A 144,179-nucleotide genomic window follows, 5' to 3' on the forward strand; every position below is an offset into this window, starting at 1 on the left:
AATGCCGTCTCACCCATCCAATGAGTTGCAAAGAGCAAAATTGCACTGATATTTTGCTTTAATATATGTTTCTTCATCACACATGGTCTCATTTAGAGTTTTAGTGGAGTGGTACAACCTCTGTAAATCAGTGATGGTGCCTCGACCCATAACATCTTGGCAGCCTAGTTAGAGTAGGGTGAAGCACTGTGATTATATTGGTGAAGCCTCTAATACTCTGCCAATGTAAGCCTTTGCCATGGAGATCCATCTGCCGAAGGGCTCTGAGGCCACAATGATGGCCGTCTTGTCCTATTGCAGGTGAAGCGTCCGCCAATCAGTTTCCATGGCTGCTTTTGCCATGCTTTATGGGTTTATTTTCTCAATTAAAAAAAAATTGCTGAGCAAATCCTTTGAATGTGGCTTCCTCCTTGGAAGTCTTCAGTACATTGTATGGAGCCGCTGCATTGGAAATGTGTAGAAGCTTCTCCAGGCAGGAAGGGACCTACATACAGGGCAGGCAACCAACTTAAGCTCCCTGGCAAGCATCTCCCTTCGTTCCTCTCTGGGTAAAGCATGATTGTGTGTCCAACAATAAGACTACAGTTGCAGTGGTTAGATATCTTGTCAGCTTTAGATTCAAAGGTGAGGTAATTGTTAGACATTGCCTGTGGGTTTCAGTCCTTATTGGCCTTTCCCTGACCGTACCCTCGGGTATCTGGTCAAGTGAGCAGGAGTTGGCTCTTAGTGTCCAGCCTGCTCACCAGGATCCACACTTATGACCTGTTTGCGCTTATCCGTTGATGCTCATTCAACGGAAAGTGATGAATATAATTAGATTATCCAAGTGCAGTCCTTTCCAGTGCCACTTCAGTGAGGATCATGAGCTGAGAACCATCTGCAAATAGGTGAAAATGCAAAGTAAGTCTCTCGATCAGCAAGGCTAGGAAAAAGTATGATGAGTAGAAATCCCTTTGGCACACCACGTCAGCAATGAAAATGATAAGAAAATAAAAATCCAACTTTTACTAGCTGTGAATGTTCTAGGAGATAAGACTCCTTCCATTTGAGTTGTAGGAGCTGGTAGGTCGAATCACTCAGTGATCAAGGAGTGCAGTAGTGTCAGATCTTGGATCAAAGGTGACCAACAAACCAAGGAATAGCATTACTGCCAGTCATCTCTCCACTTCCTTCTGTTTCTCAAGCTTGTAAATTATAGAATCCAGACTCTAATCCACCTCTCAGTTTTTGAGTTCTGCAATGTTTGGTTGTATGTACCCGATTGTCATACATGACCAATCATTAAGCGATAGCGTATTGGAGGAGGTCAATGGAACCCTCTTCCTTTGGCTTTTTTGCACCTTTTTGCACAGTGTGTGTAAGGATAAACTTAATGCTGCTCTCTTGAGCACTGTGTCAGTGCCACTTGCTCAAGTTAGATGTTGATGACATTGTAGTCGGTTGAATATTACAGATTGTATTTCTTTAAAGAACCATGTAACACACAGACCCATATTGTGTTTTATGCATGGGTGTGCGCAATGTTCCCTAGCAAATATATGTGGAACTTCTGCAAAATTATGCGTAATTACAAAAGAGCGTGATCTAGCATTTAGCACTATTTTCTTGGGGCAAAATGCACCCTTGCAAATAACATGGACCAAAGGATGCATTTAGATCTAAGAAAATACCACTAAATGCAGAAGAACACGAACGGCAGCAGTCAGCAGCTGCTTGCCCTCTCTTAGTTTGTTATTCCTGTGTCCTTGATATAGGATGTTTGCCCCAAATTACACGAATGGCCATGATCGTGTAAATGTGGTAATTCCGTATCACAAGAGTAATGCAGAACTATGAAATGGCGTCATTAAAATTTTGCACAATCCTAGTTTAAAATATGAGGTTTAAAGTCAATAGTTACGTCAGCATCTATTGTGTTTTGAAAGTTGTTCCAGGTTTTTACTGTTATTTCAGTGTGGTACCGTCTGTAATTTAACTAGTTGTTTATTGTTACTTGCTGGTTAGACTTGACACTTTGCATATTTTTTCTGCAAAAAGTACAAAAATATCCCAAAGATTCCGAAATGTATTGCTTCCCCTAGGAGGAATTTGGTCTGTGGTGGACAATATAATTCCGATTTAATATCGTTGGTGGAACTCACTTTGTGGTTTTTGTTAGCGACCTTTATGCCTTTTGCATTTCATTATTAGTCTGGTTTACTATTTGCTTTTATGCATTGGATGCAATTATTCCACTCGATGCACTGTCCTCGGTTTTTCATGTGTTCCCTCTTTTCTCAAATCCCTTTTGTGAGTTGCCAGCTCAGGTGCACGCATACATGATTGTGATTTCTTCGGAAGTCGGAGTTCTTGAAATGATACCCAGCAGAGAGTCGCCGCACAAGTGCAAGTGACAGAAACTATGAATGATTCTAAGGTATTAGGGGCAAATTCTCTCCCCAGTTTCTCAAAACCTGCGCAGAACTGGAAAAGACTTTTGACATTCATTTCAGACACCTTATTTATGAAGGCCTTGCGCCGCCGGTGCGTCACTTTTTCCCATTTTAAAAGTGGCGCATCGGCGGCGCAAGGCCTTCATAAATAAGGCCCCCGGATGCGTTCGGATAGGCAGGCACATTGATGGTGTAAAATTCCCATACAACGTGAAAAAAAAATCTTTCCTCCGAAGTTGAAAATATGATTTGCGAGATCCTGGAGTCTTTGCTACTGACCAGGATGTGCTGTGATTGAGCAACAGGGAGGAGCCCGCTCCGATCTCCTGCGATGTCTGTCTTCGGGTGATGCTGGTAAACTCCCCTCCCAAAACTCAAACAGGCCAGCGGAGCCCGGCCTCCCTCCAGCAGCCTGAGAGCATCCTCTGTTTACCTGCCCAGGTAAGCTGGTTAGCTGCAAGACACTCCCCTGGACAGGGCGAGGGCAGGAATTTGGGGCAGAGCCAAGGGCTTCTTCTATAAAACCTTCCTGTCAGCCCCAAGAGAATCGTAACTCCCCAGACATCTCCAGTTTGGTACCAGCTACCAAACTCCAAGAAGGATGGGCTCAGGCAGGGGGGTCCCGCTGCCGGCATGGATCTTTATAGTGGCAGCCACCTGCTTCCAGCAATACGGTAAGAGCCTCTCTCTCCAGCCCAGTCCACTGTGGACCTTTATCTGGAGCCCTGAGCTGTGCTTCAGTTACAACGGATTGTTAGTCTACTTTTTAGAGCTTAAAGTTTCTAGAATGTCTGTATGTGGAGTGCGGAGTGCAGACAACCCTGCAAACTCACGTACGGAGCGAAGTTCACCGCCCAGGCCTTGGAAGATGTATATATGAATCTATACACTTAAGGTTCTAAACGTGTTTGTGATTTATTGATATATATTTATGTAAACATGTAAGTATGGGGAGAGGATGTGGCCTTACAGCTAGAGTGGTCGACCTGGAGGCTATGGAACTGTGTTTGAGTCTCCGCAGGGACGCTGAATATCCTGTGATTCTGGGCAAATCACCCAGGGCCATATGTATCAAGCCAAAATGCGTTCGCAAACGCCAAAATTCGCAGAATTTCAGCGTTTGCGAACGCATTTTCGGTAAATGGTATGTATCACACAAATCTGCATGCAAAATAAGGAATCGCAAAATTTGCGATTCCTATTTTTGCATTTGCATTTAAGGAATCGCAAATTTTGCGATTCCTTAAATGCAATGTATGGAGCCCAAAAAATTAGCAAAATGCCCTTAAGGAATCGCAAATTACCACCAACTTCTAGTTGGTGGTAAGTTGCGATATCTTTGAAAAATGCACATTTCAGCATTTTTCAAAGTGCCATGTAAGGCACATACATGAGGGCATGTATGTGCGCCACATGTGCACCCATGCATTTTTTCAGGGGTGCAACAGGGTGTCCTTTAGACACCCCTGCACCCTTGAAATTATTCTCAATTTGCGATTTTCTAATTGCGAATCGCAAAATTGAGAATACCTTCCAATTCATTCCTATGGGCCTCCTGGCCCATAGAAATGAATGGGAAAGTATTCCGTAATTGCGATTAGCAATTTGCAAATCGCAATTAAGGAATACTAAGAATTCGCTAAAAAAATGCGAATTTGTACATACATACCAATTTGCGATTCTGAAATAGCGATTTCTTAAAAATCGCAATTTCAGAATCGCAAATCGCTACTTTCATACATATGGCCCATAATCTCTTCATGCCTCGCAAACAATTAATGTGTACAAAAGGTGCCCACTTCAAGCAAACCCACATCAGGAGACATGAGATCATAATATCTACCGTCCTTTTGTTACCACTTGAGAAAGTGCTGACTTCTAGCTCCAGATGCAATAAGCAGGTTTCAGTGCCCCGTCACCAGTGCTTTCCTGGACGGTCCCTCTAGGAGGGCAGTCAGCTCTTGGAGGTCATGGACCGCGATTGCTGTGCATGGCTTAGAATGGCTTACTCAGAACACCATGGTTTTTCATGGGAGTCGGTCTTGGGTCACACATGCCAAACGCAGGATAAACTTGGCCCTAGGGGCAGAGAGTGAAGTATCTGGTGTACTAGCAGACTCTGTTTGTGACAGATACCTATGTGTGAGGTTAGCTTGGACTGCGACTGTCTGGTTTCAGCCAGATTTATATATGTGAGAGAAGAGTGTACTACTGTTTCCTGGTTTTTATCAGTTTTGTATGTGTGAGGAAAGCTTGCATTGCTCCTGTCTGGATTGTACATGTATGACGGAAGCGTGCACTCATGCTGTCTAGTTTGTATGCAGCAGATTAATACGTAAGAGTGAAGCTTGAGCTGGTGCTTTCTGGCTTGTACTAGATCTGTAAGTGTGAAAGAAGCTTGCACAGCTTTCCGGGTTTGTACCAGGTCTCCACAGCCGAGTGAAGCTTTTTTTCCCATGCCCTCAATGTTTTTTGATGAGGATGTCCTTAGCGGTCACACATACTAATGGGCAAAAAACCCTGTTAAGCAACCAGACAAAGAGAAAACCTCTGAAGAGATACCCCTCTACTTTGCTTTTCTGTTCCCTGTCTGACTGCACCAGAAGGTCGCATGGCGGCTGCTCGTGGTCTTTCTCTACTTTGGATGAGGAAGAATTGCGTCAATTGACCGGATGCCGATTCTAAAATATATTCCCAAAAAAAGAAATAAATTGAAATTGATCTTTGTTTCTTCTGGGAACAGCTTGCTTTGCCCAAAGGTTGAACAGCAAAGGATATTTGGTGGGAGTCACAATTCACACAACAGGCGCTGCACAATTGCAACCTAAGACAAGCAGCCTACTCCAAGAGGGAGGACACTACATAATCACAACTCGGGGTGTTTGAAGTTTCCATAACTGCTTTTGCATAATTTTGCATAGTTTTGCAAAAATTCTGCTTATATGCATGGAATGCAAATCTATCATTTAGTACTATATTTTAGCATAAAATGTGTCTTTGCATCAATTTTTGACATGAGAATGCATTTCACACTAACAAAAGTAGAGCAAAAAAAGCACAAGCTGCTTGTTCTCTTTTTCTTCCTGTGCATTTGCAGAAAAATGCATCTTTGCAGTAAATTTTAACTGTGAACAATAAGTAATTAAGCAAAATGTGCAATGGTGTAAGCTTGTAAATTTTGCATAACAAATCTAAGGGGAACATTCTGTAATTATGCAAAATACACTAGCCTACTTGAAAGTTTGCCCGGATCTACTTATAACAGTGTTCATTTTTCTTCCACACAATTCAAAGGGAATTGTCTCTAGTCTCTAAACCCAAGAAGAAGAATGAAAATCTATAATCTGCCTATTACATATGAATCGAGGCAGTAGGTTCATTAACTCCCTGAACTATCCACCAAAATGTGGTTGTGTTGCTGCTAACTAACATGTTATTCGTTGTAGCAAGTACATTAACCACAAAGTCGTCCTATTAGTGGTGAGCGTATAGAAAAAATCACAGGGGGGGAAAATCTGAAAGTGGCAACACTGGCTTTCAGTGTCCTACCACAGGCAGGGCGAGCCGGGCACCCCTAGTCTCTGGGGCATGCAGTTCGGTGCCCCAACCTTGGTAAACTGGGTTTCCCCAACAGGACTACCTAAAGTCAGGGCTTTAAGTGGGATGCAAAAACCAAACCAAGAGTTGGGGGGGTACTCACAAAGGGGTATTGCCTATGTAATTAAGGGCATGGTTTTAAAACAAGTAAGCTGAAAATCAGTGCTTAGCACAGTCTGCCCTCTTACTGGTATTTTTCTGCTTTTGTCATCGCATCCAGATATATAATACAAGTAACAAGCCAGGACTATTGGCTTTGTCAATTGTTCTTAGTTGCATAAGAGAAATAAGCATCAACAATGGCTTTATTGTATAGCAAATCGAAAAGGTGTCAGTTCTGAAATGATGAGACAGTGAAAAAAACTACAACGAGTTTCTTTGAGGTTACATCAAAGGCGGTGAAGGATGGCACTGTTGCAGAGTAAATTAATGTTTTTCTTTCTGAGGGTGAGGGCAAAAATGGAGAGCCTAATAGGGACCCATCTGATGCTTTTAAGGTTTTGCCTGCATAGCGCTTGCCCTGTGCTTGTGAAAGCGTTTGTATTCATTATATCTTAAAAGGAGGCTTTTATCACTTCTCATCACCGAATAACTGCTTTTATTCGCTTTTGTGCGGAACTTGTTTTTTAACTACCCCTGGCTGCATGTATTTATGATACTTCTACTAAAGCTGTTCACACAGTTTAAGCCCCATTCACTGTCAAGATAAGATCTCTTCCTGCTTGTTCTTTATTACTTAGCTGTGTAGAGCCCATGCTTTTAGCCTTAGAACATTTGTGTTTTTTCCTATTCATGCCTCAGTCCCTTTTTTTGCACTTTGTAGGCATTATCAGTTTGATTTTTTTAAACTTAATCTATTTGGTCATTATGATCCAATTCTAAATGTTGTAATAAACATTGTGTGTTAAAAATAAAGTTAATATACAAGAGCTTTGCTATATTTTACTACTAAACAGGCAGCCACAAGTGCTGTTACCTTGCAGTAACAAGGTCATGATTAGAATGGTGCAGAAGGTGCAGTAGCACTGGGCCCAAAGGTTGTCAGAACTCTTCTAAACACATAGTTTTACTATATTTGACTACTAAACAGGCATTCACAATGGCAGGCACCTTGCAACTGAAAGGGGATTGATTTAAATGGTGAAGCAGGTGCAGGTCCACTAAACACCAAATATTGCTATATTTTACTACTAAACAGGCAGTCACAAGTGCAGTTATCTTGCAGTCAATGGGGTCATTATTTGAATGGTGAAGCAGGCGCAGTGGCGCCAGGTCCAAAAGTTGTCAGAACGCCTCTAAACACTAAGTATTGCTATATTTAACTACTAAATAGGCAATCTAAAATGCAGTTTCTTTCCAGCACTAGGGTCATGATTTCAATGGTGCAGCAGGTGCAGTGACACAGAGGCCCAAAGCTCTAGGAACCCCTCTAAACACCTAATATTGCTATATTTTGCTACTAAACAGGCAGTCACAAGTGCTGGTATCTTGCAGTCAACAGGGTCATGATTTGAATGGTGCAGCAGGTGCAGTGGCGCCAGGTCAAAAAGTTGTCAGAACTCCTCTAAACACATAATGTTGCTATTACATCAATGAATTCTATTATTTCATTTTTCAATATCTTGCTATTACTTACTTGCACTATACCACAAAAAACAGCACAATAGGTTGCTGTTTTGTACATAAACAAGCCATAACACTTTAACAGACTTTCTGTAACTTATATTGTGCAACAACTCAGCAAGCGACGACTTACAACAAATAAATGGTTATTATTAATCACATAGGCGAAACCTGATGCCTTTACCAATGCTTGTTAGAACTTCTGATGCTGAGCACCTGCAGGACCCGGCCCACTTAAAGCCCTGCCTAGAGTCTTTTACAGGCATTCCAGTAAACCCGCAGACTGCTCTCCAAGCTCCATGCTGGCCAGGTACAGAGAAAGGCTTTCCAGCCCTTCTGTACTACCCAGGGGGCTCCGGCCTGGCACTGCCGGCACTTTCACCTGAACCGGTGCCAGCCCTTAATGATTTAAAGGAAGAGGAAGTTTGTGCGGAACAAAAGAATTGGCTTTCACTGCCTGAACGTCGCATATTTCAAGAAAGGTGCAGCACGATGAATGTGCAAATAGAAGTGCGCTAAAGAGGGGTGCTGAGATGGGAAACTCCATCTTGGCTGCCCCACCCCATACCTCCAGTCATATGAAAACGTTTTAAGCAAATGTGTGCATAAGTGTGAGAGCACATATATAGAGAGCCTTTGCAGATGCCCAAATGTGAATCCCCCTCTCAAGATTCACTCCTAGAGTCACCACTACACTCTAGTAGGGAAGAGACATGTTAGTTACAAAGGGCCTGAGGCCGGGTCTCCCCGCTGTGCTCGAGGGTAGCATTGCAGAATCAGGGCTTATGCAAGGATACATGTTAACCAGAGCTTGGCGTACAGCCATGGTCACTCTGCTGTGGCTTGTGCAGTGAAAGGGACACGGCACGCAGAGTGCATGGTCCAATGGTGTTTCGAATCTCCCTCTCACACAAGCGCACGTACACTGCCCCAGACCCCGTTACATTCACACACCGCTCCACACTCGCTCTTTGACATTGTGAGGTGCACCAGGCCTCCTCAAGACTCACGCATCTTGTCAAGGCCCTCTTGGATCTACACACACCCGTCTGTGGGCGTCTGGATTCCCGCACCTACACTGATCATCAGTTAGACCTGCTAGTCTATTCTCTGGAAGCCTCTTCCTGCTGCAGTGCAGTAAATCCACCGTAAAGTGTTTGCATGTAATCTAATTAAAATCCATTATGAACCGCGGCCATGAACTTAATCATTTAAAGAAACTGAAATTCCTGGAAAGAACATCGGTTTGGAAATTGTATTGCTTGCCGTTATGATTTCGGGGGATCCACCAGGCGCGCAGAGAAGAACCACAGCAAACACGCAGCTGAAAAAAGCACACCTAAGGAGTCTCCCTCCCTGCCTGACCTTTCATTTCTTGGGGAAATAACACATTTTTCCTGCAGGGTGAGTCTGCTAAAAAAGGAAAGAGGTTTTGTAACTAGGATAGGGGGTGGTTATATACTTAGGCCACACAGTTTGTCACCCCTGGTACCAATTCTGAGGGCATCACTCTTTGACCCTCTGTAGCAGGGTTAGCCAGAGCCTGGGGCCCGGGTTATACTCATAACTTTATGCAGCAGGGTGTGGTAAGTCACTAAAGAGTGTCATGACCCCTTAGAGGCCTCCACTCTGGGCAGGAAGTTTGAGAGGGCTGTCAAACTCTACCTGAAGTTCCCGTTTACCACCTACCCTGGCTTTAGGTGTTACCCCGAAACCAAAACCGGTCCTAGGATGCTTGTTTCCGGTCCAGGGAAGACCTGGTTTGGCAGTTCGGGCTGGACTGTTCCCATGAGGAACAGGGTCAAGACTGATTTGCATGTAGCTGGGTCTGAACTGGGGTGGTAAGTGAGCTAAAGAATGATGAGGGTTTCAACCCAGATCTGTGACTGGTGGTGAGTGTCTGAAAAGTTTCAAGGCTGGGTCTAGTCCACCATTTCCTTGTGTTTACCCAGGCGTTGGAACTAGTCAACGGTTTGTTCATTGCTCTTGATTTAACTGTGGGGGGTGGTGTAGGGCACACACATGAGTCGAAATGGACCACACTGGGGTATCGAAGAGTAACTAGTATCAGAATGCAAGAACTCTTTGCTTGTTTATTTAATGTGTAACAAGATTAACGTCGGGCGCGAGGTCGCATTGCTTTACGCTTTCTTCCTGTGCTTGTTTGCAGCCCACGCACAGACGGAAGAGGGCGTCCTGCAGGCAGATGACCCGGAAGAAGTCTCCTACTATGGCCAACAGAATGAAGAAGGTATGTGTGATTCTCCTCGCTCTTCCTTGCCCCCACTGCCCCCCCCCCCCACAGATGTCGGATATCCGTGTCATCCCTGCAGACACGCACTGCCGCCCGCGTGCCTGCTTCTAGCAGGACAGGTATCAAGCAGGGCTTTACTCTTACCTGAGCTTTTAATTCCAGCCCATCATCAACAAAGACACAGGCTACGCGATTTGTTTGCTCATTGTCAGTGAAAAACACACATTTTAAACACGCTGAGGATGGGCATTTTGCCCATATTTTGTTTTGAATTATTGTTTGTAAGCTCGACTAGCTCTGGAAGGGCATAATCCAGGCGCGTGTGGTTTACAGTGAGTGGGAATGGCACCTGGAAGTTTCCTCCATGTCTCTCTGAGTGGAAAACATTTATTTTATCTTTTTTTTAAAATTTTATATACAATAGTACACAGGGACTCATGGTGCTGCTTTCGAGCACTTAATATGTGGCACATAGTTCTGTAATGAGTTCCAGGCACTTTAATGCATTTGACATATGTATGAGAAAGCCATTAGTGCATGGCTTCTTAAAGACAGCCCTTCCTTCCTGTTTCATCACTCCACCACAGAAGTGCAAGAGCTCATTATTCTTGCCTATTTGAAGAATCCCACCTGGAAAGTAATAATTTATTAAAAAAATTAAAAAACGAAAACTATAGTTAGATGCTCAATAAGTTCGTTTTAGAAAAAAAATGGATGCATTCTGTGACGCTCCAAAGAAACTTTTCAGCCCAATTGCATTTTGATGAAAGGATAAAAATGCACCAGTTATGTTACAACTGGTGTTGTGGCCGAGCCACGGGCATGTGGGGGGCAGAAATCCTGTCTGCGGAGATATGTTTACTTGTAAGAAGCTATGAAGTCTGCACGAATCGTCCCCAGAACGTAAATGGAATTGGTCCTAGTTAAAGTTACAAAGATGTATAATTCATTGTTGATGTGTTCGTGTATGTGAGTGCATGTGTGTGTGCATGAACATGGAGGTGTTACTGGGCGTAAAAGGGCAAAGCTTAGTTCGCCAAAGCAGTTTAGGTATCACAACATGTTGGTGATGAGCTTTCAGCGCAGAGCCATTGCTGGAAGTGCTGAAGTGCCAAGGCTGACAAAAAGTCCTATGGACACTTGGTCTCAGAAACCATGGAGTCCCAGATGTGTAGAACACCATACACCCTGAACGCCAACAGCTCCGACATTGGCCTTCCTTACGAGAACAACAATTGCCCACCGCGGAAAATATGCCACTCACACACCTGCAAGGCCCACCTGTTTTCTGCATTAATATCATCATTTTGTTGACTAGGTTTCATTTCACTTTCTTCCACCATATCTGGGTGTACTTCATCTGTAGCTTTCTTTCTTTGCTGCCTCTAATACTATTGATATGTTTATCTTTTTTCAGTAGTATCATCTGGAGGAATTCCTCGTGGTGCTCTGAGGCAGATACCAAAGCGTAAGTACTGGGTGATGGTCACATTGGAACATCCCAGATGTCCTCAGAATGAAATACTGGCGGGGTGAGGACATTGAGAGGACAGCAGTCAGACCCAGACTTCATCTCTTATAACCATAGGGATGAGATGGAAAGAGAGTTTGTGTGTGTGTGAGAGAGAAAGAGATAGAGAAGAAGAAATAGAAAAGATACACAAATTGCAAGCTCTGTAGGTGGACATTGCTAGTTCTACATTACTTTAGCTGAGGGGTCCCAGACCAAGGGGAGCAAAGAGTGTGATGCAGCATCTATGCATGCCTGCTAAAAATACGAACAGAGAAAACAAAACATGGGAGTGAAGGGTCAACAGCAGTCTGATGGCTAGACATTTAGAGATATAATAGATAGACAACTAAACTATGACTTGAGACACAGGAAGAGACAAGCATACAAGGTAGTAAATAATGTATCTTTCTTCAGGAGACAGACTGACAGAGGCATAGCTGAACAGATATGCAGACTGAGAGGTCGCAATCCTTCATCATTGGTAGATTTGTTATGATCAGAAATTGCTGATTGCAAATAAGCGCGTGCATGTTATCCTACAATGATTTCAGCTGCTCTCTGTACTTTGGGCCCTAACTGGAGTTGGTTTCCTGTTACTTCTGTGCCTAGAACTGTGACGCATTGCATCGAGGGGTCTATCCACTGTGGTGCTAGCCTAAGCATCTTGTAAGCATGTTACACAATTCATAGCAACTGGTTTGGAAACGTTGTGGCATGTTTCTAAGCAGAGATGTGTAGATAGTTGTTGAGACAGACAAACAGAACGCCACCACCTGTTCTTAAGATGCTATTCACTGTGCCATACCTGCCTAATGCTCTGCTTTGCAATCACAGCTCTTATTGAGGCACACAATGACCAGATATGCAGCACATGGGGCAACTCGCACTTCAAGACCTTCGATGGTGACGTCTTCCACTTTCCGGGGACCTGCAACTACGTCTTGGTCTCAAACTGCAAGAGCACATATGAGAGCTTCAATATTCAGATCCGGCGTGAGGTGGTCAACAACATACCCACTATCACCCGCATCACGTTGGTGCTGGAAGGCGTGGTCATCCAGTTGAAGAATGGAAGCGTGAAAGTCAACGACGAAGAGTACGTTTGAGTTTCCAGTGGTACTAGCGGGGGGGAAGAAATGAGGTGTTCTTGTAGGGAGCCATTTTGTTACCTAATTTACATTGCAATGGGGGTGAGGAAAGTTTCTATCCTAGTGCCAGAATTGGGTGAACATCTTAAGTGGTATGTTTATTATTCGAGTCCATAGCTAATCGGCGGCAAACAACATATTTAGTTGTGCTTTATTACTAAATTAACATGTGTCTCCTTCTTATCCCTTCCTTGATTTGAGACCTGTCCACACTAGGGTTAATGTCAGCAGGCCCCACTCGGCATAGGAAGCTCTGAGAGAGTAAAAGAGACATTCACTGTTGAACGTGGAAGGAAGAAAATAATACTGTGTGACATATTAATCTTCTAAATAAAAAAAAAAGTCCGATTGTCTATTGTCCTTAAATGCACACTCTCTATGACTCCCTCAGCACATTGACACTGAGATGTTGGTTTGTATAAAGAAACTCGGCTAACTGCCCACTTTCTCAGTAATGCCACTTTCATGGCTACCAGGCTGTAGACTTTTTCACACCCAAAGTATGACTTTCATAAACATAAGAGTATGAAGACCAGCCTCTGTTGTCCTTTTTTTCAGTCTCACCTGCTGCTTTTTGTCCCCTCGTGGACTCCGCCCTCTGTATACAAGTTTTTCCTTGGTGCCATGTTGATGGGATACTTTGAGGCCACAAGCATAGAAGTTAGTTTGTCATTCCCGTTCTCGGTTATTTCTGTAGCTTCTCCGCGTGGTCTCTACGCTGCCTTCAATCCCTACATAGATAGAGAAGAAGGCATTATTTTGCAATGGAATCATGCAACCATGTCATCTGAGGCACACTCTGCTAGTTCAGACGCCGCTGTACACATAGAACAACTAAAGGATAGGAGAGGAGGGGATAACATTTATTAGAGCACGCTAATACCCAAAGGTGCCAAAGCGCTATAGCAGGACAGATGAGTCCGCAAGAGCAGTGCAGCTCAGAATCAAGGATTCTAAGATGAAAAGAGCCAAGTTTTCAGATGTTTTCAAAAGGAGGTTAGAACACACTTTATGTTATAAAAAAAACTTTTAATTCACATGAGAAAAGAAAGGGGGCCTCTCTGGCACTGAGAGGTTTTTGCACTGACTGGAGGTTTCCCACAAAGATCGCCTGTTGGGGTGCAGAAGGTGTTTCCTGTGCAGTCTCGTATTCAGTACACATTTGGGATTGGGATGCTCGGCACGCACGCCTACATTTTTGATGCTCGTTTTCCCACAACAATTATAATACAACTAGCCCGTTACCACATTGGTGAGTGGTAGAATAGAAATAGCAGGTCATGATGAATAGAACTGTCTCTGCTGGTAACGTGTGCTCAGGAGAATGGTTCTCACTCGCTCAACAGATAGTCATAAGGTGATCCCAAGATCTGCCGCTCCAGGGCTGCGCGGAGATGGATGGACTTTTGTCAACATTGCCTATCCTTCTATGACTCTCTGTTTTGAACTAGAAAGCCTTGCAGAGTTTTATGGTATTCAGAAACTGTTCTGAACCATTTGTCCTAAACTCAGGATTGTTTCAATGAGCTTTTGTTATGCTCAGATGAACTATAAGTGTTTGAAAACTCACCGCAGTCATCAAAAAACATTGTTACGACCATAATACTGTCTCCAGGTTTAACTTCCGTTTCAGTCCATCCTCCAAAGGTGCACCGTCTCACAAACCTCACACTGCTCCAAACCTTTACCTGAAGGTATGCCTAGCCCGGTATCACTCATCCTTCACCAAAACCTTCATGGTGTATTTATCTAACTGTCAGTAGGAGACCGTCTCCATGCTCTAGCGAAGGCATGCCCTGGAGAACAGCAGACCACCGCGACTCAAGAGTGTGTGGCCACTCCTAACTCCAAGCTTACACTCAGGTCTGTCTGTAAGGCTGGCCTGGTCCGTGGTGCCCATCAGCCTTGTAGGATCATTGTCTGTTTCTTCTTGCATTGTCTGTTATGAAGCTTTGGCTTCCATTCATCTGCACTGCCGAAATCATTCATGCTAAATCTCCTTTACTCCTTCCCTCCGCAGGACGGAGTTGCCATACAGCCATGCAGGGATCCAGATGGATCTAAACGGCATTTACTTGCGTGTGTCTTATAAGGAAGGAATGGACTTCACGTGGAACGAAGAAGATGCCATCATGGTAATGCATCACTTTCAAGGAAATCCTTTGAACACTGGCCTCTATACTGTAGGGCAGAATGAGATCAACCCTAACACTAGCACAAATGTAAAAAAAAAAGCGGTGACTCCATGAGGAAGTGCTACGAGGCGGTAAGGGAGGGGCATGGTGGGGGTGTAGTAAACTCTGGAATGCTGCCAAACGGAGTTGTGTATACAAATAAATAAATAAAACAAATTATATTGCATGCTGCATCGCCAATTTGGCATTACAGCGTGCACTGTAATTTGTCATTCCTGGGGGTGGGGGGGTGGGGGAGTGCAACAAAATTGCCTGGGTTGCTTTGGGTTCTCTATCCAGCCCTGCTCAAAAGGCATGACTTCAGGCTCTGCACTGTGTAAAACCTTCTCCTGCATTTGATTTAATAAACTATAATGTTGTTTATGCATAATAGGCATTCAGTGCACATAACAACTGACTTGCCTCCTAGTTCTCTATTGGCATTATTTTCAGGGTGGGGAAAAAAATGAATCTTTCTGAATTTTTGTTTGAAAACTATCACTTAAAAAGAAAATACTTCTCAATGCACTGATATAATCTGATGTATTAAAGTGAAACGGGTCTGCATATTAATGAAATACACTTTTTATTGTTGAAGAGACCTTATCAAAAGTTTACACTTTTGCTGCAAGTCTTCTTTAAAATGAAGGTGTTCCTATAGTTAAGCAGGGCAGGACAAACTAGTTACTTCCTTTCTTTCACTTCAATTGACACTTAAATTAAAGCTTGACTGTTTATTTATTGTAGTGCTGAGTTGACCAGTGGGCCACATTTAGAAGTATGGAGGGTCCATGTGAAGCCCCCGGGCAGTACTTTGAGTATCACTAATCTAATGCACTGTTGAAAAGACCACTCATGAAGCAGGAAAACCCCATGTAGCCATTTCGCAGTAAATTTGTTTAGAACTAGGAGAGCTGTCTAGTGCTCCTGTTGGGGTCGATGAATGTTGCTTGCTCTTCCAAAGCATGATCACAAATGTGGCCCATGTGGCCCCTGTTCGGCCATCATAGTGTTGGCCTTAGCATTTCATGTATGGTGAAATAGAACAATGAAAGATTGATAGAAAACTACAGAGGAAGGATCAGCCAAACAGAAGACATGTACTGTGGATCCTTTCATGGTGCCTCCACTCCCACCAGTAAAAGACAATGCAAGTTTCAGCCTGTGAATGACCTCCATCAAACTATAAATAAATTAGCATGGATCATCTTCATCGAATGCTCTTTCCTCAAAGTTTCATATTTTACCATCGAGCATTGAGGTGGATCATGCAGCAGCTCAAGTCCTCGGTCATTGCAGCCCAATGTTTCTAACCAGGAATACACATCTTTTTTTCTGATAAACAACACACAAGATGATCCTACAACTTTCTCTCTTCTTTGTAGGTGGAGCTAAGTGAAAACTATGCCAACACAACCTGTGGGCTCTGCGGAAACTTCAACGACATTCCAAAGGACGAGTTCCTTGTAAATGGTAAGGATAAGAACCAGTTTCCTTTCTTCCAGTCCTGGTGGGAAAATCAAGTGCTTGGTCCTTTGAGGAAGTTCACAGAATGTGTTTATACTGGCACGATTTGTACTACTAGTATTCAAAACAGGATGGTGCTGGAATCTAGATTATCTAGATTAGATTTCACTAATCTGCAATCTTCCTTGTCAATAAATAGGATCAGCCTGGACTAAATTTCGAAGCTCTGGCTAATGATCAAAGCATAAATATTATCAAGGGACAGTTTTGTAACTTTATGCCATGGAGAACATCTCCGGCATCAAACAACATAAACTTCGGCCTTAACGACAAAGTGTATGTTAGGATGCTTGCTCTCTGTGTTTACATGTGGTTGCTGTAAGACCAATCACATGATTTTGTAGTATCACAGGGCAACAAAATGCGCCTGCGTGGGTATTATGGCGGGATTGATAAATGTGTTACTGCAATGGACACGTAACCTTTTCCCACATTTCTTTTTTCAGGATTCGAGATGACCCCCCAACAGTATGGGAACTTTCACAAGCTGAACGACCCCACAGAGGAGTGTGAAGATATGATTGTTGAGCCTCTCAACAACTGCACCGGTTACGTAAGTGTGAAGCATTGCTCCCAAAGAAATTTTTTTCTAGCATCTTTGCAGCACAAGTGAAAAACTCACATGTATGCCTAGCTGTAATGTTCTTGTCTCAGATGCAGATCTAGACGTGCTTTAAAATCATCCATGGGTCAACCATGTATAGCTTGCACCGATGCACAAGTTGTTCATGGCAATTACCAATAACGATAACCGTGAATTCTGGCTGAAGTGCATTTAAGAGCCCTTGGAAACTTAACCCCTGAAGTTTCCTTACAAATCACCGTTGTACTGAGTTTTTCATGACTAAGAGCCTGATTTAGATCTTAGCGGATGGGTTACTCTGTCACAATGGTGACTTAGGATATAATGGCATTCATATTTCCAAGCCTGCAGACTAAAGAGTTCATCGTTCCCACAGTCATGCTTGGATAGGGGCTCGGCACATGCGGGATCTTTGCGTAGAATGCATTTTGCCTCATGGTGCTACTTACATGTTCCAATCCGGAGGCCAATGAGCAGCATGCCTGCTGCTTTCACATTCTGCCTTACTTGGAAGTACAGTAAAAGACCTGCAGTTTATGAGTGTGTTCCAGATGAATGAGGATGTGTCAATGGTGTCCATGCTGTTTCACAGTTTCTACTCCATTTTGCCTCAGGAGGTCGAGTATTGTGAATCTATCCTGACTTCCAGTGCCTTCGCTGACTGCAACCCTGCCATCCATGTCCAACCATACATTGAGGCTTGTGCGCAGGACCTGTGCCGCTGCAATAACGAGACGCAGTCCTTCTGCCTATGCAACACCTTCACCGAGTATTCCCGGCAGTGCACCCATTCTGGCAGCAAGCCTAAGAACTGGAGGAAACCAGATCTATGCCGTAAGTGTTCACTGGCCGAGGTATTTCTGAATCTGTAACCTCATGCTTTAATCGAAAGGCTTGCCTATCCCCCTAAGAGCACCCGGAGCCGTGGCTTGCTCTTGCTTGCTCAGGCTCTCTGACCTCCTGAGATGAAACACTGTTTCAACAGCCCTGGGTCTATATAGCACCAAAAGGCTCTCACATAAGGCGCATTATGGTTGCATTAGTGGATATTTCCTTTGTGGGAGGACTGACGTGGAAGACACTGCTAAGAGTAAAAAGTTCAGGTTAGGAGTGCAATATTTCTCTGCATACAAGACTCCTCCTGGGCCAGTGGATGGTTGTACATGAGTGTCCCTCAGAGAAGTAGGTGGCTCTCCTGGATGGGCCTTGCTGTTAGCGAGCAGGCAGTAGGCATGCAATTGTCCAGGCAGCTTAGGAGCAGTGCCTGGCCTCTGTCTACCCAGATAATGTTTTGGAGAGCAATGAAGCAATGTAATGTAGAATGACTTAGATGATTATGCCTGGTATAGCGAACCTTTTCTAAATTGGATTGAGATGTACACATAGTCTAGTAGCACATCTAAGACTGCTGAGCTGAGTCAGAGACAGGCGTGATGCATACAATAGCGTCCTGTAAGAGGCCACTAGGGCCTGATCATATTCGTCTCTAGAAGTGTTTTGTTGTTTGGTCATTAGCAAAAACTGGGCCATAGATGAAATTGGTGGGGCCACTTGCAAAGTACTAACTTAAAGAGTGTGTGAACACACACACACACACACGCATCCTGATTTCCATAGTTGACCACCTGGTTTGATGCACATTTACGTACACATACATATATATATGTGGCCCTGTGGAAGGCAAGCGTCAAAATGCGTCGACTGTCCCTCTAATGTTTGTACTAATGGTGACACAATAAAGGTTTGGAAAGTCTAGCCCTGCAGTGCTGCTTGTTCTCTACTGCATAGAGAGGAAGCGGGAGAATAATTACACACATACATATATATATATATATATGTATATATTTAAATATGCATATATATGTGCATGTTTGCTGAAAATGTTTAAATCTGACATTGCATATAGTGTATAGTAAGTATATAGTTTGTATAGGTGTGGTATATCTAGACATAGAGAAGCACAGGTGCACAAAGTCATATTTAATCATTTAAAGTAAACGTGGGCTAGTTTGGCAAATTGCATGTTGGACAAATTGTGTGTGGAAAAGTATAGTAGCTGCTTTTTATTGCATCAGTGATGGGGCCCAAGCACCCCAGACCAAATGGATCTGGGTACAGACCCTAACTACTTTCTATATTCATCCCTTGCACCTCACAGGTGCCACTGGAGTCGATTTGCTTTGATATTTTCCAGGGACCCTAAGTTGGATTTACTCATGCTGATATGGATATTGAGCATACTCAGCAAGGGAAACATCCTTTACAACGAAACATTCACAACGCGGTACCCTTACCACGCAGGTTTTACAACGCAAGTCGTTACAACGACTTGCGCTGGAGGGCGCTGTAGGATAGGGAATAGTTTAATTTACTATCGAACACCTTCCCTACTATCCACGGGGACTGGAGTTGGAATAGTAAATTAAACTATTCACTATCCAGCACCCCCAACGCAAGTCGTTGTAACGACTTACGTTGTAAAACCTGCGTGGTAACAGTACGCGTTGTGAAAGCACGCGTTGTACCGTCATACATCCAATCAGCACATATACATGCAATAAAGTATTTAGTATTCCAGTCCAAGCAACTGTGTGGTTGTTCTGTTGGTACGATGGTTTATATGTTCCACAGCAACAGAGTAGCAAAACTGTCTTTCTTCTCCCATGAGATGACCAGAAAAGAGCAGCGCACATACCTGGCATGTAGCACTGCGGGATTCCATGATCTCAGACACCAAGCAGTCTTTCTAATTCGAACCCCAAACTTAACAACTCCAAGATGTTCCAAATTAGATGGGCCACTGTGCCTTGCACTGTGATGCCTATTGTGACTCCTCAAGGTCAGCAGTGGTTAACAAGGGCTCTGCCAGGATAGCATTTCAGCCCTCGCAAGGAAGGACCAGCAGGTTTATTTTCATGGGGTTGGAGGACACCGACATACCAGTGTTTTAAGTGTTGTGTGGTACAGTTGCATTAATGAATCCCGTTGGGTGACAGGAGCTTGACTGCAGAGCCAGCACCTTGGAGCAGGGGAGGGTGTAAGCCTCGCGCAGTTGGCTCGGTCCTCGTGAATAAAAGCCAAGAGTTAACATCTCGTTGTGGTTCTCTTCCCAGCAATCACGTGCCCCTTCAACATGGACTATGAGGAGTGCAGCTTGCCCTGCGTGGACACGTGCAGCAACAACGAGCAGTCCGCGCTCTGCGATGACCACTGCTCCAACGGCTGTTTCTGCCCACCAGGTAGGAGATGCCCCACGGAAGTGTGGGGATGCGGAGATGCGCGACACCAGGCTTTGCCCCGCCCCCTCGCCCATATGCTGCTGTAGTGCTCTGGATGAGCTGAAGTTCTTGGGTTCAGGACACCTGGTCGTGTGTACTTCAGTGAAGCGACCCCGGGGCTGCGGCTTCCACTCTGCGTGTTCCTTTTTCAGCTTCTGAGACATGGCTTCCTCTTCATCGCTCTGTACTGTGTATATATGTTCATGCACGCGCGCGCGCACACACACTTTTAGCTTTCATTTTGGGCCTTTAGTAGGCCCGTAGACTTAAAAAGACGGGGCACGGTTTGTCATGATAGGAATCCGCTTGGCGCCGCCACATACTCCTCTGTAAGGTCCATCATGTCTTATCTTTTGTCTGCGATCAGGATATGTGTATGATGACATCACCAGCTCCGGCTGCATGAAGCAGGAGGACTGCCCTTGCAACTTCAATGGCAAGACATATGCCCTGGGCTCCAATTACACGACGGCCTGCCAGAGATGGTAAATAACCTGCCTTTCCTTTCTCTTGCGTGATGCTGGAGGATAACCACTAAGCCGGCCTCGCAGGCCCTGGTTTTAAAATGGAAAGAGCAGTGGGTTTCCGGCTAAGCCTTGTTTTCTACTACATGTTTTCCTTCCACTGGTTCTGGCTGCCACGCCTTTCTGATCAAGCTTCCTTGTTTCTCACTGTCACTCTTTTGCACTTACAAAGCCTCTTATCTCATCTGCTGGCCTCTTTGATTTTCGACTCTCTATCACATTCTCTAATACAATGGTGGTCAACCCTGGGAGTCCATTTTATGCGGTAACACCCAAAGTTCCTTCACAGTCTCTTTCTCTGCTTCTCACACCCTTCTTCTCACCCTCCCATCTCATCTGCTTAATCACACTTCCCTTCTTTCGTTTAAGGGAAGTTGCACAGGCTCTACTTGTGACCCCTGCTTACTTTTTCACCAAACAACACAAGATGTGTGAAGGAGGCTGCCTGTTTGTGATTAGGACATTTGTGTCTTTTTGCCATGTCAGGTCCACTGGTTTGCAATTTTGTTCTTTTGGAAAAGCCACACAAGGTTTGAGATCAAGTCGAAAATGCTGGAGATGAGAGAGCGTAAAATAAAAAACTCTTTGAGTCTTGTATTATTACATGAATGATATTAATTGTGGAAAACATGCTCTTGGGCATGTGAGAAAGGAAAGGTGAAATCTCTGCGAACCACGTGAATAATCTGGAGAAAAAAAAATCTATTTGCACCAAAAAGCATTTTTACACCATTACCTTATGGCATTTGATATTTGAAGTGTACCTTCCATCACTGAGGCACCCATCTACATTTGTTACTTTTCCTCTTTTTATGAAAAGCAGTTTCTCACTGTCGACTTTAGTATTCCAAGTACAAATTAATCCAAAGTGTATTGCTTTATATTGCCATTGCATTTATATAACATTGGCGCACTTCATGTTGGTTGATTTCAAAAGAGAGGTTACCCCACTGTCACCAGGGATCAGGGCACAAAGGACAAAAAGTCAAAGAGAAATCCCTGGGGAGTGTTAGTTAGCCCGTGGTATCTATACCCGTACGGTTCCTCCACAGCACCTGGGTTACCGGTTGCTATAGATCACCGTTAGAAGGGAAAAGGTTTATATAATGATTCCCACAAAGAAAAATAGTTGTTAACAATCTAGATTTTTATTAAAATAAAGCAATAGTTTTCAATAAAAAATACACACATTTAAAATTTCAAAGGAACTTTCCCTGAAAAATAAAAGTTAATCAGCAAAATATCAGTGAACAATATAAAACTATACAGTATATAAGTACATTCATATTATATTGCACATCATAGACACAAAGATTTTGTTACTCAAGACAACACATGTAAATACAAAAAAAAGAAAAAAGACCCCTTTAAAACGGTGGCACTTTGATGTTTTTACCACTATTGATTTCTAGATCCACTAGCTAAAAATGACATGTACATTATAACACACATGCAACAGTAATCCATGTACATCCAGTGTGTTTGAGCTAGAAATGGATTCTTCTATATAGAAGTGCGTCGACGCGTTTCGGTGCTTTGCACTTGGTAATGTGGCACCTTCCTCAGGACTTCTTAGTAGGGGTTTTCCGTACAGGAAAGACTTCACTTTCCCTGTATAAGGGGCAAAATAATATCGTGTCAGAACCTTTTTTCCTTGGGTACATATTCACTATAGTCATTATCTCTTATGTCTTACTGACACTCATGATATTTTCATAGTTCCTAACCCCGATAACCGGTTCTCTGAGCATCTCCAATTTTACTCTAGATACGAGTGCTATCTGCAGTTGCCCTTGAAGTTGGGAGCTCGTCAATTCATTAGTATAACAGTGATGTACAATTGACAGTTCCATTAATCTTATTTTGCCTCTAGAAAATCTATGTAACATTTCGTGTCCTTCAAACATTGTTCATATGTGGAAATCATTATTTGAAGGGACTCTGGAATAGAGAGTTGGGAGTAACAGATGTATACATATAATAAACAGTACCAACAATCTCACCTAAACATAGGCGAAAGGATTTCACTCAGTTTCTTAAAAGGTGGGTATTGGGCGCCAATTGCGTCATTCCTGGACAATCACTATGAGGTCACTGGCTGTTTTCGCCTGAAGAAAGATATATGCATGGCAGATATTTAAACGTGGGCTTAATGGTTGTTCTACCCTTTAGGTTATAAGTTTATGCTCACTCATTACCTCTATGTTTTCTTTAAGGCTTCTAGTGGTGATATTCCTTAGTCTTCCGATTAGTCTGGTCTTTTTCTTACGTTCAGTTTATTTTAAAACACGATATCTAATTGGAAAGAAGTTGTATGTTTCTATTCCTTTCTATTGCAAGTATTTTTAACAACTTTGTGTGGTTAGTTTGCATTCGTTCTTACCTGCAACGCTATTAAAACTCGCTTCAAACGGGCATATATTAGGGGCCTCGCCGGAACTGGATATGTTCTGGTGGGGTCAAAAAAGAGCATACAATTGGTGGTTTGACCAAGTCTCTACCACTAGATTCGTTATTTATTTATTTAAACCTTTCAAGGTTCTAGACCGTAGTTTTATGTAATAGCGGGGTTTGCTGCTTGTACCTTTTAGTACATACCCTCCTTTAGCTTATGTGGGTTGGTGCTCAGAGATTATTCTGAGGCGCATCTGAGCCATGGACATCTTCAACTAGCCCCGGTGCACCCTTATCTTTGTCACCCGGGAGGAAAGGCACCCCTCCTACTTACATTTTGCCATAGTTAAAATAAATTCTCTTAACACCCTTGGTCTGCTGCCTGTAAACGTACTATTTTTGCTAAGATTAGATGGGTGCTATGCCTCTCAATTTAGTATCTAGGAGGCGCCCTTTGCACGCGCTGCTGGAATCCCTTCTACCCCCTTAACAATCAAAGTTCTTCCGGGTCCCTAGTTCTTACCTTTGAGATCGTGGCGCCGCGCTTCTGCCTCGTTTGGTTCTGCACTCTGGCGTGTGTGTTACGCGCACGGCTATTTATACTCAGCTGATGTCGGTAAATGGCTTGCAGCTGATTGTTTTGATCGTAGAGGGGGCGTGGTCTATGTGTGCGGATTCGCCATCTTAGAGTGGTGAATATTATCGCTCCGTACCTGATGTATTGAGTGTTTTATATCTCTACATTCATGGAATTGATGTACTGAATTCCTATATTTTGGTCTGCATCTTATTTTAATATATCGAATTCAGGACTCTCTTTGTTTTGACGAGATTTTGTATGTATTTCCCTTTCCGGACTCTCGTTTTTATTGTACTGGGTTACGCTGTCCTTATTTTAATTACTGCTATCCTAGGTGATATATTTAAAGCGATTTATATTGAGTACTTTAACTATTTGTTTATTTACTTGTTTGTTTATTTAAGCCGGGCGTTCACTCTTCTACAGATGGCACTTGTCATTGTCCCTAATTGGATGTTGACCAGTGATGTGGTGAATACGTGGTACACAATATTCATTGGCCATGCCGGGGGATTTGTTATTGTGGCATACCGCGTGATGGTTTATTCTCATCGCCACTGGATTACTCCAGTTGCCAGATGCATATTGGAGGCTCACTAAGGTGTCTCACGCAGAGTTTTATCTTTATATATATTTCTGGGACACTGTATTTTGGGTTGTTTGGTCGCAGCCGGGGTTACTGCAATTGCCTAGTGACTAGTGGCAGGTAGCCAGACTATCTACGCGATGTTTTTCTTAATCTGTGCCCTGTCTTTGCTGTTCTATTAGTCTAGTTTCATCTCGGTCTTATGTGGAAGAGATCTCATTATTCACTTCAGATAAGGGCTTCCCATTCTTCCCTCGAATTGAGGCCTTTTTTAATGGTATTAAACTTTATCATGTACCACTGTTCTTGCTGTTTACGTCTAGTGGTACTATCACCTAGCCTGGTTAGTTCCTTTATCCGTTCTATAATGATCCACCTGAGATCTTTTTCATTGTGGCCTTTTTCTTTCCAGTGCATTACAAGGGGGGCATTTTCTTTATTATTTCTGATCGCAGATTTGTGTTCACCGATCCTTACTCTTACCTCCCTGCCTGTTTCCCCAATATAGGCTTGTTCACATGGGCACAGGATCATGTATATTGCGTTTTTTGTTCGGCAGTTGTTTAATGTGGTTATATCATGAGTTGCGCCGTTGTGTTCCACTTTCTTTGTAATTACACAGTGGTCACACACGCTGCACTTGCCACATTTGTTGTTTCCCACTGCTCTGGTGCCGGTGAGCGTTGTCTGATTTTCTACCACATCATCCCTGTACGTATGTACTAGGTTAGATCGTAGGTTTTTGTTTTTTCTATACGCAAACAACGGACGTTCTAAGACACTAGTGTCAGGTCCGTTGTTGAGAATCTTCCAGTTGTGATTGATTATATTTTTTACTTGGTTGGTTATAGAGGAATGTTGACTGACCATCACTATTTTGTCTTGTACGTTCTTTTTCTCTTTTTTGGTTAGTAGACTTTCCCTGTTATAGTAGCGAGCCCGCTTAAAAGAATGTTCAACTAGTTTCCTGGGATATCCACGTTCCCTGAACTTCTTTTTCATATCTCCAGCGTGCTTATGAAAGTCTGCCAGATCTGTACAATTTCTTCTCAGGCGAAGAAATTCGCCAAACGGTATTGAGTCTTTTTGACTCTTGGGGTGGTAACTACGGTAGTGTAAGATGGTGTTACGGTCTGATTCCTTTTTATAGAGCTCTACTTTAAGTTGTTTGTCCTCACTTTTAATGCAAATATCCAGGAAATTTACCTTTGTTTTACTGTATACGGCTGTAAATCTGAGGTTTGGATCTCCCAAATTCAGCCATGCCAGGAATTCTTCTAGTGACTCTGTATTACCCAGCCAGATAAAAAATATGTCATCAATGAAGCGAGCCCAGTTTCGGATATTCTCAAAAAATGGGCTCACTTCATTGTGTATATGCTTGTTTTCAAACAAGCTGACATATATGCAGGCTAAGCTCGGCGCGCAGGTAGCGCCCATACTGGTCCCTTTCTTCTGAATATACAAGTCTTTCTTAAAGAGGAAGATGTTGTTGAGGAGTACCATGGAAACACATTCAACAATAAATTGTTTGTTTCCTCCTATGATTTCCGTATCTTCTAAAAGACTGCTAACTGCTGTAATTATGTCTTGTTGGGGTATATTAGTATATAGTGACTCTACATCGAGAGTCACCATATATTCATTTTCTTCATCGAATTGAGTCCCTTCAATCTTGGATATCATATCCGCAGTGTCGCGGATGTAAGACTTCTGTTTTTCAACTAGAGGTTTTAAGAATCTGTCCACATACTGACTCAGTGGTTCCAGTAGCGAGTCTATTGAAGCTACTATTGGTCTTAGCGGTGGATCGTTAAGACTCTTGTGGACTTTTGGTAGTCCATACATAGCGGGGGTTTTTGGATTAGGATTGTTTAAAAATTTCCATTCGTCCTCAGTGATACCACCTTCTTCTAAAGTGGTTTGGAGCAGAGTTTCCACATCTTTTTTAAGTTTGTATAATCTCGATTGATGGACCCTGTTGTAGTGTTCTTCGTTTGCTAGAAGGCACCCTACTCTGCGTTCATAGTCGCTAGTGTCGAACACCACGACTCCTCCCCCCTTGTCCGCAGGCTTTATTGTGATACTCGTGTCAGCGGACAAGGAGTTGATGGCTTCCCTTTGTTCCTTGTTAACATTTTGCTCTTGGTAATGTTTCTTTTCCAGTAAAATGCCTACCTCTAGTTTTACCATGGATTCGAAGATTTCAAGATTTTTATCCACCATACCTAGGCTGGGGGTGAATGTTGACTTAGCTCGCAAACCCGAGTCAGTTGGTGTCTCTCTAATAGGTCTATTTTCAAAGAATCTGCGTAATCTAATTTTCCGAAAGAACGCTCTGAGGTCCTTCTCTAATTGGAACCTATTTATACCTGCCGTTGGGACAAAGTTAAAACCCATACCCAACACCTGTTTTTCTATATTGGTGAGGGTTCTCTGGGATAGATTAATTATGGGTGTTATTTCTATCTCCAGTATATTTTGTTCCTGGTCCGCTTGTATTCCTGAGGGGCCGGGTTCTGTTGGTAGTCTTGCTCCTGTTCTCTCTGAACAGGTCTCTTGGAGTATTGTCCCCTCCCTCTGCCACGGAAGTTCCCCCGACCTCTCTGTGGGCGTTGGTCTAAAAAAGGAGTTTCATAATCTCTATTGGGACCTGCATATTCCTCATCTTCTCTGCAGTGTTCCTCCTCCTCTAGACTGCTCTCAGATGTACCTGAAAAGTGTACGTGTCTAGGTCTTCTGGGTTGGAATCTAGTTTGGAATCTGGGTTTGGTGTTTTCATTCCTGAAATTATCAGGTTTTTCAATGTAATAGTCTTTCTGTAGAAAGGGATAGACTACTTCTTGGCTAAATTTAGCAATGTCTTTCCTCAATTTTTGCGTTTTACGGTTGGTTAAGTATTCGCAATATCCTCTCATATCCTTATTTATTTCCTCAAGTCTCTTCTTAACATCCTCGACTACATTGTTCTCCAAGAGTGCTTTTTCTAATTCCTCCATTTCTTTTATTTCTATTAGGACAGTGGCCTGTGCGGTTTCGATGATGAGTAGCATGAGATCTCTGCTACATCGGTTACAAATAAATGTCCATGTTTCCAGAAATTTTTGATTATCTACAAACAGGCCGGGTTCATTCCGGATTTGCAACCCTATTGGTATTTTACCTGCTCTAACATACTGAGTCATAAAGTCAGCATGTAACTCAGTTCTGATGATTTTCTTTTTTAGGTTAATAAGCTGGTTCCACTTTTCCCCCCCATTAGGAATAACTGTGATGTTATTACCGCCTCTATTGGAGCTTAATATTTTATTTAATTGTTCTTCACTAAAGCCGAAGGTCCTTAGTGTATCCATTTTATGATTGGATAGAGACTATTGGGTTTTATTTGGATAGGAAAAACTGAAATAGTCACCATGAAAAACCTAAACTCTCCAGCACAAGGCCGTACTTAGCAGATTTCAAAAGAGAGGTTACCCCACTGTCACCAGGGATCAGGGCACAAAGGACAAAAAGTCAAAGAGAAATCCCTGGGGAGTGTTAGTTAGCCCGTGGTATCTATACCCGTACGGTTCCTCCACAGCACCTGGGTTACCGGTTGCTATAGATCACCGTTAGAAGGGAAAAGGTTTATATAATGATTCCCACAAAGAAAAATATTTGTTAACAATCTAGATTTTTATTAAAATAAAGCAATAGTTTTCAATAAAAAATACACACATTTAAAATTTCAAAGGAACTTTCCCTGAAAAATAAAAGTTAATCAGCAAAATATCAGTGAACAATATAAAACTATACAGTATATAAGTACATTCATATTATATTGCACATCATAGACACAAAGATTTTGTTACTCAAGACAACACATGTAAATACAAAAAAAAGAAAAAAGACCCCTTTAAAACGGTGGCACTTTGATGTTTTTACCACTATTGATTTCTAGATCCACTAGCTAAAAATGACATGTACATTATAACACACATGCAACAGTAATCCATGTACATCCAGTGTGTTTGAGCTAGAAATGGATTCTTCTATATAGAAGTGCGTCGACGCGTTTCGGTGCTTTGCACTTGGTAATGTGGCACCTTCCTCAGGACTTCTTAGTAGGGGTTTTCCGTACAGGAAAGACTTCACTTTCCCTGTATAAGGGGCAAAATAATATCGTGTCAGAACCTTTTTTCCTTGGGTACATATTCATGTGTTCTATAGTCATTATCTCTTATGTCTTACTGACACTCATGATATTTTCATAGTTCCTAACCCCGATAACCGGTTCTCTGAGCATCTCCAATTTTACTCTAGATACGAGTGCTATCTGCAGTTGCCCTTGAAGTTGGGAGCTCGTCAATTCATTAGTATAACAGTGATGTACAATTGACAGTTCCATTAATCTTATTTTGCCTCTAGAAAATCTATGTAACATTTCGTGTCCTTCAAACATTGTTCATATGTGGAAATCATTATTTGAAGGGACTCTGGAATAGAGAGTTGGGCCGCACATTGCTCCTGACCCCAACGTTGGTGGTCAATCCAGTGGTGATTGGTTATAGTTGATTAGTGGGATGATTAATCTTGCATTCTCAAGGAAACCATTGCATGCATTTACTCCAGTTTCTTTCTTGTAGATTAACACCTTCCATGCTGGTGACGGAACCACTCCGTCACCAGCCTCAGACGCGCTGTGCTGGTGATGGAGTGGTTTTGTTACGGCCCGGCAGCCGTGCCTGCGCGGCGATGATTTCGCGCCTGCGCGGCGCGTTCTATTGAGCGGGCGGGGCCGTGACGGATCCACTCCGTCACAAGCACAGCGCGCCCGAGGCTCGTGACGGAGCGGTTCCATCACGAGCAAGGGAGCGCCGCGCAGCCCCCCTCCCCCTAGCGCTGCTGCGGAATTACCGCCGCAGCCAAGGGGTTAAGTTAGTAGGAGTTCAGCGTGATCATTACTAGGGGGGTATGTGAGTTCAAACAGATGGTTGGCGGGATTAGTAGAGTAGCCAGAGCAGGTTAGATCTTGGTAGGTTGCAGAGTTTGACCTTCAAAGAAAGACGTGGGGGCACATGCAATAAAGTTAGGAATTGCGAGTCCTTAACAGCGATTATTAAGGAGTCGCAATTACATATGGATGTAGGTTTTGCAGTAAAGATTGTGATTCCTACAAATTCCTTAATAGCGAATCACAATTTGCGATTCGCTATTAAGGAATGGCTTACCATTCATTCCTATGGGCCTAAAGGCCCTTAGGAATGAATGGGATTGCATTCGCAATTTGGGAGTACCAAAGAGGTACTCGCAAATTTCGCATGCAATTTCAAGGGTGCAGGGGACCAAAAGACCACCCTTATAAACCCCCCAAAACGGGTAAGTATGCAAATGTGGTGTACAGCACCACAATGCACTTTGAAAAATGCATTTATTTGCATTTTTCAAAGTAGTTGCAAATTACCATCAACTTGCAATTTGTGAATGCATGATGCATCGCGTTTAGGGAATTGCAATTTGCGATTTCCTTATTTGCGAATTGCACAAAATGTACATGCATCTGAAAAGGCCATTTTACGATCGCAAACGGACGACTATTGCGATTCGCACTGTTTGCGATTGCAAAATGGTTTGATGCATGTGCCCCCAAGTCTTTGAGCTGAGATGTGGGCAATCTGCATTTCATGGTCCATTACGCATATTTTTTAATGGAAGGTGTCAAGGTGGGCTCGGTTTGCATAGCAGCAAATGAAAGTGTGCAAGTTAGACAAAAAAGTATCCAGGTTGTGGTGTTCAGAGCCACATCAGGCGTTCTGATTTTTAAATCTACTCTTTCTGCGCAGCACCTGTGGTGGAGGGACGTGGGCATGTGAGAAACTACCTTGCGTTGGGACGTGCTCAGTTGACGGAGGCTCTCACATCAGCACCTTTGACGAGACACTTTACAACTTCCATGGCGACTGTGGCTACGTGCTGGCCAAGGTAATTCACAAAGACAATTCTGATAATGCTGCTGAATGTGAGGGATGAATGGTGATCTCCTTGCATTCTAAAGCATCAAGAGCATTTGCATTATATTGTTCATTTCCATGATCCTGTTCACATATACCTGTATTTTCAGGCTTCCTACCACTATAATCTGTTCATACTAGTGACCCAGTAAGGTAAACATTTCAAACCTCACTGTACTATAAAAAACCCTCTAGACCATAGGTCCTGGCATCATCAATCCACCAGGCCATCGATGCTTCCTCCGATAAGTTTCCCAAGCCTTCAATATTAATGATATAAACCTTTACATACTGTGGTTCCTACTGATATAAACCTTTCAAGCCTTTACTACCCCTGTTATGAACTCGTACATGCCATGAGCGCTGTAAAGATAGGTATCTCGAGACCCATCTCCTGATGATATACTGTTATAGCAGTTCCAGGCCAAGAGCTGAGTGGCTATGGACCTGCCACCCTATTAGCCCACGTGCTCTGGTCCCAGGGACTCCACTGCTTTCAATCTATCTGTCCAGTTGCAACCACTGGAAGTCATTAATGCCACTGGTTGTCATTTTTTCCTAGGATTGCGTTGGTAACTCCTTCAGTGTCATGGCAGAGATGCGCATGTGTGGCAGGACGGAGAGCGAGACCTGCATGAAAAGTGTCTCGATCAGCCTCAATGGTGGAGAAAAGGTATGTGGCTACATCTTACTGGCAAAGGTCAAAAGTGTGGAAGGAGAGATGAGAGATGCAGAGATATGAGCATAATGTTTATGAGATGCTAGGTGCAAACACATTGGTTACTAATTGAAGGACACATCATGCTCTTCAGAAAGCAACATAGACGTCACTAATGATTTCCTTAACCTCGTGAGCGCTCATGACGAGGTCAGCTCCTCATGAGCCACGGCGCTCCGGTGCTCATGACGAGCTGAGCTCGTCATGACCGCGCCCGTTACTTGGAACGCTCGCACGCTGGGCTGATTCCCCTGCTGTGCTGAACGTTCCATTGGAACGGGCGCGGTCATGACGAGCTCAGCTACAGCGGGCCATGTGAAGTCCTCCGGTGCTCAGCTCGTCATGAGCACCGGAGCGCCGTGGCTCATGATGAGCTGACCTCGTCATGAGCATGGGGGCACTGTATGCGCCCCCCTGCCCACCAGCACAGCGGGGGAATCCGGCCAGCGGCGAAGGGGTTAAATGCTATGAGGAGAGATCCCTACCTCTTTTTCAGAAAACTAAAGGTCCAGTGGCCACGCATTATAGTGGGAAGTAAATGTTAAGGTGGGCATCCAGAATTTGTGCGATTTGAATGGTCATGGCAGAACTCAAAAGAACTATTAATGTTATCAATAGATTCCAAGTACCCAATGGGTGATACAACTTAGATAACATTTCCATCTATGCAGTAGCTTGACACTTGGTAGTTTTGTTGCCCATTCATGCCATTACTTCAGCGACACTCACACCGCTGCATTGGTGGGGAAAGAACCCCATATATGAACATTGGAGTGTGATCATGGGGGTAAAGCTGGGACAGAGGGGGCGGAACGGTCCAAGAAATTCAATAAACGGTGTTAATAAATGTCAAGTGAATAAATGAGGTGGATTTAGGATGACGCAGAATAGATCCCTGTGATAAACATACAACTGTCATACCTATATTTTTTACATGTCTTGTACCTTCTGCCTTTCCTCCAAACGTTTAGAGAAGTTCTCACTCTTGAAATGCAATCCACCATCCACGCCTTATTGCATGTAACATCAAGAGTTTTAGACAGTAATGAGATGTTTTGAAACTCCCCATACAATATCTCCTTTCTTGTGACACAACAGTGTGTTTGGTTGAGCAGTTGACCTTCCGTTTGGGAAATGAGTCAAGTTTAGACGTGCCACACCCTTTCCGGAGGGAGATCTGGCTGTCAGAGCCTATCTGGGACGGGGAGGTTGACTTTCTGCTTGAATAAAAAACCAGGGTGCTCTAATTTAGTGTTGGCATTCAGCTTATGAGACCGTGTTTGACAGCTTAACCAAATCCCCCCAAATAAATCTACTCCTAGTTTTTACAGCGGGCCATGTGAAGTCCCTGTGTCTTCAACTAGAGCAAATGGTGCTTTGGTGTTGTGTCGATCAGTCCAGTGAAGGTGAATGACTGGCCTGATTTGTGTTCTGCTCTTGCACTCCGCAGACTTTCTTCATCAGGCCAGACTGCACTGTGCTCATGAACATGGTCCATGCAGAGCTTCCCATTGTTTCAGGTGAGTTTTTAGTTCAGACCTATCTCTGGATTGCTGGCTGCCTCTTGGCTTTCTTTGTTTTCTCGCCTTGCATGCAAGGTGTGAAGGCTGTGTTCCATCGTTCCTGATCAGTCACATTCTGTGCCCTCAGATGGTGTTACCGTGTTCAAGCCCTCTTCCTCCTATATGATTATGGAGACAAATTTTGGCCTCCAGGTGGAGATCGAAGTGAAGCACTTTTTGCAAGTTCGGATCAGGCTCCAGCCACACTTCGAGGGGAAGACCTGTGGTAAGTCTCCCTCTGCTCTTGATATGAAGCTCCTTCACCCATCTACTGACCGCTTCTCAACAGCGTTGTGACTGCACTTCAATTTTGTCTTGCTTTCTCAAAAAGGTCTCTGCGGAAACTTCAACAAAGATCAAGCCGATGATTTCAAAACCTTGAGCGGAGTGGTGGAGGGCACTGGCGCTTCTTTTGGTAACAACTGGAAGACACAAAGTGACTGTCCCAATGTGAAAAACATCCACGAGGATCCGTGTGCCTCCAGTGTACAGAACGGTATGTGTACTCTTGAAAAATGGTATCTTCAAAGGAGGAAGGCTGGAGCCCTCTGTGCGGCGATTACCTGGCACCTTCTAGGCTCAAAAATGTTAACATGTGCTGACTACAGAGTGGACCCATGGGGTTCTGGGGTGGAAAGCTGAACTCTGCTAGCATATGCCTTTCCTTGAAGGCTTCCTCCTCATTGTCACCAGAGTCTCTGACTCATGTCAGTTAGCTACACGTGACTTTGTGACTTTTTGCCCTTCCTCACTCCGTGTGGCGGGAAACATCCTTTACGACGCAACTTTTACCACGCAGTGCCTTTACAACGCAGGTTTTTCAACGTAAGTCATTACAACGAATTGCGCTGGGGGCGCTCTAGGATAGGTAATAGTTTAATTTACTATCCAACACCTTCCCTACTATCCACGGGGACTGGAGTTGGAAGAGTAAAATAAACTATTCACTATCCAGCACCCCCCAACGCAAGTTGTTGTAACGACTTGCGTTGAAAAACCTGCGTTGTAAAAGCATGCGTGGTAAAAGCATGCATTGTAACAACGTAAATCCCGGTGTGGCAGGTTGTGTTGGCATTGCCCACGAATGCCAAGTGTGAGGGAATACTGTTTTTTATCCATGTTAACAGTTGAAGGTAAACATGGAGTGGTTTTCAATCGCTGGCATTATGTGTGTAACATGTCACCTCTTCGGCTGTGCTGGTTACCCGTTGACTTCCATTGAACCTCCCCATCTTCACACACAGTGTCAATGACCGTCAGCCATATGCACCTGGACTGACGTGGCTTGGTAGTGACGATTGCATGAAATCCGCACCTCTGGGGCATAACCTCTTCTTTTTCTTCTTTCTATGTGCAGCCGAGTATGCTGAGCACCACTGCCAGATGCTGTCAGACCCATTGGGACCTTTCGAACCCTGCCACGCTTTCCTGGCTCCAGCGCCTTTCGAGAGGGTGAGTTGATGTAGCATGGTGAGTCAAACCAAGGTTGGCATTCTCATCTGGTGTGCAATGGTTGAGAGTCATTTCTTCCCATCTTACAATTTGTTGGGATCTTAAACCCTAGCTTTTCAGGCCCATAGAGTAGCCATGTCTTGCCAGCCTCCACTGCCCTGCTTTCCTCTGTTAGCGCCAGCATACTTAGTTGATGCCACACAACTTCTCGCTTAACACATCACTTCTATTCATGCAAAGGGCATTTTTGAGCAAGGGAGTTATTTTGTCATACATATTTCATGCTTACAAATATGAGTACACGCCCTACCCAAGGCGAAATATGCATTTGAGTACTAGTTGGCACTGCTGATTCATGCCCCTTCTAAACACAATTAGCAGCAAACAAGAAAACGAATGAGGGAGGTTTTTATAGAAAACTTTAGGGATTCTGCCTTAAACCGTGGGCTCTCTCCACAGAAGGTTAACTGCAAGCTTGCCCACATAAGGCATGCGAGTTTAGCGCACACTAGAACGCAGGTAAGGCCGATGGAGGAGGTAAAAACGTCACTATCACAGCTTGTGTCACGAGTCTCATCCCTGTGTTGTGCCCATAAAGCTTTTAAATCATTCAAAATTACAATTATTGTCACATTACAGGCTATCGCACAAGAGTTTTATAGCAATGTTTTGAGTATATAGTCTTGTTTTCTGATAATGCATGTCCATAATTATCAGCTATCAAAAGACCTGAGGCGCAAAAGAACGAAGAAGTAGTAAATTATGGTGAAAAATAAGCAGCCGTGGCCCATGCAGGTAAGAGCGGTGGGGCCGGGCGATGTGGTATTTCGATGGACGATGAAGAGGGAAAATTAAATAAAGAATTAATTTTCCCTCGACATCGTCTGTCGAAATCCCCGTCCCACCCCAACCCAATCCCCCCCAACCTGGCTCCACCGATCTTCCCTGCACACAGGGCCCTACTGGCCATAGCGGGCACCAGGCAATCCCCCGGTGCCCCGCACGGGTGGGGACCGGTTTTAGGTCCCTGGGGGCCGTTTTTATTACAGGGCCATTTTTGCAGCATAGCCGCGGCTGAAAATAAGGTGGGGCTTAAACACGCTGATGGGAGGCCTGTGTTTAATTCTAACTGGGCAACTGCGTTTCTTTCTTTCCAGAACTGCATGTTCGACACTTGCAACTGCGAGAAGACTGAGGACTGCATGTGCGCAGCCATCTCGTCCTACGTGCGCGCCTGTGCAGCCAAGGGGATCTTCCTGGAAGGGTGGAGGAGCGAGATATGTGGTGAGTGAGGGAGACCAGAAACTAAACAAAACTTCCTGCTACTGTTCGAGTCCTAGATTGGGTGCACGCCACCTCACTAGTAGCATATATATATATATGTATATATATATACATACACACACACACACACACGCATATACACACACACACATATATATATATATATATATACACACACATATATATATACACACACATATATATATATATATATAGACACACATATATATATATATATATTTACATATATATCTATATACATACACACATACATACATTCACCAGTGGCCATGATGAATTAGCCAGATACTTAAAGATACATGCTCGCCATTGTGGTTGCCACAGCACTCTGACTCGTCCTTGACATGCGCTGGTTTAACTCCCATGAGGCACAGGGTCAAGACTGATTTGCATATGGCCAGGTCTAAAATGGGGTGGCATGGTGAGCAAAAGAATGATGGATTTAACCCAGATCTCCTGACTGGGGGTGAATGTTGTGATTTGTTCTGCATTCTGTCCATCAACTGTGTGTCTTTCGCTAGTTTAACTTTGGGCCTATGAAATGTAAGCTCCTGTTTACCTCTCCCCTGCTAAGGCAAGTACAGTGAAGACTGCCCTGCGACACAGACCTACACGTACTCCGCGCACAAGTGCCAGGCCACCTGTCGGTCCCTCAGCGAGCCCGACAACTCCTGCGGTGTAACAATCCTACCTGTCGACGGCTGTGTCTGCCCAGAAGGCATGTACCTGGATGAGAGCAGCAAGTGTGTGGAGGTCGAAGAGTGCGGCTGCTACTACCAAGGCTCCTCCATGGCACCCGGGGAGGTTGTACACGATAACAAGGCTATCTGGTGAGTTCACGATAAGGGTAATGCCATATCTGTCTAGGTCACAACTCAACTGGGTGCCCAGGGCAGACGTCAGGGGTAGACAAGCGGGTACGGAGTTTCCCATTATGTTTTGAAAAAGGGGCCTCGTTCCCCTTATTTCGATGATAAAAGGTTTTGGTCAACAAACTGCAGGTGTAAAGCACTGTTTGGGTTTGGAAAGAGCTTAAGAACATCAACATGAAATAAACACGCACTCTCAGCCAGTATAATATTTAAAAAAATAATAAAACCCGCATACTTTGATTAGTAACTAAAAGCTGTTTAACATTGTAATTTACAAGTTCCACGTGTCTGTTTGAAAATATTGGCATTTCCAAGCTCAGTTGCACCACTGATATGTGGAAAATACGTGATTTAAAAGAAAGTAAAACCAAAAATGGTCTTTTTTTTTCTTTGTGATCATGTTAAGTTGTTGTTGCTGTAGAATAGACATTTGAGCTTTTAAGTAAAGATTATTATAAGGGCATGACATTACATCGTGTGACGTGACTTGCTATGTCGTCAATTTTTTATTGCATATGATAGTAAGACCCCCAAGTATGAGACTTGTGTCCTGTGGGTGTCTTGTAGGACTACTGGTTAGGAGGGAAGGGGTGATACATTTGTATTAGCGGATGTTATGCCTATGTTTGAATGAAATCACCAATACGTACAGCCACATTGCATGAACCTAGTGGCAAGGTACACACCGTTCGGCGAGCGCAGCCACATCTTGACCTATAGGTCTGCAGCAGTGCAGCTGTCCACTACAAGAAGTTATACAGATGAATGCATCCTGCCTGGGCAGCCAGGTCTAGCGCTGGGGCACAAGCAAATGATGGATTTTGAAAATCCAGCAAGACAGCCTCAACCACCCAGTCTCTTGCAGAGAAAATCCATGGGGCCTCATTTATGAGGCCTTGCATCAGTTTTGCGCTTCCGATGCGTCGGCGTAAAACATGCCTCCTATTGCGCACTATTTACAAAGTGACGCATCTAAGCAGATGCGTCACTTTGTAAACCCCTGCGCTACATTATACCTGCGTTAGGTACAATGTATGCAGGGGGGGCGTTACCCCGCATAAAGATTTGTAAAAGTGACGCAGTGAAATCTACGAGAGCCTGCCTCACAGCAGGAGTCAGACTGACGTAGGCCCTTTCACATGGGGCTTTCCCCATGTGAAAGGATGCATTGCTGGATTTGCGCCACTTTTGCGCTTACAGATACGTCAGAAATACTGACGTATCTGTAACTTCTTGCGAAATGATGCGTCATACATTAAATATGATGCAACAGGTATGTCGCAAGGAGTGCGCACTGAGAAGTGACGCATCGCTGCTTTCACGCAGCGATGCATCATTTCTAAAATAAGGTCCCATGGCATCTAATACTATTTTACAAAAGTTCTGTGACTCCAGCTGTTGTGCTATTTGTGCGTTTGCAGTTTTTAAACATGAATGATGAGAGTGCAGGCTGCACCAGGACATGGAACAAAATGCGTCACATATTCCTTTTATCTGCAATTTCAAACGACCAGGAAGTTATTTATTTTAAAATGTCTTATAAACATGTGAGATGATTATTGATTTCTGTGCACTATGTTGCTAAACGTAAAAACAAAACCACTCTGTACAGCATAGCACCTGCAGGGGCTAAAACAACAACCAGTGAAGGTTATCACTTAATAAACACGAGACTTCCAGAAAGAAATTCCTGACATTGGCCACTAGGTGGTGATGAACCGCCAAAAACGAAAAAGAAAATGAAAAATATTTCACAGAAAGCTGAACAAGTAGAACACTTTTCTAACGCCTTGTTGTCTTTCTCCCCTCTTCTTCACAGCACCTGCTCCCAGGGGAAGGTCAGCTGCTTGGGAGTGACAGTTAAAGATCCAGGTAATCTTCACCGCCTATCAGCGGAAACTGCAATCCAAGTCCGTGTTTGCCGCCCTTTGTCACCCTCTGAATCCCCATGCTGTACCACTGGCATTAATATTCTCTCGTGCTCTCTTTGGGGTGAATTTTACTCTCCCATTGGGTAAAATGTATTCTCTTCTTTGTTCATTCATTCATCATCTATGGACACAGATTCATCAGCGGAGAAAAGGTTCATTCCACCAGGCTAGGGGCCTAGCAGAGCAGTTGAGGGGGGCGAGCCACTCCCGTGTCAGGCCCCATTGCTCCACCTCTGCATATTGTGTTCTGACTTCTGCTAAATTGTGTCCTTAGAAACCCACCGCCCCGCCCAACAAGCAGGGATTGGGAAAACATAATTTCCTGGAAGTGAGACATGCCGATATCTCACACTCCTCTCATTATGTCGCCCACTCCAGAATGCGATGCCCCCATGGTGTACTTCGACTGCGCAAATGTTTCTTCCAACGCCCAGGGCTCCGAGTGCCAGAAGAGCTGCCAGACTTACGACGTGGAATGCGTGAGTGTCTCGTAGGGTTGGGGAAATGCAGGGGGGACACACACAGGGCGAAGGCTTGGGGAGAAATTGAGAGGATGGTTTAATTTAAAACAATATTTTGCCTGCGCCTGTTCTTTTCTTTTGTTGGAGATGTTTTAAGGTATGGGCAAAGTATGCTCTGGCCCCAGCCTTTCAGGGGGCTCCCTGATAGAGCCGACTCTGTTCTGCAGAGTCTTGCCCTGATGACCTTGAATATTTCTTAAACAGGAATAAAGTTTTCCTTCAATTTATTTTTAATGTGGCTGATGTGTGAGTCTTTTACAGACATTTTGAAGAGAAATGTTGTGTTTATGTTTCATGCAGCATCCATAAAAAAAGTTTTGTTTAGGTCAACACAAGACCTCACATATTAACAGATTATTTGCTGCTGTATTACAATATTGAAAACAAGTCACAATCCCTGAACATTAGATGTGAACATATTTAGAATTTGTACAAGTGGGAATGTGCACTATTTGTCACTTGGACAAACAAGCTGGTCGCCGGCCTGAGTAGCACTTTTGAAAGCAGCTACTAAATTTCTCGCAAGACAGCGCATGCGCGCTGACTCTAGCGAGACGTAAAAAGGCATGAAAGAGCAGATATTGGATCACAAATTCAAAGCTGTTTGGATTAGGGGCCCACAAAAAATATTTGCCCAGGCCCCCAAAATCCTTAAGATGTCCCTGGGACGGGGGGAGGAAGACCCTCCATGTTGTTGTCCAATGGCCCAAGGTCTCAAGGCTCAGCACACAGAACCTTGTCTTCTGACTGTGAAATGTTTGTAGACTGTAATGTGTTTATCGTGGACTCTTCCAGCACCGGGAGTCCGCTCTATTGCTTCTCTGCCCTGGGCCCTGCTAAAACGGTCTTTTCTTCCTTGACTTTACAGTTCAGCACCCACTGCGTGAAGGGATGCATCTGCCCGGAGGGGATGGTGCTCGACGGCAAAGGTGGCTGCATCCAGGCCGAGGCCTGTCCCTGTCTCCACAATGAGGCTGAATACCAACCTGGAGAGGAGATATCCGTCAGCTGCAACACCTGGTAGGCACTTCCACTCAACTGCTTGTCAGGAGCACCATCCTTTATAAACTCAGGCAGAGAAGAGGGAGTTGGGGCTGGTTGCTGTATGTTACTCCTCATGTGCGTGTCCTGGCGGTGACAATGGGCCCGGGGAGACGTCTCGCTACAGTCTCCAGACAGCGCCTTTGACAGCTGGGTCTTTTGCAACAGCTGAAGGTGTGGTCGCCTGATAATCCAATAACTCTTGTAGCCCAGAGAAGAATGTTTACGTAGCTTGTGGGTAAGCTAAACATTTCTAGGCTCCATTACACATCTTTCCTACCCATTAGTGTTCATATGATGCTTTCTAGCTCCTCCACAACAAAGAGAAAGCTAGTAAAGACCAATAGAACAGGCCCTATGGGAAAATACAAGTGAACTAATTTTGCTAAAGATCACTGATTGAATGCAAACCAACAGGGCTTTGTTAAAATCATGCCCAAGCCATCTTTTTGCCCTCTGGTACAAAATGGCACCTATTTCAATGAAAGAGAGTGTAGTTTTCTTGAACACCAAGGTTGGCCAGTTTTGATCCACCTGGGTTGGAGCCATGGGATAGCTTTTCACTTGGCATCTTCGGTTCAAAAGACGTGGAGCCAGGTCAGATTTCCTGGATTGTCCGCAGTGGTTCCCAAAGGACCAACATCTTGTTACATTTAATGAATACCCCTATGATATGTATCTGCAATGAAACTTAATTGAAATCATTTGTGTAGCCTGCGGTTATCCTAGATTTAGGCATGGATTGGTGCATTCTGAAACAGTGCTGGATATCTCTGCTGTGCAATGTCATGGATAAATCCTGATCTTTTGAACTGTGGTAGAAAATACCAAATGGCACGGGCCGCTTGAAGATGGATGCTAGGATTTGTATAAAGCATCGAGTAACTCATTTAAGCCAAAGATTCTTAAGAAGGCGTGTGGTTTCTTGCTTGGAAAAGACTATACGTGCAGTAGGTCATGGTTCAATGTATGACAATTATTCAAGTGATGGGCTAAAACGTGGTGTTCAAGGATTAGTTTTACAGTTGTTGACATTACAAAATTGGGCATTAGGAAAGATGGCAGACCTCACAGAAGACACATGCACTGTAATCCAACCAAAAAAGATCAGAAAGCTCAGGTGGTCTAAATGTTATGAAATAGATGAATACAGTGTTGTGCTCCTCTGCTGTAAAGAGGAAATCATCAGAGGGATCTCAGTGAATAGGACTCTCCTTCATTAAACAAAAGTACAAATAGAAGCCACAGAAGGGGTGGGCAAGATGCCACCTTTGTACAAGGTGAAAGCCCTTTCCATGTCATATGAGGATAATGAAAAAAGAAGCATATCTAAATATGTGCACACCCATTGCGTTTTGACGCCGCTCCATATTTACAAATATGTGGAAGCACCAAAAACTTAGGCCAGGTAAAACCTGGTTTTAGGATGGCGATACGAAGAGAAATTAATCATTTCTCCTCGTATTTTGCTCTTTCTGTGTGTGCTGTTCTCTGTAGCACACAAGGAAATGGCAAATCACCTTTAAAGATGGTTTATGTGCAGGATGTTTATGGGATTATTTGAGCTAGGCAGCTTTTTTATTGCCAGCGCTAGGTGAAAGGCAGGGGTGCACCATTTTTGTAAATACGGCGCGTCCCTGCATTTTGAAAATGTCTGAGTGCAGAATTGCCAAATTTGGCATTACATCACGCTCTGACATTCTTGTACATATCTCCCTGCATTTCAAGCTGTGCCCAAGAGCGCTAAAGCGTGGGGCATGGAATAGGTTTTGCGGGCAGGAGCAGGGTGCACTTGTTCGACTGCACTGCTTCATTGATTGATGAGAGGGTTTCTTGCTCACAGCACCTGCAAGAACCGGAAGTGGCAATGCACTGACAAACCTTGCTTCGGCACCTGCACAGTATACGGCGAAGGACATTACATCACATTCGACAGCAAGCGGTACAGCTTCAGCGGGGACTGTCAATACACCCTGGCTCAGGTATTTATGGAGTATTCCAATATGGCGCCTTCTCGCAGCCCGCAACCTGCCGAGGACCATTGCTTATTAATACCAATATCCTTCTCCTCAGGACTACTGTGGCAACAGCACTGCTGGCACCTTCCGAGTGATCATCGAGAATATGCCCTGCGGCACTACTGGCACCACCTGCTCCAAAGCCATTCGGGTCTTCATGGGGGTGAGTAGCGCGTGCTACGTATGAATGAAAATGGCTGGATGTTGGATGGAGCTCTAGCTGGAAACGAAAGCCACATATCGGTCTAGCATCACCACACGAAATAGGCACTTGATTAAATTATGTGGCTGAAGATGTGAAAAGTATCTGTTCCCTGTTGCTTCAAAGAGTTGTAATTGCTCTAAATGAATTGATGAACTCACATGTCTTCTGTCTAGGAAAGGGTTTCTTCAATGATGCCTCTGTTAGGAATATGACTGATTATGACGTTGAGTGCACCAGTGTTTGTTGCCTCAGCCTCTTTGGGTTACAGCAATTCCCATCTGTTGGAAGTCCAGGGATCTTTGCATAATGATTAGGTAATGTCAGCACAGCTGCCCTCTGCACTTAATCAACATTTCTGCAAGCCACCTCTCAATCCTTTAAGTACTGACACCTTTCCGTACGTTTTAGCGTGGAGGCTGAGGAGTGAACGGCTATTACATCTGAGGATCTTTCTCACTGCTTAGAAAGCCAGCACAATGGACATGATTGAGGTTAAACCTGAAGACTGAGCTACCCCCCTCAGCCATAGAAGTGAGATACAGACCCTTGATTGGGCACGGAAATAGAAAACCACACTGCCAGCTCTCATGCACTTTCTCATTTGGGCACGAATTGGGTGCTATGTTTCATGCACTGAGAATTGAAATCCTCCATTAATATTCATTCAAGGATTCTGATTGTTCATTGGATAGATGTAGATGAGTCAAACATGCATTCTGGCAAATAGATAAAGTCCAACAGCATACACCACACTATTGCATATGTTAACAGGTGCAATCAATGAACATTTTGATCTAATTTTACAAGTAGAGATCATTTAGAAAGGTTGTAAAGAGATGAAGTAGTTTACTGCTAAAGCCACACACTTATTGGCCGTCACTGCAAATTGAGATTGTTTTTTGGCCTGTCTTCCACCTAATTGAGCCTGTTTCTTTTGCAGGGCAATGAACTGATCCTGCATGAGGAACACATCGATGTGGTGCAAAGGGACAGCACGGTGGATATGCCTTTCAATGTCCGCTCTACAGGCATCTACATGGTGATCGAGTCAAAGCATGGAATGGCCCTCATGTGGGACAAGAAGACCAGCATGTTCCTCAAGCTCAGTTCAAAATTTAAGGTGAGGATTTAATCAAAGGACAATAGATGTGTTCAGAGGACACAATAATCCCTTGAGTAACTTAATACCACTAAGGGTTAAGGTTCAGTGTTGTTTCTAACTTCCCATCCCTACGAAAAACAACAGTCTCTGTGATTGCATGTTGTGCCTTGGCCAAAGGCATTGGCATGCGTATGGCAAAAAACTCCCTGCAAGTCTTTTTTTCATTAATTTGTCAATGCTTGTGATGAAAGACTATTCACCCACACTTGTTTGGCTCGTTACATAGGGCACGGTTTGTGGTCTCTGTGGCAACTTTGATTCGAATGGTATCAATGACTTCACTACCAGAAGCCAGTCTGTGGTTGGCGATGTACTTGAATTCGGGAACAGCTGGAAAGCCAATCCCACCTGCCCAGATGCCTTGGAAAGCAAGGACGCTTGTACTGCCAACCCGTACAGGAAAGCTTGGTCCCAGAAACAGTGCAGCATCATCAAAAGCGACGCCTTCTCAACATGTCACTCACAGGTAACGTTGTCCGGTTCTTGAGCGACAATTCTGCTTGGCGTATCAAGTCACAACCCCCTTTATGTATAATAAAAACGTTACCACTGAAACCATCCACCAAGCTGAAGGATTTCTAGTGATCGGATAACACACATTGACTCCCCTACCAGGTTGGTGTGTTTGTAACCACACTACTATCACTATCTGCGAAACCATCGCACCACTCTTCTTAGAAGCTTTTTACTTACTCAGAAGGTTTAGATTGGATGTACGCATTGTCTCCTCCCATTCCCAGTTCTTGTGTTTCTCTCTACTCACAGGTTGACCCAAGCAAATACTACGAGGCCTGTGTGACTGATTCCTGTGCTTGCGACACTGGCGGGGATTGTGAATGCTTCTGTACGGCTGTTGCTGCTTACGCCCAGGCCTGCAGTGAGGTTGGAGTTTGCATCCACTGGAGAACCCCAAATATATGCCGTACGTATACGTGGACAGAAAATGCAATTGAAAAACTTCAGAGTTAGTGAAGTTGCAGAATAAGTCATTGAGCGAGAGAGATAACGTTGTTTACATCGAGAAAATGTCAAGATGTATTGGAGAAAAAGGTGTTGCTTTCAATGGCACTTTTCAGAAAAAAAGAAACTTTTTTTTAGTTTTCATGATCATGTGTGTCAATTGAGACTAGACATTGCACAAGATCTCTACAGTTCACATGAATTTTACATTTCGATTGTACAATAATGAAATAGGACCACCAACTCCTAATTACCCAGGGTTTACTGATGTCATGGGTTTGGATAATCTGTCTGTCTGTATGTCTGTCTATCTGTCAACGGTGTTGGTCTAGTTATCGATCTGTCTACTACACAGGATACAAACCAGGTAATGTTATATTATGTTCCTAAAATGCCATATAAGCTTTCTCTTTAAATACTGTACCAAGGGACACACTGCTTAATGCATATACACAAAGGGCAATAATGTCTAAGCTGAGTTGGTGAAAACCTGCCTATATGGCACTCTGTGTGCCTTACAGAGGTGTTTCAATGTCATACATACCAGTATGTAATACAAACTCCTCAGGGATGGGGGAAGGTTCTCTCAGTCTTCCCTGGTGCTGTGTTTTGGAGGGGTCATTTCCTTACTGTCTGTTCTTTTTTCAACATAGTGATTTGATTGGCTTTAGGGATCTTGACAGTATGAAATGTATGTAAAAATGTCATCATGAGGGAACCACTTCGAAGAAAAGTAGTAGCAGTGCATTTTAGTTTTAGACCACTAACGAAAATAAGAATGAAAAGATGTACATTTTCAAGAAACAGTTACAAATGAATATGTTATATTGGTAAAAGCATCTGAGAATAAAAACAGTTAAGAGCTACAATGAAAGACAGGGCTTGAGTTAATGTGGGTGGGGGCGTAGAACAGTGGTTAGGTTAAGGGACAGATTAGGTTTAATATAAAGATTAGGTTAATAATTAAATTAGGATTTGGAATAGATTATGGTTTAGGGTGAGTTCGAGGACCCAGATTTTTTAAAACAAATTGTTGTAAAACTTAAATACTTTCCATTTAATGATAATGGAAAGTTTTACTTCTTGAAAATTCAATGTAGTAGGTTTCTTATCAAAGTATTATGTTTCTAAATATATTCTCCATTCCAACACGTAGCTGTTATAGTAGCGTGATCAAGCTAAGTGATAAGTAATATGACGATGAGCCTGATCGAGACTCTGTCCTTCAGGGTGATGGAGGACTTTACTTTTGCCACCCTGATGGATTGCCGCCTGCCAAATTTAGAGCTCACCACTGGTCCACTGGTGATCCCTGCACCTTGACAGGAACCGCTGTCATGGCAGTTTCTGTTATGGTACAAAAGGTTTGGTGGACAGCTGCTGTTGATTTTGACAGCAGTCTACAAAACTTTAACAAAAAAAATCCCAGTGTTTGTTATTGAAAAACACAAAAACTAATAACTTGCATACCCTGCCTTTTTCTCTCGCTGTGGGGTTCATCATTTGGTTTTTTCTGTCCTTCCCTGACCGGTTTTACCTGGCAGGGATGGAGAAAAAAGGACATCACATCATACACCCTAAAAAGGGTGGGGGGCCATCAGATTGACAGATGGGGAACTGCATCGTGAGCACCCTGTTGGGACAACTCTAACTGAACCCTTATGTTACTAGAATAGTCAGATTATAAATTCATTTTGAGTATTATTGGTGAAGTCTCTAAAGTTTGCTTCCAGGCAAACGCCAGGTAGGCACTTCTGGAGATCCCCAGCCAAGGATCTAAGTCTTGGCACTAACTAGTTTTAACCAGGTAGCTTAACAGTCAGTAACCAGACATGAATTGGGTCACATTTGCATATATCAATAGAGAATGTACGAAGGAAGGTGTTCAATGCCAGGAGATACTGTAAGACAGAATCAGGCGAACTATGGATGCCTAACTTACTAAAACAATCACCCTGCTCCCTCGTGTACATTGTGCCTGTCAGGCCTTTGCTCGTCTGTGCCCTCGCAGCGGCATCAAGTTGCATGTATCTAGCCATATACAGCTTAAAACACATTGTTGAAATAGCAAAAAACATAAAAGACAAGAGGTGCTCCATTGTCTTTCTCTCTGCAGCTCTGTTCTGCGACTTCTACAACCCAGATGGGGACTGTGAGTGGCACTACAAACCGTGCGGCGCCCCATGCATGAAGACCTGCGTCAACCCTGGTGGGAAATGCCTTTATGAGTTGCCCGGCTTGGAAGGTATGGGAGAAACAATCTAGACTTTGTCCATATTCTGCTCTGTTTTCAGCAGTTATGATCATTTGAAACAGTCCACACTGGACAGTAGAGATGTAGTCAGGATGCAAAGGAGAGAAGTTTGTAAGTTGTCTTCCCAAACTAGGCTTGTGCTGGGGTTCAGAGCTAACAGCCTGCCATGGTCGGATGCCAGAACATAGATAGGGAGTGTGGAGGCCCAACATATTCAGAGGGGACATCTGTGGGCAGGTAGAACTCTGTTGCTTAGATATGTCTGCCACAATGTTCGTTCTCTCAACCCATTCTAAAGTCTAAATACTGTGGGTCATGGGGGAAAGGTATTTGGACTTCCACCATGATAGCTCCCACAGGTTACCATGGCACATTCCTGGCCGTTCTCAGCTCTCCTTTGAGGGACCAAATTGTTTTAAAATCCCCCATTTGTCCAGATGCTAGTTCAACTCTGATTCATACCGCCAGGGATGCTTATAAGCAAGGAACAAAAAAGATGGCTAAAATGTCAATTCTTCCAATAACAACCTTTCAAATATGAGACAACATTGCAGTATCAAGGCCATCCTTCCTACCAGCTCGACTTGGTGGGTTTCGAAAAGCTTTGACAGGAAATAAGCAAGCATAGAAAGCTATGTTTTTTCCTTCTAACCGTTCCCTTGCTTTTTCATTTTTTTCATCTGTTGTCTTCTGAAAATCTTTAGGTTGCTACCCCAGCTGCCCAGAGGACCGACCCTACTTCGATGAGCAGAACATGGCCTGCACTGCTAACTGTGGCTGCTATGACAATCATGGCAACCTCTACAGACCTGGCTCCAAGATCCCCAGTGTGGAGAACTGCATGTCATGGTAAGGGAGGATGGGTGAAAGGGAAATTAATTGCATGTGACCTCCTTGATAAGTGGTTGATGGCTTCTTTTGATTCCTCGCGGGTAATCATCATCATTTTTGGATGTCCTGCCTAGTGATAGCCCTCTCTGAGTCTCTGGGACCTATGCTTGAATTCTGAGATGGAGTTAAAATAATACCGCTGCATGTTTTCTTGCTTGACTCATGTTTGTATAAGTTTGCGTGTGTGGGCTGCTGGCCACAAAATTGCATTTTTTGCTCGAAAAGTAACAGAGCATGAACATTTGTGATGCTTGTAACTCATAACTACCTTCTCTCCAACTAGCTCGTGCATTGGCAATGACATGAAATGCAACTACGACCTTACAGGTAAGATGTCAAGGGTCGCATGCAGAGTTTTTTTGCTACAGCACTGGACTTCCTAGAAGCGTGAATATTCCCTGACTACATGCTTGATTTTTCAGCCTGTTTTTGTTCTTACGGTGGCAAGAAGTACAAGTATGGTGACGAAATCTACCGAACAGGAGATAACCTGGGAGGCTGCTTTGTAGCAACCTGCGCAGCCAATGGCACAATCAACCGCCACATTACAGAATGCTCAACCACAGCACCCACCACAGCCTTCACCTTCACCACTGACACGCCCACTTCCTCGCACACCAGCGGTAGGTTGTTTGTGTTCTCTCTGATAAACTTGCTCCTGTAGTCAGGCTATTTAGGTTTCCTTTAGTCATTAGTGGGATCAGTGAGTAGGCACAGTAATAGAGCTGGATGGCCCTATGGCGGTGTGGATCAGGGCAGTGGTTTGGCACAGAGACTGTTATTTCTGAGTAATTTTGTGCTTTGGCACCAGCAAACCTCAATATGTCATTCTCTTGCTTACTTCAGCATTGCAGGCGCTGTTTGGTTTCAAGGTTCCCCCTTTCTTATCAGACGGCAGTCATTCAGTAGCAAAGGCAGCGTGACTTCCTATGAGCAGGCACCATCAGTACCAGAGTCACAGTGCCTACTGGTGCTACCTGACTCAATATTTGTGGGTCACTGCAGAGACACCAACTTTTACACGCGGGAGGGAGATGTATAGCTTTTTATACTATAGAACTTGAGGAAAATCGCGAAAAGTTGAGGCAATGTAGTTACTTTGGTACTGCAGCTGCGCTTGAATCTTGCAGCAAGTGGGATAAACAACACTACAATGTATTCCAACTTGAACTTTTCATTAATATTTTTAATTATCAGTAATTTATGCCAATTGACAATCATGCAAAGGGTTGGATTCAACTAGTTTTCTCAATTATTTGTACAGTACCATGTAAAGTACTGGCATAAGGAATAACATGTGATTTTTTTCCCAATGAGTAAAATAGTAGGTAATATTGTTTGTCCTTTTCTCTGCCCATCACAGCACCACCCACTCCTACTGTCTGTGTCCATGAGGTGTGCAGCTGGACAGGATGGCTTGATCATAGTTACCCAGGGCCAAGACCTGAGGATGGAGACTATGAGACTTTAGAGTTAATGGAAGAGAAGGGGGAGAAGGTTTGTAAAACGCCAAAAGAAGTCCGCTGTCGAGCTGCAGATTTTCCAGATTCCACTTTGGAAGAAGTCGGCCAGGTAGTGCAATGCACCCCTCAAACTGGACTTACTTGCAATAACTATGATCAGAAGCCAGTACGCAAGTGCAACAATTTCCAGGCCAGCTTTTTATGTTGTTCCTATGTGCCTTGTGGTTCTACGCCTTCATCAACCACCACTTCTGCCACAGAACCAACCACAACCACAGGAACTACAGGGGCCCCATCAACACCTACAGGCACAGAAACAACTACAAGCGCTGGCACTACAGGGACACTACCAACAACAGAAAAACAACCAACAACAACCACTGGTGTGACAGGGAGACCATCAACACCTGGCACTGAACCAACTACAACCACTGGTACGACAGGGTCGCCATCAACACCTGGCACTGAACCAACTACGACCACTGGTATGACAGGAACATCATCAACACCTGGCACAGAACCAACCACGACCGCCGGCACTACAGAAACACCATCATCACCTGGCACAGAACACACTACAATAACTGGTACTACAGGAACACCATCAACACCTGGCACAGAACACACCACACCCACTGGTACCACAGGAACACTATCCACACCTGGCACTGAACCAACTACAACTACTGGCACCACAGGGTCTCCAACACCAGGAACAGAACCCACTACAACCACTGGTACAACAGGGACACCATTGATCCCGAGCACAGAGTCAACCACGACCACTGGTACCACTGGCACATCATCGACCCCTGGCACAGAACCAACCACGTCCACTGGAACTACAGAGACACCATCAACACCTGGCACAGAACACACTACAACCACGGGTAAAACAGAGACATCAACAACATCTGTCACAGAACCAACCACAACCACTGGTACCACTGGAGCACCATCAACTCCTGGCACTGAACCCACAACAACCACTGGTACTACAGGAACCCCATCAACACCGGGGACTGAGTCAACCACGACCATTGGTACTACAGTGGCTCCATCAACTTCAGGCACAGAACCAACTACAAGCACTGGTACAACAGGAACACCATCAACACCGGGGACTGAATCAACCACAACCATTGGAACTACAGGGGCTCCATCAACACCTGGCCCTGAACCAACTACGACCACTGGTTCAACAGGAACACCATCGACACCTGGCACAGAACCAACCACAACCACTGGTACCACAGGAACACCATCGACACCGGGGACTGAAGAAAGCACTGGTACAACAGGAACACAATCAACTCCTGGTACAGAGACAACCACTGGCTCTACAGAGACACCATCAACACCTGGCACAGAACCAACCACAGCCACTGGTACCACAGGAACACCATCGACACCAGGCACTGAAGCAACCACAAGCACTGGTACAACAGGAACACAATCAACACCTGGTACAGTGACAACCACTGGCAATACAGAGACACCATCAACACCTGGCACAGAACCAACCACAACCACTGGTACCACAGGAACACCATCGACACCAGGCACTGAAGCAACCACAAGCACTGGTACAACAGGAACACAATCCACACCTGGTACAGAGACAACCACTGGCACTACAGAGACACCATCAACACCTGGCACAGAACCAACCACAACCACTGGTACAACAAGAACGCCATCGACACCAGTCACTGAAGCAACCACAAGCACTGGTACAACAGGAACACAATCAACACCCGGTACAGAGACAACCACTGGCACTACAGAGACACCATCAACACCAGGCACAGAACCAACCACAACCACTGGTACCACAGGAACGCCATCGACACCAGGCACAGAAGCAACCACAAGCACTGGTACAACAGGAACACAATCAACACCTGGTACAGAGACAACCACTGGCACTACAGAGACACCATCAACACCTGGCACAGAACCAACCACGACCACTGGTACCACAGGAACGCCATCGACACCAGGCACTGAAGCAACCACAAGCACTAGTACAACAGGAACACAATCAACACCTGGTACAGAGACAACCACTGGCACTACAGAGACATCATCAACACCAGGCACAGAACCAACCACAACCACTGGTACCACAGGAACGCCATCGACACCAGGCACTGAAGCAACCACAAGCACTGGTACAACAGGAACACAATCAACACCTGGTACAGAGACAACCACTGGCACTACAGAGACATCATCAACACCTGGCACAGAACCAACCACAACCACTGGTACCACAGGACCGCCATCGACACCAGGCACTGAAGCAACCACAAGCACTGGTACAACAGGAACACAATCAACACCTGGTACAGAGACAACCACTGGCACTACAGAGACACCATCAACACCTGGCACAGAACCAACCACAACCACTGGTACCACAGGAACGCCATCGACACCAGGCACTGAAGCAACCACAAGCACTGGTACAACAGGAACACAATCAACACCTGGTACAGAGACAACCACTGGCACTACAGAAACACCATCAACACCTGGCACAGAACCAACCACAACCACTGGTACCACAGGAACGCTATCGACACCAGGCACTGAAGCAACCACAAGCACTGGTACAACAGGAACACAATCAACACCTGGTACAGAGACAACCACTGGCACTACAGAGACATCATCAACACCAGGCACAGAACCAACCACAACCACTGGTACCACAGGAACGCCATCGACACCAGGCACTGAAGCAACCACAAGCACTGGTACAACAGGAACACAATCAACACCTGGTACAGAGACAACCACTGGCACTACAGAGACATCATCAACACCTGGCACAGAACCAACCACAACCACTGGTACCACAGGAACGCCATCGACACCAGGCACTGAAGCAACCACAAGCACTGGTACATCAGGAACACAATCAACACCTGGTACAGAGACAACCACTGGCACTTCAGAGACACCATCAACACCTGGCACAGAACCAACCACAACCACTGGTACCACAGGAACGCCATCGACACCAGGCACTGAAGCAACCACAAGCACTGGTACAACAGGAACACAATCAACACCTGGTACAGAGACAACCACTGGCACTACAGAGACACCATCAACACCTGGTACAGAACCAACCACAACCACTGGTACCACAGGAACGCCATCAACAACAGGCACTGACGCAACCTCAAGCACTGGTACAACAGGAACACAATCAACACCTGGTACAGAGACAACCACTGGCACTACAGAGACACCATCAACACCTGGCACAGAACCAACCACAACCACTGGTACCACAAGAACACCATCGACACCAGGCACTGAAGCAACCACAAGCACTGGTACAACAGGAACACAATCAACACCTGGTACAGAGACAACCACTGGCACTACAGAGACACCATCAACACCTGGCACAGAACCAACCACAACCACTGGTACCACAGGAACACCATCAACACCAGGCACTGAAGCAACCACAAGCACTGGTACAACAGGAACACAATCAACACCTGGTACAGAGACAACCACTGGCACTACAGAGACACCATCAACACCTGGCACAGAACCAACCACAACCACTGGTACCACAGGAACGCCATCAACACCAGGCACTGAAGCAACCACAAGCACTGGTACAATGGGAACACCATCAACACCAGGTTCAGAAACAGCCACGACCACTGGCACTATAGGGACACCATCGACACCAGGCACAGAACCAACTACAACAACTGGCACTCCAGGGACACCATCAACATCTGGCACAGAACCAACCACACCCACTGGCACTACTGGAACACAATCAACACCTGGTACAGAGACAACCACTGGCACTACAAAGACTCAATCAACACCTGGAACGGAAACATCTATGACCACTGGTAGTACAGGAACAGAATCTACACCTGGTACAGAACCACCCACAACCTCTGGTACTACAGGGACACCATTAACACCTACTACAAAGCCAACCACGACCACTGGTAGCACAGGGTCCTCATCGACACCTGGTACCGAACCCAGCACAACTATGGGTACCACGTCAACAACTACTTCTGTTACACCTACCTGCCACTGCAAAGTTGGGGAGAATCTGATTCCTCCTGGTAAGTGAAGATTTTTTCATGTTAATGAGATAACAAAAATAAAAAACACATGCTTAGCAATTGTATTTTAAGGCAGCAATTCCTATATTATTTGTGCATTTAATCAATATTAGGGTTTTTGTGTCAAGGAGAGTCACTGCATTAAATTGCACTAACAATGATGAATCCTGATTGGACGATGAAAGTCTAAAGTACCAATTATAGTGGGATATGCCCTTTAAACAAAATAGTCGGTTGAGTTTTGAGACAGGAATTGATTTACCATTTTGAAAGAAATATCACTCTAGTGCCTGTCCTAAAAAGGATATCTTATCCTAAAATGTGGTTTAGTGGAAGGATTTATCTGAAAAAGAAGATGTAACATGCCTTATGGCCAATGGTGTTTAAAGACCCAAAGTTTTACTCCAGTGATCTGCATATATTTTCCACAAATTCTACAATTACTAAATTTAGATTGCAAAGCTGAACGCAAGTGGGATTTTGCATGAAAATAGTACCCAATAAACTTGTGAAAAAACAATTAAACGATTTTCAATTTCCATTCCAGTTTGAAATTTGGGAAGTAAAAAGGGTTTTACTGTAAACTCGTGACAAAATGGCTCCACCATTTTCAGTGCCAACCAGTCCTTCCAAGGACAAAGTGTATATTTCTGCAGAATAACAATCCTATGGTGCAGACGTAGAAGTGTGACATTTTGTGCACTAAGTATAGCTCAATGATCAGGATTTATGCTAGACTTTGCTAATGTAATAAAAACTTTGCACACCCCAACTTCTGACTCACAATCGAGGATTAAGCACTCTTCTCTGCATGTAGTGCCTTATTTACATTGGGGGACTATCCTCTAATTTCTGAAAGAAGTGATAAACACGCTTGATGAAGAGAATCATCTTTTGGTATTTTGCCCACCATACAAATCATTAGGTGGTAAAATATTCTATTGTGGATGCTTCTCTGAGTTTAGAACTTCCTCTGTAATTGATCAGATTTCCCGTTACCACCTAATTCTAAAATGGACTCTCATTTTGAAGGGTGATCTCCAATGATTGTGAGCCATTGATCCAAAAGAAGTGAAGATAAGAATGGGATGGGAAAACATAACTTGCCACCAGAGTCTTTCCACTGCTGGCCTCCAACCATTCTCTTAAGATGCCAACCCAACAGATTTGAAAACTTTGCAGCCATCAGGAATAAAAGCAATCAGGGGCAAAGTCGTCTCAGCTTACAAAATATCAGCATGTTGAAGAGACTTCAGTTCCATAATGGGTCAATTTGCCTTAGATATGTGATCTCTGGTAGACTCATAAGATTTGGGAGAAGGGTGTGTGTCAAAATGTGGCTATTGTTGAAGACTACCAGCTGTGCAGTCAAACTAGTTAAATGAGATTTTAGCAGCAGAGGCAACACCTATATGACATGCATTGGGGGCTACAATGCTCTTATGGAACCTAATGTTTTAAGGGCGTGATCTGTTTTGCTTAAAAGAGTGCCTGTCTCCAGTAGAGGGCCACTATAGTTCATGCTTTATATCACATGACATTACGAAAACTATATTGACTTACTACATTGCAGTGAAAGTATAAGTAAGTACGTCAGGAGTTAAGAATAGTAAATATATATTTATGCTGCAATACAGTGATTAGGTCAATGTAGTGAATGCAAAAATGTAAAGGTCAATAATATTGGCCTTGATTAACATTAGAAGGTGAGTGAAAACTCATATTGGTAAGGCAAAGACAGACATACAAATCTAATGCTGGAGATTGTAAATGAGAGAATTTGTAAATTGCAGGGCCTTTCCTACACAGCTCTTACCATCAAAAGAAGAACTATTTTGCGTGTTCATTTTCTAATGCTGTTGTTTCATCACTCACTAGCAATTTTGCTTTTCGTATTATTCAGGTGGCGTCATCTACAATACAACAGATAAAGAAGGCTGCTTCTACTTTGCCATTTGCGGTGCCGACTGCACACCTGTGAGGTCCAAGGGTCCCTGCATAACCACTGGTACCCCTCCGCCACAAGTCACTTCGCCAATCACTACTGTGACACCAGTTACTCCAGAAGGTACAACTGAAACAACCACCCCAAACACAACTGAACGGCCTCCCGTCACCACTACACCTTCAAGCTCAGGATCGCTGCCAACCACTCACAAACGTCCGGACTTCAATTTCACTGATGGCTGTGAAAGTGTAGAACCCTACAGAGAGGTAAATTGATATACCAGGCTGCCAATTCATGCAAGTGAGCATTTTGGGTTAATCATTCGGTCAGAACTCCTTGTTTATTTACTCTCAAGGTAAAAACAATAATATCTTACAAATTCTGGTCTCACAATGCTGAATGGATGGAGTTTTAAAGGGAAGATAGTATGGGCTTGCTCTCTGAAATGTGTGCCGTTATATGCTGGGACTCGTTGTTAAAAGTATTTATCAAACTTCAGTGTTGTGAAGACACTGCCATGCTCTACGCAGTAAGTAAAATAAAAAATGCTGATATCGCTTTCCGCACAATTGATATGACGTGATGACAATAGTACTCACTCTTAGGTAAAAACAGAATGATGCATATTTGGGAGTCTCCACCTCAAAGACTTAAACCACTTTTTTGTTACAGATTGGTGAAACATGGGAAATTAACAAATGCACTAACGCAACCTGCGAATTTGGTGGGAACATCACCCTGCAGCATGTTGAATGCCCACCCGTCAAGGAGATTACATGTGATAGTGGATTAGCTCCCAAACAAGTCTATGACGAGAAAGGCTGTTGCTTCCAGTACGAATGTGAAAGTAAGTGCTGCAAAACCCAAGCATAGGCAATGTGGGGCTTGTGCTTTAAGCTTTGAGCACCTGAGGCTTTACAAAACCATTCTATTGAGAATGAACAGCCAAAGAATCATGTAAAATGTAGATATAACAGTGAACCAATGCTTATGTGAAGTTCAGAAGGTAGGGTCTTGTGCCTTCCGCTTTCCCTCTTTTTATGACTATGTTAAGTAGTGTTCTACAATGACACCCTTTGATGGGAACAACTAAAGGATGCATGGGCATTGCCAGAGATACCCTATCCACTACATGTCTGGGTGCCCTGAGACATCCACAGCATTGGGAATAGATTCATTATTTGGTAATTGAGGAAAAGAGTACATAAAATGTCAGGAAACTGCATTTTGTAGGGCATAGCTAGGAATTTAGAAAGTTCATCCAGCTCCAAATGTTTGATGCACTGAGTGGTCAAACCACTGTTGGCTTACACAGTAAGTCCTCCCTGCTTCTATGTCAAAGTGCCAGACTATGGCTGTGCTCTGTCACTGCTTTTGGGCTCTTTTAGAATTAAACAGATAAACGCTAGTAACTTCTCTTATGTTAGGACACATTTTCATTATAAAGTAAATCGGGATGATGGCAGTGGTCCCTTACTGCACGTGGGAGGAGTTGGGTTTTATCCCAAGAGAACAGTGCTTCCTAAAATCGAGTTTTGAAGTGTCTCAGCCAACTGCCTCAGCAACTTCTCACTGGTGATGGTTATGTTGTTAATGGATAGCCTCCTCGGGGAATAAACATAGACCCTACCGACGCAGTGGGGAACAAATCCACTGATGCTTGGTATCCAGAATGCACCCGCTGGAGCTATCTCACGCTTCCCTACATGCATCCTCCTGAGGTTCATGCCACAGAACCATTCCCCTGTAAAAAGAACTGGTTGAACGGGCTGCTCACCCTTTCCGCTCCTTTGTTGCACTGTTTGTCAGAATTCCCAACCTTGTTTCCCTTGACTTGGATTAGTCTATAAACTGTGGTTCTTGTTAGACAGTAGTTGGCTGTGAAAAACGTAGCTATAATTCTAAAGATCTTCACGTGGAATGGTGTTATTAACTCAAAGTAAAAGACTGTCCTTTCTTTATTCAGGCTGCGTGGGACCTGACGGAAAACCTAGAATGGTGAGTCCACCTTAGTACATTTACTACACTGGCCTTCATCTAATATCCGAAATATATAGCATTCTCTGGTGGGCAGCGGCTTTTTGGTTTCAGCTCTTCCTTTGAGACAGTCATGGTGTGTGTCTGTATGTGTGTCTGTACATTCCTATGTCAGTGTCGTGGGATGCCCTAGTCTATATTTATCACTCTAATAACATGTCATGGTATGTATAACATTGTGTAACCAGTGTGCGTAGAAGGCAGCATTCAATGCAGTTTTTATCTGGACTCTCACCTTGTCAGCCAATATCCAAGTTAGGTCAGCTGTCGAAATGCTGCTGGCAGTATCTAGTTTAAAGAAAAACCTATACAGAGGTGTAAGTTTCCATTAGAACTGCATGACATATAGGTGAATCACTGATTACTGCTGTGTTCAGGGTTCTGCTAGGGGTTCACAGTGAAGTAACTCATAATGGTATACAATACCTTACCCTAGCATACACAGATAATGCACATATGCTGTTTAGTGCTGTACTAGGAACCTTTCTGCACAGCAGTGAGGTACAACCGCTTGTAAAGGATAGTCAATTTTACATTTCTCATGAGTGGTGTGAGGTGGGTTGGGGGAGACTTGCTTGGGGAAGTCCTGACTACTTGGATACATTTAGAACATGCTTATTAGCCTGTAGGTAGTGTCTCAATTGTGTAATAGGTGTAAATTCTGAGTATCAAATACAAAATATTGTAACATCTTAATATAATGGACAAAATACCAAGAACAAACATATTTAAAGATAAGCATGTATGGATATTCTCTGCTTACCTCCATATATATATACTGTCATGGTATATTTAGCTCTGAGCTACTTAGAAGCGGGGTTAACAATAGTACACATATGCTTCCCTGTATGCACTTACCTTTTATTTAGTTTGATCCTCCATTTTGTCTGTGATATCAGAGTGCCCTGGTATTATTGTACTTGATATTCCAGAGTGCGACCGCGTAACATGTTGTTTTAACCCCCTGTCCTTTTACCCTGTGCTCCAGCCGGGAGAGTCATGGACAAGCAACTGCCAGAAATGCTCCTGCAACATCGATACCATTTCAGTCCAGTGTGAAGAAATCAAGTGTCAAGAGTCCACTCCACCAGCTTGTGACAAGGAAGGGTTCGAGCTTGTTGAGGCCCCAGTTCCAGAAAACCCCTGCTGCACCGAAATGACATGCAGTAAGTACTTCCTTTCCTCTCCCCTTAGTGAAGAGGAAGGATGCTTATCAGCCTATGTGCACATTGATTTTACATTACCGCCAATTTCTCATTCCCAATTCAAGCTGCCTTAACTGCCTGCTCCTTTTGTCCCAGCCCATATATTATGAGTATTGGATGAACATTTCACTAAACTGTCCTACTCCTAACGCAAGTGGCAAAAATACTAAAGAGGGTGACTTACTTGGCAAAAGACCTACTTAAGTGACTTCAGAAAAGGGACTGGACGGCCTGTCTGCTAACAGCATTATAGTAGGTTTAAAACCCAGGGTACGTTGGCACGCCACATCATGTCAAAGTAGTACCATGTAGCCACAGTGCTTGACTGTGGAGCTAGCCCACTGATACTACTTGCACCTGGCAAAACTTTCCTTACCACTCTGCGATTGTTTTAATGGCCATGACAATCGTGTTCTACTGAAGCTATGAACCCATACTAACCCATCCCAACTACAAGTTGTGTACCAAGCCAAAGCAACCCACTAATTGCTGTCTTGGCATCGAGTGTGCACTTCCCACTTGTGGCAACAGTTGATAGCCTTGTCTAGTACAGCCATGGCTAGGATAATATCTTCTCCCTTTACCTATTGATAGAAATGATATACCTGGAAGGCATATCTAGATTTGACCGAAGTCCAATAACCAATCACTGGTAGTGAAGATCACGTGTATAATAGATGATTAACACATATATTTCTATAAGTGTGTCTAGTAATGGTGTCCATTATCATAAATATAGTTTAAGAATGTGTGGTTCTGCCTCAAAGCCATGGGTGTAATGGTTAACACTATGCTAATCTCTCGACTCCAGACATCTTGCACCACTGCCCCGGCGGCAGGAAGGGCTGGGTCTGGCTACAATACAATGTCGACATTAATTAATCCAGGACTGTAATTAATGTGTGGTGAAAAAGTTTTCAATGCCCCTTTACTTTGTGTTTACAGAATGCATCCCCACACTGTGCAATCCAGATGTGAAGAAATGCGAGATAGGTTTCACGCTGTCGTCCATCCTTTCAGCCGGTGACTGCTGCGCCAAGATGGAATGTGGTATGTGTTCTGGGTTCTCACCATGTGGTATAGATTATAGACTGTGCATAAAGATACAGGGGTAGCCTGAATGTTTCAGACATGAGTTCTTGGGTGGATCTAGTAGATTTAAATTCCCAAAGGGTTCACCTAGAGTCTAAAAGAGTAAACATTCGTAGGACAACTTCCACTGCACAGACTGTTGCCTGCCACTCATTGACGTATGACCAAAAGTTTCCGGTTGGTCTTGTGGCAACAGGGTGCGTTTGATGCATGCATGACAAAAGAGCTGCCAATTTTCTTAAACTAAAGGGTTTTGAGGGAGAAATCTAGCAAGATTTCTAGATATTATTGAGCAGCCATGTAGCATCCCATACGAAGAAACTGAAGAGCTTTCTTGATCAGGGAGGTGCACGTGATCTGAACAGAAAATAGTTTGTTGTGAAAGTCAAAGCACATGGGAAGGGCGTGGCTGGTTCTACATTATTTTGCTGAGAAATGCCATCCCTGAGTCTTCTCCTCTTCAGGTAATGCCTGCAGTAGCGCGAGAACCTAGTCACAAAAGAGTGTTTTGCAATAGAGGAAGGGACACATTCCTTTCACTTACTTTCCCAAAGGCAGATGTACTAATGGCTTACTCGGGGTGTAATGTAACAGTGGCCTTGATACATGATCGTTTAGAAACAGGCACGTTATAAAAACTCATGTTCGCTTTCAGTTTATTAAAGAAACAAAAAAAAGAGCTAATGGTAGGAATGCTCTGTGTTACTTTGTTGCCCGCTTTGCCTTTTATCTTTGCTGGTTATTTCTGAATCTTTGTACAGGTGGTAGGGGGTTTCTTGTCAGAGTAACACTCCATGAGGGTTCAGAACTCTGGTGCAACTTTGAGACTGCAAAGAGAAAGACTCCCCGTTGTGACCAGTTTCTATATGAACTTGTGTCAGACAGCTTGCTTGAAATTCTCACTACTGCGGGCCAATTTACAGCATAGAAGAGCTCTCTGAAGAGAATGCACTGATAAAGATATAAGGTTGACGTTTCATTGTTTCTGAGGAAGACTAGGAGATATAACATCAGTTGAGATTACTTATATAGTTATACAGAAAGTGACCTACCGCCATCTTCTTTTTTCTTTCTCCAGTGCCAGAAAAAGTCTGTGTCTTCAACAATGTTACATACCAGGTAAACTATTGTTCTTACTTTTTTCCCTCATGTGAGACTCTTGCCCCAGAGTGCTTACACCCAACTTACAGCTCTTTCTCTTTTGCTGGTCACTTCCTGTTGCATAGAGTCCACAGTATACAACAAGCAACAGAGGGAATACCTTAGGCCCATCTTCTTTGAAGTAGACCCTTTATGCAGGGCTTTAAGTGGGCCGGGTCTCACCGATGCTGAGCACCGGCAGTTTTCTAAAGGGGACCTAGAAACAGGTCTCTATCGCGCTCTGTTTGGTGCCCTGGCACAGGCGGTCCGTTGTTTTCCGGACTGAAGTGACAACTGGCATATCGATATGCGCTGCTCACTTCTCACTAGTGGAGAAGTTACGGAATGACGTAGTGAGCGTTGTAGGGGAAGGGAAATCCTTGCTTCTTACATCTCCCATGTGTCTGCTTTTTAAAGCACAAGATTCTGAGTGCTGTTGCGAATGAAGGGGCCCTTTTGAATAGCGCGCACTGCAAATTACCTCTTCTCTATTCAGGGCTTTAAGTGGAAGCTTTTTCAATATTATATCCAAGCCATAGTAGCTACTTATTTATCTTATGCAACTAGCAACCACTGACAAAGCCCATAGTCCTGACTTGTTGTAGGTATGATGTTACTTGTATCATATATCTAGATGCAATGACATAAACAGCAAAATACAAGTCGGGGGGCACACTATGCTAAGCACAGATTTTTTTCGTTACGTATTTTAAGTCACGCCCTTAATTACATTGGCCACGCCCCTTTGAGAGACCCCCCCAGTTTTTTCATCCCACTTAAAGCCCTGCCTTTACGTAATCTCACAGCCCCTCATCTGGATCTTTATCGCTCCGCAAACACCTTTCTCTGTAAATGTTTGGCCTTTTCCACTTCTTTAATCTACATAGACCAGGCAGCCTTCGCTGACTCTACCACCCCAACCATGCAGGATATTGAATACAATGCATGACCTAGAGCTGTTTTTGTTTGACTTCCTCTAGCCTGGATCCAACATCCCACAAGTCAAGGGCGCCTGTAAGGAATGTGAGTGCACGGATCAGGTGGACCCAGACACCCAGTTACTCACTGTGACGTGCCAGGACACGGTTTGCCAGAAAGACTGTTCAGAGGTAAGAATCTTTACCGTACAGAGTAAGACTCCTAGGCATGCTATAAACTTCCTCTATTTAGTCTACTCTCTGACATGCTCGTAAAGTAAGCAGGGACGGTAACGTAAAAAGTACTAATTATTAAGCTACAAGTTTATTTTAAGATGGACAGCAAGAAAGGGATACACAGCCAGATCAAACACCTGGATCAGTGTATATTAGGGGACACCCCACACAATAAGACATTCTTAATACCTTTAGGCCCCTTTGACCAGTGTTCACCACCTTCAAGAAAAACTTACCTTGCCCAAAAGTGAATTGATGGGAAAACGTATATCAGTCTCTTTACCACTATCCTGAACTGGCGAAGTGCAAGAAGAGGCTCGCCCAGTGTGAGGAGGAAATGGCCACCTGCCCCCACGTGCACATGGGTAAGGAGGAGGTTTACAAAGATCACACCCTCAACTTGCCCTAAGGTCAAGAGGGGAAATATCTCCACCTAGCGTCACCTCCTTGTAATCCCTCCATGTCCTGGGAGCAGGGCGCAAGGGTGTGTAGCAGGGAACCCGCTCATCTGTGGTGCGTAATAATGTGTGAGCCATGGAGGAGTGTGCTACTTGCAACCGCTACCACGCCCTGTTCCCCATCCTCTATGGTCTGCTGTATTGGGAAGTTCTCCCTGGATGGGAGGGTTGTGATATGCCATAATGCCTAAATGTCATGATATTTAAGTTCTTATGGCAAAACCACTGTTGATATTAATCATCCTTAAATCCTTTTTGACTATATTATACTTTAAATACAGCTGCAGGGAGTATAATATGCCATTGTTGAGTGTGGTGTGGAGGCCTTGATTCATGAGAGGCAAAGCCTCCTGTAGGTCATAATGCTCACATTCCGCGCCCATGGTATTAAATTGCATATTACACTTATTGGAAGTCGACCGACATGCATGGTTACTACCATGCAGTTTTTAAGGTGCAGCACATATAATAAAATGTATACAGCCATGTTCAGACCACGCGTAGTTACTCGCATGCAGTGCGATAGAAGCACAATAAACAAGCTTTGTGAGTATGGCCTCATTTGTTTTCTTCTGTCAACTGATTCTAAAATATGATATGTGAGACCACAAGAATTGGTTTCTGAAATCATTAAAGCTGTACTGCTATAACATGAAATTTTACATTTTGACTGTTATAATGTAAAAGTGCTTTTATCATTACAGTTGTTCTAAATGTCATGCTATTAGGCCACATCTGTTTTCACTGGCATGGGATACATCTATAACCATATCATGTTTGGTTGTTTCTATTACACAAAATGTACTGGTATAACAACTCATATTTCATAGGGAACTGTGAAATATTTCCAAGCTCAAATGATTGGGGGTCCCGAATGTTTCTAGTGATGTTCATGATTCTCTGGTTACAGCACCTCCCTAGAGGGTACATTATTCAACCACTAATGAAATGTCATATAGGGAACTACACGTGACACGCGTTGAGGATGGAAATAGCCTCCTGCCCCCATTCGAACAAGGGCTACAAAGAATCCACTCTCACTTCGCCCAGAGGCAAATATTGAAATATCCCTTTTCCCACCACTTACTATTCAGAGGCATACAATATTTTGTGGTTGACTTTGTGCTGTAGGGTTGTGCCACGATGGAAATATAGAACCTTGTTCATTAAGTTTGTGAGTTTTTCGTGTATATGGCGAAGTCACTGCTAACAGATTAGTCATCCTTAACTCCCTTAAACTGTAGTTTTTCAGGGAATACTTTACCCACCGATGCAGGTAGTTTAAACCCCTCTTCATTACTCTGTTGTGTGTGGGGAGAGGCCTGATTCACCAGACGTGAATCCTCACATCCCTTGACAATGGCAATAGATAACACATTACATGTGATGGATTCGGACATGTAGGTAACACCATATTGTTTCTCTTTAATTTGTAATGTGCAGCACTTAAAACCAAGGGTATATGGCCTCATGGAGAGCAGAAGAGGTTAAATGCATGCAGTGAAACAGAATCACAATAATCAGGCTTTGTGGGTATGGCTCGTGTGAAACATTTCCAATCTCAAATGAGAGAGGTTCCTAAATGATTCTAGTGGTGTCTGGGTTCTCCTGATTTGGTGGCCTCTCACAAGAGGGCGCCACATACAACAAATAATGAAATACAACTCTAGTGTCCACATGTGACTGCTTTTCTTTGACCCCTCTGTGATCCAGGGATTTGAGTATACGGAGACGCCAGAGGAGTGCTGTGGAAAGTGTGTGCAGACGAAGTGTGTCATGAAGACACAGAACAATGAAACCAAAGTCCTTGAGGTAACTCTGCTGTGATGAAAGCTTCCGCTCTCCTGTTCAAGAGCCTTGCTTGTCAGTCTGGCGCTGCAGCACCATGTTGAGTGGTTTAGATGTTGTTACCTATTGGAGGCAGGTCCAGCCTTGTCTTGCAAGTACTCAGAGTTCCTGCATGCGGTTCCTTTGACCCACCACCCTTATCCAGTATCAATATAAGGAAATGATGGACATAGGGAGGTGCCTGCCGTAGGGCTCACAAATCACCGAATATGTCAATCTATACACCAGCCTGGTGTCTATTACTTACTTCATGGCTGGCCTTCCATTAGAGGACACAACTAATGTATTATCACTGGACATAGGGAGTGCCTTTACACTGGCAACAACAGCTTGACGGTTTAATAGGGAGCAACAAGAATGAAGCGGCAGAAAAGCTGTACATTGGAGTCCTATATCTCAATTTCATGAGCCGCTGGTCCTTTCAGAATAGCTGATCCAATTATTTAGCCATGAACATAAATTTTGGTATTCCTCTGTTCATGCTCGCATGACACGAGGAGGTGCCCTGGGATCATACATTTACATCTAACAATTATTCTTGACAGTATCTGATATAACTATGTACACGAATATGACCAGTATTAAGGGTAAAATATCTCCAAAGGCACCCAGTCTCTTATTTAATTTGCGGTGCCAATAAGGAGACATGGCACAGAAAGATTTAGAGCCGATTAAGTGGATTGCTTGTAGGGAGGATATATCAGTTAGACATCAGATAGGTTTATTATTGTCAGCATATTTTATTTTATTTATTTATTTAAAAGGTTTTATATAGCGCTGGCTAGACCCGGAGGTATCAGAGCGCTTTACATGGGTATCAGATAATAAATTGCAGGTAAGAGCTTTACAAAGGTTACACAGTTATTAGAGCATGGCAATTTTAGTTACAGGTAAGGTTGAGACAAACAAAAAGGAACATACAGGAAGGGGGAAAAGCTGGCAAGGGGAGAAGTTCCAAGGAGTGGGGGCGGGGGGGGGGGTGTGGGTAAGAGCAGGGGAAGTATCACAGTAGCCCATTTTCTTTTTTATCTCTTTGAGAATAAATATATTTGCCCAAATATAGGCTCAAATGTAATATTCTTGCCAAAAGATAGGATAATATGTGGGTGTTTATTATACATTTCTATTATTATAAATGACTTCAGTGAAATACCCATAAAGAATATATATATATTTTTAATTTACATGCTTCCGTTTCCTTTGGGTGCAATGATGGTGCGGTGCAAACAACACCCATGGTGATGATTTGTAAAACAGGACCTTGCCTAGGCTTTTCTTTAAAACCCCCACACCCGTTTGAATTTTTAATTTTATTTCAGGTTGGAGAGATATGGAACCCATCCGGTGATGATTGCGGCATGCAATATGAGTGTGAAAAATTCAATGAACATTTTGTCGTATCCTCTGTGAAGAGGGTGTGTCCGGCCCTAGAGCCCGCAGACTGTCCAAATGTAAGTCTTTCAAACTACTCAATGAGTACTCTTTCATCGAATCAATCTGGGGCACAAATGGGTGTTATTATTTTCTTAGCTTAGAACATCTGCCTCACCCGTCAACATTTCTGTCTCGTATTCACAACTCCTCCCACATCTTCCTCCCTGCATATTTTGTCAAAAAATGTGGAGTCTGACCGACTCCTGGCAATTACCTTATCTGAAAGCTGTAATGCCTCACCTTCTTTTGGGTGCCTCTTCCGACTCTAGGATTGTTGGATCAACCATCAAAAGTGCAGTTAGATTGCAGAGCGAATGATAGATCCTCTTTCGATCAGTTTGTTGGTGCTGGCACCATCTTTGGTTGGAATCACCTCTGTTGCATAGCAGAGCTCCAAGAAATAAGCAAAGAAATCTCAAATAACTGGTACCATTTCATAAGATACAAACACCCTCAGTTTAGTCCTTTGTCTGTCTTTGCTACTGTATTGCATGGTAAGCAGTTTGTGTGTTATGGTTGCCTGGTTCGAATTGTCTGTTGCCTACAGAAGACATTACATGTAAGTAGCAGGCGGACCTTCTACTATCGACTGATGCTGAACTTTCCCACGATTGGCATTTTGTGAATTAATATTATGGATCAAAGACCATTTGGTTCCATTGGCAAGCCCGAATCTGTGCCTTGCAGTATTTCAGTGGCTGTATCTGTCAGTCTGGGTCTCTGCATTTCCGAAATAACAGTTAGCACTGAAAAGCTTTGACTCGCTCACAGGGGTCCTAGATTCGAAAATGTGAATATTAACATGACATCTTTGAAAATATATATGAACAAGTAATTACTGTGTGTAAGCCATTGCTCAGTAACTGTACAGTGTTCATTATATTTAGTTGCTCCTATCCTGCTGTACCATAAAGTGTCTCACACTAGCTGATCAACCCTTTCCATGAGGCTATGGTACTCCTTCCCTGCTAGTGTGTGTAAAGTTAAAGCCCTTACTAGCCTCTGAGGATTATGAAGTGCTCTCACACTTGTTGTAAGTGCTTACTGCAGTGAGACCAAGCTGAGAAACACAAACAGTTTAAAAACCTTTACAGAGAAAGTTCTGTGTTTACACCGGTGGAGCAGCCACTGACTTGGTTGGTGTAAACTTCTGACATAGCGACCCATTGATCAAAGGCAGCTGGGTCACAGTGATGGTCATGTCACCCTATTGAGCCCAGGCCGATTGGTACTGATTTTTCCTGTCCGTGTCTACCATACAAGGCATGGTGGACACAAACAGGGAAAATGTACAATGACCTTCATATGCTGTCTCTAAACAAAACAGTTTATCAAAAAGCGCTTTAAAGATGGTGCAGCTCGGCAAACTGGCAGTGGTGTCTGAGGAGCAGGAGCAGTGGTGTCTTCCTTCATCGTACACACATCCCGCCTGGCAGGTCAAGATCTCCCTATAGGCCTCCGCTGCCCTGCCCTATCTTCTAGTGTCTAAGTGATTCCCATAGTCTGAAAAGTGACTTCTCTGCTCCCTCTCTAGTCAAAGACTGTTAACTCCCTCACAGTGCAGGCAGTCTGTAATTCACATGGTGCTATACATCTTCCGTGGTCAAACTATTTTTCTAGCAGAGAAGTGGGGGTTATGAGTAGTAATTCATGATCCCTGGCATAGCCTCCTGAATGATTGTGTTCATATTGTTGAGGTTATGTTGAGGTTCTTGAGAAAATCATACATTGATTGGTCTAACCAGTGTCTGATTTTTCATATTTCCATATCTTATTTTATTCCAGGAATACAGACAGAAGACATCCGATGGTTGTTGCGAAATCTGTAAATGTAAGTAATTGTGCTGTAACACGGAGATGCAATGGCTGTCTCTTATAACCTAGAGCTATCCCTTCATGACTCTTTTTTTTTATAGTAATAGAGCGTCATTTGTCAGATGTTTTTTGATAGGCCATACCCTGTTGTTTCTGTAAGCTTAGGTAGACCCCTCAGGGTTTTCTAAGTGTCCGGTCATTTGCGAGAGAGATTGAATGAAGGAGTATCTGAGTGACAGCTTTCCTGCTAAGTTTTTTTGAGGGTTGTGAATAAGGTTATGCTGGAATCGTTTACTAGGAGCAATAACTGATGTTTTTTAGTGTTGTGTACAATTATTTGACACTACTTGGAAGCATGCGTAACATCATCAGTGCTAGAAGAGAAGTTATCTCATACGCGACTGAGTGACATCTCACATGTAGGAGCAGATCTTTCAGCCTTTTCTGACTCCCTTTGAATTGGTGGTCTTCATGACAGATGTCTCTTTTTGTAAATGATGAGTCATGATGAGTCACCATGCGCTGATTTCTGCTTGTGCTGCATGTTATGGTGAAGGAGGTACCATCTCACACTGGTTTTACCTGAGATACAGGCTCGGTGAAAGACAGTGAGGGTATAGGTGGTGACTAAGGTTCTCTTTTCACTGTGTTGATGATAGTCTTACATAGTTACTTTTGAGGAACATTTAAGTACAAGATATTTTCCCCCCTTTCAATTCCGAATACAGAAACCGGCAAAGGAATATTTCACCCTGTGTAAAAGATGTTGACTTTTCCTTCTAATTCTTACAGTGCCCCAGTCATCTTGCACGCCTCAACCCAAGGCAACTGTCCTATCTCATGGCACATGCAACACAACCGTTGAGCTGTCTGTATGCGATGGGCTGTGCAGCAGTACCTCAGGGTAAGTGGTTGCAACATACAGTACAATGCACTAGATCTAAGTAGAGTGTGGGATGATCATTTTTCACCTAACTGGTTCCCGTGTCTGGAAATTGAGGGGCTTTTTATGAAAACTGTTGCATCGTTGCGTGAAAACAGCGATGCAAACGTTTTCACAGCATCCTCCTTGTGACAGGATGGATGTGCAGTATTTAATGTACGGCGCTCCATGTCAGAAGGAGTTACAGATATGTCAGTATTTCTGAAATATATGTAGGTGCAAAAGTGGCGCATTGCTAGGGTGTGTGAAAACAGACGCAACTCCAGCAATGTGTCCTTTTACATGAGGCAAGCCCCATGTGAAAGGGCATGCGTCTCTTATGCCTGCTGTGAGGCAGGCTTAGGGTTTTGACACAGTTTAGAAGTGACGCAGTGAAATCTTATAGATTTCACTGCACCACTTCTACCACCTTTTATTGCGGGGGAATGCCCACCCTGCATACACTATACCTGAAGAAGGGATAATGTAGTGCAGAGGTTTACAAAGTGGCGCACCTGCTTAGATGCATCGCTTTGTAAATATGGCACAACGTGACGCATTAGTTACAACACTGCAGTGTCACAAAAAGTTACGCAACAATGGCGTAAAAGTGGTGCAAAGTCTCATAAATAATGTAAATGTAGGTGTACTTATATAGCGCAAACCTGTCACCCAAAGGGCATCCTGGCGCTTGCTTAGGGAACCCGTCCTGGTATTCCCCTGTGAGATACCCCGGCAGGGTGTCCACAAGGTGAAAGCCAGGCATCCCGCCGCAAGGGGCTGTAGTGGAGATTAAGCAAGCTATTGCCCAGAGTTGCAGAGTGTGACCCCGTGATTCGAGTAGGCACCGGAGCGAGAATTGTCGAGTCCGAGACCCGCCGAGGCGGGGAATCGAACCCTGGTCCACTGTCGATCTCAGCTTCCGGGTCTGCCACCTCTAACCACTGAGCCACGCTTCTCCACTTAATGCTCTGAGTGTTCTGTTATCCCCACAACCTTAGACATTTCACTGCTCTGCACTTATTAGGTGTGTCGTAGTCATCCACTGCAGTCCCACTCATTCCCTTCTCACTGAGCCCAGGCACACTTCACGGCAGTCCCACTCATTCCCTTCTCACTGATATGAGACACTCATTCTCTTCCCTCTTACCCCACATACTCCACTGGAGTGACACTCATTCCCTTTTCACTGATTCTTGACACTTCATTGGAAGCACTGATCACTGACACTTCATCAATATATTTGTATGTTTCAATGAAGTAATACTAATATCCACTTCACCTACCTAATATATGTCAATGGGAATGTCTCTAGATTACCTAACCTCTCTTGTTAATGGAGTCTCACTCACAGCTGATAACAGGTTTTCTCCATCATGTAGTTTCACCCATTCCTTTATCCCTGGTCTAATACACCTACTGGAACTGCAAATTGTTCCCCATGTCACATTATTTAATGGAAAAAAAATCAATTGTTTCATGCATGGTGCCCTAAATATTACTCCTCAGTGCTAAATTGAATTATCGAAGTATCTATAACTATGTATTTTACACATTTGTTACTGTAGCTTTTTAAAACCTGTTGTTTCTTTTCCTTTTGTTGGACAGATTCTCCTCCATGACTAGAGCAATGGAGCATAAATGTTCTTGTTGCCAGGAGCTGAAGAAAAGTAATAAGACAGCAGAATTGGTCTGTGAGGATGGCACCAGCATCAGCTTCTCCTACGTCACCGTGGATGAGTGCGGTTGTGTGGGCACCGTGTGCATCCCCGAAGAGGGCACATGGGCAGCTCAGCCGGAAAATAGTAGAAGGCGCAGAAGATAAAACACTAGCACCTAACTACAGCTAACAGGACATGTAAATTTGCTTCACCTGTCTTTTGGCTACCTAATAAACTTGCTTTGAAATTTACTTCTTTATTGTTGTTGTTTCCGCCACTATAAAGGCGACCGCCTAGGCATTGTCAGAATGCTGCATTTATAGACACAAAGCTGACAACTCTTTTTGCAAAATGGCTGAGAGTGGTCTTCAAATAAAGTGCAAAATAGGGTATAGTATGTTTTTTTTGCCATACCTGGTTGTAGGCGTTTGTTGAGTGATTGTAGTATACTAAGGGCTTGGATGTTGCTCCAGCACATTATCAGAATAATGCTCTACTGCAAAAACAGTCCTTTGCATCTTTGCCAATAATGATCAATGTGCCCATCCTTATGAAGAGGAAACTCTGCCATCCCTTACATCCCACCCCTGAGAGTGATGTCTCTAATGATCCAACCATCACACTCCAGCGCCTCTAAAGTCGCTTCAAATGATGAGGTTGTCTTGTAGGAGCTCCATTGGCCACTTTTCCCAGATAACTATATTTTTCTAAATTGCAGAAGGCACATGAAAAGCTTAAAACATCTACATCTGTTTTGACTGAGTATTAAAATTAATTTCAGAGTAAGAGAAGGTGAGAGACTGAGTGAGAGCCAGACAAGGAGCTCTTTCTTTTCTATTCTTTGCTATTTCTTTTGATAACTCTTGAGAAATTAGTCCTGAGCTGTACCTCTAATACGCTGCAATTCCTTGATCCTTCGCAGAGGACTATTTCTTAATGAGGATTTTATTGTTTCTGTTATGTTGCTGTGTCATTTTTCGTTTTGGAAGGAAATACTCTGCAGATTATAATAAAACTCACACTTCAGTTTGGGTTCAGGTGGTTGCCCAGCAAAGATGGTTTCAATCTTGGTCTCTAAGGGTTGCACCTTGCCTCCACCTACCAGGTGTACGAGATACACAGTGGAACCCTGCCCAATCTGGCACTTATTGGCTTTGATGGTCAGGCCTGCCTGTTTCAGGGCTTGAAGCACCTTGTGAAGGAGATAAAGATGTTCCTCCCAGATGGAACTGTAGACAGCAATTGTGTCTAAGTAGGCAGCACAGAAAGCCTCCTTAGCAGCCAGGACCCTGATAACCTACCTTTGGAAGGTAGCAGGGGCACAATCAAGTCCAAGGGCATCACTGGAAATTGGTTGTGGCCCTCGGGTTGAAAATGTTGACTTCTCTTGGGCCCCCTCAATCAGAGCGATGTGCCAGTACCCTGGTGTCTAATCATAGGTACTGAGGAACATGGCAGCGTCCAGCGTTTCAATGAGCTCATCAGCTCAGGGAGATGGGATGTGCATAAATCCTGGTGACTGAGTTGAGTCCTCAGTAGTACACGCAGAATCGGAGTTCAGATATGGCGCCCGGTGGGGAAGTCTTTGGTACTAACACCAAGGGGCTGGACCAGCAACTATTAGAGGGCTCAATCACCCCATTGCCAAACATCTTGGTGGCTTCCTCCTGGATGCTGGCTCTCAACCTGTCAGACAACTTGTACACTTTGTTCTTTACAAGTGGACTGTCTCCAGTGTCCTCATTATGAACACACAGATGTGTCAGTCCTGGGGTGAGTGAGAACAGTGAGGCAAGCTGTCCTAGCAACTGATAACAGAACAGTCATCTTGCTGTTCTAGGGTCAGGGTGCAAGAAAGGCTGAGACCCTCCACTGAGTCAATGTGTTCCTGAGAAGGAAGAAGGTTAGGAAGACATTCACTCTCCCCTTCCAATCTTCTAATCTGTCACAAGGAGCATGCTCACTTCAGACCTCTCAAAGTGAGGCTGAAGTCACGTGGACCAGCCTTAGGGTTTCCTAGGGATTTGGAGGTCAACCAGGTAGATGGCCTGTCCAGCAGTCATGGAGAGCTCTGGCTACCCGTGGCTCCATGACCCACAGTTTCTGGCCAGGCTGAAACTCCACCAGAGAGGCCCTCTGGTCATAACAGAGTTTTATGACTTCTTGGCTGGCCTCTCGATTACTTTTCCAGTAGCGGATCATTTGGTTGCAGAGGGCCAGCATGTAGCTGACCACATCCTGTGCGGAGGGTTCATGGGTACCTGCTCCCACCCCTCCTTAGCAAGGCTCAGAGCTCCCCTAGCAGGGTGGCCATAGAGGAGGCTAAAGGGGCTGAAACCTACTCCCTTCTGTGACACCTCCCTGTAGGTGAGTAGAAGGCATGGCAAGGGGATATCCCACTTATGTCTCATTGGTTGAGGCAGACCCATATTCAAGCCCTTCAAAGTCTTATTGAATCTCTCCACAAGACCATTGTTTTGGGGGTGATAGGGTGTGGTGAACTTTTAAGACACACCACAGTCTTAGCAAATGGACTTCATGTATGCACACATGAAGTTAGTGCCTCTGCCAGACACTACCTTCTTGGAGAACCCAACATAGGTAAAGATCCCCATCAGATCTCTAGCAACCACAAGTGCAGTCATTGACCTCAGAGGGATGGCCTCTGGGTAGCAAGTGACATGGTCCACAAGGACCAGGACAAACCTATTGCCCTCAGCTACCGAAAACATCACCAGACCCTCACAAGCCCTCTGCAACACCCTTGCAGACATTTCTGCAACAAAATCAACACCATGTGGCAAGACTTCACACCCCAACCCCCGGCATTGGACAACATCAACCTCTTCACACCAACCAATACCCATCCCCACCAAATCACCTGTTGGAAAAGCCTCACAGAGAAGGAAACGGAGTCCATCATGAGATCCATCCACACTGGAGCCCCAGCAGACCCCTGCCCCACCACACTTTCAACCTCTGCAATCAACTCATCAGCAAAGAACTCACCTAGGTACTCCACTCCTCAAACACCAAAACCCACTTCCCCAGAAATGAAAGCATGCCGACGTGAAGCCACTGCTGAAGAAACCATCAGCAGACCCAGCAGCACTTAACTACTACCCATCTTCCTGCTCCTCTTCCCAGCTAAGGTCATCGACAAAGCTATCAACATCCAGCTAACTAGACATCTGGAGAACAATAACCTTCTGGACCCCTCCCAATCAGGCTTCAGAGCAAATCACAGCACAAAGACAGCTCTAGTTGAAGTTACGGACGACATCAGAATGCTGCTAGACTGTGGAGAAACCGCCACCCTCATCCTACTTGACCTCTCAGCCGCCTTCAATACCGTATCACACCACACACTGATCTACATACTCCACCAGATCGGAATCCAAAGAGCAACCCTAAAGTGGATGGCATCCTACCTAACAGGAAGAACATAGAAGATCATCCTCCCTCACTGCTCCTCGTTCCCTAAGAACATCACCTGTGGTGTACCTTAAGGCTCATCCCTCAACCCAAACCATTTCAACGTATACATGATGCCCCTAGCCAACATTGTCAGGAGCCACGGACTCAACATCATCTCCTATGCCGAAGATACCCAACTCATCCTCTCCCTGACTAATGACCCAACGATCATCAAAGACAAGTTTCAAATATGCATGAAAGATGTGGCTGTATGGATGAAGAGCAACGGTCTCAAACTCAACACAGACAAGACAGCAGTTCTCATCTTGTGGAAACGCAAGGACACCCTCTGGAACAACAAATGATTGCCATTTGAGCTTAGCCAAACACACTGAACATGCCCACAACCTCGGCATCATCCTCAACAGCCTCCCTTCCAGGAAGAAGCAGGTGAGCGTTGTCTCCTCTACTTGCTTCCTCACCCTCTGTATGCTCAGTAAGGTCTTCAGATTACTCTCACCTAACACCAGGAGTACCGTCAAAGCAGCCAGAATCATCCTCTACCTCCCCAGACAGATGCGCATAGCACCTCACCTCAGGAAACTCCACTTGCTACCAGTCATGAAAAGATGCCAGTTTAAGCTGCTCACCTATGCTTACAAGGCACTACACCATGAAGGACCAGCCTACCTCAACAAATGAGTGAATTTGATCCAACCCATCGGAAAACTCCATTCCAGATCCCTCTCCCTAGCAGCTACCCAATGCATCTGCCGGGCAAACAGCGAGGCTGCTCTTTCTCCCACCTGGTGGTTAAGACCTGGGACACCCTCCCCCTGCACCACATAGCCCCACCTTTGCTCCAGCAGTACAGGAAGGACCTCAAGACCTGGTTGTTCAATTAATAGTAAGAGGCAGTGTGATCCCGCAGCATGATCCCACAGTGCCTCCAGACCCTCATGGGTGAAGCAGCAGCACTTAACAAATCCTGATTGATTGATTGATAGGACTGTCTTGGGGTCCGAGGGTCCAATGATGTTGATGCCCACCCTTTCAAAGGGGGTTGCCAATGACAGGTAATGGGATCAGGAGTGTTTTATACGTTTTCTCTGATTACCCACTGGCCTGGCAGGTGGGATAGGCCCTGCAGAATGAATCTGAGGTTGTCTTCATTCTGGGCCAATAGAAGTGGGAGACAAGCCTGGCAAAAGACTTGTCTTGCTCTAAATGTTCTGCCCAGGGTATGTCTTTAGCCAAACCCAGTCGTAAGGTCCTGTGACCTTCCTACTGGGACTTACAAGCACATGGGTTTCCCCTGCAACAGGAACCTTAGACTCGCTGTAGGGGAGATTGTTCTCCCAGTGGATTATTTGATCCCCAGAGGCTTCACCTGCTGCATGGGCTGAGGCTTGGCACCTCAAGCCCTCAAGAGTGGGACATTCTTCCTATGCTTGGCGGAACTCCTCCCTGGTGGGCCTGTCCTCAACCTGCAAGCTGGCAAGCTCCGGTTGGCTCAGGGCCTCCTCCTCGGGGACCCTGTGACCCTCCCCCACAAGAACTTCAGGAGTTGGTTTCCCATGCTCCTTGCACTCTCCTTGGCAGCTGCATGGGCCATTGTTCCAGGTTTCAGACTCCTTTGAATCCCTTTCATGGCAGCTATGATCTGTGTGGTCATAAAGATTCACTCAGGCATTCCCATCATCTTCAAGTGAAACCTGAACTCTACCTCCCTCCTGGTAGTGTGTTCCAGGTCATTGCCTAGTAAACAATCAACAGGCATGGCAGGTTTCACAGCAACTTTCAGAGAACCTGAGATCTTCTCTCTAACTCAAAGGAACCAGAGCCACCAGTAGATGGCTCTCACAATTCTCAGCGACTACAACTTGGGGGAATATGTTCTGTAGGACCTGTTCTGCAGGAACCAGCTGACACTTGACAGTTGCTATGTGGGCTCCTGTGTCTCACAGAGACTCCACCCATTGCCTATTAATGGTGACCCACTGCAAGGCGTGTGGGCTTTATGCACCATTCTTTATCCCTCAGGGAAACTCGGGTCACCTTACTCTGCCCCCCAAAACTAACTGGGGCTACCACTTCCCCGAGCAATACACTTACCAACTTTGGTGTCTGCCCACCAATGGGGAGGTTGTGCCCTCTTAGGACATTTGGAGCCACCCTTGTTCTGCCCGTATTTGTAGTACTATGTACATTGGGGTACAAATCTCCATGTCTTGTGATCAAAGAACCCCTTATTTTTAGGATCAGCCTAGGACTTGTTACCACTACTCCCTTGGGAATTATTTGGGGGCCTTTTGAGAACTCCTTGTTTTTAAGTTTTTCTACCCCCTCTTTCTTCTGTTGGAAATTTTGGCTATCAAAATGGCGTTCATTGGGACCCAACCTCTAATGTCAGAAGTGTGTTCCTCACACGTGGTGGCATGTGTTTCCACAGACCGCTCCCCAGTGCTCCTCAGGAACCCTGTGAACATTCAGTGCAACCTATTAAGCAGAAAAACATTTATCAATGTCATCTCCCATCACATAAACGGGCACCAAATCCTGGGATATAAGAACCCTCCATCAGGCACTGCATATATGCTTCTACCATCGCTGTTGGAATCTACCTGTATGGCCTTGGTACCCAGCTCTCTTGCAGACTCAGTTCATGAGCAAGTAGACATTTCTTTTCAGCTAAGGCTCTCTCTGCCTAAGCCTTCTTTGCCTCCAAGGCCCTTTCAACCTTTTTCTACTCAGTTTCCATTTTTAATTTGCCCATCTACAGTTTGAAGTATCTCTATTTCGTCCTCCCACTCAGGTCCTCTGTGGATAGACCAAGGCAGTAGACACTGCTTCCTGCTCTTACAGGTAGCTCAATTCAATGATTGTATCCTCAGCCACTGCAGGTGGTTCCTCAGAAGAGTCATTCTCACGCTTCTCCAATCCATCATTCTCTTGGGAGCAGACTTCGGCCAGGCCCTCAATGCCTTTTGCAATTCTACCTTCTTGTTGGCACTCTTGGCAGGAACCGCCATCTCTTTGCAAAAGTCTATAAGCTGGGCCACTGTGTAGGTTTCCAAGTTGGGCATCTCAAATTCCATGATTCCAGTTGTAGAACCAGTAGGCAAAGTCGTGATTTTGAGGAAAAAGTAAAAAAGACAATTAGGGTGAATTAAGATTTTTTTAAATGGTCTTGGATGCAGATGGATAGTGTACACTGAGTTACTCTATGGCACTGCACAAACACAGGGCCTATCCTCCCCACTGATCACTAATATCAGAAGTTGGGTTTCTGATTGGCAGAGACATGCACCCTGTCCAAGTAGGAACTACAATATTAGTTAGAGTAAGTTACAAACACATCCTAACTGAACCTCTGCTCATCCTCTGGTAGCGTGGCACAGAGATTTCAGGCTTACTTTAAGACAGTGGCGTACCGAAACCTTAGCCCCCCCCCTGCAAGGTACTGCAATGGGGGGCCCATATCCAATCACTCTACCACCTGCCACTTTTAAGCACCATAGCCTTGCAAGCTACTTCCAAACTATCAGGAGGATTTTCAGTGACAGAGATAGTTTCAAAGAATTCAACATTTTGTCAGAGTCAGTCAGAGTATAGCAGGGCATATATTACATACTTGGTGTTATTGATTTACAAAATGTGGCTATGGAAGCTCTGAAAGGAATTCTTGGTGACATACTGCTAGACCAGGGTGCAGTCATAGGAATATGAACATATCAAAGATGACAATGAGCAATAGTGGTGTCTTTTATTTGCAATGCACCATGAAGGAAGTGACCCAAAAAGGGCCACCTGGGTCACCACTGGCCTCTTCTCAGCCTTCCGTATGAAATGAAGAGTTGGTCAGACAGTGGAGAATACAAACCAATAACTGTATATTCATATACACTCAGAGTGGAGCCCCATCTGTACAGTCGCTAGGAGTGCTACAGAGGAAACTGTGTAAACAAGCTCCTATAAGGGCAGCAACTTCAGCGGCTAGAGCAGACTGATAGGGGACCCGTGATGTCTCTACCATCGTACCCGACTCCTAAGACCCCAGTAACGCCGGTCACACTACACGGCCCTCACACCCCTCATGATGTAGTCCGTGCAGTCGCAACCACAGAGTGCCGATCACCCTAATGCCTGGCAGTAACGGCTTGCACGCTGAAAACACTAACGCCTCCCGCACCCGGTTCCCCCTGCAAGCTGACCGGGGATGGGTTGGGACAGGCGCGATAGGGCAATAACTTTTCGGATCCATCGAGCGCCCCATTGGAAGTTGGTGGCGCGCTGCAGTGCGCCGTTTCCCTGTGAGGACCCCCTTCACCTGACTCGCCTTTTTCATCAGCGGGCCTCGGACAGAGGTTTAATCCCTGGGCACGTCTTCAGCGAGCTGCGGGGACATCCCGACATCCTGCCACGGACTTCTGCTTAGGTACTTTTATTTGGCCACGATAACCTCAGCCTTGTAGCGCTCAACAGCCTGGTTACCCTCTCCACTCGGCCCGGCGCGCTCTCTCCGCTGCATCCCCCACCTGACGCCACACCGGACCTAAGGTGAGCCCATCGATGCGCACATAATTATGCCCGTAGCTCCTCTTTGAGGCCCCAATACTGGCCCAGTTCTGCTCTGATCACCCGATCAGCTCCCGGCATTGCTTGCAGATGGTTTGAACTGGCTTTGGCAATGGGAAATCTCAGACTGACATCATGTGATTTTGTTTTTGTTCAATTGCTCAATCACAGCACATTTCGTGCTAGACCACTTCTCCTGACTTTGACTCTGGAAATCCTCCTCAGCCACTTTCTCACAGGCAATTTCGGAACTAGGTTGTTTCCACTTTCAACTGGCAGCCATCTTGTAACGGCTACCGACTCAGGGGCATCCATCGTGGACCTGCACCCTTCTGCTAATCTGGTGTCCCCCATCCTTCTGCAGATCTGCTGTTGTACATTGACTTTATTTTGCAATAATTCAGGGCTCTTGAAATCGATTTAAACTGTAGTTTTTCTCCCATGAGCTGCATATATATATATATATATATGTACAAAAGGGTGCTATAGTAAACAGGATAGTCACTGCACACTCTTGCAGGTTTTTAGGATTATAATATATATATTTTAATATAATAAGGTTAAAACATTAAAATATATATATTTTTAAATTATATTTGACACTACATTAAATATAACAATACTAAATATGTTGCATAGTGTATAGTATAAAATTACTATTTCCACTCCAACAAGTGGTACAGTAGGGAGTGTTGGATAGCGGGTGAATAAAAATTACTATTCCCACTCCAGCGAGTGGAACAGTAAAGAAAGTTTTGGATAGCAGGTGGGATAAAATTACTATTCCCACTCCAGTCAGTGCAACAGTAGGGAAAGTGTTGGATAGCGGGAAGGTAAACATTACTATTCCCACTCTAGCGAGTGCAACATTAAGGAAAGTGTTGGATAGCGGGTGTGTAAAAATCACGATTCCCACACCAGTGATTGCAACAGTAGGAAAAGTGTTGGATAGCGGGTGTGAATAATGTACTATTCACACTCCACCGAGTTTAATAGTAGGGAAAGTGTTGAATAGCGGGTGGGTACAAATTACTATTCCCATTCGATCCCAGAGCAACAGCAGGGAAAGTGTTGGATAGCGGAAAGGTAAAAATCACTATTCCCACTCCAATGAGTGCAACAGTAAGGAAAGTGTTGGATAGCGGGTGGGAAAAATTACTATTCCCACTCCAGTGAGTGCAACAGTAGGGAAAGTGTTGGATAGCAGGTGGGTAAAAATTACTATTCCCTCTCCAGCGAGTGCAACAGTAGGGAAAGTGTTGGATAGCGGGAGGGTAAAAATTACTATTCCCACTCCAGTGAATGCAACAGTAGGGACAGTGTTGGATAGCGGGTGGGTACAAATTACTATTTCCACTCCAGCAAGTGCAACCGTAGGGAAAGTGTTGGAAAGCTGGAAGGTAAAAATTACTATTCCCACTCCAATGAGTGCAACAGTAGGGAAAGTGTTGGATAGCAGGTGGGTAAAAATCACTATTGCCACTCCAGTGAGTGCAATAGTAGGGAAAGTGTTGGATAGCGGGTGGGTAAAAATTAATATCCCCCCTCCTGTGAGTGCAACAGTAGGGAAAGTGTTGGATAGTGGGTGGGTAAAAAATACTATTCAAACTCCAGTGAGTGCAACAGTAGGGAAAGTATTGGATAGCAGGTATGTAACAATTACTATTCCCACTCCAGCGAATGCAACAGTAGGGAAAGTGATGGATAGCGGGTGGGAATAATTTAATATTCCCACTCCAGCAAGGGTAACAGTAGGGAAAGTCTTGGACAGCGTAGGGGAATAATTGAGTATACCCATTCCTGCAATATAATTATCATTAATTAACATTGATAGAAATTAAAAAGTACTTTTTTTTCAAAATTAATTTAACTCCCACCATTTTTCCCTATAAATCTCACCTACAATATTGTAAAATATTAATAAAGTAACATAATTAACTAACAATTAATTGATTAAAAATTAATTAATTAACTAAAACAATTAACAATACAATTAATAAACATCACTTCTAAATTAATTCACACAATTAACACAATAAAATAACTTTTAATGACTATAATATAAAAAAAATAAAACTTACATAAAAACTAAATTACTTCCTACCCTACTCCCCTATCAACCCGCAACCCACTCCTAAAAAAAGTACACAATTGACATATTTGCAAATTAATTAATAATAATTAATATCTAATTAATTAATAATTAGTATAAAACACAATTAACATAATGACCAATTAATTATTAATTGGAATTAATCAATTTATAATTAATTAATAATAAATGAATTACATTAATTTTAATTAACAATATAATTGATTAAATACTAAATTATTAATTAATTAATTAATTAATTACAATTAAATTACTTCCCATCCTATTCCCCTATAAACCCACACCACAACCTGCTACAGAATTAAATTACGCAAAAAATAATTAACATATAATTAATTAATTCTAGATAATTCTTAAAAAATATATTATAATTAAATTACTTCCCATCCTATTCCCCTATAAACCCACGACCCGCTACGGAATTAAACTACACAAAAATTAATTAACATCAAATTCATTACTTTAAAAAAATTCAAACATACATTGCAAAATAATACATACTTTTAACACATATACTAATACTTAAAACACAAAAAATACATCGATGTTTTTAACAACTAAGGCCCAGATGTAGGTAAATGTGAATTACCGATTCATAAATACCAAATTTTACCGATTCAGTATTCATGAATCGGTAATTCAAATGTAGGTAGAAATTCAGTAACAAATACCGAATCGGTATGATTCGGTATATACCGATTCTGTAATTACAGACTCGGTATTTGTCATTGATTCCTATGGGCCTTGAAGCCCATAGGATTCAATGGCAGATACCGATTCGGTAATTACCGAATCGGTAAAAATACCCAATTCACAATGGGGACAGGGTGTCACTTTGACACCCTGTTGCACCCCTGTTTCTGGGTTGTGTGCCATGTGACACACATACATGCCCTTAGGGATGTATTCAAATATACATTGCAAAATAATACATACTTTTAACACATATACTAATACTTAAAACACAAAAAATACATTGATGTTTTTAACAACTAGGGCCCATATGTAGGTAAATGTGAATTACCGATTCATAAATACCAAATTTTACCGATTCAGTATTCATGAATCGGTAATTCAAATGTAGGTAGAAATTAAGTAACAAATACCGAATCGGTATGATTCGGTATATACCGATTCTGTAATTACAGACTCGGTATTTGTCATTGATTCCTTTGAGAAGCCCATAGGATTCAATGGCAGATACCGATTCGGTAATTACCGAATCGGTAAAAATACCCAATTCACAATGGGGACAGGGTGTCACTTTGACACCCTGTTGCACCCCTGTTTCTGGGTTGTGTGCCATGTGACACACAGACATGCCCTTAGGGCATGTCTGTGTGCCACATGGTACAGGTGTACATGCACAGATGTGCATGTACACAGGAATTCGTTATTTACCATGGAATAGTATTCCATGGTAAATAACGATTCGGTAAGGGGTGTGGCACTGATTACAGTGCCACCTACATACTGATTTAAAGAATCGGTAATTTTACCGATTCGGTATTTTACCGACTCTGTATATTTACCGAATCGGTAAAATGACCGATTCTGTAAATCAATGGCCCCCTACATGTCAATTCCCAATTACCGGTCGGTAACGGCCAAAATCGGCCGTTACCAGTCGGTAATTGGCGACCTACATCTGGCCCTATATTATGACTGTCGATATCTCTATCTTTGATATTATGACAAACGATGTTTCTTACCTGCATTTCGATATAAGGCACCACTATATTTTTGAAAGTCAATATTATGTCCACTTGATATTTTAAACTCAATATTTTGCCATATCGATATTTAAAATTCAATATTTTGACTGTTCACCAAGACTGCCCAGTATGCCGGAGTTTTCAAGAAGGACCTCCCGGTCCTCTGATATTACCCCAAAATGCCTGCTACAACACTTTCGTCTTTAAATCCTAATGTTTTTTGTCTGTTTAATCCTTTTCCTCCTGATCTCGATGCTCATAATATTGAGCCATATGCAAAATAACAGAGGGATAAGATGTGGACCAAGTACTTTCAGACTCCTGCAAACAAGTCATTATTTCAGGAAGAAGATCAGTGACAAACCTGTCAACAAACAAACTCCTCCTTCCAAGGACATATCCTGCCCACTATAATCCAAAAACGTATCTTCAAACCTAGTAAAGAATCAGATACACTCTCATTCTTCTGTTGACAGGCCGTTAATGTATTCCAGCTTACTTTCTTAGGTGGAATAAGTGTATGCATGTTTGTAATAATACGACCAGCAAGGCGAGTATCTCAGCACAGGGATTATCCCGTGGCTTCCTTTATTGATCCCATCCCTTAATCACATCCCATGTACCCCCCAACTCGGCAAAATGATCTTGAGTATGCACCTGGCACCAATTACCCACTGGAACAAGAAGACCAAAAACATTTCAATATCAGCAAGAGTCATTACAGTAGAAGAAGCAGCTTCTGTTAATTCCTTATAATAAGCTTTAGGGTTTTTCCTTTGATTGGGCAGAGCAGTCTTAAGGGCTAAAAACCTCACTCCTTTTCCATGGAGTATAAATCCATTGTTCCTGGAAGCGGGCAGCCACGGCCGGTATAGTGATCGCACCTTGCTGATCCATCAATGCAGGTATTTCTGGATGATAAATTGGGGGGACTTCACGCATAGGGAACAGTTAGTTGAGTGGGACTCTTATCATACAATCGACCTCTATAAGAGACTATGGTAGACATATTACTAAACACTTGTTCTGCCGCTAAATCAGTAATATAAACACAGTCTCTTATATCAAATAATATTTGGGGAGCCTCCGATTCAATGTGTGTATGTCAAAGGTCAATCAATGTAGCAGACATATGTTGAAGGGCATGCTGTTGTAAAAAAGGTTCAAAATCAAGTACAACTCGCCAAATATCCTCAATGCTATAAACCGCAATACGACCCCATCGCATTGCCTGATTCGCTATTAACTTATTTGTATCCTCCCCTATTCCAGATTGCATCAATGGGCCTACTCGTTCCCTAAATCTCACCAAATCCCTGTCTTCAAAACCACATACCAGCATCCAAAAACAACAAAGGATGAATACTTGCAGAATGAAGAGTAATAGGAGTAGTAGGTAGAACTGTAGTCAATGATTGCACCGGAAAAGAAAGAACAGAGGGCACAGGAGTCAGAACAGTGGTTATAATGGAGGTCACACTCGTCAAAGATGGTGATGGGAGAGAAAGAATAGGGTGCACAGTAACCGGAGCTGTGGGTATAACAACCGTAGATACCGGGGCAACTGTAGCAGACGAGACAGGCTGCTGTGGCTGTAAAGGAACAACAGGATATATCTTCTGTGGGGCATAAGAATGTGGGGGTCGAGTATCTAACAACACCTCAACAAAAGTATCATCTTTCTCTTTGGCCACGTAAGACTTGTCAATATGCAACCTGAATCTCCTATCCTCACATTCTATTCCTGTTTCCTGTTTTTCTCTTTCATATGCTACAGCATTCTGTGTAAGAGTCTGCACCCCCCCTTTCCGTGCATCTTTCTCCATTTTTAACCGCCTTTGTTTGGCCTCCTTCTGCCAAGTCCGAAGGGAGTCAAACATCGACTGTCTACTTCGTCTCTTAAAGAACTGTTCCTGTAAAAATCCAATCTCATGTTCATCAAAATAGGCTGTCAAAGGTCACTGCAATTCAGCATTTACCCTAATATATTTGTAGTTAAAGAAAAGGGGTGACCCTGTGTCCCTCAGAACCTGGGTAATTAATGGTTAAACAAAAAGGTGGTTCTGTTGGGTAAGACAAAATTGCTTTGACATTGCTATTAATGCACTCCAGGGTGGAGGCTCTCTGAAATACACAACTAACAGAAAACAATCTTTTAACAAATACGTCATACAATCACATGGCACTACGGATTCACGAGGCAGGAAGGCTCAGTGAACCAAGACATCACTGTGAATGGACAATGGCCATCTCATAATTAAAACAGTTACACTACATGTAGTTATACAGTATGTGCAATTTCAAATCAAGCAATCCTGCATTTAGGTAAATCAAATACATGAATGGCGAGCATTGCATTACTAAGCATAGTTAGTGAAAAAGCATGGATATTATGACATAATGACATTATGACATGGACAATGGCAATCGCATAATTAAAACTGTTACACTACATGTAGTTATACAGTATGTGCAATTTCAAATCAAGCAATCCTGCATTTAGGTAAATCAAATACATGAATGGCGAGCATTGCATTACTACGCATAGTTAGTGAAAAAGCATGGATGTTATGACATAAGAAATACCAATCAAGTGCATATGTTGAACAGGTATGCTCAGCCCTTGCAAAACCCTTTCATTGATTTCATAGCTGTCTGGAAGAGATATATAGATGATGTCATCATGATCTGGTCAGGTACGGAGTCCGATCTGCAAAGCTTCTCCAGATGGCTGAATGAAAGAAGTTGTGACATCCAATTTACCATAACCTACAACCGTAAAACCATGGACTTTCTGGATCTAACATTCCAAGTTGACAATGGCTTGATCTACTGTGATCTCTACAGAAAGCATATTTAAAAAAACAGGGGTCCCTAGTAGTTCAGGGATCTTAGCAAAAAATGATAGACATACGCTCAGTGGTAGGTATGACCTTTGTCCAGCCGGAAGGGATTTTTAATTAAAGTGATTTACAAGGATAAAGAGGATTTTTTTTACACATTGGGTACAGCCAGTAACCCACAGGGGACAAGACAAAACAAGGGGGAGGGTTAAAGCGAACAAGGCGGTCTGTTTACTAGTAGTTCAGTGGACAGACGAAAATACATTTGAAAGCATCATTGTATACAATTTATACTTTTCATTATACATATGACGCTAATATGTCGACGACGTTTCGATGCCTATTCTAAAATAATTGGCATCATCTTCAGGACATAGAATTAGTATGCTTGTCTTCAAAATCTTTTGGCAATTTATGGCCTACACATATATTATACATACAATTATATTAGGAAAAAAACACAAGGGAAGAAAAAATGACAAGGGAAGAAAAAATGAGAATAAAAGTAAGTACCAGGAGCTAAGCATGTACCACATCTGACCATCCATAACAAAAGTGCGTTTTCCATATGTTACTCTTTTAGCAACAGATGCCAAATAAAATCAAGTGAAATCACATGCGGTTTGCGGCGCAGTGGGGGGACTGATGGGGACGGCGCATGAAATACGAAAGAACATGTAATTCGGAAGTGAACGAATTGCATTCCAGTTGCTGTGCCTACGTAGTGACAAGGGAGGCACGTGAAGTAAAATACCAAAATTTGAATGGTAAGGAAATCGGGGCTATCGTGGCGTTTCATGCCGTGAGTGCCTGGCGAGTCTGTAGTGCGCGAATACGGTGCCGTATAACTACAGTAGAATGAAAGGTGACGTGCAGGTTGTTCCAGATTTAGTTTGTTAAGGCCATTGTCTTTTAGCACAGTGCACGGTTAGCGCAGATTTGACACAAGGCGCCATTTCGTGGTGAGTTCTCGAGTGAGACTAACATGCTATGCGGTGGTGAAAAGGAAAGTACATGGCATGCTTTTGATGCGAATTACCAGATTTGGGTCCAAACATTGTATAATTCCAGGGGGCGGTGCCCAGTATCAAGGGACGTAGAGAAGGGTACTCAATTATCCGAGCATATTGCTCGATTATTTTCCTGCCAAAAAACGGGTAGAGAAGGGTAAATACGGGGTCTAAGTGAAAAGCGAATCACATAATAAGTCCACGCGATATAATTACCAAGCCAGGGCAAGAAAGCCTCTTCATAGGAGACCGGACCGATCGTGTCTCACTGGGGAAAAATATTTGAAAATAATTTATATTATAATTACAATTACTGAAGGATTTTAAGGTTTGTGGAAGCGGCGAGAGGGCCAAGGTTCAGCGAGTACTTACTTCCTGGTTGGGTTGCTCGATGGCAATTCAGGGTTCAGATGGGCGGGGATCGCTGGAGTGCTCGTGGAAGAAGGGAGGATAAAGTGGTGTTTGGAAAGCGACAAGGGACTCGGCGTGGCCAGCACGGCGGCCATATTGGAGTGGGTTAAGACAGTGTAGTGGGAGGGACATTTTGGTGTGGGTAAGTGGTGAGCAGAAGTGACACTCAAATTGTGCTGCATATTTATAAGGTTACGTATTTACAAAGATACACATATTAAAATCATGAAACATTACAGAGACTTGGAGGAAGTAAGAATTACGATATAATTGATCAAAGGAGGGGTGCCCAATCTTCAAGGCGATTAAGTCCTGTATGGATACTGTTGGTACGCAGTATCCAATGAAGCTCCTCTTTGTTCAATAATTGTGATACATCTGCTCCCCGAGGTGGTGGTTTTACCACGGTAATGGTTGTCCATGTCAAGTCATTTTCAGTATGGCCTTTGTCCTTAAAATGTTCAACGAGGGGAGCATTTGGAGTATTGCATCGGATTCTGCTTCGGTGTTGTCCGATGCGTAGCTTTACCTTTTGGCTAGTTTGGCCGACATATATCAACATACATGGGCAAAATATAGCATACACTACATTGGAAGAGTTACAATTAGTGAAGTGCTTTCTGTCAAAAGTGATTGTGCCAAAGGTAAATGTTTTTCCCTCAATGGTGAAGTCACATACTACACAGCTACCGCATTTAACATGGCCTGTTAGTGCCGGTAACCCCCATGCATCATTTATCGTAGTTTTTAGGTTAGGTTGTGGTAGGGATGCCCTTACCAAATGATCTTTTACATTTTTTGCTCTCTTAAAGGCAAAAATTGGGTGCTCCAGATTCAATGTACCTGCATTTAATACAGGCCAGTGTTTAAGGACACTTTTCCTTATGGCATTGGAAGCTGGGGTAAAGGTGGTCACACACACAAGTCTGTCCTGATTTTTCTTTTGTTTGGGTTCTAGCAAGGTTTCTCTGAAAGCCAGCAGAGAGGAACACTCTGTTAAAATATGAAACACAATCTTCGAAATCTACGAGACAACCTGCCCTATGGGCAGTATCTGCAGATGCGGAGAAACTGCACCAGAAGGGAGGATACCCGTTGAGGCTGCTGAAACGAGCAAAGAAAAGAGCTTGGTATTGCCCAAGAGAGCAGCTACTGACCCCTAAGAAGAAAAACCCTGCCACAGACAACCTAGTGTGCGTAACTACCTTTCACTCGAAAAGCAACACTGTAAAGAAAATCATCATGAAACATTGGAGTCTGGTCGCATCAGAGCAAAAAATAGAGGAAAACCCCCTGTTTGATTTAAGAGAGGTCATAATGTGAAAGACAGTATTGTCACAGCCTACCTTGAACCTCGGAACCTACCTGATTTGCGTGACCAGCTATTTTTACCACCTATTTTGGGACATTTTAAATGTGGCACATGCAAAACCTGTCCTCTTTGCATGGAGGGCCCCACCCTGGTCTACCATAACAAGACTTACACATTGCCATCTTTGGCATACTGTAACACAACAAATGTTATCTATATCATCCTGTGTCCGTGTAACCATCAATCATTGGTCAGACCACTCAAAAAGCCAAAATGAGAATCTTACAACACATGAGCAAAATCAGGTGTAAGCTTCAGGGTGCAGCGCTGGTGGAGCATTTAACTAATTTCAATCATCCACCGGAGAGCATAAGATGGAGGGTTCTGGAAAAAATCCACGCCAACCCGAGAGGGGGATCATTGTCAGCGGCCTTAAATCTGAAAGAATGCAAATGGATACATACTCTAAACTCCGTGGCATCTGGCCTAAATGAACACGAGGAGATAGCCAAACAGATGGGTCTTTTGTAGGAACACTGCCCCTCTAAGACATATCACCAGTTCCCAGCTTGCAAGGGACCCCCTTCACTGAGCACACCATCTAGATGTGCCTTTGCCTCCTTTCATGCACAAGATTGGTGAAACTGCACATGCAGTTTTGCATAATTGTAGATCCCATTGAACTGTATCACATCATGCCCGTCAGTGATGCAGCATACCTGTTCAACATATGCACTTGATTGGTATTTCTTATGTCATAACATCCATGCTTTTTCACTAACTATGTGTAGTAATGCAATGCTCGCCATTCATGTATTTGATTTACCTAAATGCAGGATTGCTAGATTTGAAATTGCACATACTGTATAACTACATGTAGTGTAACTGTTTTAATTATGAGATGGCCATTGTCCATGTCATAATATTTATGTCATAATATCCATGCTTTTTCACTAACTATGCGTCGTAATGCAATGCTCGCCATTCATGTATTTGATTTACCTAAATGCAGGATTGCTTCATTTGAAATTGCACATACTGTATAACTACATGTAGTGTAACTGTTTTAATTATGAGATGGCCATTGTCCATCCACAGTGATGTCTTGGTTCACTGAGCCTTCCTGCCCCGTGAATCCGTAGTGCCGTCTGGTTCATCTAGCCCATGGCCCAGAAACGACCAATAAACACCCACTTGCATTACCCATCATGACGCTACTGAAGCGGTATCCAGCAACTCGCTAGATCCCCTTCAGGATTAACTTACGTCATCTCACGCGCGCTGCGTGATACATAACCCGACGCAATGCCGTTGCTAAGCAACCGCAGCGCCCTACGTGCCTGTGTCCTCGCGGCACCGACCTTGTCCGAATACATGAATACAGAGGATCGAAAGAGCCGGCTGCAATGTTCTCATGCAGCAGACGGATGGGACGCTGTACCTCCGCCTAACTAGTTGACTGGAATCATCCTAAACAAAACGGGTAAGAGCACTAATATTACCACACAATATTGTTACCACCCGCAAAGGGAGTAACAGACAATTCCCCACCGCCCAGCATCCAACTCAGACGGCCACGCTCTCCCACCGAGCTTCAAACACGAGCCACTCCTTCAGAGCTATCTGCCCTCCTACACCCACACGTGAATAAATTATCTTTGCACTGAATAGATGACATTTGTTAAGCCCCTTATTTGAACTGCAGTTAAGTCCCGTAATCACATGGCGTACTGCACCGAATAGATGATACCTCACGCACTATTGGGTCACCACGCATGCTGTTTCCTTAAAGTAAGATTCCAACAAGCTACCTCATTGGAATGGCAACACAATCTTGACATACTCTCTCTCCCACAGGTACATTGATCTCTGCCTTGCACTCACGAAGGCTGAGGACCCCCAGCCTTGGAAAACAGAGTGAGCACACAAGCTCCCATCTAATTTAAGTGCAACTTTTAGTGCCCCCAGTCTCTCTGATACACAGCCTCTTGTTTAATTTCAGACTGTCTGTATTACCCCCCACCCACTGATTGTCTTGAGAAAGACCCGCTGTGACCACCGATTGGGGCACCTCAGGGTCGAAACGTCGACGGTTGTCTTAGGTCCAGTATCACCAGGATTCCATCAAGAAAAATAGCGATCCTTGGCTATAAATCAGTAACTGGCCGCTAAAACATGTGTATATATTTGTATATATGTAATTGAATCCACTGTATATATTTTGCACTTTTGAGCACTACACACAAATGTCACTAAATTGCACTTCAGCACACATTCAGACAGTCTTCTCATGTATTGTATGAAATCATTGAACGACTTAATTCAGATAAAGAAGAAACAATACAACTACTTGATTGTATGACGTATTTTTTAAAAGATTGTTTTCTGTTAGTTGTGTATTTCAGACAGCCTCCACCCTAGAGTGCATTAATAGCAATGTCAAAGCAATTTCGTCTTATCCAACAGAACCACCTCGTATATTTGTGCCATAATGTACTAAATATAATAGGGCCAAGACCATGTTTAACATACCAATCAAAATTAGGGCTAACCTCAATAGATGCAGGCTGAGCTTCTTCCAACTGGGCATCTGCAGAACAACAACAAACTCCACATTTTGCTAAGGCCAGGCATTGCAAAGGAGGAACAAAATTGTTATTTGTACCTCGCAAAGTATTTGCAATCAGTTTTAATCAAAACAGTCCTGAGCCTGTAACAAACTCAAACCACACTGGTACCATATCCACATAGAACCCAATCAGACTCACCGGATATCAGAAGAACAAACAAACCAGTTCTCCACTGCCGACTCTTCAGACCAAACAGTCAGATCAAGGGTTTTTGCCATTCAGGACTTCAGTCGGGATGACCGCTGGCCGAAGCACCTTATTCTACGAGTAAGTGAAACTCTTCGTGGAGGGATCCCTGGGCCGTCCGTCTGACCTGATGATGTCCTCGTCCTCCCCTCCATCCGCGGAAAGGTGATGGGTCAACAACCCGAAGGAGTCCCTGTTCAGGCACCAACTGAAGGAAGTGACCCGAAAAGGGCCGCCCGGGTCACCACTGACCTCCTCTCAGCCTTCCGTACCAAATGGAGAGTCAGTCAGACAGTGGAGAAAACAAACCAATAACTGTTTATTCATATACACTCAGAGTGAAGCCCCATCTGTATAGTCGCTAGGAGTGCTACAGAGGGAACTTAAATCAACAAGCATAGAGATACGTTATGTACGTTTCATACCCAAGCAAAGGCACACCACAGTAGAATTTTCCAGGCATATGCAACTGGGCAGTGAAATACATAAAAAAAAGGTTTCTGTCCTCATATCTTAAACATCATAACACAGTCCAAGGTCGTTTCACCCTGGGCCCGCCACCAGATAAGTGGGAGAGGGCCTCTATCTACTGAGAAAGCTATATGCTGACGTGAACAATTTACTCTTTACTGAAACAGAACTTAAGATTTCAGAAACATAACTTAGCAGAGGGCATTTCTCAGAAATGAACGAGATCAGTTTCTAATAGCCCAAAATGGCACCTGAGAAGAAAATGGTGCAGAGAACGCTAACTAAAACAGTACATTACATAAGCATTCTATGGGCCTAATCTAACAACAAATGGAACTTGTTACTGGTCATTTTCTTCACATTTCTCAATCCCGTCTTTCCAAGTTTGATCTCAGCTTTAGCATTCTTTTAATACCTGTTCTGCTTCAATCATATCACCTAATCTCTCATTCATTCAGCACTGCTCCCTCTTACCAATGTATTTAAGCATTAGGTACCTCATACACCAAGAAAAACCTTATGTTCCAGTAACCACTATTTTGCCCCATATACCAAGAATTACTTCTAAAGTACCCGTGCCTGCACTTGGCTTTAGGTATCTGTATGCAAAGACTTACCTCCAGTATTCCACAATGTTGTCACCTATGTCCTATAGACTAAAAAAGATCTCCAATGTCAGCAACAGCATTTTGCCATAGTTGTGTCTGTAAGCCAAGAACTACCCCAGGACCAGCAGCAGCGCAACACACTCACGTATACCTAATCTTGTTAAAGTATCAAACAAGGAGGAGAACCTGCCCTGTAATTTTAGCGATTGGCCTCAGAGAGGTCCAAAGAATTAAGTACCACTCTGAACCCTGGAAGAAGATCTCACAGACAAATCAACACATGTGTATTATCTAAAACTGTTTATTATAAATCATTGGAGTTCATGTTTTTTACTTAAGAGTTCATTTTTTTCCTCTCAAGTTCATTTTATATTTTAGTAGTGTAGACAAACATTTTCAAGTAAGACAGTTATAAATGTACAATAAAAAATTATTAGATAGAAAGATAGGTTTCTATTCATAGCCCATATTCCCACGATACATACCACCAACACACAAACACAGTTATTCACACTTCATACAACACTTCACACACTAGCCACAGATGCATAAGATGGATATGGGACAGATGGCATAGAGTCCCAAAGGGTTTTGTAGGTTCCAGTGGAGGAACAAAACGCCGACGCACGTTTCGGTGTATAGCCCGGCAGGGGCTACACCTTCATCAGGGCGGAGGTGAGGTGGGAGGAGAGAGGACCACGGATGGGGGACGTTTTATCTGTAGGGACGACATATTTAAAATAACATTTATTTAGAGAACATTCAAAAGAGGATTCAGAGTTTTTCAAAACAACAATTTTTTTTGAAACAGACAATTGCATTTCAATGGATGGCATAAAGTAACACAACAACGACAACCAGGGTTTCCAGTAATCAATTAGGCCAAGACTAAAGTGACATAAAGTTTACACAAAAAAACTCACACATTCCGGGCAGATTGAGGGGCCAATTTTAGCGGAGATTATACCTGAGAAATGATGAGAAGAGCAGGACAAGCTGTAATTCCCTGCTCGCTAGGTGATCCAATTCACCAGAGGGTTTAGCTAGATGATATAAAGCAGATACCTCAGAGTTAGGGATGGATTCCCAAATGAATTCATAAAACCTACTGATAGAAGGAGCCCACTCATACCATGACAAGCCGGGTAGGCTTCAGGAAGAAGGGAGTCCACAAGGGTGAGAATATTCAGGTTCTGGTTCCAAGTAGTGGACTATCGAAGGTTCGGTAAAAATAAAAAGACAGTGAAGTCAGCTTAAAAATAGGAAAAGCAGACAGACTAATGGATTCAATATGTCCAGTTGGGTCTCTGTAACAGTTTGATATGCAGAGAGGGACACATCATCTAAAATAGAGGTTTCACTGGGATGGCTAATATGATATATTAACCGGCTAAATGGGATACCTAGCGGAGATAGTTTGTATGACGCTGTTTTCCGCTCTTTGGTCGGTTGGCCAGATTCAGAGTGAGTCGATCACACAGAGATTCAGAATACATTTTTAGAACTTACCGAGTAAAGGGACAACAATCGGCTCTGCGCAGGCTTTCTTTTATAGTAATAGTCAGAGGGGTCAGAAATGGAGCCACCTGGGGATAAAAATGCACGTTTTTAGAGGAACAGATCATGTTCCCCATTGGATGTTAATTTTTAGGGACGCTGGTGGGGGATGCAGGGGCCCAATAGCATGAAATGGTCAAAATTAGGCGGTCCGAGCCAAATATGTAAGACCTACCAAGATGAACGGAGGCGGAGGGATAGATGTCGGTTCTCCTAAATACTTCCGACAGGGGCAGCAGGTACAGAAGGGATGCCTCCTAAAAAAACAAGGAATATATGATTCGGGACAGCTCCCAAGGTCCTAGGGTGTAATTGGAGATACAGCAATTGATAACCATCAGAGCAGAAGCAGAGGTGAGATAGAGGGACGAAGGCTCCCTTACCTGTTTAAAATGCGAAACACGATTCTCCGGCAGGACGTGTAAAACACACGCTCGGGACTGGGCGGGTAATGGGAGTCCTTTTGGGGATCTATAAGTATGGTCATCGGAAGTGTGACCCGAGAAAGGCATCCCGAGATTTCCAGGAGGGTCATGAGGGGCAGATAAGCGCCCTGAACGTGCGGATCCGGAGGACAGTTCTAATGGCGCAGCCATGTTGAAAAGGAATGATGAGAGGTCGAATATCTCCCAATCGGATATAGGTATAAGGTCTACTCTATAGATAGCCCGACTAGAGCGGACACAAAGCTTAGGAAATGTAACAAAGATAAGTGCGTCTAAATTTAGTAGTGTAAAAAATGCCAAAGAGTAGTGACTTAAAGATAGAATATTTAACAACAAGGGGTGGTGATGGACAGAGTTTCTGAATTAAGCAGAATACTCTCACCCAGTCAAGAGATCAGGGCTAGATCCAACACCGTTTTTTAGCTCACTGCACCATCCCAGTTCAGAACCTGGCAATATGCAAATTAGTCTGTTCCTGTCCCAGTGCATGATGGGAACAGGGCAAACCAAACTACCAAGCCAATTCTTACACTGGGAAGGAAACAAGCTTCCGGGGACCAGTTTCTGGCATTTCAGCCGTCGTCGGCCCGGCTTGCTTGAATCCTGATGGTGCAATGAGCAAGGGACTCCCATCTGAGTATACCCTTCCACGCTTAGGGTGGACAAAATATTTAACAACAAGGGGTGGTGATGGACAGAGTTTCTGAATTAAGCAGAATACTCTCACCCAGTCAAGAGATCAGGGCTAGATCCAACACCGTTTTTTAGCTCACTGCACCATCCCAGTTCAGAACCTGGCTATATGCAAATTAGTCTGTTCCTGTCCCAGTGCATGATGGGAACAGGGCAAACCAAACTACCAAGCCAATTCTTACACTGGGAAGGAAACAAGCTTCCGGGGACCGGTTTCTGGCATTTCAGCCGTTGTCGGCCCGGCTTGCTTGAATCCTGATGGTGCAATGAGCAAGGGACTCACATCTGAGTATACCCTTCCACGCTTAGGGTGGACAAAATATTTAACAACAAGGGGTGGTGATGGACAGAGTTTCTGAATTAAGCAGAATACTCTCACCCAGTCAAGAGATCAGGGCTAGATCCAACACCGTTTTTTAGCTCACTGCACCATCCCAGTTCAGAACCGGGCTATATGCAAATTAGTCTGTTCCTGTCCCAGTGCATGATGGGAACAGGGCAAACCAAACTACCAAGCCAATTCTTACACTGGGAAGCAAACAAGCTTCCGGGGACCGGTTTCTGGCATTTCAGCCGTCGTCGGCCCGGCTTGCTTGAATCCTGATGGTGCAATGAGCAAGGGACTCACATCTGAGTATACCCTTCCACGCTTAGGGTGGACAAAATATTTAACAACAAGGGGTGGTGATGGACAGAGTTTCTGAATTAAGCAGAATACTCTCACCCAGTCAAGAGATCAGGGCTAGATCCAACACCGTTTTTTAGCTCACTGCACCATCCCAGTTCAGAACCTGGCTATATGCAAATTAGTCTGTTCCTGTCCCAGTGCATGATGGGAACAGGGCAAACCAAACTACCAAGCCAATTCTTACACTGGGAAGGAAACAAGCTTCCGGGGACCGGTTTCTGGCATTTCAGCCGTCGTCGGCCCGGCTTGCTTGAATCCTGATGGTGCAATGAGCAAGGGACTAACATCTGAGTATACCCTTCCACGCTTAGGGTGGACAAAATATTTAACAACAAGGGGTGGTGATGGACAGAGTTTCTGAATTAAGCAAAATACTCTCACCCAGTCAAGAGATCAGGGCTAGATCCAACACCGTTTTTTAGCTCACTGCACCATCCCAGTTCAGAACCTGGCTATATGCAAATTAGTCTGTTCCTGTCCCAGTGCATGATGGGAACAGGGCAAACCAAACTACCAAGCCAATTCTTACACTGGGAAGGAAACAAGCTTCCGGGGACCGGTTTCTGGCATTTCAGCCGTCGTCGGCCCGGCTTGCTTGAATCCTGATGGTGCAATGAGCAAGGGACTCACATCTGAGTATACCCTTCCACGCTTAGGGTGGACAAAATATTTAACAACAAGGGGTGGTGATGGACAGAGTTTCTGAATTAAGCAGAATACTCTCACCCAGTCAAGAGATCAGGGCTAGATCCAACACCGTTTTTTAGCTCACTGCACCATCCCAGTTCAGAACCTGGCTATATGCAAATTAGTCTGTTCCTGTCCCAGTGCATGATGGGAACAGGGCAAACCAAACTACCAAGCCAATTCTTACACTGGGAAGGAAAGAAGCTTCCGAGGACCGGTTTCTGGCATTTCAGCCGCCGTCGGCCCGGCTTGCTTGAATCCTGATGGTGCAATGAGCAAGGGACTCACATCTGAGTATACCCTTCCACGCTTAGGGTGGACAAAATATTTACCAACAAGGGGTGGTGATGGACAGAGTTTCTGAATTAAGCAGAATACCCTCACCCAGTCAAGAGATCAGGGCTAGATCCAACATCGTTTTTTAGCTCACTGCACCATCCCAGTTCAGAACCTGGCTATATGCAAATTAGTCTGTTCCTGTCCCAGTGCATGATGGGAACAGGGCAAACCAAACTACCAAGCCAATTCTTACACTGGGAAGGAAACAAGCTTCCGGGGACCGGTTTCTGGCATTTCAGCCCTCGTCGGCCCGGCTTGCTTGAATCCTGATGGTGCAATGAGCAAGGTACTCACATCTGAGTATACCCTTCCACGCTTAGGGTGGACAAAATATTTAACAGCAAGGGGTGGTGATGGACAGAGTTTCTGAATTAAGCAGAATACTCTCACCCAGTCAAGAGATCAGGGCTAGATCCAACACCATTTTTTAGCTCATTTTGTCCACCATAAGCGTGGAAGGGTATACTCAGACATGAGTCCCTTGCTCACTGCTCCATCAGGATTCAAGCAAGCCGGGCCGACGACGCCTGAAATGGCAGAAACCGGTCCCCGGAAGCTTGTCTCCTTTCTGGTGAAGAATTGGCTTGGTAGTTTGGTCTGCCCTGTTCCCATGATGCACTGGGCCAGGGACAGACTAATTTGCATATAGCCAGGTTCTGAGCTGGGATGGGGCAGTGAGCTAAATAACGGTGATGGATCAAGCCCTGATCTTTGGACTGGGTAAGAGTGGTCTGCTTAATTCAGACACTCTGTTCATCACCACCCCCTTTTCTGAATCATTTTGTCCACCATAAGCGTGGAAGGGTATACTCAGACATGAGTCCCTTGCTCACTGCTCCATCAGGATTCAAGCAAGCCGGGCCGACGACGCCTGAAATGGCAAAAACCGGTCCCCGGAAGCTTGTCTCCTTTCTGGTGAAGAATTGGCTTGGTAGTTTGGTCTGCCCTGTTCCCATGATGCACTGGGCCAGGGACAGCCTAATTTGCATATAGCCAGGTTCTGAGCTGGGATGGGGCAGTGAGCTAAATAACGGTGATGGATCAAGCCCTGATCTTTGGACTGGGTAAGAGTGGTCTGCTTAATTCAGACACTCTGTTCATCACCACCCCCTTTTCTGAATCATTTTGTCCACCATAAGCGTGGAAGGGTATACTCAGACATGAGTCCCTTGCTCACTGCTCCATCAGGATTCAAGCAAGCCGGGCCGACGACGCCTGAAATGGCAGAAACCGGTCCCCGGAAGCTTGTCTCCTTTCTGGTGAAGAAGTGGTTTGGTAGTTTGGTCTGCCCTGTTCCCATGATGCACTGGGCCAGGGACAGACTAATTTGCATATAGCCAGGTTCTGAGCTGGGATGGGGCAGTGAGCTAAATAACGGTGATGGATCAAGCCCTGATCTTTGGACTGGGTAAGAGTGGTCTGCTTAATTCAGACACTCTGTTCATCACCACCCCCTTTTCTGAATCATTTTGTCCACCATAAGCGTGGAAGGATATACTCAGACATGAGTCCCTTGCTCACTGCTCCATCAGGATTCAAGCAAGCCGGGCCGACGACGCCTGAAATGGCAGAAACCGGTCCCCGGAAGCTTGTCTCCTTTCTGGTGAAGAATTGGCTTGGTAGTTTGGTCTGCCCTGTTCCCATGATGCACTGGGCCAGGGACAGACTAATTTGCATATAGCCAGGTTCTGAGCTGGGATGGGGCAGTGAGCTAAATAACGGTGATGGATCAAGCCCTGATCTTTGGACTGGGTAAGAGTGGTCTGCTTAATTCAGACACTCTGTTCATCACCACCCCCTTTTCTGAATCATTTTGTCCACCATAAGCGTGGAAGGGTATACTCAGACATGAGTCCCTTGCTCACTGCTCCATCAGGATTCAAGCAAGCCGGGCCGACGACGCCTGAAATGGCAGAAACCGGTCCCCGGAAGCTTGTCTCCTTTCTGGTGAAGAATTGGCTTGGTAGTTTGGTCTGCCCTGTTCCCATGATGCACTGGGCCAGGGACAGACTAATTTGCATATAGCCAGCTTCTGAGCTGGGATGGGGCAGTGAGCTAAATAACGGTGATGGATCAAGCCCTGATCTTTGGACTGGGTAAGAGTGGTGTGCTTAATTCAGACACTCTGTTCATCACCGCCCCCTTTTCTGAATCATTAAAGATAGAATGGCCGTAAGTCCACAAAGATCCAAGATGCTTCAAACTGCCCATACGGGCAGGGGGATCCGAGTCCACAGTTTTAAAAGGAAGATAGAGCGGTCACACGTTCTACAAAAATGGATAGGTGACAAAGGGTCTCAGAGCCCGAATATTAAAAGACAGACAAGATACCAGAGGGGGACTAATCAGGTCACGTGTTCCTAGCAAATAGATATGAGACGGAGAGTCTCAGGGCCCGTATGTTAGAGGGCAGGGGGGAGAAAAATTCACGTCAGTCTATTGCAAAATACGTTCAACACAGATGGGTGGGGGCTCACTTAAAGAAAGCCCGGTGGTACCAAATGTAGTGGCAGAGGGGGCCCAATGTCTAGATAAGGGCATTGGTCCAGGGACATTCCTCATTGAGTCCCTTAGAGACACTATCAAGATAGACGATCCAAAACACTTCTCTCTTTTTTCTTAGGGAAGTGGGATTCACCCCGGGGCGGCCTGTATTCTCTCCAATACAGACCATCTTAGGTCTTTTTCCACATGATTACTGGTGAGCCAATGTTCCACCAGGGGAGCACCCCTCCTGCCAGTCCTGATATTGGGCTTATGTTCCCCAATGCGAAGTCGGACCTCCCTCCCTGTCTCTCCAACATATGGGAGGTTGCAGGGACAGAAGATAATGTACACAAGATTGGAGGAGCGACCATTGGTCATCTTGGTGAGATTGATCGTGCGAGATAAGGTGGCGATCGAGGGGCCTATTATAGCATTGGGGCAGGCTTGGCAGGAACCGCACCGATGGTTGCCAGTCACAGGATTGGGTCCAGTTAGGGAACTTTGGAGGGGGGATCCTTGCTCAGACAATTTACCTTTAACCAGATGGTTTTTAAGATTTCTATTTCTTCTAAAGGCAAAGATAGGTTTAGGTAAGGGGTTTTGTTCTTGGTTCAAATTGAGTAAGAACCAACTGGAATTAATGGCCTGTCGCAGTTTGTTGTTTAGACTGGAGTGTTTAGTAATGCACACAATGCTTTCCTTGGTGTTACTCTCCTTAGGTAGGAACATGGAGTCTCGATTATAATAGCGGGCTCGTTTGAAGGCATCATTGACCAGCCGGCAAGGATATCCCCGTTGTATTAATTTGTCCTTCAGGATGTCTCCTTGGGTAAGGAAATCTCGCATTTCAGTCCAATTCCTCCTAATGCGGAGGAATTGGCTGAAAGGGATACTATCCCTCTGACAGCGCGGATGATAGCTGCTGTATTGGAGGAGGGTGTTCCGGGCGGTAGGTTTAGTGAACAGGGAGACAAATATTTCATTATTGTGATGTTCCACCCAAATATCTAAAAATGCGATTTTATCATTACTCGAGTGACTGGTGAATCTCAGGTTGGGGTCTGCTGCATTGAGCCAAGCTACATATTCCATCAAGGTGATAGGGTCCCACTCCCAGATGAAGAAAACGTCATCAATAAAGCGAGACCAGGCTCGCACATTTTCGTGGAAGGGGGCCATTTCATTGTAAATATGGGTTCGCTCAAATGCACCCATATAGAGGCAGGCAATACTGGGGGCACAGGCCGCACCCATACTGACTCCGCCAACCTGGTGGAAAAAGTTGTTGTTAAACTCAAAATAGTTCTCTCGTAGGACAATATCCAGACACTGCATGATAAATCTGGCGTTGTCAATCTCAGGATGGGCAGTAAGCACTTCCTGCAGAACTTCAATTGCTCCATCCTGGGGGATGTTGGAGTATAGGGACTCCACATCCAGGGTAACCAAAAGTTCTCTGTTGGGGTAATATGGAGTTCCCTCAATCTTAGCTATGTAATCGCCAGTATATTTGATGAATGAGTCCAAAGAAGAGACCAAGGGTTTGAGAAATTGGTCAATATATTTTGACAGTGGTTCCGTGGCGGATCCTATCGTAGACACGATAGGTCTCAGCGGAGGATCAAGTTGGTTCTTATGAGTTTTTGGGACTCCATAAATGATGGGCATCCTGGTAAAGGTGGGGGTAAAAAATTCAACCTCCTTATCACAAATGGATCCTTCTTCAACCGCTCTCTCCACCATACGTAGGATGCGATTTTTAAGTGCCGGCTCAGTGTTTCTTGTAATTTTTAGATAGTATTCAGAGGAGGCTAGTAATTTATTCATCTTTTCAATATAGGTGGGGGTGTCAAAGATTACAATGACCCTGCCCTTATCGCAGGGTTTGATGGTTAGGGCATTGTTGTTTTTGAGAGATCTAAATGTCTCTTCTTCCGTTCTAGTTAACCTAGCAGGTCCCATCGGAACAAACTTCAACACTTTATTGACTTTGAGAGAGACAGTTTTCTCAAAAATATCTACCTCATTTCCAATCCTACCTAATCTTGTTCGCTCATGCTCACATACATTCTCTCATTCATACACATTCTCTCTCAGAATCCTGCACACTCACTTTCACCCACTCACTCACTGTCACTCACACTCTCTCTTACCCACACTCACTTCTTCTCACTCACTATATCTCACATATTTACACTCACAGCTACACTCAGTATAACTCACTGGTATTCATTCTCATGCACTCCTCCATCATGAGATGAGATGTCAGATGGTCAGGTGAGAGCCTGTTTCCGGTGAAACCCCAGGTGTTGTGTCCTGCGAGACATGTTCTAGTGTCTCGACAGGCACTGATTTAGTGGGCACACACACCCCACACCAATCCATCACCGGCGTCACGAGTGACGTGACCCGGCTAATTAAGGGGCCCGGGTGCACGTGCTCGTGGCCAGTTGTTCGAACCCCACTAACGGTGTCTGTGATTCGTAATCATGTGGGCCTAGGTCCCACTACATAACATTGGCAAAGAGCGGGACCTTGCCCACTTGTACAGCCGCTTGGTTGAAGGTGGTAGGGGGGGAAGTCTAGCCCATGGAGAGGGCAACCCCCACCATCGGCGATAACACAGTGGCAGACCGGAAGGTATCCCACAGAGTCATACTGGAAAGAACGAGCTGAGTCCTGCCGGCCAAGGTACCGTCGAGGATAAGGTGAAGTGTAGGCCATGTTGAGGGCACCCTCGCCAGCACAAGGGTCGAAGAGAGTAGCCCGCTTGGGTAAAAGGAGAGCACCATCAGCGCAGCGCCGTAAGGCCCGCAGGTGACTGAGAAAGGCTCAAATCAGACAGGGACTGCCTTCCGAGTGAGTGTCGGCCCCACCCAAAGTTAAGTTAGTGGAGAGGCTGAGCACGTGTGGTGGTCCCTACTGTGTCTAGTGCCTGCACGCAACTGCGTGGCACGGTGAGGGAGAGGACTGCCCAGGTGCAGAAACGAGCTGAGTGAGGCAGAGAGCGACTCGGCTGATTGTAGGGAGAATGCCGCCCACAAGGGAGGGAAGCGCCGATCTGTTCTGCCCGTCTGATGCACCGTAGTCAGGGCAGCTGCCCAGGGCCTCGCACTCAGCCCACCACCATGGTGCCCCAAACCGATCGTGTGCCCTTTTGTTTCCCTGTCTCCTTGCAATTAGGGTCTATGGAAGAAGTCCCCTCTCAGGGATGGTGTCTGGAGGCCTTGGGGAGGTAGACACTTCCCCTTGTCCCAATTGCAAGGAGACCCATTCAGAAACACTGCGGGATGCCCGTTGTACAGGATTTTAGCTCCCCCACAGTGTTAACTCTCAGCCCACATACAATTCTTACACCTATCAGGCTGGAGGTGTGAGAATTGCTTGTGGGCTGAAAGTTAAAACTGTGGGGGTCGCTAAAATCCTGTGCAATGGGCCTCCCTCAGTGTCTCTTAATGGTTCCTTGCAAGGGGTCACTTAGGTAAATTAGGAGGGCCTCACGCATTCCCTTAAGTAAATTGGAGGGGCCTTTTTGCCAAGGGCATCGCCAATCATAGAACCGGCCCTGACTGTAGTATCCCTAAAGAAAAGGAAAATAAAGGCAAGGAGCTGCGGCGTCCTCTGGAAATATGCTAGATAAGCGATTTCTTACCTGCGATAGTAGGGAGGCATCAGCAGTTGTAGTGACACCGCCAGAGACTGCCTGCAGGAAGGATAGGCTACTGCGGGGCCACGAGGACAGCGATAGCAGTGCACAGAGACCCAGGAAGATCGAGGTGTGTCTTCAGCTAGAGGGCATCGGGTTGCATGGAAGGCAGCACCCGTCACCAGCTTGCCCTTCATTCTTTTGCCCCAACGACGCCCGCGAGGACAGGACAAGCCGCCGCAACACGAACCGGTCGAGGTTCCAGGGAGAGAGAAAACGGCCGCGGGCCGTAATAATAAGCCCTGCATCGCCACCTAGTGGCCATTTAGCAGTATGTAGTGATTGCATGTTTCTTTAATGATTAATGAAATTGTACTATGCAATAGAATCTTGTTCAAGGTGTTCTACAGATTATAAGAATGTCATGACTTCATTATACTGTTACCTGTTTGATCTGCTGCATGCACTTTTATTTCCTGTACTTCTCTTCAAATAAATACTTATTACAACTTCCTAAGATATCATCCCATTCAAAATTCAGCTGTTGTTTCACGAAAACATCGTACATGAAGTGGTTGTTTCAAATAACTGTCTAGTTATTGTATTAGGTATTTCTTTTTCACGAAGACATCAGTCACGAAAGGGTCATTTCCAATAACTAACCAGTTTTCTTTCAGGTATTTATTCTCTGTAAAACATTCAATTATGCCACCGACAGCAAGCGGATCAAGAACAGTTGCGACAAAAAAAAAAATCCATTGAGTTTACAAATCAATTCACCTAGAGAATTTTTGTCCGTTTTTGGAGAAACTGTTGTTTCCTGGTTGGATTGGAAAGCATGTTTCTTAGATTACATTGCAAACTTAGAGGATGTCTATGGTACATTCTCTCCTGAAAAGAAGAAACAAATGTTATTATACTCACTTGGTCCAGAGGGTTTGCACATTCTTGAAGTAATGCATACGCATGAAAAAACAGTAGGGGATTTGGATGTTTTTGAAAATGCATTATTACAGTTGGATGATAATGTTTCTCCCTCAGTAGGTATTTCTGAATTTGTGGAAGAATTTACTTCAGTTTTGAAAAGGTTAGCGAGGAAAAGTGAATTTGCTCAATTTTACAATGATCTAATTCTTGACCTAGTAGTAGAGCATACCAGGAACATGTCCTTACAGGACAAATAATGGGTTGAGGGTGATAAATGTCTTAAAGATATAATTGCCTTAATTAAAAAGACAAAATTGTCTAATCGTTGTTCTAAAGCTACGTTATCGCAGGATAACAGGATGCCAGGAGAAACAGTGGGGAAGGTGGTAGAAGAGGAAACAGGGTATAAGAATCTTGGAACTGATAAGTTTGAGAAAGTGAAAACTGATTTCCATGTTAGGAGGAGATTTGGGGATATTGAGAAAAAGGAGTGTAGTAACTTAATTTGTTTTGGATATGGTAGTTATTCACATGCTGTTTTCTTTAAAAAATGCCCTGCTAATTCTACCAAGTGCTGGAAATGTGGATTGGTTGGACACCTTTCGCGAGTGTGCAACAGAAAGAACAAGAATGTGTTAAAAAAAAGAAGAAAAAAAAAGTGATGTATGTCCGACACAAGGGTGAATTTTCTTCATCAAGGTTGGACAAAGTGGATTTGGGTGCCTCTAGTTTCTCATCATTTAATCCTTGTTGTGATATTTCTTTGGGTGGAATTACACTACAATTGGCGGCAGATTCAAGTTCACCGTTCACTGTAGTGCCACAAGAGATGTGGAAAAGTCATTTTGTGGACAAAATAGGAGGGTGGTTAGAACCCAATGATGTTACTGCCGAAAGTTTTACAGGCGGAGAAGTTGATATTCTAGGGTTTAGAACCCTCGTGTTTCTTTTTAAGGGAAGGCATGCTATGGGAAAAGTATATGTTACAAAAAAGGTACACTGGTATTAGGGTGGAAAGACCTAAAGTTACTGCACATCAGCCGCTGAAAATTTTCAGAGGTTAATGTCGAACCTTTGTGGCCACTTTTCTCAGGTCGTTGTCTTCAAAGGCAATATTCTGATTATGGGCATGGATAGATTCAGCAGAATACCACTTTAAGGGGAGTTTTGCCCATTTTTCATTGTTTTCATTGCTGAAAGCAGCAATATGTAACTTTCTTAAAACTAACAACATGTGTACTCATTTAAGGCAGGAAATTTCTCTTAAGATCAGATCACAAAACTTTAATTAAAATACTAACTATGGAAAATAGAGTAGTTGTAGAGTTTCGTAACTAGTACAAGTAGTGAACTAGAATTTATTGCTTTACACTGTCCCAGGAGAAATTCTATGGTTGAAAGAGTGAATAAAATAGAATTACTCCAGTAGGGAATATCTTTGTGTAAAAGAAAGATACTGCTAATTTAGAAAGAAATTAAGTTTCTACACATAATTCCATTTCTTGGGGCTAAACGGTGAGCAAGTTTATGAGGATTTAGACTCCTTTATCGGTGAAATGTTTTTAATACTAAACTTATCGCTAAAGTTATAAAGAATAATATTCAATGTGAAGACGGTAGCATACACCACATGAGTCATATAGCTCTGGCAAAGGCTAATTTTGACTCAGAAGACGTTGAGGATATTTATAGAGATTATTGGTGGTTAAATGTTTTTTTCAAATTTTAAAGAAGGGGATGTGCAGGGTGTGGCAGAGACTTCTAAGTTTACAGTCATGCCAGATGTTAGTTCTTCAGAGATTGTGAGGACCAATGGTTCCCCTGAACTACCTGTTCCTGATATGAACACATTTGGTGGTGTTAGTTCTGGTCCAGTTACCTCCTCTTTTAGTTCCACACATGTTCCAGAAATTCCTGCAGATGAAGTTACCCATGTTCCTTCTACAAATGAGATACGTAATGCTGGCGTAACAAAGTCAAGCAGTTTTGGAAGACCTATTCGTACTCCAAGTAAATTTGATGATTTTGTGCGTTTGTAAATATTTAATATTTAATGATTTGTTTTTATCAGTTTTATAAAGAAGAGGGATGTGTAGTGATTGCATGTTTCTTTAATGATTAATGGAATTGTACTATGCAATAGAATCTTGTTCAAGGTGTTCTACAGATTATAAGAATGTCATGACTTCATTATACTGTTACCTGTTTGATCTGTTGCATGCACTTTTATTTCCTGTACTTCTCTTCAAATAAATTCTTATTACAACTTCCTAAGATATCATCTTATTAAGGAGGAGGTCACAACACAGTACCGTACCCGCTTAAATAGTGGAAAACCAAATTACAGTCCTTGACCAGGACATTGAAGGGCAAACATGGCAGTAGGCCTGGGGTACACCAGCGCCGCCTAGGTGCCATCAGCTGCAACGCAAAGGGAGAAGAGAATGCTATAGTGCAGTAACCAGAGACCAGGGAGGTGGGACGCAATAAACTGCAAGGCTGAACTGTAGCCATGTGCCCCCCCCCACACAGACTTACCAAAGGTGGGCAGTGTCCTGCACAGCTCCCTGTTTCCATTTGCAGCGGAGACCACAGCTTGTACCAGTGACTAGAGATTAGCTGAGAGAGCACTGCATGCCCCCTGGTAGCAAGTGGCCACTACTGTAAGACATAGTAAGACACACAGAATTCACTACTAGCCTCACCACTGCCCGAGCAAACAAATTGTATGGTTGCATGAATGGCGCAGCATTAACTCTCCTCAACCTGCAAAGGTGAAAGCTTCTACAGTACGGCCAAGACCATCCCAGAGAGAACGTTGCACCATTGTCTCAAACAGACCCAGGTACCTGCAGGCCAAAAGCAGGGCAAAGAGAGCATTTCACTCTCCCATGTTAGCGACAGAAAGCTGCCTCAGCAAAGAAGCAAAGTACGGTTTGGGCCCTGATTGCAAGCCATAGCGAGAGTGAAGATACAGGCAGAGTGCCAGCAGACAGCACCCTGGAAGAGACTATGCTTAAGCACTACTAGCGCTTCCCAAAGGTCAGCGGGAGGCTAGTGCTCCACATAGGCAGAGGAACACCTCTCAGTAATCAGTGGCATAAAGCACATGAGAGAAGCAGCAACCATGTGCAATGTATGTGAAAGACTGAGCGAATACTCAATGGGGACCGTTGACAATGAATGGCTGCTTGAACGAGTCTGTGCCAGCCATCCATCCTAGCACTGAAAGGTCACCATGGGACTGATGGAGCAAGGATTCGCACGTAAAGCGACTTGCTTGTATTCATGAGCCTCAAATAACAGTATTAATAAATAATCAACATGTTTGTCCTACTAAACTTTCCTTTTCCCTTACATACCGGGTGTCCGAGAGAAGCTTGCTTATGTGTTTACTAATATTAATATACTTGCATCTAAAATGGCCGCTGCTACGCGGGAATTTAGACTGCGCATGTGTCGGTCATACCTATGTGACGTGACTTATTCGTTGTCTTGGTGGGAAACGGTTCGCATTTGCGCATTAGAGCTAAGATGGCTGCTTAGTGTTCTCACATGCAAGAAGCTTGCACTGCTGCTTTTGCTAAGCTGTTCGTTCTACTTAATCTTAATGCTATAGTTTATTATAAAGTAATGGGAATAGTGTAGAGATTCATGGTATACAGTGTATTCATTTATTCTGTGTTCTAAAACTGTTTCTTTTCCATTTTATGTTACACTTCGAAACATGGCCTATTTTCCTATTCTGCACTCCATCTTGCTTGAAACTGCGTCTGCGCGAGATCCGCGAGTCTCCAGAGCAGTGACCTTTGAAATCCAGCCAAGGAGCTGACTGTCTGGGAAGATGCTCCTGGGAACCTCACCTAGTGAACTCTGGAAAATAACATTGTATTTGTTAATAGAACATCCATTGTTATTTGAAATAAAGACGTTATGTGAACCTGGATTTGATGGGCGGGAACGCAAATTTGAATATGAGACGGGAAAATTCGAAATGTTAAGATGGGGTGATGACCTGTCCTCTTCCTTTGTCCAATCGACCTTTGGGATTCCTACACTTGCAACATTTGGGGGGGTGGTACACTGACCTGGAAAATAGTATAACTAGTGTAGGTTTAGCTAGAGAAATTGTCCGACTTGTCCGAATAGCTGACCTGTCACTGACCCAACGCACTCAATAGCTGATCGAGAAACAGAGGTGCTGCGGAGCACTCTGTCAGAAGACTCGCTGACCCAATCGGGGTTCTGGGACCTGAAGTGCTGGCGAAGCACTTTGCTGGGGAATTCGATAACCCAATCGGGGTTTTGACAGATAACTGCAGAGAGGGAGTAGCGCAGGCGCTGCAACTGAACTGTGGGTGCTGGTCTCAACTTTCGGTGGCCCGGTTCCGATCCAAATCTGGCTTTCCTGTCCTATCTCTGACCTGCACTTGCTGGCCTACTGGCGTTTGCAACTTTTGGGGTTTCTGTCCTTAACTGACCTGTGGCCAGGGTTGGTCTTCACACCGTTCTAGATAAATATAAATCTCTGTGGGAAACAAATAGTATATTTGCGTCCTTTTCTTACCATCCCCTGAATCTTGCTGAAGTTATAATTGCATATGTTCCTTTTCTTTCCCCTTCCTTATGATAAATGATAAATCGTAAATCTTGCCATTATTAGCATGTTCCATTCTCTCCCCTACCTTATAGTTGGATGTTAAGTACTGTTCATGAATAAGTAGATGATCCTTTTTCTTTACCCTCACTTTAAAGAAAGCTGAAGTGGTTACTCTGAATTATTAGCGTGTTCCATTTTCTTACCTTCCCTATAGTTATATGGTAAACTCAGTTACGTCATTATAATTCGTGTTCCCTTTTCTTACCCACCCTCTTGGAAATGATTAAACTGTGACTTCTAGCAGGTCCCTTATTTTTCCCATCCTTTAGAAAATACCATTCCAAGTCTGATTTCTATACGTTCATTTCAGTATGTTCCTTGTTCTTACCTTCCCTTTAGACTTCTAAATGGTTGGCATAATATATCTTTTGCATAGTTATACGCTTTTCATGATTCAGATTATTGATAGCTTGCTTGCTGTGAACCTTTGACTTATGACTTTTGATGAAGATTAGATGAAGGTTTTCAAAACGTCTCGAGTCTGTGATTATTATAGGAGTGCATATTATTGTATTGCTACCATACCCATTATGCTAGACTCCCTGATCCCACAGGTCCACAGATACCAGTGACCAGGAGTGTAAGTCGAGGGTATAGGACCTAGGAAGTACAATATCTGATAGCCAGTGCACAGGTTACCTGATCTGAGAAATTATTATTAAATTTGAATATGGGCCTAGGTGAGTATTGTGGTAAAGTTATAGACGGGTGACCTGCGCGCTCTATCAGTATATTTTCTGGTACCAGAGGAACGGTTAGGGATTAGTTAAGATAGGTAGGTAGGTAAATTGCTGCTAAATGAAAGAATTGATCAATCAAATGTAAAATGTTTATTCAAAAATGAAAATGTCTGAAATGTTTTGAAAATGTTACTGATTTTTATGATGTGTTGATTTATGTATTAACTAAACCCGTTCGTGACTGTTATATGATTGTCTGGAATCCCCGGGGGCAGAATAGCGGGTGGTAAAGGGAAGCCACATCGCAGTGAGGTCAGTGGCTCGAGGAAGTTAGTGCATGGTTAGGCAGAACCGGAAGCACTAATTAGGGTTTTTCTGTATGAATGAATGATAGCAAAGAGTTCGCTGGCAAAACTTCTATTGTGATATCACCTAGAAAGGGTCACACGGAAGGAGTAGCAGGTTCGTCTGAGCTTGATTGATAGCAAAGGGGTTCGCTGGTGAAACTTTGGCCTTAGTATATATCCCGGAGTGGATGAGTCCGAAGGAGTAGCAGGTTCTCTAATGCTTGTGTGAAGGGTAGGCAGAAGAGATCTACTCGCAGTATATGAAAAGTAAACGGAAGGGATTTACTTGCAGTTAAATAAATCTTTCCTTTCTAGTCACTCGAGTACAGTGGCGAATGTTTAATGGTGTAGATTAAAACAAAGCACTTGCACTTTAAATTAAAGAATTTGAATTTACATTACCTTGTGAAGGAGGGTGTCAGTTGCGGAGCTGCGCTGACGTCACTCAGTGCCACGCTGGTATTGGTCGAGACAGCGGGCGTCTAGCTTGGATAGCATTGTAAAGGAGGGGTGAGCACAGGAGCGTGGGAACTCGTCTCACGGAAAAGGCCGCGCACTCGCTGGTTGAAGCTATTTGTGACCGCATTTTTGGTTGGTTGCAGAAAATTAAAAGGCGCGCTACTATTTGAAGTATTTAGTAAACAGAAATAAATATTTCACGAGATTTAAAATTTGTAAATATATGTGGTATCCAAGCCATCCAGAGATTCGACCTGATCCTAGATACCAAGGGTTTGCTAGAGATCAGGCGATAAGAGGCAGACCTCGCATTATGTACGGAAGTAAGAGAAAAATGTTGATCGTAGACAGAGTGAAGTATTATTTAAAAAAAGACAAACCCATTAAAACTAGAGAAGGAGTCATCATTCCACCACCTAACACTCCCGCATCATTTATGATGTTTGATAGAGGCTACCACTTTTGTGTATGGTTGGAGAACTGGGTGGAATATACTAAAGATGATGGAATTTTAGCATTTCCCTTAGAAGGCACATTCAATGGAAGAATTTTGTTCAACCTGAGGACCCGAATGAATGATTTACATCTCCGACCTAGATTAACGCAATATGAGGCCCTGGTGGAATGGGAAATAGAGGCTTTTGAGAGAGACAGGCCCAGAATTGACAAAGGGTTAAGTAAATTTTATCCAAAGGTACAAAAAGAATCCAAAGATAAAAAAATTAAACAGTGGAGACAGAGCATATTAGTGGAAGGGTTATATCCTGTGCTAACATTAGGAGAGCCCACGGGAGGTAAGAGGACTGAGAAAACAAAACATTTAATGACCAGTGGTGATTCGGACGATGATTATTTAGAGGATTTATTAATGAAGAATCCACCACCTTATAATGAGGAACCCAGAACAGTAAATCCAAGAAACCCATTTTTAAAACCTACTTATACTGAAGGACCAAGTATGGTAAATCCAAGTGCTCCGAGTTGAAACCCACCCTTGATTCCACAAATAATGCACGAAACCTCCATTGAAAAGGTACTACAGGACAAAGAATGAGAGGCTTTAATCAAACAGAGGAGTGAGCTGATTCAGAAAATTTCCCAATTAAACACAAGTCCTGAAGCTTTGACAATCCCAGTAACTATTGGCCCAGTCGTTCCTTTGTACGGGGATAAGCAAGCGAGTCCAAAAGCTCCAGTAATAACTACATCAGTAGTGCAGCCAAGAAAAGAGCCCTTGGTAATAGACGACCAGGCAAGCGAATGTGAGTCTGTAATTTCTTTAATGGACTAACCAATAAGAGAACCAGAAGGTAGTTCAATAAGAAAGAACACTCCTTTAAATTCAAGAGAAGTCCAGATAGATACATCTTCTGGTACAAGAAGTGCCACGGTAGTGACCCCTGAAGAAATAGACAGATGGCCCGAGAAATAGAGAGACCCAAACCCCAGCCAAAGCCATTAGACATATATAAGCTAAGAATCGAATTGGAGGAATTGATGGCTGGGAACGTGGGATTGGACAGACTGAACACTCTTAGTGAAGATGAATTATTATTCATTTGCAAAAGTATTACCCGAAATACAAGGGTGTACAATGAAAAATTAATGGACACCGCAGCTAGCATGGGAATAGACATTGGTAAATGTAAAGTGTTGCAAAAGCCCTACCGAGCAGAATTCTCTGACAAGGATTTAGAAAACATGAACGTGTCAAGAAGAAAGGTACAGATAAGAGAACTACTAAACCTGTTACAAAAATGGGGAGACTTAGAAAAGTGGAAAGCCAGGTGGGCAAAGAAAAAAGAAGAGGCTCGCTCGAAACAAATGACTTCTGAATATGTCTTAAAAGAAGCAGAAAAGGTGGAAAAATTATATCCTATGCGAGAATTACCAGGTGGAGGTTATGTACATGTGCCCTAGTCCCGACAGGATATTGTGTCCTTTACAAATGACTTCCCAAAATTGCGTGAAAAACCTGTAGACTGGTACAGGCAGGTCGAAAGATTTGTGAAAGTTCCAAATGCCTTCTGAAAGATCTAGACTGATTTTTTGACATTGTGGTTCCCGTAGATTTGTGGACAGAATGTAAAATTGCTGTTGATTGGCCTACTGAGGAATACCCCAGAGACCCTAAGACAGGGGCACCTTCCGAGGATGTAATGAGAAAATATAATCAGGTGATGCTGTACCTGAAAGGAAAGGTGCCTGCAAAGGAGACTGACTGGACCAGGATAGATAGAACCACTCAGAACCGAGATGAAACTGTTCATTCATACTATGAACGTCTGTTACAGGTGTTCAAGATGTACAGTGGGCTGGACAATATCGAAATGAAAGACATGACCCATTTCATTTATCGATTCGTGTTAGGGTTAAGGCCTGAGATCTCGCAGTGGATCAAAGACAATAAAATCTGTTGGCAGGCCAAGCCAATTGACGAGGTCCTTGAATATGCTAAGTACTGTGAGGATGAGCTGGAAAATAAACGAAAAGAGTTGAAAGAAAAGGTCATGTGGGCACAGGTAAAGTTAGCAGAGCACCAAGAACAGCAGTTAAACAAAATGACTACTAACCAGAATCAGGGAACCGGAAATGGGGGGAAGCCAAGGGCAAAAATGAGTAGAGAGGAGGCAAAGAAAAAGTTCCCCTGCCACGGGTGTGGAAAGTTGGGACACTGGAAGGACGAGTGTAAGGCTGTGCAGAGTGGTAATGTGCAAATTAATGATTTAAATCCACAGACGCAGAATGAGGTGCCACGGAAATCCCAGCAACAGGTAAAGCAAAATCAGTTGCCTCATGCACCTATGCCAAATTATAGGAGCAAAGCACAACAGAGTGTAGAGTCCACAAATTGGGAAGAAAGGGAGAGAAGAGATACAGCAACTTCACAATTTCTGTTAAACGACACCTTCCTCTGTGACGAACCTTACTGACGGTGCCTGAGGGGGGAGGACGAGGAGTGCGTGCTTGACGCCTCCTTGCCGGTGGACCAGTCAGGGCCATACATTGAAGGAAAGGTTGAAGGAAATGATGTCACCTTTCTGTTAGACACTGGTGCTACCCGTTGTACTGTGAGAACAGTGGACGTTCCAAACCTACCCCTCTCGGGAGAAGCAATCCAAGCAGTGGGTGTTTCTAATAAACAGATTGGTACCCCAGTTACAGAGCCCATGGAAGTCAGAATAGGTAATTTTAAAGAAATGCATAGATTTGTTGTCTGTGATTCCAGTCCTGTGAACTTGTTAGGACGAGATTTGTTGTGCAAAATGAATTGTACCATCTTTTGCACTCCAAATGGTGTTGAAATCCAAACCCCAGACAAAGACGGAATTTACAAATTAATGTTAGCAAGACCGGAGACAGAAATTAAAAAGCTGACAATACAAGACTTACCAGAAGAACTCCAACAGACAGTGAAACCAGAGGTATGGGATTTTACTGAAAAGGACGTAGGCTTAATGGCAAACGTGGACCCGATTAAAATAGCAATAAAGGAAGATGCAGTCTACCCAAATACTCGACAGTACAAAATGAGTGCAGAAGTAAGAGCAGGGGTTGCTGTCGAAATAAAACGTTTGCTGGAAGCAGGCATTTTGCAGGAAGTGTTGAGCAGACCTTGTAACTCTCCCATAATTGGCATAAAGAAACCGAGTGTAAGTACAGGGTCGTACAAGACCTGCGCAAGGTTAACAAAATTGTTGTTCCTTGCTGCCCAGTTGTGCCAAATCCAAATACCATGGAATGCTGGATGGTTTACTGTCATTGACCTATGTCATGCATTCTTTTCGATTCCATTACATCCAGACAGCAAATTTCTTTTCTCGTTTGAATTCGACAGTCATGTCTACGCCTGGAATCGTGTTCCTCAAGGGTACACAGAGAGTCCATCGATTTTTAATCAAATTCTGAAAAAATGCCTTGAATCGATGATATTGCCCAGAAAGTCAGTCCTGGTGCAAAACATAGACGACCTCTTACTGGTGTCTAAAAGTCGGAAAGACTGTGTGGTTGCACCATCGCATTACTGAGCCATTTAGGTGAAGGAGGACATAAAGTGTCACCAGAAAAATTACAGTTCTGTACCTCATCAGTAAAATATCTGGGGACCCAGATAGAAAGGGGTGTCAGAAAAGTTACCACAGAGAGAATTAGAATAATTCGAAACATTGAGCTGCCCAACACCCAGAAAAAAATCAGAATGTTTCTTGGGGTTGTAGGATACTGCAGGCAGTGGATTGTGGGATTCGCAGTCCTAGCAAGACCTTTGATAAGAATGACAAAGAATGGAGCTAAAGACCCAGTGGAGTGGGATGATGAGAGCATGACTGCTTTTGTAAAACTACGAGAATGTCTGTGTACACCTCCTGCATTAGGAATGCCTGATTATTCAAAAGAATTTGCACTGTTTTGTGACACACAAGACAATTGTGCACTTTAAGTCCTGACCCAAATTCATGGCTTAACGAGACGTCTAGTGGCATATTTTTCTTCCACATTGGACCCAGTGGCAGTTGCATTACCTGGATGCCTGAAAGCAGTGGCTGCAACTTGCATGAGTCTTGAGCAGAGCGAATCCATCATTATGGGACATCCTGTAACTGTGTATGTTCCACATGCAGTTGTAATTTTGCTGACAAGAACGAAAACCCAGTATCTCACACCTAGTCGGCTGACTAAGTATGAGAGAATTCTTGTAGGTGCAGGAAACGTAACCATTGCAAGATGTAATATCTTGAATCCAGCTACCCTACTACCAAATTCACTCTCAGCAGAAGTAAAGGGAGAAGTTGAACATGACTGCATTGATCTGACTGAGTATAGTACAAAACCATGCCCAGACATAAAAGAAGAGCCCTTAACTAATGCAGAATATGAGCTGTTTGTAGATGGCTCCTGTATGAGACATGAGGAAGGAGGCCTAAGCGCTGCTTACTCAGTGTGTACTTTGGGAGGTCCAGTTGAAACATCCTATTTACCTGGAGTCAAATCTGCACAAGTAGCTGAATTGGTTGCATTGGCAAGAGCCTGTAAATTTGGAAAGAACTGGAAAGTAACCATATATACTGACAGTCAATATGGTTACGGTGTTGTGCATGACTTTGGCCAATTGTGGATGCAAAGGGAGTTTCTGACTTCTTCGGGTACTCCCATAAGAAATGGAAATTATGTACAAGATTTATTGGAAGCAATCCAGTTACCAAAAGAATTAGCTGTGGTCAAGTGTGCTGCTCACGAATCTGGCAACGACAAAGTGACAGCAGGTAATCGATATGCTGACCAGTTAGCCCAACATTGCGCATGATACAAAATGGCAATTAATAAGAAGGTTGGGATAAACGGAAACAGCTGCCAACTTATGATGATAGAAGGAATAAATACGTGGGAGAAATGAGAGACTTACAGGACACAGCAGAGCCAAAAGAGAAGGAAAATTGGAAGAAATTTGGTTGTCAGAGAAGGGTTGAAGATGGTGTCATTGTTTACCTTGATGGTATGCCTGTGTTACCAGACTTGCTCCTTGCTCCTATGGCTAGGTTGATACATGGAGACACACATTTGGGAAGAGATGCTATGATACGCATATTTAGACAGGCATGGTTCAACTCGAAATCCAGAAACATAGCAGAGGCATTCTGCCAGAGGTGTTTGGTTTGTCAACAATTTAACCCAGGAAAGAAAACAGTAGTATTGCTGGGGAAAATTGGGAAGGCAGAGGGCCCTTTTATAAGACTACAACTTGATTTCATTCAGTTACCCCCATGTCGAAGAATGAAGTACATACTTGTACTTGTCTGCCTGTTTTCAAAATGGGTGGAAGCCTACCCCACACGCAGATATGATAGCATCACTGTAGCTAAATTGTTACTTAGGGAACTTATACCTCGATACGGTTTTCCAGTTACAATTGAATCAGACAGAGGAAAACATTTCCATAGTGAAATCATAAATCAAATTTGTGAAGCATTCAAAATTGCGCACAAACTGCACTGTGCATATCGCCTTGAGGCTTCTGGAGTGGTAGAACAATTGAATGGCACAATCAAATCAAGATTGGGAAACATGTGTGAATCAACTCAAATGGAATGGCCAGATCCTTTTCACCTTGTTTTGATGGGACTTAGAAGAATTCCAGATCAGAACACAGGCTTGAGTCCCCATGAGATACTGATGGGAAGAGCAATGCGGCAAGCATGGGTGCCAGGATACAAACTGATAAGCATATCTGATGATTTGGTACTGGAATACTGCAAAGAACTGGCTGATCAATCTCTCACCAGGTTGGGGAAGATGCTGTCGCCAGACCAGCACATGACCTGAACCCAGGTGATTGGGTAGTAATAAAGAAACATACTCGTAAAACTTGCCTTACACCAAGGTGGGGAAAACCACGACAAGTAATTCTGGTTACCACCACAGCTGTGAAATGTGCAGGAGTACCACACTGGATCCATGCCAGTCACACAAAAAAAAGTGACTGAACATGAGGAAACTGAGGCTGAAGGTTGTGCAGCTGAAGGGTCGCAAGAAATTGATCCAGAAGTAGCTGAGGAGGAACAACCGAGCTCCAGTCAAGATGATTGGGTCCCAGTATCGACCTGACTATAGATCCTGTGAGGACAAGAAGATAAACCTGTTTAGATAGACAGTTGGAGAGTGAGGACGAGACAGGTGTAGAGGGAGATACTCAGATCATCGAAATCCAAATCAAATCTGATACTGAGGAGGATCAGAGAGGGAAAGAGCAAGTAATCAACACTCCACTGAAAACTCCGGAGCCAGAAGAGGGACAGATAGAAATTAGGGCAGAGGTTCAAGCGGAAGAAAATCAAAAGTTCGGAGAGCTTGAACAGGACCAGATTGGAATAGACAATTGTGTTCAGTAAGAAGAAAACGAAACAAACCAAAGCCAAATCCAGCATATACCTGAACAAGGCCAGTTTAGTGACCAGGCGGAAGATACTGAAATAAGACCTGGACCTAGTCAGATAGGGTGGAAAACAGAAGACGATCTTGAAACCAATGTGCCACAACTGAATGAAAATAAAAGAGCATTTGAAGATGGCCAAGACACAGTGCCAGTTAAAAGACTAAGAAAAGGAGACATGTTGCCTAGATTTGTCAAAAGACTGGGACTGCGACTAAAAACAATCAATGAAGAACCTGAGCAGGTGAATGAAGTCTCAAGTCAAGCTGACCCACCTGTGATACAAACCAGAAGAAGGAGTTCCCAAATAAAAAGACTGAATAATAAATATCAAAGCCCTGAATGGACTTATCTTGTGTTGATAGATTTTGAAAGCCATAGACAAACAAAACTAGACTTAGAAGCACCAGATGAGGAAGGACTACATTATAATAAAGTCAAAAACAGAACTCATTTGAATGTATTTGCAAACCTGTTAGTACATTTGGTAGAAGCAATGGAAATAGAAGACTGCTATGTCTGTATGAAGCTGCCTACCACGGTAGCTGAGGGTGTGACGTACCACCATTTGCCCCTAACCTATGGAATTTCCTGTAGTGTTTTAATAAGCTTATTTTACAAAAGAGGACCTTTACAGTACTACTATTCTAATCTAGATGTGATATTTTCTGAACTTCCTGTACGAAGAAACCTAAACCCTGTACATACAACTAGAGATGTAGCACGATACATGAGTGAATACTTTCTAACTGTAGGTAAAATAAATATAGATGACGCACACAAAAATAACCTGACATGTTTATTACACGAAAAAGAGAAAATGTTTCTGAACATGGTGGAGAAAAGAAGAGAAAGTTTCCAAAAGAAAGCAAATTACAAGAATCAGAAAACTCCTAAATGGGCTGAAAGCATAGGGAGCACCTCAAGTGGTGGGGCTAATGCTGCTATGTTCCTGGAATTCGAAAAGAAGGCGAAACCTTGTCTTCACAGAGAAAGAACCAGTTATTATAACAATATATTCATTGGTTCTAGTGAATGCGAACACAATTACAAGGTAATTGGGGGTTGGGGTTTCAAAGATGGGTCAGAGCCTGTGTTTCCTGGAATTTATTATATATGTGGGAAAAAGGCCTATTTCAAATTGCCCGACCATTGGTATGGGAGCTGTTATTTTGGTATTGTCTTCCCAAAGATATACCATGTGGGTAAAATCACTGGAAGCACTGAAAGAACTAATGAATTAGTATGTAGTAAAAGAGAAAGTGTTGGTGTAGTAGTAGGTGATATTTTTATTGCACTGATACCTACGGTGGGAGTGGCTCTGAATACACACATAATCTGCAAATTGTCAACAGTAGTGGATCGGTTATCAACTGACACTGCTGGAGGTTTCCTGATGGTCAATACCGAATTGGTTACGATCAGATCAATGGTTTTACAAAATCGACTTGCTCTTTACACGTTATTGGCAAAAGAGGGCGGAGTCTCCAGAATGTTGAAAGCGCAACATTGTTGCACTTACATACAAGACAAAAGTGTTGAAATTAAAGGGTATGTGAGAAATATTAAAAATTTGGAAAAAGAGCTTAAACCACTGGAGGTTGACAGTGCATGGAAGAGGCTTACTGATGGTCTCTCCGCCGTAGGTAGTTGGTTTTCTAATTTAGGTAAAAGTCTTGTGAGCAAAATACTGATGCCAATAGCAGGAATAGGCCTACTAGTATTCAGGATAATAATTTGCTGCAAGTGTTGAAAACACAAAAATAAATATTCTGTGAATAGGCGAGGAGTGAAAAGGAATATTGAAGAGCTCAAATTAGAAGAATTGAATAACCAGATTTATAAAAAGATGAAAAATTCTCATCCTGATAAAAATGCTGAGAAAAGGCAAATTAGAAAGTTTGAAGAGATTGCAATGGGTGAAATGTGAGAAGTTGGCATCTGGTTCGATTAATTGTGATGATATAAAATATCATCAAAGAGGGGATTGATGGAGCAAGGATTCGCACGTAAAGAGACTTGCTTGTATTCATGAACCTCGAATAACAGCATTAATAAATAATCAACATGTTTGTCCTACTAAACTTTCCTTTTCCCTTACATACCGTGTTTCCGAGAGAAGCTTGCTTATGTGTTTACTAATATTAATATGCTTGCATCTAAAATGCCCGCTGCTACGCGGGAATTTAGACTGCGCATGCGTCGGTCATACCCATGTGACGTGACTTATTCGTTGTCTTGGTGGGAAACGGTTCACATATGCGCATTAGAGCTAGGATGGCTGCTTTGTATTCTCACATGCAAGAAGCTTGCACTGCTGCTTTTGCTAAGCTGTTCGTTCTGCTTAATCTTAATGCTATAGTTTATTATAAAGTAATGGGAATAGTGTAGAGATTCATGGTATACAGTGTATTCATTTTTTCTCTGTTCTAAAACTGTTTCTTTTCCATTTTATGTTGCACTTCGAAACATGGCCCATTTTCCTATGCTGCACTCCATCTTGCTTGAAACTGCGTCTGCGCGAGATCCGCGAGTCTCCAGAGCAGTGACCTTTGAAATCCAGCCAAGGAGCTGACTGACTGGGAAGATGCTCCTGGGAACCTCACCTAGTGAACTCTGGAAAATAACATTGTATTTGTCAATAGAACATCCATTTTTATTTGAAATAAAAACGTTACGTGAACCTGGATTTGATGGGCGGGAATGCAAATTTGAATATGAGACGGGAAAATTCGAAATGTTAAGATGGGGTGATGACCTGTCCTCTTCCTTTGTCCAATCGAAATTTGGGATTCCTACACTTGCAACATTTGGGGGGTGGCACAGTGACCTGGAAAATAGTATAACTAGCATAGGTTTAGCTATAGAAATTGTCCGACTTGTCCGAATAGCTGACCTGTCACTGACCCAACGCACTCAAAAAACTGCTTGAGAAACAGAGGTGCTGCGGAGCACTCTGTCAGAAGACTCGCTGACCCAATCGGGGTTCTGGGACCTGAAGTGCTGGCGAAGCACTTTGCTGGGTGAATTCGATAACCCAATCGGGGTTTTGACTGATAGCTGCAGAGAGGGAGTAGCGCAGGCGTTGCAACTGAACTGTGGGTGCTGGTCTCAACTTTCGGTGGTCTGGTTCTCATCCAAATCTGGCTTTCCTGTCCTATCTCTGACCTGCACTTGCTGGCCTACTGGCGTTTGCAACTTTCGGGGTTTCTGTCCTTAACTGACCCATGGCCAGGGTTGGTCTTCACACCTTTCTAGGTAAATATAAATCTCTGTGGGAAACAAATAGTATATTTGTGTCCTTTTCTTACCCTCCCCTGAATCTTGCTGAAGTTATAATTGCATATGTTCCTTTCTTTCCCCTTCCTTATGATAAATGATAAATCGTAAATCTTGCCATTATTAGCATGTTCCATTCTATCCCCTTCCTTATAGTTGGATGTTAAGTACTGTTCATGAATAAGTAGATGATCCTTTTTCTTTACCCTCCCTTTAAAGAAAGCTGTAGTGGTTACTCTGAATTATTAGCGTGTTCCATTATCTTACCTTCCCTATAGTTATATGGTAAACTCAGTTACGTCATTATAATTTGTGTTCCCTTTTCTTACCCACCCTCTTGGAAACGATTAAAATGTGACTTCTAGCAGGTCCCTTATTTTTCCCGTCCTTTAGAAAATACCATTCCAAGTCTGATTTCTATACGTTCATTTCAGTATGTTCCTTGTTCTTACCTTCCCTTTAGACTTATAAATGGTTGGAATAATATATCTTTTTCATAGTTATACGCTTTTCATGATTCTGATTATTGATAGCTTGCTTGCTGTGAACCTTTGGCTTATGACTTTTGATGAAGATTAGATAAAGGTTTTCAAAACTTCTCGAGTCTGTGATTATTATATGAGTGCATATTATTGTATTGCTACCATACTCATTATGCTAGACTCCCTGATCCCACAGGTCCACAGATACCAGTGACCAGGAGTGTAAGTCGAGGGTATAGGACCTAGGAAGTACAATATCTGATAGCCAGTGCACAGGTTACCTGATCTGAGAAATTATTATTAAATTTGTAAATGGCCTAGGTGAGTATTGTGGTAAAGTTATAGACGGGTGACCTGCGCGCTCTATCAGGACCATCAATGAGAGTGTCACAAGGAGTGACCAAACCGGTCAAGAACGCACAAACCTCTGCAGGATCCAGTGCTGTCACTGCGCAGCATCGCAGAGCAAGCATTGTACCCTAAGGCGAAGAGTAGGCAGAAGGGAGATTATCCACCATCAGCGAAGCAGAGTTACAAATCCTTTGCCACAAAGGGTTCGTACATGATATTTCATGGACAGAGTGTCATCAATAATGATGCCCAGAATTTTTGCGCAATGTTTTGGAGCTGGGCGGTACCAAGTGTTTGTGGCCACCATGTGGCGTCCCAAACTAATTTGGCACCCCCAAAAGTAAGCTTTAAGCAATGCATCCATTGTGTCATTTCCGTAAGGCAGTTATGTAGCTTTGATTTAGTGACCTCGGCCCTTTCATCCAGAGCAACCATCAGCTGCATGTCATCTGCATAGGAGCATTTGCCGATGCCCCACTTCCTGCTGATTATGGCCAGTGATGAAACCTAGGCATTGAATAAAGTGTGGCTTAATGATGCTCCCTGCAGGACACCACAGCTGATGTGGCTAGATTTGGATTGAAATTGACCAAGGCGGACTGATTGTATTCGGTTACTTAGAAATGAGCTGAACCAACTCAACGCGTTGGAGTAGATTCCTTTTTCATAGAGGGCTTCCAGCAAACTGTTGTGAGAGACCGTGTCAAACGCCGCCAACAGGTCCAACAATATCAGAGCAACTCCTTGGTCAGTACATGATCTGATATTGTCCAACACTGCCAGCAGCGTTGCCTCTGTGCTATTTTGTTTCCTAAATCCCATCTGTGATGGGTCTAAAAGGTTGTTAGTTTCTATAAGTGACCTATAAGTCAGTTTAGAGAAGAAACCGTAAAGTTAGAGGCCCCTCACACCAAGGGGACAGGGCTCTGAGTAGACTACAATGTCTAAAAATAGTTCCCTTTCGGTAAATCACATCCCACGCATACATCTCTCCACATCTAATCTTAAACCAAGTTACTCCTTCAACTCAACCCTGATTATATTCACAGTACCGTACAATAGCATATATTAAAAGCATTAGGCAGCAGGAAGCAGAACTCTGCTAGAGACATCATCGCTGTTTCTGTAACTGAAACTTGCTTTGCGCATTTTGTACCCTTTCTCGAGTCAGGACACCCGTAATGTATTGACCATTGATTTTTGCTGATTTTAGCATTGATTTTAATATCGGGCCATCATTTTTATAAAATATAGGGTGGCTGAAAAATGAACGTACCTCTCACCGAGGGCACTAGCTGCTATCCAACGATCTCTGGTCCACGCCCTGGCCCGCCGCAACTGTTTGTGCTGATCGAGCGGAGGGCAGGACCATAACCTCAATACTCACTTCCGGGGTCAGAGGTTGGCGGACTAGCTTTCGCTCCCATCAAGCTATATCTTGAGCATGCTGTAGCGGACGTGCAGCCGGCACGCCGAAGGCGTTCTAAAGGCAAGCCCGTCTGACCCTTCAACGTCCGCCCGCGCACGACCGGGACCAGGACCCCGACCGGTTGGAAGTCCCACCAGAGAGTTAAATACACGGCAGACGTACTGTTGGGTTTGGTGCCACCTATCTTGAAGGCCTGTAGGCACAACATATATGTAGATAAGGAGGCGCTGATATGTGAGAACTGCAACAAGGATTTTACACCGATAAAAACAAATAAACAGCGAGGGGAAAAGTTGTTCTTCCTCCTACTGAACTGTCGGTCACTAACAAAACACAAATATGAAATCTTTGAAATACTGAAGGAAAAGATGCCCTATGCCATGTTTCTCTCTGAAACATTGCTCAATGAAAGCTCTAACCCTGATATCCTGGATGCGCTACCAGAAGGTTATGGGATGGTGAGGCAAGACTGGGTTGGACAAAGAGGGCGGGAATCGCAATAATTTATACATTGCCAATGAAATGCTGCTCAAAGGAAGCCAACCTAGAGGAATGTAAGGTCTCTTTTTCACTCTCTCAATAACAGACAATGACACCATAGTAGGCTTTCTGATTTATCGCCCACCTGGCCCAGAAACTCAGTTCGTAACTAGCCTGGGGGAAAAAGTGATCCAACCAGCGATACGTCACAACAAACTCCTCATTCTAGGTGACCTTAATATACATTTTGATGAATAGACAATTCGGAGGCACAATCTGCTTGTAAAGACCTAATGATGGTTAACCTAGTGCAAAAGGTTAGCGCCCCAACACACCAAGCGGGTCATATCCTAGACACAATATTTACCAATATAACAGACATCGAAGTAGGTGCATCATGGCCAGTTCTCTGGTCAGATCACCACATATTCTCTTTCCTCATTCCGCTTCAGGGTCCATTGGTTGAGAGGCCTAAACAAATAGTCACCCGTAGGAAGGGGGTGAATTTCAACCCTAACACATTTACACAGGCACTTCTGAAAAATGAGCCCACAATTGATAAGGACATAAACATAGCAAATGGGCAGGTTGAAACATGGAAAATGGAGGCACTGACTGAAATAGCACCATGGACCGCAATTGACACTAAGAGGTTGAAGGCATCAGCACCGGGGTTTAATGAGACATTTATAAAGGCAAATAAAAGTGTTAACAGCTGGAACGCAGATGGCGTAAGAACTACTGTATCAAAATTGAGGAGGAGTAGACAACAGAACAAAAAAAATACCACACACTTATTAAAAACATGATGTGATTTCTATACAGGAAAGAATAAAAGGGCTAAAAACTCTTCAAAAGAAATGTTCTCTCTACTAAAATCCCCACAGTCAATAAAAAAATGAACTGAGCCACCTACAGCCTCGTAAGAGTCCTGCAATAGAATCGCGGACTTCTTAGCAGGCAAAGTGGAAAAGATCTATGACACCTTCCCTGCGGAAGCGCATCAGGGCAGAATCACTGAATGCATTCCGAATACAGTATTTAAGGGAGAAATGTTGTGGGGGAAGTGCACTGGTACAAATGATTAATAAATCAATCATTATATTCTTTTATTAAGCAACAACAGAGAGTAGTTGGTGTTCCCACACAAGCTAGTAGGTAACTGACACAGAATCTACAAAGCAAGGAACACTAACACAGTACAGAATCTACATGGAACATGGCACTTAAAGTGAAAGACACTTAACAAGTAATATGCGAATACAACATATCCTCTTCCCTTCACTCTATAATAAAATTTGCTAGAAAGATGAGCTGAACAAGAAAAAGAAATAAGAGAGAAACAAAAGAAGATTCAAAGAAGAGAAAAGAAAACAATATACTAATAATCTAACAGACATTAAGAATTAAATAATATGTTCACTGGATACTAATATACAACACACTATGAATTTCAAACCCCTTCACAGAAATAATCTTTTAAATAATTAGGAAAACGTCTGCGTCTCTGAACCCTCATACCACAACACATTGATCTGTTTTCTAAAGATACTATGTAATTTCCAATATTATTTCCCTTTTGGTTCCAAACAACACTTCTTTCCTTTACCATTTCATTTTCATCCTTTTCATCGGTATTATTTTTCTTGTACAATGCCACTAGTCAGGCGTGCTCGCATCGGGGGTCGCTCTTTTAGAAATCTTGCTCCCCGTGCCTGGAATGCACTGCCACTGTCATTAAGAAAATGCGCGACTCTATTGTCTTTTAGGAAGGATCTTAAGACGTGGCTGTTTTGCAATTAATTCCCCTCTGCTGTGATGGCTGTGTTGTGTTGGGTCTGACAGCGCCGGGACACTCGGTTCGAGTAGCTGACCGCTTAATAAAACTCTATAGAACATAACATAACATAACATAACATAACATAACTCTCCTTAAATTCCAATGTTCTCCATTATACAATGTTACAAATCTGTTATGAACCGTTTTCACTCTAAATGGACCTCTAAATTTTGTTAATCCACTCGAAATTCGACCTGGTTTTACTTTCACCCAATCATTTACTGAAATTCGACTTTTCCCACTGAAATCTTCCTCATCCTTACATTTCACACCATCCGCATCTGCCATACCAATACACTCTTTCATCCACGCAGGAATCAACTTCGTGCTAGCTGAACGACCTCTCATCACAATAAACGGTATTTTCCCTGAAGTATAGTTTTCAGTGGTACGATAAGCCCACACTAAATCATTCACCATGCCCCTGACACAACCCCGAGTAGACTCAGCAATTTGAATTGCACCTTTCACCATTCGGTTCGCCCTTTCCACAATTCCATTCCCTTGTGGGTTGTATAAAGATGTCATCCTACAATGAACAATCCCACAAGAATTTAAATACCTCACCATTTCATCTGATGTCAATTGTGTACCATTATCAGTTATCAACTTGACTGGAAAACCCTCTTTCTGAATATTTCTGACATTATATTAATAGTTGATTTTGTAGTTATCTCTTTACAAAACTTCACAATCAACCATTTTGAAGTGGCATCAATCATCACCAATGCAAACTTTAAATCCAACGCAAAAGTACTGAACAGACCAATAAAATCCATACACACTGTATGCCACTGTAACCCTGAATCTTCAATTTTCCCATGTGAAGTCTGGCTACCCACCTTCAATCTCTTCTCAGACTCTAAACATTCCACAAACCTCTCTACCCACTCTGAAATGTGCTGATCCTTTGCAGGTCACCAAAAATATTCCCTCAACCTTTTTTTCGTAAGGGATTGGCCTAAATGGCCTTCATGTGCTAACTTAAACAACACAATCCTTAAATCCTGCGGTGGAATGAACTTGTCATCTTTCATCACAATGTTCTCCTCAACATCATATATTGACAGTTCATTTAAAACCTTTAAATACAGTCTAACAGCAGATGCAAGTGTACTTTCTCGTCTTGCCCCCTTAACAATAAGTTCTTTCACACTACGCATCACTTCATCTTTAGCCATACTCTCATCTCACTGTGACTTACCAATAGCACCACTGCACATTTCTACCAATTCATCTATTGTTGCCACTGAACCTTCACACATAAACAATTCTACTCCTTTTTTATCCACTACATCCCATGGCAAGGGAAGCCTAGACAATCCCTCTGCCTGGCAATTTTTCCACTCAGGAATGTATTCTATTTTATACAAAAACTCTTGCATCCTAGCTGCTAATCTTGCCAAACTCACTGAACCCTATCCTGCACCACCCGGCGACAAAATTCTGAGCAATGGACTATGATCAGTCTGTAGTCTGAAATTGAATCCCCACAAGTACATCCTAAAATACTCACAGCCCCATGCAGCTGCCAACGCTTCCCTCTCAATGATGGAATAGTTCCTCTCTGACCCAGTCAAAGATCTAGAAGCAAACGCTACTGTTTTAATGCCTGTGGGATGTAATTGTGATAGAACTGCACCCAACCCCACAGCACTAGCATCAACTGTCAAGACCGATTCCAGTTTCGTGTCAAACGGAGTAAGTATTTTAGCTTCACATACCTCTTTCTTTATGTTTTCAAACGCCTTTTCATGTTCCACACCCCACCCAAACTTGCATCCTTTCCTAAGCAATTCTCTGATTTTCTCTGTTTTATCCACAAAGTTTCGTACAAATTTCGCATAATATTCTATAAGACCCAAAAACGATCTTAACTGGTCTTTGTCAACAGGTGTGGGCGCCTTCCTTATTGATTCTACTAAGTCTCGTTTGGGTTTAACACCTTCTACAGACAGCGTATACCCCAAATACTCAACCTCTTCGACTGCAAATTTGCATTTCTCTTTCTTTAGTGTCAAACCTGCGCTTTCCATTTTGTTCAGAACCTCGTTAAGTATCACATTGTGCTCATCCATCGTACCACCAAATAATAAAACGTCGTCCTGAAAATAAACAACATTTCTTATCCCCCCCAAAACTGAGCCCGTCATACGCTGAAATACTCCAGCAGCGGACGCCAGCCCAAAAGGCATCCGAGTAAATTGGAAGACTCCCTCTGAGGTAATAAACGCTGTCAATGATTTTGATTCGTCATGCAACTTAATTTGATGGTACGCACTGCGTAAATCCAATTTTGCGAAGAAGTTTCCCCCCTTTAACAATAGAATTAATTCAATAATATTAGATATGGGAAAACTGTCTACAATTATATTCTGGTTCAAGGTGCGCAAGTCAACACAGTATCTGTACTTGCCGTCTAATTTGGTCGTGATGACCACTGGTGAAATCCAACTTGACGTCTCAATTTGTTCAATTACCCCTTGTTCTAACATCTCACACAACATTTTCTTCACCTCACCCCTAGCTATAATAGGTACCTTCCTAACTCTATGCTGCATAGGTACAGCATCTTTTTTTAGCACAATTTTGTGAACATACCCCTTCAGTTCTCTCATTTCTTCTTTAAACAAACTAGGTACACTCTCCATAATGGATTCAGTTGAAATTTCATTCACCACCATGACTTGGTCTTTAGCCCTTGGATCTAATATGATGTGTAGGTCATACTGATGACCCCATCCCAAAACTGGTGGTCCTGATTGTGCTACATACACTTTTCCTTTCACAGATCTATTCTTAAAAACAATACCTGTTAACATGTAACCCACTATATCTATACTCTCACCCTGGTAACCACATGGGTTTATGTCATTCGGTCTTAACACTACCTCTGGCCAATTTTCTCTAAACAAAGTCTCTGGAATAATAGTCCGAAATGAACCTGGATCTACCATGAGTTCTGTAGCCTTCCCTTCAATAATGAATAATGCTTTAGGTCTCATCCTCCGACCAGGTTCCATCTCCAACTCTTCATCACTCACACACAAGATTTTGTTTGCACCTTCAACTTTACTACCCAAACTGGGACGCACCCCCTCTTCCTGTACTACAGCCACCTTCAACCTATTCCCTGTCCCACACATTTTATAAAAGTGTCCTTTTCTGCCACACTTCCTACACTCTTTATCCAATGCGAAACATTTCCTGTAGTCTGCCGTGTGATAGGTACTACCACATCTTGTGCATATTTTCCCCATATTCCTGTACTGCTCAAGGTTATTCCAAATATTTCCTCTTTTTTTTTATATTCACACTATGCCGGCCTCCCGCAAATGTCCTTTCATGTATAAATACAACAAAACTCACAGTTGGTTGTCAAATTCACGTCATAAAAATTCACTGCCGATGTCTCGTAATCTCTTGTTCCCCACAGCTCTTTTTTTAAATTGTGGTATAAGCGCACCGCTCCTTCTCTATTTACTTCCGGATGTTTCTACAATCAGTAATACCAATAATAATACTGCTGTTCTTGCTTTCCTTTCCTTTCTTCACGCGTTTCAATTCTTTTCCACCAACGGAGGTTCCTCCTCACTCTGTGCTCCTTTAACCCACTAGCCAATCGTCGCCATCTGTAGTGGTGGAAGTTCACTGGTACAAATGATTAATAAATCAATCATTATATTCTTTTATTAAGCAACAGAGAATAGTTGGTGTTCCCACACAAGCTAGTAGGTAACTGACACAGAATCTACAAAGCATGGAACACTAACACAGTACAGAATCTACATGGAACATGGCACTTAAAGTGAAAGACACTAAACAAGTTATATGCGAATACAACAAGAAACCCTAGAGGAATTTAAGGTGCTAGAACTAGACGAGTTGAGGAGCCTAGCAAACGGAATCAAATCCAGATCCCCAATGGACGCAGCACGCTCAGAGATCCTAATGCAGGGAGGCAACCACATTATGCCATTCATCTCTGAGATAATCGCCTTATCCTTTCAACTGGGAGAAATCCCTTATAAATGGAAGCAAGCTATGGTTCACCCCTGAAGAAAAAGCCACTAATAAATGACACTGTGCTAGATAAACTACGTCCCATCTCACTACTACCCTTCTTCGCAAAAATTGCAGAGAAAGTTATGAATAAATAGTTAACCAACCATATCGACAGGAATGCCCTATGTCACCTCTCGCAATCAGGTTTTAGAGCTGCACATTCTACCGAAACAGCTCTGCTCCTGGCCACCGAAACACTAAGGCAACTCGCGGCAAAGGACACACAGCTGCACTTATCTTGTTGGATCTAAGTGCAGCTTTTGACACTGTCTCCCATGGCCTTCTTCTCCAAAGATTAGAGGCGTGCGGTGTTAGGGCATTGGCCTTACGTTGGATGACATCGTTCCTGTCTTCACAGTGTTTCCAGGTCACGCAATACTCACATACATCCATGAAAATTCCCCAGCTACAGGGAGTCCCACATGGCTCAATTCGGAGCCCCATGCTATTCAACTTATACATGGGTCCACTGGTAGATATATTGGAAGGGCATAATGTGTCCATTGTGTCATATGCTGGTGAAAGGCAGCTAATTGTCACACTGTCCCAAAACCCAGAATGGACTGCTCACCAATTCTCCCAGTGCCTGGAGGAGGTAGCAGCATGGATGTCCAACCATTTCCTGAAACTCAATGGAAGCAAAACAGAGGTGATGATAGTGGGAAGGGCTCATCTGTCTGGACATCTCTTTTGTGCCCTGAGACAGTTGGCCAACTTCCAACTCCTAATACAGAAGTAAAAAATCTCGGAGTGTGGCTGGACTCCAAACTGACATTTGATAGTCAAATCCAGAAAGTAACAGGTAAATGCTTCGGGACATTGAAAGTCTTGAGGAAGGTCCCCGATCTATTACCGGTCAAAGCAAGGAAAACAATAGTACATGTCGTGGTCACCTCCCAGATCAACTACGGCAATGTCCTATATTTAGGTTCATCCAAAAAAAGGCTACTGAAGCTGCAATCGATACAAAATGAGTCAGCTTGCCTAGTGTTAAATCTCTCTAAAAGAACATCTATAAGAAAAGCCCTAGCTAAACTACATTGGCTACCTGTGGAGAAAAAAGTATTGTTCAAGATAATGTGCTACTGCCACTGAATCCTGGCGAAAAAAGGTTCACGTTATCTCCAAACATTGATAACAGCCTAAACACCTAGCCAGAACCTTAGATCCGAAGGAAGGGCACTGGTAAATGTACCAAGAATAAGGAAGGCTAGGATGGGTGGATGATCTTTTAGATACCTGGCAGCTAAGGACTGGAACACATTACCAGTTAACATGAGAACAGAGCCCTGGGAAGCCTCCTTCAGTAAAAGGCTAAAGACATGGCTTTCCATACCATTAAACCAGTAAAGACGCTTGAGATCTCCTGTCATAAGCCCATGGGCTGAGTGGATAATGCTTTACTTTCAATTTTGCCATCTGAAAGTGTGCTATCAGCGCTCAATAAATGGATAAATAATAAATATAAAATATTTAAAAAAAAATTATTGTTTGGATATAGACATAAAATCAGCGCAATAATTTATAAACAGATTCCATACAGTAGAGACTTTGTAGAGACAAACAACAATCCATTAAACTCTATACTTGGTTTTATCATTGGATAAAAACACAACCAATATTCAAAACAAAGTAATTAGACCATAATTCCAAATACACTGCAATATAGTAAAAACCCAAAACTGAATAACAAGGGAAACATAAAGAAGTCAAAAAGAGAGACAGAGAAGAAGGGCATATACGACAATCAATTTATATTTCTTGTCCGTTGACTAATCGGTTATCCAGGTCACAATTAGCATGTGTTCCCTAGTTTATTTCCAACCATGCTAATATGTCCACCAAATGTGGTCTGTTCCAAGCGTTGGTGTGTTTCTGTGGTATCTGCCCAGTTTATACCACCTTTTTCAAATCTCGATTTATTCCTCTCAAAAATAATCAACCACCAATGTGATTGATACCATTTCTAATTGTGAAAGGGTCCCACTATGACTTTTTAGACTAATATATAAAAAATTGTAACCTTTTTTTAGAGAATACAGTAGGATGTCCTTGCGTATACTAATTCTCCTAAAGGACCTCTCCCACCTCAACAGATCAACTGACTAGGTTATAGATCTGCAGTATTCAGTCTCCACAATAGAACAAAGAGATTCTGCTAAGAGAATGAGTTGGTGTTTCCCTTTCTCTTTAGTTACGGCATGCTGTGACTTCCCCAAGTAAGCCACAGCACTCCGTAACTTGAATGGATGCCGTACGTGGGTCTAGTCAACCGAGACGATCATAGAAAAACGTGCGGAATATATCGCTATGGATCGGCTACATCATTGAGCAGAAGGACGTCCAGTTTAGGCGGACTCCCCAAGTTCTTGCTGAGGAGAAAGGGAAATGCCAGATCATTCTCTTAGGAGAATTCCTTCGTTCTATTGTTGAGATGGAATACTGCAGGTCTCTAACCAAGTGAGTTGATCTGTTGAGGTGGAGGAGATCCTATATGAGTATTAATATACGTAAAGACAACGATTGCTCAAAGGACCAGAGATATAAATTGATTGCCGTATATGCCCTTCTTCTCTCTCTCTCTTTTTTCTTCTTTATATCTCCATTTTTTATTCTGTTTGGGGTTTTTACTATGTTATAGTGAATTTGGAATGATGTTCTAACGACTTTGTTTTGAATATTGGTGGTGTTTTTATCCTATGATACAACCAAGTATAGAATTTAATGAATGGTTTGTCTCTGCTGTATTGAATCTGTATTTAAATTATTGAGCTGATTTTAAGTCTATTTAAAAACAATAAACATGTTTTTTAATATAGGCTATTGTATGGTACTGTGAACAAAATCAGGGTTGAGGTGCAGGAGTAACTTGGTTTGAGATCGGATGTGGAGAGACGTTAATTGGGATGTGATTTACAAAAAGGGAACTTTTTTTAGACATGGCAGTTTAGAGGCCAGCAGCCCTTTCTACACTTGTATGTGTGTACTGCTGAGAGCCTCGAGTCAATTTAAAAGCAGCTTTGTGTTACAGCACTGCTTTTAAATGTAAATTGTGCCCAAACTCAACTTTGTCAGTAGGGACACTTTAAAAGTGATAATCTACAATAATATGGCATATTAGGTGCCCCCAGGGTCTCTCCTATGTCTCCTCTAGGTGTCCCCGAGGTGGGGGCATGTACTTATGAGAATAGTCCTTATAACGTATGTTATATATGCCCTGGGGATAGAGAAATTGCTCATTTCGCTATCTCCATTTTAGTAAAGTGCCTCCCAAAATTGACTTTGGTGCTAGGAGCACTGGGGAGTGAGGATCTACACCATTTTGGCATATTCAAGACCCCTAAAGTCTCTACTAGTTGTCCCAGGGTTAGGGAGAATATATTACTATATGCAAGGGCCTAATGAAAAATGTTTTATATTCCCTGATGATGTAAAAATTGCAAACTGCAGTTTCTCCATTGTAGATACTTAGCCCCATAGGATAACATTACAATAGTTTCTGAACTCCTTCCCCAGCGGTATACAGCGCCAGGACGCCACGTAACGAGGTAACAGCGCGCTTTACAAGTATACATACATTACATTACATTACATTACAACTCCTAACTATCGCTAGGAATTAAATGAAGTACCATTCAGGGACTTAGGAGATTGGTATTGATCCAACAATATGCTATTGTTGTATTTATCCTAACATATACAGAACAGAAGTTATAAGACTTTCTTGTCTGTAAGCCAAAATTCAGCCTTTCTGTGGGGCCCCTTGGTTGGTCAGAGTTAACAGGATTAGCCAGGCTGCTTTGATGAAGACATAAGTGGCATCCCATGAGAGAGGCAATTTGTTGGAGAGAGCTCTGCTAAACAGGAATGCCAGAGCAAGGAGGAGAGGTCGTGAAGCATACGGTTCAAAGGAGGAAATAGACAGGTAGTGAATCCCAAGTCCATCTACTTCCAGCACCTCTGACCCAGCCAGGTGGCAGGCTTAAGGAAGGAATTTACAGCTGATAGACAGAGGAGTGCTATGGAAATGAGGCATACTGGAGGTTGGTTTACCTAGTTCTTGCTCCTCTTCTGGGATTTCAGCCATACTGAATTTTGTATGAATAGTACTTTCTGAGAGAATATTATGCCACACTTTGGAAGAAGTGGCCGTGCTCTGGGGTGTTGCCCTGCACCTCATTGGGCAAGAGTGCCTCCTGCTTGACCCACACTGAATAAATATGAGAGGCGTGCAGAACCTCTCAAATCTGCTGCTTGAAACTAAGAGAAGAAGAAGGCTTGGCAAGATGAAAACTTGATTTGCACCATCAGGCCCTGCATTCTGACTGACTGTGCCTGCTGCATTATCTGGAACTAGAGCCCTTTCCATGTACCTTGCTTCAAGAGGACAAAAGAATGGACTCCCTGCAAGATAGAGGTCAACAGAGCTCAACTGGACCATCAACACCAAGAATCCCCTGCCTGGAGTGCATCCAGTGGATTTGCAAGAGTTTTGTTTAGGTACATTGTGGAAATTGTGGTACCAACCTTTCAAGGGCCATCTTGGAGATTCCAGACCACACTTTTGACACTCAAAAGGAACTTCAGGAAGAAGTTCCAGAAGTTTGGAGCAACTTTGGAGAAAAGATCTATCAGGGGAGAATAAAACAAAGAGCTGGAGAACTGAAGTCCCTCTGGAACATCAGACTGTAGCCTATGAAAGCATTCCTTGTAGGGGCAGTTCAGGGACCTTCTGAAGTTGACTATTTTTTCCATATCAAAACTTTCCTTTCTCTGAAGAATTGCTCTCTAGAGAATTGGCTGTCTGGAGATAGAAAAGAGTGATGCTCCAAAACCTCTAGAAGCTGCATTACTATGCCACCATAATGCTTGTGCATAGGCTATATTATCTTAGATTCCAATAACGAGTGAGAGGTGTGTAAGTCAGAGGTTATCTCAATGTCCATTTGCAGGGTTAAATGAACTGTCACTAGGAAAGCGAATACCACCCCTGTGACACAAATAGTTCTGTCTAGGACAAGGTTCCTCGCAGATTCAAAAATCAGGAGCAAATATCCACCCTGGTGCCCAGTCAGAAATTTAAAACACTTTACTGGAAAGCGCTTGCTAAAGCCGGACATTTTCAGGAAGACAGAAATCTCTCACCTCTGTTCCACATGGAAAGGAACTTCTATTTAGAAATGCTCAGGGTTGAATTGGTAAGGCAGGCACTCAGGCAATGGGTGATGGGCCAGTATCTGAGCTGCAGCTGTGGGCTGTTTTTTTTGGGGGTAGTGTGGGGGCCGATTTGGGCTGTGTTTGTGCTGTTACAGATACAACCAGCAGCCCAGTGGGGGCCTAAGCGGCCTTTACAAAGGCAGATGTCCCTCCACTACCTCCCTTTTACTAACAGGGCAAAGGTGTCCTTCCCAGTTGTCTCTTGCTTGGCGGGCCCATTAATGTATGCAGATTGAGCAGGGTTATGAGGCCTGAGCAGAGTGGCCTCACTTACATTAAGGTGTGGTTCGCCATTGTGAACTAATCTGTGCCTAAAGAGTCCTAGAAACATTTGTATTTTTTTAACTCAGTGAAGATAAGAAAACATTCCTCTTTCAGAGAATCCCTCTTCCCCCATCTTTTCATAATACTTAAACAACCTGAAGCAGTGTTTTGTGAAAAAGCACAATCCACAAATGTAAGCCTCTTTTTTTAGAGCGCCCGGCCTATTTTTCAACCCAATCCAACCCTGGACATGCAGTGTAGATTCTGGTACTCAAAGGAGGGCAGGGCCATACAGCTGCAAAGGTAGAACATTATGCTAAAACATGATGCAAATCAAAGCCACTCTTTGTAGTTCATTGCAATATTATTCAAATCTTGACCTAAGGTAAACCTAACTGGCACACAGATTCTAAGGGCAGCACAGTAACAGAAGTGCAGTGTGTATTTGACCTCCAATGAGCACAGATTCTGTCAGGATCGGAGGCGAGAATTATGTGCCTTTTCTTCACTTTATTAACAGCAGCCATTAAGAGAAACAACAAAAAGACTGCATTTCCCATAACACTTAGGGAAACAAGTCAACATTTCAACAATATGCAATGTCCAATCAGATGAGGCCAGGACCACTTAATAGGCCTTTGCTGCTGTTGCTGTCTCCTCTTTCTTCACTGTTCCAGCAACCACATTAAGTGCCTTCAGACTCTGCCTTATTATCTCTTCTTTATTCCATGTTAAACTGTGTTATTTTGGTGACTTTTAATTTCTTTATTTCTCTGATACTACTGCTTTCCCAAACAAGCCTTCACGGACCACGCCCAGCCTCTGCCCCTGGTTCCCCAGAACCTAGGCCTATCGGGGACCTCTTTCCCCTCCTGCCTGGTGACGCCCCACAAGAGACAGATCTCAGGCCTGTGACCTGTATCTTAGATATGGTGGATGGCGACAAGGCATTGAGGACTCTGTTTTCCCCAGAGGTCCTCTCAGGCTAGGCCCAAAGGGCCAATATCTTCCTGGGGAATGCAAACTGTGCCTTCTCCACAGAGTCTAAGAACAAAAGGGCATAGGTCCATAAACACGTGGTGGGGGCTAGACCCTTTTTATAAAATATATAACACAAATTGCCCGAACCACAAAATCTCCACAAGCTTATTAAGAGGGAAAAGATCAATTTATTGTGATCACCCTCGACATCCTACTTAGTGTCAATATTTTTTTTATCTTTTTCAAGTTATAACAAGCTATATGACAGAAAACAACAATACATTAAATATTTACACACCTATATATACTTTGTACATACATGAGAAACAAATTCTTTACACAGTACAAACAGAAAATTCCTTACATCAAACATTACAAAAAACTAAGAATACATTACATACAACATTAGAACAAACATTACAATCCAAAAATGAGAAAAATAGGAAAAACCAATCCTAGGGGGAATTATAAGCAAATGAATGGCTCTTAAACAAATCAATACTGGACCAGCCGGTCCTAGTATCGTGAAGATGACATTTTTATTCCACCCTATGAAAGTGCCGACGCGTTTCGAGATCAGGCACTATGTCGCTGATCTCTCATCAGGGCTGTTTTATTCTTTGTATCTGCAAGATGCAAGATGCAAAGAAAATATTTTACTCATCACTCTCAAACCCGAACTTCTTTTACGGCAATGGTCTGAGAAAGAAAAATGCTACATACCAAACTTGGTTGAAAGTAGAGCAGGGCATTGGGGCGAAAAGGATTTCAAACCGAATAATTCTAAACGTGGGCCAGGCAGGACAACCTACAAGAAATTTTAAGAAATTTTTTGTGCCTTGGTAAATCTAACCAGCTCGTGGGTTCATTACTAAATGAATGTGAAAGTATCAGAGCTACGGCAAAAGGCCAGTAGTGTAAACCTCCACTCATCCAAGGGGCTTTTTAATCAATTGCTTTGTAGTGAACAAAACGGATGGTGAACAAATGACATATGATCAGTCTTAAAGAGTTCAATGAGTGATTGGTTTACCGCCGCTTCAAGATTGAAATATTCATCTGCTATGGGACCTTCTCCTTCCCAGCAATTGGATGGTGCATCTAGAGCACAAGGATGCCTACTGAATTCTATCGAACGGAAGCTAGGCGCTCATATAGGATCAAGGGAAGATCAAGAAAAGCTAGTCTAGTTGAAAAATCAACTTGAAAATATTCTACAAGATAAGGTCGCTAGGAGATGGGAGGCGAGCAAAATTTCCCATTTTGAATTCGGAGAGGCAGCAGGCAAGATCCTCGCCTGGAATATAAAATCTAATCAAGCGCAGAACTATATCAGAGAGATAAGGGTGGAGGGCGAGCCAGCTCCCCGGCTTTCGAACTCTGATATTGGGAGTGCATTTCAGGAAGGAATTTTTTCAGACTATTTACAAGGAAGACATCAGTGACAATCATTAAGCGATAAACACCTGGCTCGACAGAGTCTCTTTGCCTAGACTTTCACATGAGCAAAGAAGGCGCTTGGAGGTAGAGATTTCGGAGGAAGAAGTGAGTAAGGTCATTGGTCAATCTAATCGAGGGAAGGCGGCTGGCCCAGACGGCTTACCTGGGGAACTGTATCGGGCTCTTAGTGAGGCTATTATCCCAACTTTGGCGATTGTTTTTAATAGTATCCTCCTGAAGGGAGAGGATCCCCAAATTCATGGAGTGAGGCAACCGTAGTTTTGATCCCCAAACAAGGGAAAGACCCGACAGAGTGTGGGTCTTACCGCCCAATTTCACTCCTCAACATTGACTACAACATTTTTGCTGTCATCATGTCTAATAGGTTGGGGGGAGTAGTAGATTCGATCATCCATCAAGATCAAAAAGGCTTTATAAAAGGGTGTCAACTAGCAGACCTCACGCATGATTTGGTCAGTGCCATAGACATTGCTCCCACCTTCTCTCTTCCTTTGGCCACTCTCACTTTGGATGCAACCAAGGCCTTTGATAGGTTGAACTGGGCTTATCTGGCTGCGATTATGGAAAAATTAAATCTAGGAGACAGTTTCTGTCGAGTGATAGCCCTCATTTCTAAGGCCCCAACAGTCAGATTGCTTGTCAACAGCTCACTGACGGAGGCCTTCAAAATTACAAGGGGCACAAGGCAGGGCTGCCCGCTCCCCCCCCCCTCCTTTTTAACCTCTATATCGAGCCTTTTGCTCAGGTTCTTAGAGAGGATCTTAATATTCTCTACTTTAAATTTGGAGCATGGGAAAGGCGGGTAACCCTCTACGTAGACGACATTCTTATCTTGACATCTGACCCCAACCTTGCCTTTCCTACAGTTATTAAGAGGGCGGAGGAGTTCGGCAAGGTTTCGGGCTATGAAGTAAATGCAAATAAAACCGAAATCATGGCCTGGAACCTCACTAATATACAACTTGACATGGCTTCCTCCATGCGTTATCTCGGAATCAGAATTATCCAGGAGGTGTCAAGATGGTAATTGAGGTTGCCTCGGAAACACCATGGAATTGAAGCACAGTCCACAACTCCCCCTCACCGGTTCACCCTGCACCAAAATATATATACACTGGTAGCAAGAAGTGATGCCTGTGTGGGGAAAGCAGGGAAACAAAACAAGGTAAGGAGGGGAAACACAGAGTCTTCGTACACAGTAGGTAAGGTAGTCTACTCGAGGGACAGGGAGGCTTCTGTTAACCTTTTCCTAGAAGACAAAGAATGAAGGTTAATATCAATCCTTATAGGTCTGTTATGATTATGTGAGGGAGAATGGTACATGCGACTACCTGTTCGTTATGCTGGATGTGTGTATATTATTCCCAATGTCCTGTTCACTCCACAGTACAGAGGCAAATAAGGAAAAGAATGTTGGGAACACCCTGTAAGGTAAATGTATATTATGAGCCTTGATGTGTATTCTATATAGGGGTTATTATAGCTGAAGGGATCTGTGGGTACCTGAGTGAGGGAATGTTGGAAGATTGTCAATATTCTCTTGTTGTCTCCACAAGAGAAAATAGAGGGTAATGGTAATGTGTACACCCTACAAAGCAATATGCCAAACAAATTACTGTTGTTAAATCCCACTAGCCATGTCTCTCTATATGTATGTATATACAGCCCTATATTACCTGTGTGGGGATATTCAGGAACTTATAACCAATCCTGGGACTACAATATCCACTGAGCCCAATAAATAATAAGGGAGCAAATTGCTCTAAGGCAAAAACGGTACTGCTAAATAAACAATAACTGGCCAAACACAAGTTCCACTACTAAGATCCGGTAAGTGAAACGAGAACAAAGGCAAACTGCTATAGCCTCAAAGAACGTAACACTGCACACAGAATCCAGGACAAGAATACCTGAAATAACTAGAAGAGCGGGATTCGCGAGGGACTGGAGACGCCGATAGTTGCACCCGACGAGACCCAAAAACGCCACCACCGTGACCCGGAAGCAAAACAGAACTCCGAAACCGGAAGGAACGCGAAGCGTTCTCCAAACAGCGAGGATGGACTTTAAACTTGTTTCACGCATGCGCTAACCTCCGCGCATGCGTGTTGAGCGCTCTCGATGTTTTGCCAACCATTCCTGCCGCGATGAGCTCCAACCACGTTCAAGCCGTTCGTGCAGGCATGACAGGAGGTTAGCAAAATTGCAGAATACAATATAGATCGGGTGTCTAAAGAATGTCAGAAACAGCTAAAGTCCTGGGCCTCCCTCCCCTTATCCATCTTGGGGAGGACAAATTTAGTGAAGATGTCTATCCTGTCTAAATATACATTCCTTTTTAATGCTATCCCTTTGGCATTTGACATTAAACAGTTAGATAAGTGTCAACTGGAGATTAATGCTTTTGTTTGGAAATATAGAGCCACCAGATTAGCGTGGAAGAAGTTAAGGCGGAGGAGGGAAAAAGGAGGGTTGGCACTACCTGACTTGCAATATTATGCATGGGCCTTTCAGCTCTCGCATTCCAGAATGCTTTTAAAAACACCCTCTAATACACCGGGAGGGATTATGTTTCGGGCCATGTTAGAAGGTGCTGATCTACCAGCTGATCCTGTTTAAGTTCAGGGACCAACATTTTTTCAAAAAGGTAAAATTAAAAATTCTCCAATCTTTGGCTAGAAATTGGGTAATAATCAGAAAGAAAATTGGGCTTTGCTATTTTTCAAATCTTGCACCATTGTCGGATTCACCAGGTATTCCACCTTGTCTTCAGGACAGTCTGGCTATTACCGTGAGGGATCCCGGGATTTTGAAGTGGGGAGACTTGCTGGCAGGGGATTCAATGCTGTGATGGGAAGAGTTACGGGAGAGAGTAGGCCCCGGCCTATCAAGGTTTAAATATATGCAGCTTAACAGTTGGGCTCAGGCACAGTGTAGAAAGAGTCCCCCACTGGGAAAAGTTAGCAATTTGGAAAAGCAGCTGGCGGTAAGGCCAGAGGGTGGTAAAGAGGTCTCACTTTGGTATTGGGCGATCTTGGAGGAGGTAGATGGGGATTTTAAACTCCCCGATGAGTTGTGGGGAGGTAAGTTGGGCTTTCAGTGTGAGCAGTTGTGGATGGACTCATTCACCCTTCTGCATAAAATAGTTAAACCAGCATGGCTGAGGTACAATCACCTCTTCACAGCACATCATGCGTACCTTTCTCCCTTAAAACTATCAAAATTCCAGCCAGGGAAAACAAATGCGACTTGCCAGAAGCATCTGACGTGCACATGTCTAAAGATTGCCCCCCTATCCGCGTCTTTTGGGAGGAAGTGAAGGCGTCGCTGGACTCTATTCTCAATACTGCATTGAATATCACCCTTCCACTAATTATCTTCGGCATTGACGAAAATATCTCCGGCCATGCAAGATCCTTTCTCTTTTATGCAATCCCTCTGGCAAGAAGACAAATCTACAAGTTCTGGGTTGACACCGCCGCACCAACACATTCAGGTTGGCTGACGTCCCTAATGAACTATCTAGAGTGGACTTGGCCAGATCTTGCAGCAGAAAAAAGCTAGCATTTTGGGACTTATTGGTACAGTGGAGATAGGATTTCCGTTTTTTTTTCCCCCCCGGGTCCTATGATTACGCCTTCTCTGCTCCATGGACCTTTGTTATGGTCCCCCAGGTCAATAATGTGGTCCAACAGCTTGTAAGATACCTCGATGGAGTAAACCAGCTAGCCCTCTATCTTTGGATCCTTCTTCCGCCAATAAGGTACTTGTGGCCTGGTGCGAGACATAAATCAGATCTCTAGGCTCGTTCAGTTCAGTTAAGACACGCAAGGTGGTCGGCGTTTCCTATAAGAGGGTAAAGGCATTTGAGGACTAAAAAATTTTTTTAAAAAAAAGGATGCCTACTTAACCATCCCGATCTTCCCTAACCACCACCACTTCCTTCAGTTTCAATGGTCAGGGGGATACGTTTGAATTCACCACTCTTACCTTTGATCTGTTGTCCGCCCCATGGTGCCTCACCAAGATAACGCACCTGGTAGTAGAGTTCCTCACGTCCCAGGTATTCATCTCATCTTCTACTGTGACAACTTCCACCTTATGCATTAATGCCCTTGGAACCTCTTGATGCATTTACAGATGATAGTCTCCCTCCGGGAGCCTCTCGGTTTCAGCATAAACCAACATTATTCAGTTCTTATTCCCTCTCAGTTCCTGGTGTTCCTGGGGTTTGTGGTGGACTTGGTCTGAAAAACCCTCAGTCTTCCTTCCCAGAAAATGACCAAAATCACACCTTCTGCTTCCCTACACTAGATAGCAATTGTGGTGGGGCTTCTGCCATCCTCAATCCAAGCTATTTTTGTGAGGCCACTAAATGAACAAGGCCCTCCAGCGTTGAAAGCTTTTCATCTCAGGAAGGGTCTTACACACTCCCAGATGGTTCCGCTGTCTGAGAAAGCCCGAGAGGAGATCCAAAGGTAGCTGGCTCATATGGAAGCATGGAATGGCTGGGCAATTTTCGGCTCCCCTCCTGCTCTGGTCATAGAGTCCGATGCCAGTGGTAAAGTCTGGGGGGCCAGTTGTGGGGACTGATCCACAGGAGGATGATGGTCTTCTCAAGAACGTCCCATGCACATCAATTGCTTTGAACTCTTGGCAGGATCATTCAAGGTCCGTTGCTGAACCAAGGATCGAGCACAATGCTGTGTTCTCCTCAATATAGCAGTAGTTCTCTACATTAATCACCTTGGAGGTACTTGATCCAAGAATTTCTTGGATCTGGCCTGCAATTTCTAGGATTACTGCCAATGGTCCCAGATTTCTGTGTCTGCAGAACATCTCCCAGGGGAAGTCAATCAGGTAGCAGACTGACACTCAAGACACCTCCAGTATGCGAGCCTCTGCATTTATATCCATCAGTGTTCCAAGCCCTTTGTGACAGATGGGGCCCATTCATGGTGGACCACTTTGCATTCTGCCTGGATCACCAGCTTCCAAAGTACTTTGAGGTGGTAGCTGTGGATGCTTTACTCCAGGAGTGGCAACCAGAATGGGGTTATGCCTTCCCTCTGTTTGTGATGACCATGCGTCTCTCCACCCAGGTACGATGACAGGGGGCGGACATCGTCCTAGTAAACCTGATCTGGTAATCGCAAGTCTGTATCCAGTTCTTCTGGAACTTTCTTGGGTTTTCCAATCAGTCTACCCCTAGTTCCAGATCTCCTCAAGGACCCAGATGGGAATCCCCATCATCATCCAGTGCTGGAGAGGTCGCTGTCTCTTATGGCATGGAGGATTTCACGGAATGGTGGAAATTCTCGGGCCTTTCAAGACAGGCTGCATCCCTCCTCTCCAAGGCATGGGCAGATAGCATTTCCAAGTGTTATAGATTGTCATGGGCTCAATGGCTAGGCTAGTGTCATAAAAGTAGTGTGGATCCCTTGGGGACAAACATTGTCTACATATTGAACTTCCTTGCTTATTTGGGTTCGGATTGTCTCACATATAGATCAATCAATACCTTCAGGTCTATGATCTCAGATGGTCACTCGCCGGTCAGTGGTCATCCGGTGGGGGAACACACTTCAGTGCACAAACATTTGTGTGGTATTCACCTTTCTCCGGGAACCCAAATGCTATGTTTTATGGGATGTAAACAAGGTCTTTAACTTGTTTTTGTCTTGGCAATCCAATAAATACCTCTCCTGGAAGGAGTTGTCAGCCACGCTTGCTACTCTTCTTTGCCTGGTTTCCTGCCAGCGTGTTTCTGATGTCAGAGCACTGGAGATAACAGGTAGAGTATTCACCCTGGAGAGATTACTTTCCAGATTTAAAAATGGAAAAAATGCAATTTTGACTGGTGAATTAGCCTTCTTTTCCAGATTCCCCAAAGATGTGTGTAGTGATATGTATACAGAGTTATAAAGCTATGACAGCGGACCTCCACCCCCATGGAGAGCAACTACTGTTAATCTCCCTAAGGAAACCCATTCAAGGTGATCTCTTCCCCTACCATCGCCAGATGGGTTCGGTGGCCCATTCAGCTAGCTAGCATTGATACCACGGTGTTTGGGGCCCCTCTGGCCAAAGGAACTTTAGCATCGAGGGCGTTCGCCCTCAGAGCCTGCCTGGACGATATCCTTTATGCAGCGGGCTGGTCTTCAGATTTGACCTTTAAGAGGTTTTATTTCAAACCAGTCCCTAGTATTGCTTTACTGGTTGTGGATAAGCTACGAGCCAAGGTAATCCTCGCCTTTGGTCCTGACATAAAATTAAAATTTCTTAGCTATCGGAAGGGAATGTTTCAATTCTACTAAGGACACGGAAGGGAGGAATAACCCACTGGTCATACTTTCCCTCCCTACAATAAGAATGTTTCATGTTCAGGTATGTGTAAAACTGATCTTCCGTGAAATTTGTAAATGTATTATTTCTTGTGGATTACTGATCATGCACATTTCTGCCCGCGTTGTTACGTAGTCGACTTTAGATTTTAGCTTCATACACCTCCTTTATTTTTTTCTCCAGGATCTAATGGGTAGAAACAGAAGTAAGGGTGTCACTATCCATCTGAATCGAAGGAAGAAAGAGATGGCAACAGCAACAGCAACAAAGGACTATCAAGGGATCCAGTCCTCATCTAATTGGACACTGCATACTGTTGAAACTTTGACTTTTTCCCTAAGGGTTATGGGAAACAGCAACAGCAACAAAGGCCTATCAAGGGATCCTGGGCTCATCTAATTGGACATTGCATACTGTTGAAATGTTGACTTTTTCCCTAAGGGTTATGGGAAACACAGTCTTTTTGTTGTTTCTGGTAATAAAGTAAAAAAATAACATCATAATCCTCTCCCCTGTGTCCCTAAGAGAATTGAAAAGTTATGTTGTGTTAGCTGGGACATTTTTCATTCCCCCTCAGAATAACCCACCATTATTTCTGGTTCCATCAGTGCACTTCCGAACCCTCTAAAATGCGTTTAAAAAATATCAGGATCTTGGATGAAATAATGGTATATGTTCATCCTTTCTATCTTTTATGGACAACCAATAAAAGAGGATTTTAAAACGTTGCCAGGTTATGCATTAATAATCACAACTAATCGGTCCAACTGAATCTTAAATCCTAACTCGTAGTGTCTAAACAAAGTCATACTTCACTGCTCTGATGTTCGTTTACAGATTTTCACAATTAAAAACGTTTTTTTTTACATTACGAAGAAATCAATGCATGCTGAGGGCATCTATCTTTTAACATTTCCTTTTATAAAATGCATACTTGATTGTAATTTATGCGAAATACTTGTGCAGTTGTGTTTCTAGCTGAAGTAGGGCAAAACCCAACCCCATTAGTCTAGGCATTATAACCAAACTCTGTGGCAGATTAAGGAACATTTTAGTAGACGCAGCCCGCAAAATTGCCAAAATCCATATCAAATAGACAAATCTGCCTCCCACACAAAGCAATTCACACTACCTTCCAACTTAAAGCATTTGCCTGCTTTACTATTGCTTGTTTCCCATAATTTTTTATCGAAATGATTTAAATCATAAGTAGCAGCTTTGACAACGAACACCTACCAGATAACTGCCTTAAATGAGCCATCAAGTCAACAAAACGCCCAAGTATTTAAAGAAATTCCACAAGAATGTTGGAATTTTCCATGAAAACATATTCTCACCGATGGAGGTTTGTGTTCTAGAGTGGGGACTCCTGCAAAAATGGCCCACAACCTGTGAGTATGTGGATATTAACAAACCTTTGGCATGCACATCCCCACCCTGTAAAAGGGTCAGAAATAGACTTGTGTAAATGGCAGAAGCACAAATTGTTTTAAGGATGGCACATGGCAGGAGACACCCCTGGAATTCATAGGCATGTAAGAGAAGGTGTTTCTTCATGGTAAAAAATATTTTCTCCCTGGACAAACAAAAATATATTACAAATACATCTTTGAATTAGATTTCGCCATGTTTAAATGCACACGAGGGGCTGTATTACACAAAGTTCCGGGAGGGGTGGGGGAGGCGCAAGGGCTAGTTGTTCCCGCTTTCCGTGCCCCAGAGCACTTTGGTATTACAGAAGGGGCCACAGACGCTTGTGAGGCCCCGTTTGTCTTACAGATAGTGCTAGCGCACATGTAGCCCCAAGGAAATAATAAGTATTTCACTGAGGGGGAGAGAATACCTTTTAGCCAGTCAGGTGTGAGGTTTTTACAGCTCTGCCATGGACGTCTTATACTTTCAATATTCTGAAAAGGTGTTATTATCTCACTTGGCCTATAAGGACATGTTAGGAGGTGCAGTACTGAGGAAACTTGATTTTGGACTTAAGTTGAATGTAATCTTGGGGGGCTAGTGAGTTGGTGCGACAGTGATTTGACTGGAAGCACCCTTAGCCCAAACAGCCCCATTATACAGAGCAACGGATGATAACTCTTGAGCACGAAGAAAGGGTCCTGGGAAGACTTAACTCTCTGCTACTATACTACCCTCTGCACCGAGATTCATCCATCACTCTACCCGCGACTACCCCCTGAATGTACCCCATACACTATCGTATTGACAAATGTACCTGAACCACCCATAGGGGTAAGAGAAGACCATATGACACAGAAAAACATGACATCATATTGGTTAAATACAAACTCGGGCTGGGCAGGAGACCTGACACAGGAGGTGGTGCATGTGAGACGGGTGGCATGGCTTGGTATACACCCAAAGGAGGAGGCTAGGGGTTGCATGATCATCATCTTGTATTGTGGAATTGCTGTTATATGGCCTTTTTCAGATGACCTCTCCCACGAGTAGGAATAAGGCTCTCCCATTAGGGTTTTTTTACACACCAAGCATACCCTTCGATTAGTACTCCCAATGTACTGACCCTTCAGAGAGCGAACCCACCAACCTTTAGAAAGACGCCATGTTGCATTCCAGACTCAGAGCAGTAACTCCCCTCATAACATCAAACAGATTTTGCCCTATTATCCCATCTTGATTAACAGGATTAACGGGAGGAGGCTATAGGGTTGGGAACCTGTGGTAAGGCCCAAGAGCAACAGGACACCGAACGCCATTTAAGGGATAGACCATGGGAAGTACGTA

General features: G+C 43.6%; 1 protein-coding gene across 1 annotated transcript; it reads left to right on the forward strand.

Annotated features, from left to right (window-relative positions):
- Window positions 1-3,008: 3,008 nt before the first annotated feature.
- LOC144823878 (uncharacterized) lies at window positions 3,009-69,641 on the forward strand. The gene is made up of 43 exons (XM_078682766.1): window positions 3,009-3,106; window positions 9,823-9,903; window positions 11,324-11,374; window positions 12,254-12,515; window positions 14,588-14,702; window positions 16,127-16,214; window positions 16,715-16,821; window positions 17,466-17,685; window positions 19,965-20,090; window positions 20,497-20,614; window positions 30,036-30,174; window positions 30,766-30,876; window positions 32,372-32,441; window positions 32,572-32,709; window positions 32,815-32,979; window positions 33,841-33,935; window positions 35,093-35,219; window positions 35,815-36,070; window positions 37,932-37,984; window positions 38,422-38,522; window positions 39,433-39,584; window positions 41,449-41,587; window positions 41,679-41,786; window positions 42,769-42,948; window positions 43,217-43,456; window positions 43,756-43,912; window positions 46,067-46,195; window positions 46,909-47,053; window positions 47,379-47,422; window positions 47,518-47,718; window positions 48,459-52,676; window positions 54,580-54,890; window positions 55,297-55,471; window positions 56,591-56,622; window positions 57,650-57,827; window positions 58,812-58,916; window positions 60,037-60,077; window positions 61,079-61,207; window positions 63,424-63,522; window positions 64,878-65,009; window positions 66,778-66,823; window positions 67,600-67,711; window positions 69,338-69,641. Exons 1-43 carry the CDS (start codon window positions 3,034-3,036, stop codon window positions 69,552-69,554), a joined length of 9,786 nt encoding a protein of 3,261 aa, XP_078538892.1. The 5' UTR covers window positions 3,009-3,033; the 3' UTR covers window positions 69,555-69,641.
- Window positions 69,642-144,179: the final 74,538 nt, after the last annotated feature.

Source organism: Lissotriton helveticus, chromosome 3_1 (genome assembly GCF_964261635.1).
Source record: "Lissotriton helveticus chromosome 3_1, aLisHel1.1, whole genome shotgun sequence".
NCBI lineage: Eukaryota > Metazoa > Chordata > Amphibia > Caudata > Salamandridae > Lissotriton > Lissotriton helveticus.

What these genes read in the sequence shown, in the direction of transcription:
- LOC144823878 (XM_078682766.1), top strand. Translation starts at nt 3,034, where the DNA reads ATGGGCTCAGGCAGGGGGGTCCCGCTGCCGGCATGGATCTTTATAGTG. An exon ending in GTGGCTACGTGCTGGCCAAG is followed by an intron (nt 30,175 to 30,765) that starts GTAATTCACAAA and finishes ATTTTTTCCTAG; the next exon opens with GATTGCGTTGGTAACTCCTT. An exon ending in CTGTGCAGCAGTACCTCAGG is followed by an intron (nt 67,712 to 69,337) that starts GTAAGTGGTTGC and finishes TTTGTTGGACAG; the next exon opens with ATTCTCCTCCATGACTAGAG.